This window comes from Alosa sapidissima, chromosome 5 (genome assembly GCF_018492685.1).
Source record: "Alosa sapidissima isolate fAloSap1 chromosome 5, fAloSap1.pri, whole genome shotgun sequence".
Lineage (NCBI taxonomy): Eukaryota > Metazoa > Chordata > Actinopteri > Clupeiformes > Clupeidae > Alosa > Alosa sapidissima.
Genome location: NC_055961.1, coordinates 12504888 through 12645372, shown reverse-complemented (window position 1 = coordinate 12645372; position 140485 = coordinate 12504888). Strand labels below are relative to the sequence as shown.

General features: G+C 42.8%; 11 protein-coding genes across 24 annotated transcripts in view; 9 read left to right on the top strand and 2 right to left on the bottom strand.

The window, feature by feature from the left end:
* The window catches only part of c5h17orf97 (chromosome 5 C17orf97 homolog), a 2701-nt gene extending 1092 nt beyond the window's left edge, over positions 1 to 1609 (top strand). Inside the window, exon 2 of the mRNA XM_042093842.1 lies at positions 1085 to 1609. Coding sequence (XP_041949776.1) covers positions 1085 to 1407 — 323 coding nt within the window. The 3' untranslated portion in view covers positions 1408 to 1609. The remainder of the gene's footprint in view (positions 1 to 1084) is intronic.
* Positions 1610 to 4689: 3080 nt separating this feature from the next.
* Positions 4690 to 14408, bottom strand: LOC121709944 (apoptosis-inducing factor 3). The gene is made up of 19 exons (XM_042093690.1): positions 14195 to 14408; positions 13576 to 13666; positions 13011 to 13120; positions 12318 to 12427; positions 11686 to 11730; positions 11343 to 11424; positions 10418 to 10530; positions 10119 to 10205; positions 9760 to 9851; positions 9531 to 9661; positions 9140 to 9255; positions 8945 to 9016; positions 7160 to 7223; positions 6972 to 7048; positions 6769 to 6886; positions 6150 to 6248; positions 5840 to 5915; positions 5532 to 5636; positions 4690 to 5274 (listed from the first exon to the last, which is right to left on the bottom strand). Exons 1-19 carry the CDS (start codon positions 14211 to 14213, stop codon positions 5226 to 5228), a joined length of 1656 nt encoding a protein of 551 aa, XP_041949624.1. The 5' UTR covers positions 14214 to 14408; the 3' UTR covers positions 4690 to 5225.
* Positions 14409 to 14574: 166 nt separating this feature from the next.
* LOC121709942 (TLC domain-containing protein 2-like) lies at positions 14575 to 20348 on the top strand. Of its 4 annotated transcripts, none has more exons than XM_042093687.1 (6): positions 14575 to 14654; positions 15770 to 15852; positions 16074 to 16156; positions 17508 to 17535; positions 17630 to 17644; positions 19157 to 20348. In XM_042093687.1, the coding sequence occupies exons 3-6, from the start codon at positions 16086 to 16088 to the stop codon at positions 19535 to 19537; spliced, it is 495 nt and encodes a 164-aa protein (XP_041949621.1). In that variant the 5' UTR covers positions 14575 to 14654; positions 15770 to 15852; positions 16074 to 16085; the 3' UTR covers positions 19538 to 20348. The 4 variants fall into 4 exon arrangements, with proteins under 4 accessions (XP_041949621.1, XP_041949623.1, XP_041949622.1 ...); XM_042093689.1 differs by having other exon boundaries at positions 14629 to 14654; positions 15780 to 15852; XM_042093688.1 differs by lacking the exon at positions 14575 to 14654 and adding an exon at positions 14708 to 14786.
* A 204-nt stretch (positions 20349 to 20552) lies between these two features.
* Positions 20553 to 29244, top strand: si:ch211-274p24.4 (coiled-coil domain-containing protein 92). Of its 2 annotated transcripts, none has more exons than XM_042093685.1 (4): positions 20553 to 20951; positions 25326 to 25473; positions 26061 to 26108; positions 27417 to 29244. In XM_042093685.1, the coding sequence occupies exons 2-4, from the start codon at positions 25344 to 25346 to the stop codon at positions 28139 to 28141; spliced, it is 903 nt and encodes a 300-aa protein (XP_041949619.1). In that variant the 5' UTR covers positions 20553 to 20951; positions 25326 to 25343; the 3' UTR covers positions 28142 to 29244. The 2 variants fall into 2 exon arrangements, with proteins under 2 accessions (XP_041949619.1, XP_041949618.1); XM_042093684.1 differs by lacking the exon at positions 20553 to 20951 and adding an exon at positions 20959 to 21169.
* Positions 29245 to 29761: 517 nt separating this feature from the next.
* LOC121708875 (clustered mitochondria protein homolog) lies at positions 29762 to 46160 on the top strand. Of its 4 annotated transcripts, none has more exons than XM_042091804.1 (28): positions 29762 to 29977; positions 30844 to 31998; positions 32337 to 32527; positions 32956 to 33127; positions 33383 to 33526; positions 34192 to 34313; positions 34531 to 34715; positions 35089 to 35214; positions 35533 to 35680; positions 36184 to 36276; positions 36536 to 36930; positions 37151 to 37447; positions 37897 to 38063; positions 38277 to 38375; positions 38683 to 38783; positions 38865 to 39017; positions 39181 to 39243; positions 39405 to 39649; positions 40325 to 40409; positions 40774 to 40927; positions 41426 to 41565; positions 41685 to 41765; positions 41993 to 42118; positions 42741 to 42862; positions 43128 to 43221; positions 43382 to 43516; positions 43688 to 43761; positions 45104 to 46160. In XM_042091804.1, the coding sequence occupies exons 2-28, from the start codon at positions 30867 to 30869 to the stop codon at positions 45168 to 45170; spliced, it is 4911 nt and encodes a 1636-aa protein (XP_041947738.1). In that variant the 5' UTR covers positions 29762 to 29977; positions 30844 to 30866; the 3' UTR covers positions 45171 to 46160. The 4 variants fall into 4 exon arrangements, with proteins under 4 accessions (XP_041947738.1, XP_041947737.1, XP_041947736.1 ...); XM_042091803.1 differs by having other exon boundaries at positions 29762 to 30326; XM_042091802.1 differs by having other exon boundaries at positions 29762 to 31998; positions 34561 to 34715.
* A 1570-nt stretch (positions 46161 to 47730) lies between these two features.
* pafah1b1b (platelet-activating factor acetylhydrolase 1b, regulatory subunit 1b) lies at positions 47731 to 72684 on the top strand. Of its 2 annotated transcripts, none has more exons than XM_042091806.1 (12): positions 47731 to 47832; positions 57608 to 57987; positions 60315 to 60399; positions 60644 to 60718; positions 61303 to 61509; positions 63091 to 63259; positions 65200 to 65302; positions 66765 to 66993; positions 67451 to 67552; positions 69158 to 69314; positions 69666 to 70279; positions 70460 to 72684. In XM_042091806.1, the coding sequence occupies exons 2-11, from the start codon at positions 57956 to 57958 to the stop codon at positions 69737 to 69739; spliced, it is 1233 nt and encodes a 410-aa protein (XP_041947740.1). In that variant the 5' UTR covers positions 47731 to 47832; positions 57608 to 57955; the 3' UTR covers positions 69740 to 70279; positions 70460 to 72684. The 2 variants fall into 2 exon arrangements, with proteins under 2 accessions (XP_041947740.1, XP_041947739.1); XM_042091805.1 differs by lacking the exon at positions 47731 to 47832 and adding an exon at positions 47947 to 48104.
* A 7933-nt stretch (positions 72685 to 80617) lies between these two features.
* Positions 80618 to 98547, top strand: mntb (MAX network transcriptional repressor b). Of its 3 annotated transcripts, none has more exons than XM_042091125.1 (6): positions 80618 to 80902; positions 85039 to 85816; positions 86899 to 86940; positions 87521 to 87632; positions 94106 to 94301; positions 95029 to 98547. In XM_042091125.1, the coding sequence occupies exons 1-6, from the start codon at positions 80830 to 80832 to the stop codon at positions 95859 to 95861; spliced, it is 2034 nt and encodes a 677-aa protein (XP_041947059.1). In that variant the 5' UTR covers positions 80618 to 80829; the 3' UTR covers positions 95862 to 98547. The 3 variants fall into 3 exon arrangements, with proteins under 3 accessions (XP_041947059.1, XP_041947060.1, XP_041947061.1); XM_042091126.1 differs by having other exon boundaries at positions 80620 to 80902; positions 94106 to 94298; XM_042091127.1 differs by lacking the exon at positions 80618 to 80902 and adding an exon at positions 82959 to 83059.
* A 386-nt stretch (positions 98548 to 98933) lies between these two features.
* On the bottom strand, positions 98934 to 108250 carry sept4a (septin 4a). The gene is made up of 13 exons (XM_042091131.1): positions 107962 to 108250; positions 107694 to 107698; positions 106236 to 106541; positions 105368 to 105464; positions 105099 to 105185; positions 104886 to 105009; positions 103822 to 103956; positions 103329 to 103446; positions 103067 to 103168; positions 102304 to 102400; positions 101833 to 101995; positions 101238 to 101337; positions 98934 to 100597 (listed from the first exon to the last, which is right to left on the bottom strand). The coding sequence occupies exons 1-13, from the start codon at positions 108008 to 108010 to the stop codon at positions 100526 to 100528; spliced, it is 1455 nt and encodes a 484-aa protein (XP_041947065.1). The 5' UTR covers positions 108011 to 108250; the 3' UTR covers positions 98934 to 100525.
* Positions 108251 to 108592: 342 nt separating this feature from the next.
* On the top strand, positions 108593 to 109559 carry zgc:110222 (uncharacterized protein LOC550336 homolog). The gene is made up of 2 exons (XM_042091134.1): positions 108593 to 109179; positions 109307 to 109559. Exons 1-2 carry the CDS (start codon positions 108921 to 108923, stop codon positions 109537 to 109539), a joined length of 492 nt encoding a protein of 163 aa, XP_041947068.1. The 5' UTR covers positions 108593 to 108920; the 3' UTR covers positions 109540 to 109559.
* Positions 109560 to 111463: 1904 nt separating this feature from the next.
* mtmr1b (myotubularin related protein 1b) lies at positions 111464 to 124278 on the top strand. Of its 3 annotated transcripts, none has more exons than XM_042091128.1 (15): positions 111471 to 112119; positions 112436 to 112541; positions 115293 to 115368; positions 115878 to 115972; positions 116108 to 116215; positions 116309 to 116410; positions 116872 to 116955; positions 117245 to 117394; positions 117712 to 117900; positions 119311 to 119496; positions 120002 to 120208; positions 120993 to 121085; positions 121488 to 121601; positions 121851 to 122027; positions 123408 to 124278. In XM_042091128.1, exons 1-15 carry the CDS (start codon positions 111983 to 111985, stop codon positions 123558 to 123560), a joined length of 1977 nt encoding a protein of 658 aa, XP_041947062.1. In that variant the 5' UTR covers positions 111471 to 111982; the 3' UTR covers positions 123561 to 124278. The 3 variants fall into 3 exon arrangements, with proteins under 3 accessions (XP_041947064.1, XP_041947062.1, XP_041947063.1); XM_042091129.1 differs by lacking the exon at positions 111471 to 112119 and adding an exon at positions 112132 to 112247; XM_042091130.1 differs by lacking the exons at positions 120002 to 120208; positions 120993 to 121085; positions 121488 to 121601; positions 121851 to 122027; positions 123408 to 124278 and having other exon boundaries at positions 111464 to 112119; positions 117712 to 117930; positions 119311 to 119379.
* Positions 124279 to 126071: 1793 nt separating this feature from the next.
* LOC121708467 (mitochondrial ornithine transporter 1-like) lies at positions 126072 to 130703 on the top strand. 2 transcript variants are annotated; one of them, XR_006031653.1, is made up of 8 exons: positions 126072 to 126635; positions 127014 to 127272; positions 127566 to 127706; positions 128299 to 128471; positions 128683 to 128841; positions 129510 to 129675; positions 130186 to 130274; positions 130441 to 130703. XR_006031653.1 is itself a non-coding variant. In XM_042091132.1 (7 exons), exons 1-6 carry the CDS (start codon positions 126569 to 126571, stop codon positions 129632 to 129634), a joined length of 924 nt encoding a protein of 307 aa, XP_041947066.1. In that variant the 5' UTR covers positions 126072 to 126568; the 3' UTR covers positions 129635 to 129675; positions 130186 to 130275. The 2 variants fall into 2 exon arrangements, 1 of the variants encoding a protein (XP_041947066.1); XM_042091132.1 differs by lacking the exon at positions 130441 to 130703 and having other exon boundaries at positions 130186 to 130275.
* The last annotated feature ends 9782 nt before the right edge of the window (positions 130704 to 140485 follow it).

Sequence of the window (140485 nt, the reverse complement as noted above, 5' to 3'; positions counted from 1 at the left end):
GTTTAATTAGGCTGTATACAGGAGAGAGGCGCTAGCCTGGCTAGAGAGGCGCACCCGTAGCACAGCGTACTCCAGAATATGCGTCTTTGACTTGACACAGAATTATCCAGGGTTTAAGTACCCAACAGTAAAGAATAGATAATCATACAGTGACTGTGGCAAAGCCAGGACACATTCAGTCTACCTTAATCAATGACGAAAATGACTGTTGACGCAGAATAGACAAGTGATATCCACTCTGGCGCCTTACATTATCATGTTTAAAAGAACAGTACAGATATCACACAGAGTCATGATGCAGACGTAGATTCATACTTTTTGTGTCAAAGTGACCCACTAGTGAGAAATGCAGAACATTAAACCACATACTGAATATTGGGCCCAATGCTGCACATTAAACCAACATATTTAAGTATTGGACATAATGTTCAATTCCATTTTCTCTCACGTTATAATTATGTGCTTATTGCGTTAAAAATGTCAGTGTAATGTGAGGTGTAACCTTGCAGATCCAGTAGGTAAGTTATATTCCTATTGTTGATTTACCACACTGCAATATAGAGCAGAGGACAGTAATCTCGCAGGCCTACCAGATATGAAAAAAAAGGATAGGGGGAAGACATCAAAAGATCCAAAATTTGACAGGCAAAATTAATTACTGGGGGATATCAAAAACTGAGCATAGATTAAACAGTAGGCTAGGCCTAAAGGTCAATCTTGCAGAACATCTTCACATGGAATCTGTGTGGATCTATGCTGTACCATTCTCAAGTGTCATAATCAGATGACTAATTACTGTGAAAGGCATACTGTACCATTTACTGTAGATGGAATCTTTTGAATTCTCAGGACAAAGAAGCTGACCCTCCCTACTTGTGGTCAGTGTAGAATGGCCAGTGACGTCACTGTCATTAGTGTCTCCCATCCCTTGTCTAAGGGATTAAGTTGTAATCTAACTACCCCATGTTAGCAAGGGGCTGATTGTGTGTTAAACATGCCATTAATAAAACAGTTTGTATATATTTTTCAAGGCCAGTGAATCATACAGCCTTAAGTCAATCCAAAATGTGTGCATTCTCCTCAGATAAACAGCCACCTGATGCCAAGTCCAGCTCCTCTCTGCCTAAAGGAGGCCAGACCAAAAGCAAGACCAGCAAGAGGAGCAAAAAGCTGAAAAAGTCTGTCTCGAACCAAGAGACAGCCCTTGCCCCTTCCGCTGAGAAGACCAAAGCAGAGGTCAGCACAGAGTCCCTTGAGAGCTTGAGGTGGGAAGGAGTCCTGGATGACCCTCAGGCAGAGGCTGAGAGGCTGGAGGTGTATAAAGCCAACCGTCGCAAGCGCTATTTAGCAGCGCGGAAACTACATCTTGGACAGACAGCTGTCACTCAAACCTCCCAAGTAAGGTGAACTGCAAAGATCAGGGGTCTTGGCTACTTGACGTCTGTGAATTTACCGGCTACCTCTCCCCCATAACACAATCTTAAGAACTGGAAAAAAAACTGCCACACTATGCTTCTAAGAGTTTGTTAATGTATTGTTGGTTGTCTGGACATTATGATAATTAAAGGCATACTCAGGGACTGTGAGTACCAAAATGTTATGAACAAAAGGATATTTCAGTAAACTCATTACCTGACAACCACAATCACGTCAAACGATACAAGACCAAAGTAGAGACAATGTATTTAAAATGAGTACACTTGAAGATGATCGTGTTCCCTAATCTGGAAAATCTAGGTATGTTGTGGTGTTCTGAATATGGGTTTACATTGGACGCCAAGCAATTCTCCAACAGAGGGAGCCAAGTGGCTTTGCATTGAAATTATTTGAATAGCAAAGGCATTGTCATTACCTTACATCATAGCACTAAATTGTCTAAAATGAGGTTCAAATTGTTCAATTGTTCAAACTGATGTCTAAGATTAAAAAACACAACAAATCAAAATTCAGCAATATTTATTTTCTAACCTTCCATTTACATTTTTATCTTTTCAAACTTTGGTTGGAAAAAACAAAACAAATCGCTTCCGTAATTAATTTAATGAAAACCAATTTGCTCAATCTAAGTGTTTTCGCTGAAAGCCATACATATCAACTACAAGAAGTGTAGCCTACAGTAGATGCACTTTATTTGATTACAAAATAAACAAACAGTCATAATAGTGCATATTGACCCTACTGCTTATCACCAGTGTGAGATGATGTATTCTTCACTAGTTATGATTGTGTATATAAATGGAACACTTTTGTGATGTAAAAAACAATGAATAAGATCAGATTACTTTATTGCAGAGGTGGTCTCTGTGTTCTTGGAGATAAAATGTCAATAATTCCAAGTGTAAACATATGATCAAAATACAGTAATAGCATATTATTATCAGATGTTTGTTATGTTTTATAATTAACATATCATTCAGTACAAAACCCATATGAAAAAGGTGGATGATTTGGCTAGCCAACACCCCATTAATTTCACATACATTTCAGTCATGCAATGTATCATAAGCACTAGACAAGGCTGCTGCCAACAAAAGTAGCACATTTTGACCTGTTTTAAAATTGATTTAACTTTTTATTGATGCCAGTAAGGATGGATTAAAGTATTTATTTGTGACATTTTAACCTCGGATGCATGAATAAAAACTGATAGAAATGATACAGAAGTCTGAACAAAACACTGAACAAAATGCTGGATCAGGAGAATAACAAATACTGATATCTACTTAAGTAGGCCACTTACTTTCTGTCTCAGGTCACTTGGACTACTTTGCTACAGAACTGCAAGATGTGTACTAATTACACACAGATGCCAAAACATTAACTCTTTTTTTGGATGTTACCTTTTTGTGATATGCAAACCAACAAATGTTATTTAAATATATATTCTGACCCTCCTCCCCACCTATATCCTCCCATCTTAAAGGTACGATATATATAATAAGACACCCCTACCCCCGGCTAACACCATGGTGCAAAGATTGAGACGCTTATATAGCCTATTGTATATTTAATTTTTTGTATAAAAAATAAATAAATCAGATATCCATCAGTTAAATTGTTTTTACATTTGAGAAACTAACATTTTCAATTTTGTTTAATCGTACTGATCAGTTCAAATGTTTTTTGATCAGAGCCAACAGATCAATCTGACTGGATCAAATATATTTCAGCTAATGTGTGTTGTTTCATTCTTTGGATTGGTGCATTTGATGTTAAGCTGCATGTCCACTGTATTAGTAATTAAGCTAGCTATTCCTTCCTACATACACACTAAACAATAAGCCCTGACCATACGTACATAAACAAGGCCATAAACCCATCATCTAATAGATTAGTTACACGTTACTATGATATAAGAGCACTGCCATACTTACAATGAGTAGTACTTGGTTGTTTAAGTATCTCCTTCCATGTTTCACCCTAAACCCATGCTCCCCTTGGCCACCCTGTCCGCTGCCCTTTAAGATAGCTAAAAAGCTTAAATGCTTGAGATCTTAAATAAAGACCTAGAGGTCTGCTTGCCATGACTAAGTTAATGTAACATATATATTTATATCAATTGATCTTGTTGCAGACACTAATGGAGACCTAGATGTCTTTCAATTATATAAATGTTTCATGTAATCTTAGGCCTCCTCCACCTTGGAGAAACTATTTATTTACTCCTGCAAAGGAAGAGGAGGAAAACATGTGCAAAGGTAGTGATGCACTGCTCTGAGTCTACTTGGGGTAGTGATGCACTGCTCTGAGTCTACTTGGGGTAGTGATGCACTGCTCTGAGTCTACTTGGGGTAGTGATGCACTGCTCTGAGTCTACTTGGGGTAGTGATGCACTGCTCTGAGTCTACTTGGGGTGGGGAGTGTGACATCATTTAGGGCCTAGCTCACTAACAGACAGCTATTGCCTGTACAGTATTGTACTGAGGGGAGGGTATGCACATTATGGCAGAAGTATAGCAGCATGCAGTGCATTTGCTTTGACAAAATACCAACTTCCCATAACTCTAATGAAATTCTGCCCTTTGAATTAGTGGACACACACAAAACAAAATGTCTTCTCGTCACAAATGCTAGTTTTAATGAGCTGTTTTTAAAGGTTAATTAAAATGCGGAGAATCTACAGAACAGAGAGTAATTTCATAGGCTGATTCCCCTGCGCCAATGCAAAAGTAGTGACAATGATGTGGACAGATCCTAGCATCTATCGTCTTTTAAAAACAAAAACAACAAAACAATGGTGGTTTGATTCTGCTGCGTCATGATACTGATACTCACAAGTCATAGAGACTGACACAAGACTGAGGTATGGAGTTGACCCTGAATCAGTCACTGTAAGCAGAGAGAGGACTGACATTTTCCTGTCTGAGACAACATGACACAAACACACCCCACGAATGGCACAGAGTGACACACTCACAGACAAGAGTGCTATAAAAACGAGTGTGCATATGAAGGGTTCAGATGCAAAAGCCTCTAAATGCCACCTATGTCAAAAATGAGATAAAGATGGTGAGGGGATGCTCTCCACACATAGTATACGCTAATCAAATAATTTAACTTCTAAACCCACTAAATACCACTCCTTTCCTGGTCTGAAATATCGATTTATAGGCAAAAACCTATAGGAGACTGAATTTAAATGCTCATTTAAAAGAAAAGTGGTCAGACGGATTTAGAGGGTTTTGCATCTGAACTCTTCATATGTGTGTGTAAGAGGGGACAGAGAAGGAGAGAAAAAGAGAGGCAGCACAGCAATTTTGATGTAAAGGGCCTCACTTGTTTCGTTTTGGCCTTTTGTGCTGTGCTTGTTCAGTCCTATTGTGTGTTGCCCTTTTTGTCATCGCTGCCAAATCCTGCACCCCTTGCTCATTGATGTGACCCGTAGACCACTGTTTTATCTAATCCCCTCTTGTGTTCTGTTTGGGCGTTTTGGTTTACAAGGGCAGCGGTACATGCCGCCAGGGGGGTTTCTACTGTTGTTTTGTCTGCCCTGAAAACAGACTACTACCATGCATATGTGATTCATCCTTATCTATGTGCTATTGGTCAAACAGATAAAAAAGGTTGTGAAATAAGTGTAACACTAAGCTTAATACAATTGCTAGAAAACTCTTAAGAAAGGGACAAGGTGTGTGTGAGGACACAGACTTTGAAATGGAAAGATGAGAGTACAGAGGATCTGGATGAGACTGGGAGGTCAGGAGGAGGAACATTCCAGGCTGGTGTCAAGACAGGTTTAGATCGGGCAGATGCAACCAGGTGAGATCATCAGATCTTTCAAAGACATAAAGTGATTTTAACAGACAATTCATAGATTTTGCAGTTGGAACTGCTGTGCAGAGGTAAAACAAGAGGAAATATTTTTTTTCTTTTTAAAATCAAAAATTCACTTTCTGTTTAAATTAGCTTTCATGCATGATAATGTAATTTACATGAACATGTTGATTATATGAGAAGTAAATGAATGAAACCACAAATAAGAGAAAAAGAAAAAAGTTAAATATGTCAAATAAAGCCAATAGACTACTTACTCGGCTTCTGCTTTTGAAATGACTTTACCAGTGGCTAACCTCTCTGCAACCACGGAAACTGCAGGGTCAAAGTTCAGCCCTGCAGCGGCCACCACTTGGTCCTCCCTTAGGGATTATGGGTAAATGATGGCAGTTAGTTCTGTCTTAAAAGCATACCTGGGCTATAATATCAGCTTTGAGATGAATTACTATACCAGAAGTGTCAGTAGGCACGTAAACTATATGGAAATGCATGAGCTATCTAAACCCAAAGTAATGCAAATACAGGAGGACAGTTACCCAGACCAAGGCAACTCAATACCACTCACTTGATATATAGTGCGAGGAATTTGGAATGCTCAACTTTTCCTTTTAATACTAAATCAGTGTAGCCCTCCCCAAAACCTGAAAGACAGATAAAAACACTGGTTTTACTCAAAGCATATCAAGTTCTATAATGTAATATATAATATGTAATATAATATATACACACACACACACACATATATATATATATATAACCCTAACACACACACAGACACACATACATACATACATTAATCAAACACCTGAGTGACCTTAAACACGAACACAACAGCAGCCAGCACCCAGGGATGCCATGGCCCAGCCCACACCCACCTGTGTAACGGATGGTCATGCCCAGGAGGACGGTCCAGTAGAAAGGCACAGAGTCGAACTCCACCTCTTTATGCAGCATGTTCAGGGCTGCCACCCGTCCTGGTAGGACAATAGTCATGTTAAAAGGCACACATGTAGGCCTACAAGTTTTCTCAAGTTTTTTATTGGTGTAAAAGCATCTTATTTCTTGTTTTCCTTCATGGCTCTGTAAGGTATGATGATGAGTGGTTTGACTTTCCAACTACACTGATAAAGGAAAATGGAATGGGAATCTAGATCTGTGTAGAGGCTAATGGTTGTGTTACGTAAATGCTCCCCTCAGTTTTCCTACCTATGTCCCTACCCTGGCTGACAGATGACTGACAGGCAGTAGGCTATTAGTTGGACATCTCCATGTCTTGATTGGTTTGATGTGAATAAATAATACAAATTATTGTTTCCTAAATTAAAAACACATTGGGTGTCCTCAGAGAAATCATTTTGTTCACCAGAGATTATTTTTTATAGCTACTGGAATGTGCAGAATAATCTCACCCAGATTTAACGCTTTCTTCACAGAAACAAGTTTGTTGTCCATATGATATGTGACAGGTCTGTGGTGCCTGCTAAACATAGTTACCATGTGCCTGTGCTAGCTGCCAGTGGCCTATGTTTACTTTCTGGTCTTTGGCCATTTTCAGAGGGAATGTTGACAGGTCCCCTGCACAGAAGACGTCCTTTATGTTTGTCCTCATATACTGCAGGGAAGAGGAAACTGTCTGAGCCAAATGTCTTGAGTGGAATCCTCCACAATGCTGTCGATAATGAATGGCTCAAGTTTACCTTGTCAACAGGGACGTAGTTCTTTGCATCCATTGTAACGTTACTCCCTTGCAGGCACTCTGAGTTTGGAATGACACCTGCGAAAAAAGTAAGCTTTTGTCAGACTTCATTATTAGTGTAAATAATGTGGCATTTCTGAGAAACTGAAAAGGGGAAAAAAAGCATTGGGCCACACCTCCTATACATACCAATGCCCACTATAAGAATATCAGCAGGGATAACAGTGCCACTTTTCAGGACTATCTCTTTCACCTGGAAGACAGACACCGCAGATATCTCCATGTTACCACGGATGGTCCTCACATCTGACATTTCTTAAATTCAGATACATTTTCAGATTAATCTTTTGGGCTAGGCAAGGCTAATGGAGATAGACCTTGCAAAGTCTATAGCATGTTGTATGCTGAACAACATAAGACACACGTGTTTCCATTTCACACACCTGCAGTCGTGCATGTGTGTCTGCACACATGTACAAAGTAACATATGCATTTTTTCACTGCAACATTTTTTAATGAATGAAATTCAACAGATGGTTGAATCCAAAGATGTCTATTTCAAGTGAGGCTTTTGAGCTTAAAGGAATTTACATTATGTCCCATTTAAGAATAATATCAGTCAGATTCTATTGAGTTTCAATAATATTATTTTTTCAGTATCTCTTATTGATTCAGCTGGAGTTGTGAACCATACCAGCTGTAAGCAGTGTTGCTATTTCTTGTTAACTTCCATAAATCTTGGTCCCTATAGGGGCTCACCCACCACTGTCAATGGGCTGTCCATGTGAGCCGTGGCCTACTGGTTAGCGCTTCAGACTTGTAGCTGGAGGGTTGCCGGTTCGAACCCTGACCAGTAAGCCGTGGCTGAAGTGCCCTTGAGCAAGGCACCTAACCCCTCACTGCTCCCCAAGCGCTGCTGTTGTTGCAGGCAGCTCACTGCGCTGGGATTAGTGTGTGCTTCACCTCACTGTATGTTCACTGTGTGCTGAGTGTGTTTCACTAATTCACGGATTGGGATAAATGCAGAGACCAAATTTCCCTCACAGGATCAAAAGAGTATTGCATATACTTACTTAAAAAGAATCTGCAATTTTTTTTGGACGTTTCACGATTTGTTAAAGGAACCGTATTTAAGAAATGTATTTCAATTAATTATAAAATGGCCCTGATATATCACTAGACATTAAGAAATCATGTTAATTTCAAATAATTATATCACTGACAACAGTAGTCTGGCCAGGATATTGTAATTTAAAAAGTGAAGTTGCAGCCCTCAACTGATGTTGATGTTGTCATGTTGTGTTTTGGCCTGATGCGCCACTCTCCACCTATCAACCAATCACAAAGTCAGTAGAGTTTCGGCATCCGGGTTGCCAGCTCTGCCATTCAGAGTGGAGGGGCAGGGGATACACCGCTCTACAGTAATTTGAAAGTGATTGCAGTACCAGTTTTGGCCACAATCATACATACGGTTCCTTTAATACAGCTGGACCATCTACAGCACTAGATTACAGAGCCAAAAAGAGTCCAATTTAAATCAAAAAGGGAGATCCAAGGTCTAACAGGAGCCAAGGAGCAGGACCGGAGCACTCAATGCTTAATGTGTTTTTATTAGTGCAAACTGACTAACGTTTCGACGCCCATGCGTCTTCTTTAGAGTCGTTTGACTTTGGTTTTGACTCTGAAGATTTTTTGCTCCTTGGCTCCTGTTAGACCTTGGATCTCCCTTTTTGACTTCTGCGTCCTGTTCCATGAGCACCAACCAGGCTGAAGCGCAAGTGACCCCCTTCTACAGTCCAATTTAAATGTACTTTTTCAGAGTTCGCAGTCAAATTGTGTTGTAAGTTTAGATTAAATACTCGATAAACTGTTTATAAGTGTAATGTTGTCTATATGACCTCCATGGTAAATAATAATAAAATGCCATTATCTGCATACATTTACCTTCTATGTTTTATGTTTTGTGTTCTTTACCTTCTTGTCTTCCCCTCTGATTTCTGTCACAATGTCATTCATGTAAAATGTCACACCCTTTTCTTCCAGTATCTGAAAGAACAATAACATGACCACAATTCATAATCTTATTATTACAACCCAATAAGTTACTGCCTTAAAAAAAGTATATCTTTTTTTTCTTGCTTGGCTTAAGACAATCCTGTGTATACTGACCATCATAGTAATCTTCCCAATATCGGGTCCAAAGGTCCTCTGGTAAGGTATTTCGCTGCTACCAATGACGGTGATGCTGAATGCCTTTTCAGTCATGTATGAAGCTATCTCCATGCCTTTACAAACACAAAGACGTCCGTGTGAATGGTGTTCATATATCACATGATGTTCAGCTACAGGTTGTCAAAAGGCATAAATGATGGAACAAGATGGAAATTTCACACCATGGCTCCTGTTGATGTTGCACGTTTAGCAAGTAACACCTTAATTAGCTGAAATGTGCTAACTGTAGGCTGAAAAACGTATAACAATCCTGGATCCCAGTGAAGAGATCAGGTTCAGGTAACTAATAGCTAATAAAACGTAACATCAAAGAGACAGATCAGCGCACCAACAAAGGATGTGCCCACAACAACTATCCTGTTGTTCACGCAGGCATAATGGATTCGTCTGGCATCCTCCGGGGTCTCCAACATCAAGATGTTCTCCAGGTCAGATCCAGGACACTCCAGTCCCTTGGCTCTGAGGAAAAGCATAAACATGAGTTCTGAATCAGCTCAAATCTTATGTCTTTATTGTCTGGATGTTTCACTCTTTTAAACGTTGCTTTTGAAACTTACCTACAGCCAGTTGCAATTAAAAGCTGGTCATAACATTGAGTAATGCCATCGTTGAATGTCACTGTTTTCTTGTCAGTATTTATTGACATAGCCTGGCAAGACAAATATAATAGAAATTGTTACTCCATAGCAGGTAGATGATGTTCCTTTAGCTCACCTGGTGGAGTCAAATGTTACCTACAATAAGGACATGGCTTGCATACCAGAGAGCATGCATGCTGACAAAAATGTATAACTTTACAATACTCATTTTGGATAAAAGCTTCTGGTAAATGACTAATAATATGTATAAATTGTAACTGACTAATTGATCCTCTTGCTTTTAGTAGGACAGTAACTGTCCTTAAAACAGGGCTTACCTCCTTTCTGAGCCACACTTCTATGTCATACTGATGGAAAAACTCCATTCTTCTCAACAGGATACTGTCACTTTCCACATTCATGACCTGAGGAAGATAACTGACACTCAACTATGACAGCAAACTGATTTACTACAGGCAAATGTACATTAAATGTTTCCAATTGCATTTCCAAGTAAGAGAACCCACATAATCTTAACCACTGCAACGTGCAATATTAAACCTTTATGTCACAATCATAGCATCTACCCACCCTTTAGCAAGCCATTCCCAGTCCTTCGACCCGGGCCCCCCCATACCTTGCTGAGTCGGGTTTTGTCATACGGCAACAGGTCATCTCTTGTCACCATGATGATCCGACCGCCATAGTTCTCTTGCCGCAATGTTTCAGCACACACCAAAGAGGCACACCCTACACTTCCACACAAAATGAGTTGAAATGAGATGGAGATATGGCACTAATAACATAGCTACCCCATATGTGTTCTTCTCGGTCTGGCCGTGTCAAAAATCAAGCATGCTTATGAGAAATATAGGAAAAACACACATAACCACAGACTTTTTATGTCTATAGCTAGCCTAGAAATCTAGACGCGCCCCTAGCGGCCGCAAATTACATTTGCTGCCAGGGCTAGTCTAGCAACTCTCCGTTGGCTTGTGAGCTCCAGAAATCGAAACTTAATCAGGCCAATGAAATTGTGTATAGAGTCGTTAGGTGGGCTTAACATAATGATTGATGGCAGAGTTGCAACGGTTTGGCTTGAATTCCCTGCTACTTGAAAACAAATAAGATGGATGTTGCTACTGGCGAACAGTGTGACACGAGTTAAGCTTTTATTAAGTAGGCAAACGTTTGAACTAGCCAACTAGCTCCGCTGGTGGGAAACGCATGGGACTCATAGCGCTGCCGCTGTCCTATTGCGTGCAGAGGGAATTTGAAAGACAACTGATTATCCCGCCCCTCGGACTGAGCACTGCGAACGGTGAGTGTCCAGACCCTACATTTTAATGTGGGTCTGGCTCGTCAGGCTAGTCTATAGCAGTTAAGCCAAACAGAAAAACAATCATCATTCGATTACCATCTGGTATTGTTTAGAATGTCTGATTCATCCTATTAAACAAAAAACTTAATCCATGTGTAGTTCCTGTTTTACAGAAGTAGTTTACACACACACACACACACACACACACAGTAAAGAGCATAAACAATGATTCCATTCTCACCTCCACCTAACAGTATGACGGTGTGGGAGACTTCAGGAACTCTGGTGCCCATCGGCTTTAGCCGTTTGTTCTGTTCCAGAGACTAAAGACAGCAGTTCTTTTACACACAGTATATTACACCCATTATAGAGTTTTAACACTGCACACACAGAGCTAAACTCCAATGCTGTTAGGAATCCAGTGATCTGTCTCAGTCACCCCCACACTCCCTCATAACAACACAAGTATGCTTCAGTATAAAACTGCTTCCATCCTCTAAATGCTTATGCTTCTAACTGAAATTGCTTAAAATACAACTAAAGGATGAATTGGCTTAAAATACAACTAAAGGATGAGGAATTACCTTTTTGTTGATCGATACATATACTTTACTATTCTCGACTTTCACCTGAATGAAAAAAAGGAGAACATTGTCACAACGCCAGGCACTGTATTACTCCATGCATGTTAAAACACTGAAAAACTACTGAAATTTCAAATGTTCATCACGAGATGATCATGTTTCATCTATACACTCTCTGTTAGAAACTAGTCCTGAAATGACATCATGAAATAGTTCTCTGAATGACAGACATCAATACCACCACTATTGGTCAGGTCAGTCATTCAAGAAACATGTTATTCAACCAATATTCTTCAAAACCATATCAATGTCCACAGTCCTCTACTTGATGTGTTACAGGAATACTATCAGTAATGGGTTACCTCCTTACATCTTAACCAATCTGCTTCATCCTTCATTTTTAAATCAATAAAACATATATTGTAGCAGTGCATGACAGGTAGAGATGCAGTTAAAAAAAAGTTACATATACTGACTGAGTGCTTCATATTTCAGAGTTTGTTCTTTTAAGGTTGTATTTTGATGCATGGATCTGTTCTGCAAGTGCCTCATGACTATCACAAACGTTTATCTCTGCATACAATATTCTGTACAAGACAAGTCTTAATAAAAAGAACATTGAGTAACAGTGCCTTGTGAGTAGGCAAGCAGTCCATTGCAGGGAACTCCTCCAGATCACCTGTCTTGAGGTCGAAGCAGGACCCATGCCATGGGCAGCGGACCCTATGGTCACCCAGGTAACCTGTGGAGCAATAGGAAAGGAGGGAGAGAAGATTTCCTAAGTAACTATACTGTAAAACTGGAAAGTAGATTGAGATGTGGTGTTTTGACATTTCCTGTCAACATCAAAACTATATTGCTACTCATAGGTTTCATCAGGGCCCTTTCCACAGGTGTATTATTCAAGCACCATGCAGTCTGCATTCACAATCTAGGTGCTTGATTTTATACACCTGTGGAAAGGGACCTGATGAAACCCATGAATATTTGCAGAGATGGGGAAACCTGGCTTCAGAAAGTAAAAGTCCTACCATGTTTTGGTTCTACCTAAAACCGGTAATTCGCTCAACTACCTGGTTGAAGGGTTAAGCTAATATTAATCAGCTGTTTATTACTGAATGGTTTAAACAAATATGTGGAAGGACTTTTACTTTCTAAAGACGGATTTCCCCCACCTCTGTCATATTGAGGAAGTTAGTTAAAGTCTATATGTGTAGAATATCCTTCTGTCCTGAAACAAATGTGAGGAACAACACTTCAAATCCCATACATTTCATAGCATTCCAACCATAACATACATGTGTTTGCCTGAAGGCTTTATGTACCTCTGCTCAGTGGGGCCCCATAGTGGGTGCATTGGTTGCCAACTGCATAGTAAACCCCCTCACAGCGTGCCAACAGGACATTATGGTGACCAACTTCAACCTCCATCATCCTGCGTGAAAGCAAGAACATGCACTATAACTGGCAATCTCCAAGAGACACCCTCTCCACCCTACTTTTTTACAAGAATGTTTGTAAAAGCATTGAATTATATCAAACTGTTTAGAGTCAGTGCCTGCAATGGCGCCATCAACCTAAAAAGATGTTAAAGTGGGCTGCAATAATATTTAATTTCCCCATACAATCTGAACAGAAGGAAGAGGTACTCAAAAATGTTAATGTTATTTATTTTCACTTGGGACAAATGAATAATTCACCTCCTGGGTCATGTATTTACAACATTTAAACCATAAATGCATTTGTCTCTTTGCCTCAACGTTGGTCAGATAGAAAAACTCTGAAAATCTGCCTGTCTGTGCTGAACATTTTTTTTCTGTCTGTTTTGCAAAGCTGTGAGTTGATCTAAGGTCTGTATGCCTGAAAACCTTCCTTGTCTATGGGCCTTACTGTCCATCTTGGAGCTCTGACTCCAGACACACAGCCTCGGTGACCTCCTCGGGCTCCTCAGGGTCAACGTCTGGCACAGGGTTGGTCTGGCCTATAGGGGCACACATGAGACCAGCACAGCATCTGACATCTGACACTGTTGCATAATGCACACAATAGTGACCATGAGATTAACGGTTCAACATAGAACACTTTAACTAACATACCATGACAAAGAGGGGAAAAAAAACATTAATATGTTGCTTTTTTCATATATGCTATTTATATATTTATTAATACAATAAATATATAAATAGCAGAGAATTTTAGTGCAGATGACACCATGTTGGCTGAATTAGAAAATACATAACATGTGACCATTTATGTGACCAAGAGCCTTTAGATATAATACATTGTTGTATTTCTACATCATATTTCAAAAGGTCCATTTGTGGCCACAGTTGCCAAAGTCTGCCATATTGTAGCCTAGTGGATGCAAATCAGGAAAATACACATTTCTGCATCGAAATGATTGCCTATGGGAACAGGGTATTTAGCATATAGACAAGTTAATACAGTTATGGAAGAGAAGCACTTAAGTGGTTGTCAATTACTTTAAACAAAATACCAGAATACTTACTTGATTGTCTTGCAGACATTTCAGTTTGTAAATAATTTCAGTGTCTTTTTAAAAAATCCTTATCACCAGTCGATTTGATTTCAGTAGAAGGAAATCTCGCATCTAGGCTTTTACGTGGCCGAGGTTTAATCTCTATTAAACGAATGTAACTGGAGGAAATTTAAGTCCATAACCTCGGCATCCACAGTGCTCTGCTACACACCTCATGGCCGGGGTATACACTGGGAATTTGTTTAAACATGAATTTGGCTGGCAAATTTAAGTCCACGTATGATAAGCTCGCGGATGGAGGTGCTTCACTCTTAGAAATCCATTGACCGAGACCCGAAGTCTGTACTCCGTAGAGTGGTAGGCCTACTTTGAATCAGAAAGTGAACATTGCTGAATAGCACGGGGCAATTTCCCAGCAGCACAAAAACAGACTTCAGAATGGCTGACGAGGCAACCAGCTACAACAATGGTGAGCGTTTAGAACAAAGTACGTGACACTGCACATCTTGCGTAAACTACACCGATGTGTTCATTTGCATCTTGCTTCAGTGTGACGTTTGACAGTATGTTGGACTATCAGAGGTTACTTGTAAAGAAACAGGTAAGGTTAAATTCACAAGTGAGTCAAAATACTATAGTGGAGGAGATGATAGCATCACATCACGCTTGGTGCCCAACTAAACCTAAAGTGTCAAATGTGATAACGTAGCCTATAGGCTACATTGCCCAAACTACATCATCTGTAAAACATCCTGTAACTCACAACTGTAAAGCGAGAACCTGAAGAACTCGCACAGCTTTCAGTTAAGATAATGCATGCCCCCTGGTGACGAATGCAGTGATAAGAAAATATCATTAGTCGTGCGAGCCACGAGGATCTTATCAGAGGGGGTGGAGAATAACTCCTCTTTACTTGAAGTTGAGTTTAATGAAGCAACCATTCCAGTGTTGCATGGCTACACGTTGAATGGATATTCGATTTTGGGATAAGCTTCTTTAAAGGCAGTTTTCTTCGTGTCAGTTGTTATTTTTAGAACTGACGGGAGCCCTTTAAGTTAGGCCTACTGCAAAAGAAATGGAGAAAATAGCCCCAATAGTCTTTTGTGATTAGTTAGTCGCACCACGTAGTGTCGCCAAAGTTAATGTAGGTTACAACTAGCGTACAACTTATTACTGCTACTTCTAAAAAGTGGAAGATCACAGAAACGTAAAAAGAAGCGTTCTTCGAGATAATGGATATCGGTATTGTTTTTGGGTCCGCTGGTGCGTTCAAACTTATGAATGCAGCGCTGAATCGTCTGACAGTTCCTGCTGCTGCGCGCAGGAACACGTGGAGATGGAGAAACATATTTACATCATTAATTCATAGCATGTTGACGGGAGTTTGGGCTGTATTTTGGTAGGTATCATTTATTTATACTACAGTACATGTACGTATTGTTTTCTAATAAATCTGTACATGATAACAATATCGTACAACATTGAGAAATAGTTACTTTTCTCTCTCCACACAGTACGTGAATTCAGTTGGAGTGTTTTGCAACCCTCATTGGTACTATAGTTTTTACCTTATATTTTCTACAGTTTCTATCAGCATCCTGAAATGGCAGAAGATCTCATATCAACACACTCTGCCCTCTCTCATACCCTAGTGTCAGTTTCTACAGGTATGTAGAAATTTGTGTAGCTCAGTAATTAAATATTCAATTATATTAGATTACTAGTAGGCAGTGTGTCTTGCTATGCAGGCGGCAACTTGGGCAGAGTGGACCAACAATCTCCACTTCTTAGGTGTTAAGGACAAGGCATTGTTGCTGTGGATAACATGTAGTAGATAAAGCAACAATATGCCTTTTTGTACTTATATAGTTCCATATTTGTTTTCAAGGTTATTTCATCCATGACTTCATGGACAATGTCCTCAACCAGAAGCTCAGTGCAGGCTGGGAAGTCCTATGTCACCATTTCGTGGTAAGATTGCATACTGTGTCTACATTGCATTGTAAACATTTTGTCGACTGCAGCTGATTATAGTAACCTGATTGCTGCAGAAAAAGGAGTTAGATGAAGTACATTGGTTTAAGTATAAGTATATATACTCTTTTGATCCCGTGAGGGAAATTTGGTCTCTGCATTTATCCCAATCCGTGAATTAGTGAAACACACTCAGCATACAGTGAACACAGTGAGGTGAACAAGCACACACTAATCCCGGCGCAGTGAGCTGCCTGCAACAACAGCAGCGCTCGGGGAGCAGTGAGGGGTTAGGTGCCTTGCTCAAGGGCACTTCAGCCGTGCCTACTGGTCGGGGTTCGAACCGGCCACCCTCCGGCTACAAGTCCGAAGCGCTAACCAGTAGGCCACGGCTGCCCTCTTTTAACCTGTGGATGAGTGCAAACGCATTGTGTAGTAGCATACATTTTGGACATGATTGTACATATTAATGTAGTAAAAGGGATGTCTTCTCCCATTCACATTAGTGTGTTCCCCTATGTTTTTTTGGGCCACACTGAAAAACCCTCTGACCACCCAAACGGCTGTTTGTTTTGGTGTTAAATCCTAACCTGCAGAACCAGTATATACCAGCAGTAAATAACCAATATATGTTCTTTTTTTCTCTCTCATTGTAAATGAGTGAAACCCAGCTTGGGCCAAGAGTGTCTTGTGAAAACAAAGGGCTACTTATCTCAATTCACGTGAGAAAGGAAGGACGCAATGGGTGTACATAGAGGCTTGTAATTGACACCTCTGGGATTGCCATCAATTACAAATAGACAAATAAACAACACCACACTCACTCACACTCAGGGGCCGTGCACACGACGCCGGTTTTTGTGAAACCGGTGAGGTTTTGTTAACGGTTACGCCTTGCATGTTCACGACGCCGGCAGTTTAGGAGACTGAAACCGATAGCTTTTGAAACCGGCTTCCGAAGTGGGAACTTTTGAAACCGCCGGCTAACTTTCGCCGTGTAGACGCCTGTAGGTGCGAAGCCGGCAACTTTATGACAACATAGCCCCACCTCTCAACTCAGCCACGGCACTCGACCTGACATGTTGCTTGTCAAAACAAACCAAACCATTTATTTATCATATTAAAATGTTTTTCTTTCCCCTGTCATGATTTATGTGCACAATGTAGCTTATCAGCCACAGTCATACTCTCTCTCTCTCTCTCACTCTCACTCTCACTCTCACTCTCACTCTCACACACACACACACACACACACACACACACACACACACACACACAAACATAGTCATAAATGTTTTATGTTTGTATGATAACCCAGACCCATCCACATGTTATATCACTTTTTCAGGTCAAGGGCTTTGTGCCACAAGTTGCAGGTAGTAAAAATATTAAGCTTTTGAAATCTTAAAGGAATCCATGTGATATACATATCTCTGCTTATACATCCCATGTTTTTCTTTACTTTTAAAGATAACTCACAGAACAGTAAGTGTGCCTGTCCTGAGGTCAACATTTTCAGGATGTGACACGTGTGTCATGTTCATCTCTCTCTCTCTCTCTCTCTCTCTCTCTCTCTCTCTCTCTCTCTCACAGACACACACACACACTAATCAAAAACACAACACTGTGTGCAGTGGAATCTTCCATTATTCCAAGATTGTGTAGCACAACCTCAAAAGGTTAACTTATGTCATGTTTTTCTATATGTCCCCATATACTGAGGTCAGGCACAGATTGTGAAAGTGTATATTTTTACATGTGTTTTGTGCCTCATTGTTTATCAACCAAAACACATCATTAGTTTCACCATCAATTACATATGGTCATTTGAATACATTTTCCAAGCTAAAAGAGTATCCTGGAGGACAGGCCAACCCATTCCCATTTATTTGTAACTTTTTATTTTTCATTTTTCAGAAATTATAGAATAACCACAGGTAGCTACACTCTCCCTCCGTATGGTTCCTGGTTGACTGAAGTACACTGCACAAAAGCTGTCTAAGAATTTCTGTGATTCTGACAAAAGAAGCGGTTTACTGGTTGTTGTGACTCAGAAAAGCACTCGTGTTGACTTCAGGAAGCACAGTCTAAAGTCCTCAGTCACAAGCTGAAAGTATAGAGCAGTGGGACATCAGAACTAGACTGATCCAGTGTTTTTTAGGTTTCCTACGAAAGTAATTTTTGTATGTGCACAGGTTTTACATAACTTGTAATAATCCTAAATCAAAGCCGCATTTAGCCCTCACTGCCTGGTGGTTTGACCCCTCTTGCCTCTGTGGAGGTGCTCAAATTGATGATTAACAAAGTGTGTGTGTGTAGGTGCATGCCTGTTTGTGTGTGTGTGTGCAGACATGTGTTTTCTTTGTGTGAAAGAGTGTGTATGTGTGTGTGTGTGTATGACCAGTGACCTTTCATAAATGAGCTGTTAGAAGGTGAGACTAAGTTGCTTAACAGCATGTGATCTCACGAAAGATTCTTTTACACCAATGGCAACTTCAGCTGACCTTGGACTGACCTTTACACAATTATCAGTGTGCCCTATAAGCACTGCTACACAGCTTCAGGTTAATGTATTGTTCAATACTATTGCTTGGTACCGAGTTGTTTTTGGTTGTATTGAGTTTCTTCTTTGAAATTCTTTCATGTGCTAAAGCCTATTCTTAACAGATTTGTGATGTTTACGCAGCCTTTGTAGATTATTGGTTTATTTAGCGTTTCAGGACTGTATCTGTGACCACTCTTACTGTAGAAGAGTAATTTGATTTAACACATAACATACTGTAATGTACTATTAGTGTGTCATTTTGAAGTTTGAAGAGCCAAGTGTTGTAAGCACATTCTCTCTCTCTCTCTCTCTCTCTCTCTCTCTCTCTGTGTATGTGTGTGTTTAAAATTCTGAAGATGTAAAGGTACCCAGTATAATCTGCTTTTGAACTATGTCCTGTTGATAGGATAACGAGGATCTCTGCACCCCCCCCCCCCCTTTCACACACACAGGTGGTCACATGCTTCAGCATTGCAGTTCTGACCCGTCAGTACGTTGGCTTCGCTGTAGTGGCCCTGCTAGTGGAGATCAACTCGGTGTTCCTGCATGGGCGACAGCTGCTGCGCATGTCCGGCCGGGCTGCCTCTTCGGGGGCGCTGTGCCGCCTCAACAGCGTGCTTAACCTGGGCACCTTCGTGGCCTTCCGCATCAGCACACTGGCCTGGATGACCCGCTGGCTGGCGCTGAATCGGACGCGGGTACTGCTGCCGTTGTACGCGGTCGGGAGTGTAGGCCTGTTGGCCATCATGGTGATGAACGCCGTGCTGTTCTACCGGCTGCTGCGCAGTGACTTCCTCCAGGCTGGCCGAGAAGGAACGAGGAAGGAGAAATGAAGAGACCACTCAGGTGTTTTGATTCCCCTCCAGACAAAGCCTCATCCAAACACATTACAATACACTGCCTACCTTCTAAAATATATTGTATATTGTATGTTTTCATACAGTATAAACCTCAAAAATTAGGCTTAAATATACAGTGCAGTTTATAGATCCATTACTGTACTTTTACTAATGTATATGTTTGTACAGTCTTTAATGGAATTATATTACAGTAAATGTATACTTTATATTCAAAGAACATAAATGCTGTATGTGAGTTCACTTTTGGCATCCATATACTCTAGTATGTAACAGCCACCTCTTCAGAGAAATGTATGTGAAGTCACTGTAATAGGAACACCAGCCCTTAGTAAACACCAAAGAGCTGATGCAGCCTACATTTGAACCACCCATTATTACTTATACTGATATCAGACACTTGCAACCCTGCAACCCATCAAATGGACATGGGTTATTTGAAAAATGCTCAACTTGCAGTAGTTTATATTTAACAAGAGCCTATATCTGGGCTCTGGTGGCATAAGGGATACAGTCATCAAGTTGAAGGTTCACATGCTCACATGGATCTTAGTTAGTTTATTGTAGCTGCTACCCAGAATGCTGTCTCACAGTGTGTCTCACTCAGTGGTGTAGTGGTAAAATAAGAGGTGGGTAAACTAGGAATTCTGTGATCAAAATAAAAAACAAAAAGGCATTCAGAACATGTTTGATAATGAGCCTCCACTACATCCCTGGTCTCACTTTGTGACTTGATTTGACTGTGGACATTTGTTGTGGAAACTTTGTTGAAAACTGTTTTGTCCTACTGACGCTATAGAAGGTGGATTCTGAACAAATACAATTTTTTTTTCTTCATATAAGTGTTCTTCTAACACCCTTATTGAAGGTTTTGCACTTTTGCACCTTTTTAGAATTCCTACTTCCAGTAGCTGAAGCCCTTGAGCCAACAAGCCTTGTGAGTGTGTGAGTGTGTTTACCACTAGGGGTCAGCATAACGCCAGGATAACCTCCATCCTCGTCCAAGGTACTGAAAATCTGTCAAGGAAAGTAACACAAGAACAATGTCTTGGATTACGCTGCAGCAAAGATGACCACATTTTTGAACGTAGCTTTACAGTCTCCTGGTGCCTACCTTTCGTTCAGAAAGTAAATGCTGACAAAGTCTTAGAAGGCTTTTCGTTTTTAAGAGGAAGAAGATCAGCGTCATTACGCGAAATCTGTTCGTCGCTGTGTGATTTCCCCATTTTTTCCTCAGAACAATTCATTGTTACGCTGATTCGTTTAGTTGGGTCTCTGTTTTTTGTCGGACATTGCCCACCTCACCACAAACAAAACGTGTCACTGAGCCATCCGGTCACGATGCACTGATACAGTCGTACCGCTGTCGAATCCTTCGTTAATTTAAAAGGTGAGTTCTGACAACAGAAATTTGACATTGCCTTTAATATGATTTGTCGTATGGAAGAGTGCTGCGCATTATTAAACACGGTTAACCAGTTAATTAACCAGTTAATGTAGTTTAATCCGATATGCAGCCCATATGCCACGTTGAGTGTAAGTGAAAATTGTAGCCTGCTAACAATGGATATTGTGCATAGAGGATGCGATGGCCAATTCTGTCGGAAGGTATGTTTTGACATTTAAATCAGTGGGTCACATGCTTAGTATAAGGACCTCAAGTAAATTATAGTATAAGTTAAAGTTGCATTTATGCGTCTGTTTGATGAAACTACTAAGCGTTGCACTACAGATTTTACGCGAGTTAACACTGTACCATGAAGCCCTACATTGGGTTATCTCCAAGGTGCTCCTTTAACCGACAGCGGTGCTTAATGAAGGAGACGGTGTCAAAGGCTTAGGGGAGGGCCTAACGAAAGTGCTCGTTGGGCTTGGAAAATACTGCGGAATCAGCATCATACCACAACCAAGCATCTAACTGTGATAACAAATACATTTCGTGAGGGACCTGTACTATTGCGCTGCGCGCGAGGAGCTGAAGAGCATGATTTAATTGCTGCGATCATCCAGTGATTCAATCCTTTTTAGGCCATGTTACAATGGACCCTGCAATTGAAATGAAGCCTTGCTGCTTTTGAATCCTACTTATTGACATACCTTTTGGATTCATTTTCGAAAGATTGCAGGATTAGCGTCGCGTTCCATAATTATTTGAGGAATACACATGTAACCCTCTTTTGCCTCAGAGGGGTGTGCTAGTGTAACCTGGGTCCTAGGGTATGGTTCTCACCTTTTAAGCCTGCTGTTTAACCAGAGTAGCTTAAGCACCCCTACGGTATAAAGGTTATACTTGGCTCTATTTAACCAGTGAGTGGAGACGGAGTCAGTATAACAAACAAGAATGTATTATAAAACACAATAAAATCACAATATGACAATGCAAATGAATAAGACTATATGTACAAAAATATCCAACTATGTATGCCCAGCTACTAGGCCAAAGTCAAGTAGACGGGACCACCGGGTCAGTCTCTGCGGAAAAAATTTGAACAGGATATCAAAAGTACCGATTCAAATATAAATATAATTCTCTGTGTGGATATAAGTTTTTAAAACTGTACACCAAAAGTAGCGATTAACACGGTAAGTATAGATTAGTCAATAAAGCCCTGTGTGGAAGTACATGTACTAAAACCATGCACTAAACAGTATAGTCAGGTAGAACCCCAGGATAGGTGTGACATAAGGTACTAATGCAATTTTTTTGCATAAATTAATAGTTTAGGGGGTGTAGACTCAGAATCTGACGGGTGCACCCTTGAGCATTTTTTTTAATGTCATAATTTGTCACGCCCCCTTTTTTTGACCATAAAAAAATAACTAGATGCACATTACTGTATAAACCCATCATGTATGGTATCAAATGAAAGCTCTTCTCAAACAGAAACCAATGATGTCTGTAAAAAACATGCTAAAATGATTTCAAGTCCCTTCAGAGAACATAATAACTGTAAAGCCTTGTAAGGTCACACCGCTGAAATGGTAGGCTGAGCAACAAATTGTATCAACCCTCAACAATTAATCAAATAGACAAAGTTATAAGGAACAAAGTAGAACTTTCTCACAGATACTGAAAGCAACTATATACAGAACATGTTGCCAGGCAGGCCTTGTACACATCGCAAACATCAAATGTCTCCTCCAAAAAACATTCATTCAATCAGACATTTCTCCCTCGCTGTCATCAGTATCCACCACTGAAAGTGTAGCCATCTTTGAATTTTTATTTGCACACTATTCACCACCTTTGCAGTTGCAGTAGGTGGTGCATGGTAGTCCATCTGACTGACAGCTGCAAGATGCCCTGGAGCATGCTGGCACTGCCTTGCATCCACAAGCAACAAGCTGTAGACCTGTTTTGGGTGCCATGTCAGTGTTGCCATGAACAGGCACAGGAATTCCATCCTCTATTTTCCAACCAAACAGGGATACATCATCAGTACACATTGGAGGTGTTTTTTTGTCAGCAGCTCTCCACAGAAGGACTTGCAGCCGTGCACGCTTGATGTGTTCCGCTGCATATTCTCTTGTTGGAGGAAGACTCTTTATTTAAGGAGGGTTTTTTTCTTGGTGAATAGCATGTATCTCAAGTTACTGAGGCTTTCAACAGTCTTTCCATAGTAGAGGCAAGAAAGGAAATCCATTCATGCTCATCAGCTTCTACAGTACATATGTAAAATTCTTCAAATCAAGATTCCTCTTGAGCATCAAACTGATTGCTGAGGTTTTCCCTTTTCCGTATGGATATGACACACTGTCACAACCAAACAATGCATGAACAGCCAACAAATCATAACATTTGTCTCCTAATTTTGCAGCCATAGCATTAATGTCAATTACTTTAGGCATCCATGGCCTACTGGTTAGGGAATCGGACTTGTGACTGAAGGTGGCCAGTTCGATCCCCGACTGGTAGGAAAAATTTAGGTGGGGGGATTGACTTAACAGCGCTCTCCCACATCAATAATCATGGATGAGGTGCCCTTGAGCCCTGCTCCCTGGGCGCCGGATCAAGGGCTGCTCACTGCTGCTGTGGGTGTGTATGTGTACTAGTGTGTAGTACACTTGTACACATACACACCCGCAGCAGTGAGCAGCAGTAGTACCTAGTGTGTTGACTGCTCAAGGGTGTGTGTGTGTTTGAATGTGTGTACACTGTTTGTGTGGGTGTGTTGTACCCCCAAATGGATAAAATGCAGAGCACAAATTCCTTGTATCGGTGAGGTTAGCCCTATGTTCCCACATTTCTAGGGTTAGGCCTGAGGGTTAGGGGACATAGGGCTGTGGGAACATAGGCATGCTCCCGTACTGGTATATGTAAGTATACTTGGGCAGCCATGGCCTACTGGTTAGGGCTTAGGGCTGCTGGTTCGATCCCCAACCAGTAGGAGAAATGTTGGAGGGGGGGAGGGGGGAGTGGTTGAAGAGCACTGCTCTCCCATGCCCACAACCACGGCTGAAGTGCCCTTGAGTAAGGCACCTGACCCCTCACTGCTCCCCAAGCGCTACTGTAGCAAGTCAACTCACTGCTCCGGGTTAGTGTGTGCTTCACCTCATGTGTGTTTCATCTCACTGTGTGTTCACTAATTCACAGATGGGATAAATGCAGAGACCAAATTCCTTGTATATGCAAGTATACTTGGGCTATAAACCTGATTTACATTTGTTACATTTACATTATATTTGTTGTTGTTATTCCAAATGATTCGTGTCATTCCTTGCAATACTGGAAGAAATAATTTTCTTGATTCTGTCCTCTCCTCCTGTAATTAACTTTGCAGTTTTCTCTGTAATTAAGGGGACAAATTCAAGGACTATTATAGTTAATGTGCTGACTAACTGGCAAGTACCTCATAACTCAAACTAGTTTGTATCAATCCTGGACTGTGGTGCCTGTTTTTAAAGCATTACAAAAATGTTAGGATGAAAAATATTGTTTGTAATTCTGTATGACAAATAGCTAGCTAGCAGACTACTGTGCAGGTTAGACAATAATGCCTAGTGTAATGCCACTATACAATGCCTGTTGTGGAAAATCAGTTAGCTATAGCTAGAGGGTTGTGAATTAACCCTGGGCTACACACATGTGATGTGTTATTGTTTTGACTTTGCATGACATTTCCAAAACCATAGTATTTCTGTGACTGCATGCAAAATGTGTGTATTTGTATGTGGGTGTCTGTTATGCTCTGTGTTTGTGTTCATACATGTGTTTGTGTGTGTCTGTATGTGCACCTGCGTGTGTGTGTGTGTTTGTGTGTGTCTGTATGTGTACCTGCGTGTGTATGTGTGTGTTTGTGTGTCTGTATGTGCACCTGCGTGTGTGTGTGTGTGTGTGTGTCTGTATGTGCACCTGTGTGTGTGTGTTGTCTGTAGATGTGTACAGTACATTTCCAATAAAAAAAGAGGAAAAAACATATGTAGAACAGAATCCCAGATATAGGGCAGGTGTCTGTTAGCTTCTTTTTAACAGGCTATGTTGGTTTTACATCTGCATCTATAATAAGATCATTTAGGATTACACCATTTAAAATTCACAGTATGCATATGGTTTATTGGCTTCAAGCAAGATAGGTGGCTTTAGGGAACATTTTATGGCCCAGTGGTCATCTTTGATATTGATGTTAACATTCTGACATTAAAATCAATATGTGCTTTTCAAAGGGGACATAGACATCACATCTCAAACATTTCACCCCATAACAGGTGAACAACCCCTCACTGTCTTCAGCAACACTCACTGACCCGGTGTCCTCCCACACAGGTGAGCCGTGTGGTTTCCATGGAGACGAGTGCCCTGGCCCAGCAGGTGGAGAGCGTGGAGCGCAGCGTGGCGTTCCTGCAGCAGGAACACCTGGTGCTGCTCACCGGGCTTCGGCTGGAGATCCTGCACCTCAGGAAACGATGTACCGGTTGGTCACCTGATGTGATGTCACTTTTTCCCGCAGAGCATGTTTCACTTTCCTCACTCCCAGTGCAGTGACCATAGATATTAATTAGACAATGCGGTATCTAGCTTTCTAATATCTATGGCTGTGACCTTGTTGTGATGCTAAATATCAGAGTAGCGACCCTAAATAAGTAAGATGTGTCTATTGAATGGGTTCTATTAATATTGAGGGCAAGCAAAGTAGCATAAGGTTTGAACGACAAGTTATTGTAAAGATATACACCCTGTATCGCTAAATCACTGTAACCCTCAAACTCCTTATGGCCAGGAGATGAATTGTAAAGAAGTAAGTAGTGGGGGATGGTGTTGGAGTTACACTTATGAAGAGGTGGTTGGGTGAAGTGTGTATAAAGTGAAAAAAAACATGTATTCTTTACTCAGTTAGTGAAAAATCCTTCTTTGTATTGATGTTCACGGCATCAGAAATGTAAACTTTCCCATTGTCTTCTCAACCAGTGTCATATAACAACTCTTTGTGTGTAAATGTTTAAGGTGGAAGAACAGTATTAGCTCTTTTAAAACCTCATTTGTCTAATCCTCTCTCTACAGAGTTGAACTGTGAGCTAAATGACAGGTTACCCAGAAGAACCCAAGCTGGTGAGTACTGCGGTAAAATCCACCAATGAGCTGACCGTAAAACTGAGATTAACCAGTGTGCTGTCGTACAGTTATGAGAGGCAAGCCATGTTTGTTCATATAGCACCATTCACACATACACATTGATAATTCACAGTTCTTTATAGACCCTTTCAAGAGAGTTCCATTATCAGCATCATAGGTGGCCGGCCCCACAAGGCTTCCGTTTTAACATTCCATATGTTATCTTAATGCAGAGGAAGTAGATTTGGAACCAAATAGAAAGTTCAAGCATTGTTTTTGTTTTTATTGTTGAAAGTGCGTTACTGATTCTCTGTTTGCAGTGCATTTGTGATTGCAATCAACACACACAAAAAAAAAACATTTTCATGTATTAGACCTCTAGAGAGCGCTGTTCGCATTCTTATTTAGTATTTCCTGTGTGCTCTCTGCTGCTTAAATTATATACAGTATATCATATAATTATGCGATAAGAAATAGTGTGGTATCTTATCATGCCAACTCAAAGGGGAACTGTGAGAGGTCAGAGATACACTTGAACACGGCACTGGAAGTAATATGAAGTCACTGTCATTGTTTCTATCTGCTAACTGTTTCACTTCACTGCTCAGCCAAGTATGAGCCTCTGTGTCCTCATTTGTCAGTTGAATGCTTCACTGAACAGCTCTTTTATGTCAATGGGAATTTGCACTTTATTCTTTTGAACAAGTTACATTGACTGGACACTGTGTATGTGTTTGTGTTTGTGTGTGTGTTTGTGTGTGTGTTTGTGTGTGTGTGTGAGTGTGTGTGAGTGTGTTGTTCTCGTAATTCTCTGCACTTTCATCTTATTCTCAGTGGCTTCCGTGTAAAGTAGCATTTCTTGGACTGTAATCTATGCCACTCTCTGTCAAATAAATGTACTGTATAAACTGTAAACCAAAGTATTTCTGTAACTGCATGCAAAATGTGTGTATTTGTATATGGGTGTCTGTTATGCTCTGTGTTTGTGTTCATACATGTGTTTGTGTGTGTCTGTATGTGCACCTGCGTGTGTATGTGTGTGTGTTTGTGTGTCTGTATGTGCACCTGTGTGTGTGTGTGTGTGTATGTGTGTGTTTGTGTGTGTGTGTGTGTGTGTGTGTGTGTTTGTGTGTGTGTGTATGTGTGTGTGTTTGTGTGTGTGTGTATGTGTGTGTGTTTGTGTGTCTGTATGTGCACCTGTGTGTGTGTGTGTGTTTGTGTGTGTGTGTGTGTGTTTGTGTGTGTGTGTATGTGTGTGTGTTTGTGTGTCTGTATGTGCACCTGTGTGTGTGTGTGTGTGTGTAGATGTGGATGAGGAGCAGGAGCGGCTGGAGGCTCAGCTGCAGACGGCGGAGCAGAGCCTGGCGGAGCGTGAGTGCGGTCTGGCCGACCTGCGTCTGGAGCTGCGGCGCAAGGGGGCGCTGGCGGGCGCCCTGCAGGCCCGCCTCCGCGACGAGGAGCGCCGCTTCCTGGACGAGCTCAAGCGCCGCAGTCACAAGATCACCGCGCTCGGGCGGCAGCTGCGGCAGCAGACGGACGTGGCGGCGCAGCTCTCCTTCCAGCTGCACTCGGCCCGCTTCAGCCTGTACCACCAGACGGACGGAGGAGGAGGAGGAGGAGGAGAGGAAGAGGAAGAGGAGGAGGGTGGGGAGGAGGAGGACGACGATGAAGAGGAGAGTGAAGAGGGCTCGCCCGAGTCAGACTGGTCACTGTCCGCGCAGGCATCCCCTGAGGTGGTTGAGAGACGGCCGCCAAGGGTCTGCGCAACGTCCCCTAGGTCCCGGCGCTCGGAGAGAGTCCGGGAGTGTGTGCCGCGAGCGAGGGTGCACGGGCCGGAGGAGCCACGAGCCATGCCTGACCCCGCCCTCTTCCTGTACCCGTTTAGGCATAGGCTGCTGCCGCTGCATGCCTCACTGGGGCGGATCTGCAGGGAAGCTGACCATTCAGAGACCTCAGAGGGGAGACGGAGCAGACACAGCAACCAATCACCAGTCAGGGGGAGAATGGAGCCAGACACCACTGAATTATAAGTTTATAGTTAGATACATAGGGGAAGTAGAAATCTCGATAAAGAGTCTGGTTATTTAGCTAGCTAGGCAAATAAATGTATTTAAAGGAACACGCCAACTTTTTGGTAAATTAGCTCATTTGCCGTCGACCCCAGAGTTAGATGAGTGATTACATACCCTTCTCTTCTCTGTGCATGCCATAATCCAGTCTGATACCCTACCTACCACCTAGCTTACACAGCTATTCTAAGCAGATACATACTGGGCACTTTTCTAATGTTGGCAAAGCACCGCTACCTGGGCGCAGTGATGGCAGACAGCAGCACTGTGTGCCAGGTAACACGTCGTGCACAGAGTTTGAGCACTCAGTGAAGGGAGGATGTAGTTCTGAGTATTCCTCTGCTTAGAAAAGACAGGAGTATGTATCCTCTCATCTATCTCTGGGGTAGACGGTAAATAGGCCAATTTCCCAAAATGTTGCCGTTTTCCTTAGGTCTATATTTGAGCCTTACTGATAGCCTACTGAGCTGAAAAAAATGAAAGACTTATATCACTTCAAGCCCTGGAATATGTAATACAGGGGTCTAATATAAAATACATCATTATTATAATCTTCATAGTCATGTTCATCGTTGCTGTTAATTAAACTACACACTGTAATATTGGTACAATCAATGAGTCACTCACTTAAACCTCACTGATTTTAACAATACTGTGCTGAATATGCTGGCCTTAGACTGTTAGAGAAACATATGAGATTGCATAGAAAATGTTACTATTTACTAAGCTTTACTGAGATAAGCAAAGAGGTATGTTTATATTCATAATAATACAGTCATGAAGTATGATTGTGTTATGTTTTGTATCAGGTATATCACAGTATTTGATGGAACCTGAATAGGCGTTATTGTCACTTTAAAATAAAGTATTTCTTTATCATAACAGTGACGAAAAGTGTTTGCAGCTTTCTCAAAAATATTTGAGTTGCTGTTTAGTTATCCACTTGTGCCTGTACAAAACCAGTTTCATAGGAAGCCATATAATGATAAATGATGTCCAACGAATGGAGTAGCAACATGGATGGTGTACATTTATGTCAAATAAAATGTATTTAAAAGTTCAAATATGATATTTGTTGCTTTTTTCCCCTCGATAGTACAGTGTGTTGCGTTATGATGCGTGATCACGTGGTTCGTATTGTATAGCAGGTAGCCGAGGCTATAGGCTACTGGCTGGAGATTGTCCAATATTTTTGGACGTTTTTGCAGTAGCTAGGCTATGATGCCCTGACAAGAAAACAGAAGAACGCATGACAGTCTCTGCTGCAGTTCCATTAGCGCTGTCCATGGTAGCCAGCTTTTGCCGAAGTTCATTAGTGGATGGCGTCACTTCGACAAATTTCTACACTTTTATTATTTATTAATTCAGTCTAGTCTACACACCCATCCTTTTGAATTTCATTTTCATGCCAAAGTCCTGTTCGTGGCTACTGTAAAAAAAAAAAAAAATACACATCACCAATTCAATTCCCTTGATTTACTCGGCTATTTGTTGAGTCGTTGTTCGAGAAACTTCCCAGACCCAGGAATTCACACTCCCCCAACTGCTCCTCTGAATGTTAATAGTAGGCTACTGCAGCACTCTGCCATAGCAACCACTGTGGAGCAGCATTCGAGCCATTGTCCTCGGAGACGCCAGAAACAAGGTGTGTTTGTCATTATTCTTTCCCCTGTCACAGCCATACCGGTGTGCTAGCCGTACCACTTGCCCCGGCTATTTATACACACCGGCTCCGCGTTGACAGCTCCAGAACATGGCTTCACGTGACTGCAGGCTGATCAGATTCAAAGGAATCCTGTGAGTCATAGACATGAGCTCAGCTTAGTAGCCGTGGCGACGTATCGGCAATGGCTTTAATCGTGGGGATGAATTAATGTGTGTTGGGTCGTCCTTCTGAGAACACGAGGCTAGCTGTTATGGAAGGGGGACTGGGGCCTCCCTCTTCCTCCCCTCCCACTGAGCGAGAGACAGAGGGGGAGAACGCGTGAAGGGCGCAGGAGGACAGGACACACATGGGGCTTGTGTAATGTGTCACTGGAGCAGGGGACTCTCTCTGGGCCTCGGACGGACCTCCTCTCATCCTCTCTATTGCATCATTCTACTGGACTGCTTGAGGACCGTCTTCTACAGGCATGCTGGCGCTCAAGTATTTCATATCTTGCATATCATCATGCACTTTTGCTGAATGTTAACGTTTATTGGGCTTTTTCTTTCCTTTGGCTGATTGTCATTCCATTTTTCTACTGCTGTGCCTCTGGTGACTCTTCTCATCACTCTCTGCCTGTGACCTGTCTTCTGTTTCTTCTATGAACTCTTTTCTGTGAAAGATCTGTGAACATTGTGCCGTGTCTGACCATGGACATGCTCTGGAATTTAGCGCGTCATGTTCTGAGACTGACCCTGTTGTTGGAGTGAGCAGCTGATAGCCAAGCCTGTCAGTCAGCTCTCAGCAGCTGCCTCTTAGTGCAAACCTGAAGGGGCAAACCGGCCACGGGTCAGGACAAAGTAGCAGCAGAGCAGGAGTGTTAGCTTAGCTTTGGAGGGGTGGTACCTCTCCTGGACACTACTGCCCCTACACACTTTTTTTTCTTGTGTGGTGTGACTGCTGTGCTGTTTATTTGTCACCATGGGGAACGTACTGAGTTGCTGCCACAATCTCTCAGGCCAACAGCTCCAACCCAAGGAAATGAGGGGTCCTGATCCAGAGTGGTCACCGCTGTTGTCAGAGGAGAACAGTGACGAGGACTGCCCGTCCCCCTCTCAGGCCACAGGGGAGGCCGAGAAGTCCCCAGTCCTGGACCAGGGTCACGCTTTCTTCCCCGACATCGTCCTCAGCAGTAGCCCTGGGGCGGCCCTGGCGATTGCTGGGCACTCCCTACGCCCCGACCAGGGCGTGTGGAATCCCAGCTTTGTCCCGGACAGCAGTGAAAGTGTCCAGGCTGTGATCATGCAGCCGTACAGAGAGGAAGATTCGCTGCAGGTGGACCTGCACACTCTCTATGGGCCTGGAAAACCTGAGCACAACACAGAACTTTTCAAACAGACTGTGGATCCAACAGAAATGGACATTGATCCTAATAAGCACAACCTAGTGCTGATGGGCCATATGGACCAGAGTGTCGACGGGGCAGAATCAGATGTATTACAGGACGAAGCCGCGGATGGTGGATGGACAGAAGGGGGCATATTGCAGCCGGGTCAGCAGGCGGCTGCAAGGACAACACACAGAGCTCAGCATATGGAACACAATGCTAATCAAAAGCAACAAGGTGTGGGGCAGACAAGACAGGGTGTGACGGAACAGATGGAACTGAGAACCGGACAGACAGAATGGCCTCTGGAACATGGAGCGTTTCCAGATACGGTTGATCTGGTTAAAGAGAGAACGCTGCCGTCTGAGCACAAGTCTCAAGCTGAGCAAGGTGTAACGGCAGATCAGAATGTGGCCTTACAAGAGCTGGGCCTGGTGTACAATAAGGACCACAATGGAACTCAAATGCATGGCACAGACAATAATCTAGTCCAGTTGGAACTGAATGGAGTGCAAACTAAAAGGGAATTGAAGATGACTGGGCAGATTGTGAAAGATGCTGCACAGGTCAGACAGAGTGGGGATCAGACAACTCACAGCCTAGTCCACCCCCAAGGAGCAGCTGCACAGTTATTTCAGAATCAGGACCAGGCCCTGCCAACAGATCAAGAGTTAATGCCAGTCTATCTGAATGTGTCAGATGAAGCACTACAGGGGGAGGCGCAGAAAGAGCAGCTGACCCTGTTTATGGTGGACAGACTGTTTCTGGCTACCCCGCCAATCACAGGTATGATGTAAGCATGTTGTGACAGGCTTTTAAATCTTTTTTAAAGGCTTTTAAACCAGTTTCACCTTCAATCTAGAATTGATTCAATCAACAATATGCATCTCAGTGGACATGTGTACACTATTTTTTATAATGAATTACATTAAGGGATATTAATAACATGAATTAGTAGCTTTGAATGTTTCAACATTGTGTACTCTGATTGAACAAAGCATGGCAAAATGCACATACAGTACATACACTCATGCAATTGCAGAGGCATTTGCACCCTCCTTTGCACTATTACAATACACTCCATTATCTTTGTTTCCTTCCACTCCCATGTTCACCCATTCCAGGGCCCTGTGCCAACGCCATGCGAAGCGGCCCCCTGATTCATGACCAGGAAGAGGGGGCCCTGGCCACATGGAAAGGGGACAGTGATGTGGGGCAGGCTGGCGATGCCAACATGGAGGAAGTGAGCCTTAATGAGGACACGTCATTCACAGTTAAAATCCAGGTCCCGGGCATCGAGCCAATTAACTTCCAGGTATTAAATCCTATTACTGTGGCAGTGTGCAGCCTCTAAAAGAGAGTGCCTGAAGAAGAGGCACACTGCTGTTCCGTTATCAGACCCTACCATTTTGGCTATGTGTAAAGTATAAACCTCTGTTATGAAGGGTGCGCCAATATTTAAAGATTTGGCAAGCAATCCAAACAAAAGCAATAGCTATGAACTTTCTACAAGAAATTATTTGTGAGCTGGTTGCAACTACAAGTACTCTAGATCTAATATCACTTTATACTGTGTAACTGTAAGAAATAAAAGCATGCAAAAGCTGGTGTAACAGGATTGCGATCAATTATTGACACAGTGTATAACTGCACTGAAATGAATGAAACTGAAACTGTAATAAAAAAAATTATAGCATTTATAGTTTGCTCATACCTGTCATGCTTCTACTCTGTGTCCTTCAGGTGTCCTCCATGGCGATGGTGCAGGAGCTGAAACAGCTGCTGATGGACTATGAGGAGACGTGCCATCGCACCTGCTTCTCCCTTCAGCTGGACGGAAGCACGCTGGACAACTTCACCCACATGAAGTCCATCAGTGGCCTGCAGGACGGATGTGTGCTCAAGACCATAGATGGTAAGAGTCTATGTAGACCTAGCAGACATGTGTTTGCAAGCCTGTCAGGACTATTGACTGGTGGTGATAGTGCCATACAGTAACAGTGAAATCCCATTACGAAGTGTCAGACTACAATATACAACAAATGGATATATACACAAAACAATATAGGAATACACATAGATGACAGAATAGATGAAAATGTGCACTTATAACTTCCAGACACAGAGGTGAAATCAGGCCAAGATATGTGATGCTGTTGTGTGTCCACAGAACCCTACACCGTCCGTGAGGTGCGCATCCACTTGCGCCACATTCGGAACCTTCTGAGGAGCTTGGACCCCACTGATGCCTACAATGGAGTGGACTGCAGGTCGCTGTCCTTTCTCAGACTCTTCACTGACACAGACATGAGAGGTAGGCTACATGGAGGTAGGCAGCTACCCTTGGGCTCATCTGGTAGAGCACGAGGCTGGAAAGATCACAGAAAGAAAGGTCACATGCAGTCGCATTAAAGCTGCACAGTGATTCTGGAATATGCAATAGGCCAAGTCATAAGGAACATACACAAATCTATTGTAATGGCGTTTACAAACGAAAGTTCGGGAGGAGTCTATCTGCCAAAGTTGCAGCATCCGTGTTACTCCACTCGCAACCCAACACCTCCCCTTACGGCTCCCATCTTCCATAGTTAAAGAATAAAGGAGTGTATGGCGGAATCCTGCCCGACTCCTGCCTGCACAGTCGACTCCGGCACGATTCCGCGAAGCACTTCAGGACCCTGTCTAGAGACTTCGCCACACATGTTCTTCTTTTATGCTTTTATGTCTTTTTATGTCACATTTCAGAATGTGAACTAGTGAACTGCTGCTTGCAACTTGGCTTGTGCCAATGCATAACCAAATTACTTATGGTTTAAAGGAAGTGGGTACAACAATACTTTTGATATCAGTTCACCATGTGCTGCCCTTGATTAATGATGCTTCCTTCTATACTGTAGTGTCTGCTGCTGAGCGGGAACAAAATGACCTTTGTAGATAGTGGGTGTACTCTCTCACAGTTCATGCCACCTCTCCATGCAGACAAGCCCAGGAAGAGAGGTGACGAGCTGAAGCAGGAGAGCTGTGGTCCTCCAGATTACATTCTGCCAGGGAGCAAAGAGTGCCCTCTAAGCCCTCTTCAGCCAGCGGAAGAGGATGCTAAGGTAGGCTGCAGACACAACAGCGGAAAAGGTGAAAATGGACACTGATCCTGTCAACCATTCACCTGGTTTCACAGGGGTGAAATCTGAATCATTAGCAGCAGCTCTGTTTTGCTGCTGCCATGTTTCAGAATGTACTTCCGAAGCATGGCTTACTTTGCTCTTCTGGAAACAAACACTTTGAACTTTGCAGTTGCTTTGCTGTCTCCTGTTTTGATAGACACTAATGACCTTCGTCCACTGGCTTCAGCCTCTGGAATTCCTTAGGGCCCTGACCATGAGTAACTGGAACCCCCCTCCAGGAAATCGGAAAATGCATGGAGACCTCATGTATCTGTATGTTGTGACACTGGAGGAACGACACTTTAGCATCACTGCCTCGGTTCGTGGTTTCTACCTCAACCAGTAAGTTGCTTAAAAGTCTTTCATGGTGCTGTTAAATGCGTATGCTGACTTTTAAATGTGTTGGATGCTTTGTGAATTTGTTGCTTGTGAAATTACTGAATCTTGAAACAGATGTACATGTTAGTGCTGTAGTGCTGTCATTAGTATTAATACATTTTTGCTTAACATAGGCTTACTCATTTTCTTAACAAAAAATGACAATTTTGAACTATTATAATGTTCATAATCTGTAAGTCGCTTTAGACAAAGGCGTCTGCTAATTAACCATAACCTTAATAAACATAGCCATAACCATAACCATAAATAAGCAGAATCTTAAACTTATTTCAAATGGTGCCTCTCATTGTGTGTATATAATGTGGTGCTGTTTAAGGTCAACCAGTTTCAGCTTCAACCCAAAGCCAGCGAACCCCAGTGTCCTTAGCCATGATTTAGTGGATCTTCTGAATCACATCAGTCCCTCGTTTAAGAAGAATTTCAGTGCCTTGTTGAAAAAAAGGTGTGTCCAGTCTTCATTTGGTCAAACATAATCACATTTCAATATCTTTTTTTAACTTAAATGTTCCGTAGCAAAAAATATGGTATGTCTACTACAAGTCTGTGCCCATTACCCTTATCATGTTTTAGAGATTCATTTAACCTCAGAAATTCATTGATTCATTCATTTTCAATAATGCCGAGATTACAGTCACAATGAAAATAGTACACAATACAACAGTACGCGGTACTATTAGTGACATTTACAGATACACCAAAACAAAATAACCAATAGATGCTTTATAATCCTCTTGTTTAATTGTGACTTTGCCCACATTAGGGTCCACAGGCACCCTTTTGAAAGGTTGGAAACCCCTTTCCAGTTGTACAGCTGGACAGCTCCAAAGGTTGACCACTATTTAGACTCTGTGCGAGCCGAGGATGCCCAGACCTCCCGCATGGGCTATGAGGAACACATACCTGGACAGGTAGGGGAGCATCACCTCAGCATTTATACTTGTAGTTTAAATATTTATTTATCCATGCCTGATGGGGTCATCTGTAGTAAAATGCCTAAGATGAGTAGTGAAAGATTCAGAATTGTGGTACTGTACTGTTATCAGGGATGGATTACTGCACGGGCCTACCGGGCCCAGGCCCAGGGGCCCAAGGGGTCAGGGGGCCCTGAAGCCCAAGTCTTTCCATGAAATCATTGCCTCAATATCAACAAATCAGGATGTAGGCTATGAATCTGATTGAATTAAAGTATTGGCCATCCCCAAAATGCACCAGAATACAGGAAATCACATCAAACAAATTAAAAATGTTCTGGGGGAGGACCCCCAAACCCCCCCTCCTACATATGTGACAATTAGTTTGGGGCCCTTAATACATCTGGGCCCAGGGGCCCGAAAGTTCATAATCAGTCCATGACTGTTATTGGTGGGTCACACAGTGTATTTGTGCGTGTGGGGTTTTGGTGTGTCTGTAGACACGGGACTGGAATGAGGAGCTGCAGTCCACCAGGGAACTCCCCCGGAAGAACCTCGCTGAACGTCTGCTGAGGGAAAGGGCTATTTTCAAGGTGAGCACTTCACACTTTGTCTTTATGCACTAGGAATGAATATTCACATGTGCTATATGTTGCTCTCATTTGAATCCACCCTGGTACTATCTTATTGTTTTTAACCCCTTTAGACTTTGAGATGATATTCATTGTTGATTACACTACATACTGTGAATAATAAAAGTGAATTGAATAAAATTTTAAATTGCATATTTCTTTCACAATCTGTCTCCTGTTCTCTCACTGTCTTTATTTCTCAAATATCTCTTGTCCTCAGACAAACTCTGACTTCGTTACTACGGCAACACGTGGTGCCATGGCCGTGATCGATGGCAACGTGATGCCCCTCAACCCTGGCGACGAGCCGCATATGCACATGTTCATCTGGAACAACATCTTCTTCAGCCTGGGCTTCGACGTGAAAGACCACTACTTGGAGCAAGGTGGGGACCCCGCTGCTCATTCTGCACCCACAAATGACCTCAAAGGTGTCCGGGCCTACGCTTCCATAGATGCGGAGGGGCTCCATACCCTGGGCACTGTTGTGGTGGATTACCGAGGCTACCGGGTCACAGCCCAGTCCATTGTTCCGGGCCTGCTAGACAAAGACCAGGAGCAGAGTGTCATCTATGGCTCCATGGACTTTGGCAAGACCATTGTTAGCGATGCCAGGTATTGAAGAACATTAAGAATGACTTTTATATCAGAGCAAAGTGATAAATCAGATACAAATCTATTGATTTGTTAAAAGCATCTGCCATTATAATTAAATACACAGCAGATAGAATGTGAGATTAATTGATCTTGTTAGAGTCTTTGATGTTTTCATTTAGGTTCTGATAAAACAAATAAATTAAACATGTGACCCCCCCCCCCCCTCCCCTTCTTAAAGGTTTGTGGAGCTGCTAGAGAAGACCAGCAGGCACCTTAGGATCCAACGCCACCTCGTTTTAAACAAGAAGGGCGAACGCGTGGAACTGTGCTCCTCTGTGGAATGCAAGGGCATTGTGGGAAATGACAGACGCTTCTACGTCTTGGACCTGATCCGTACTTTTCCGTTAGACCTCAATTTTCTCCCCTCAGTAGAGGAACATCCGCCAGAGAGCCAGAGACCCGGGTTCCCGCGTCAGCACAGGCATCGCTTGGTGTGTCTGAGGCAGGAACTGGTCGAGTTGTTCATTGAGCACAGGTGAGGAGTATTACCTGATCGACTCCTACTGATACACTCACTCAACTCTGTAGCTAAAAAAGTGTAATTTTAGTAAATAAAGCCTTTGGCTTTGCATTATGTTCAGACATCTGAATTAGACAAGTTGCCTTGTTAAGCACTGGAGTGAATGCTGCCAGCCCATTATCAGGGTTGATAGACAAGATAGATTTTTCTGTCTCTGAATGTGCTGAGAAGCGACATAATGATAGACAGAAACCATTTAAATGGTTTCAGCAAACTCATGATGGCTTGCTGGCCCACGAACGCACCTGAAATATATAACATCAGTCAGACAGTGCCAGTTAGAAAGTGTTACAGTACAAAATCAATTCACAAGAATGCCATCACTAAGATGGTGTAAATATGAGGTTGAATTACAAGGACACCTGCAAGTGCACTACTAACTGAACAATCCCATCCTATTCCAGGTATTATCGTTTCTTGGAAATGGTCAACAGACGAGATGGACCATCTACAGCAACAGGCAGTGAAGATACGGATATGCAGCTAATAACTCTAGATGACAGCGCCTCTGTTGCAGCTGAGAAACAGATGTTCCCTCTCTGTGATTCTGACCCAGATTGGTCCATTGCAGGTACTGTAAGAGTCCTGCTTATAAGGTATACTTGAGTATCACATGGGTAATTTGGGGTGGGACCATCTTGCCTGATTAAACCCCCAAATATAGACCAGCAATATCCAAAGCAGGAGAACAGTGTATAGTGCTTTTCACTTTTTCTCCAAGAGACCTGGCCAGAGATTTTAAGGTAGCCAAACTAAATGTTCCTTTGTCCATGTCCCCTTGAAGGTTGTGCTGACAGTGTGCTTGCTGAAGCCTGTAAAATGGTGGGATCCACAAGCACAACATCCTTTGACATCCGTTTCAACCCCAATGCCTTCTGTCCGGGTGGGTATGCTGAATCTACTGTTTGCAAATGACAAACGGGGGAAACTAACAAGGTGTCATCTGTTTTCGAGAAACAGTGTGTGTGTGTGTGTGTGTGTGTGTGTGTGTGTGTGTGTGTGTGTGTGTGTGTGTGTGTGTGTGTGTGTCTGTGCCTGTGCCTGTGCCTGTGCCTGTGTCTGTGTCTGTGTGTGCACGCATCTCTGTGTGTGTGTGCTTGTGTGTTTGCACCCTGGTATGTATTTGTGTTTGTGTGAGTGTCTGTGTATATAATCTGTTATCTTTGTGTATTTGTGTTTGACCTCCATAGTTGTGCGCTTCCCTGAGGAACAGGCTGCGAATCTACAGACACAGAGGCTCTTAATCAAGGACGCCGCTGCCTTCCTCATCAACACACAGATCCCAGCCCTGGTATGTGCAACACCTTCCACACTAACTTGACCTCCCCCATCTGGCTGCCACTTAATCCTCAGAGAGAGTGTTTCTGTGCAGGTCAAGAGCTGCATGGATCACACCACCTTGCCGATGGATGGTGCCACCCTGACTGAGGCTTTGCATCGTCACGGTGTAAATGTTCGCTACCTGGGCACAGTAGTGGAGGCCATAGAAAGCATGCCTGAAAGGGAAAAGCTTGACTATGTCCATGTGAGTTCGCCTTATGCCACAGTCATGAGTAATGTGTACAGTGTATAATGACCATCATACAGTACATACAAGTGAAAAGATCTGTACCTGCCCGTCATATGCCATGTGTACACTAGGACACAAGAGCAGAATAGAAGTTAGCCATGACTTTATTTGTCTGCAGAGGATTTCAGCTGCTGAGCTGATCACAAGATGCACAAAGCATCTATTCCGGACATACTTCCAGGTAAGAGCTTATCTTTCTGTGGTCATGCAAAATTATTGATAGCAGAGTGAGACATTATTCACATTTGTATGTGTGTATGTGTGTGTGTGTGTGTGTGTGTGTGTGTGCGCATGTGTGTGTGTGTGTGTGTGTGTGTGTGTGTTATATATATTCCTCCTCAGGCAGTGGAGCCTTCCTCACTCTCCGCCTCTGTTGCCCATTTCCTCAACTGCTTCTTGAGCTCGTATACGGACACCACTGGACCCCAAACCACTGAGAGGCGCCGGAGCAGACGCAGGAAGAGCCGCGTGTCAGGAGCAGCGTCCGCAGTGGCGACCAGTGGGTCGTGGGTGGGCCTCACCTCCAAGGAGCTGTGGAGGACCATCTCAGCAGAGGCACAGGAGTACTACCACTACGCCCTCCAGTGGTGAGAACCCTGAAATGCATCTGTCAATACAAACAGACTCAGTTCAGCTTCACAGATTGTGGCTAAAAGAATGTACTGACATTGAAAATGTTTGATTTTTTTTTTATTACCAATAACTGACGATAACTGAAAGTTAATTGCATGTATCTGAACAGTGAGTCTCATACACAGCTTGCATACCATTGAATATGACAGTGGGGTTACAGCAACACAAACGTCACATTTAACTACTGAGGTATAAGTGCTAGATGATGCAAGCACCTTAAGAAAATGTTCTGTAAAATCATTTATAAAATCATGCAAATGTCACATGATGGAATCGCATCATGCATTGCCCTCTCAGTGCCCTCTACCAGTGTCCTGACAGTGTGCTGCCACCTACTGGTCATATGTATCAACTAAGTAGAAGAACGTTTAGTCCGCACATCAGAATCTGCTCCTTAGCGTTTTTGTATTTTTATAGGCTATATCACCACATGTGACGTTTCGGGCCCCAGCCCAGCCTACAAATATAAAAAAACGCTAAGGAGCAGATTCTGGTGTGCGGACTAAACGTTCTACTTGCTTGTGCCTTCCTGTCCAGCACCCAGTACTCAACGACTTGGATGTGCGTGCTGCACTCTTGAACTCTCATGCACATATGTATCAACTAACCTCCATTTTTCTGTGACCCAGTGAGAGTGTGGAGCAGGCGGTGGAGAAGTACAGTGTCCAGAGAATCACGCTACTAAGAGAGATCGCCATTAAAACAGGCATCCAGGTGACCCTACCCTCCCATCTCTGCATGACAGAGCATCAGTGGTGCAACCCTATCTCGTCATGAATCAATTCCAGTGTCATGTTAAACAGTGATTGTCTTTTAAAGATGACCTTTTAAACCTAGATAGATAGATAGATATATAGATACTTTATTGATCCCCAGGGGAAATTCAAGAACTATGTATAATCAGATAGGATAAGATTCTCTTATCTTTAACTATGACCATAAGAGCAGAATTTTACATTACTGTTGCATTCTAATTGTGCGCTTAGTCTCTTACATTGAAACGTTGGTTGTGCGCTTACTGTACATTTCATTGGTAGTGCATTGCTGGCCAGTTTCATTTTCCCTGCATATTCTTTAGGTCCTACTGAAGGAATACCACTTTGAAAACAAACGCAGTCCAACATTCACAGAGGAGGACATTCTGAACATATTCCCTGTAGTGAAACACATACGGCCCAATGCTTCTGATGCAATTCTCTTCTTCCAAAGTGGTCAGACAAAAGTACAAGAAGGTACGTAGAATGTAATGTCACTGTTGTGACAAGATGTTCAGTGTGCAACACCACAACATGGTTTCTGTAATGGTGCTGTTCTTTTAGTGTTTAATTCCCTTTAAAGGCACAGCCCACAATTCTTATCATGTACACTCATTGTCACATTTCTCCTCACATTCTTTTAGCTGTATATTATAATTGTGCTGTAAAGAAACATGGTCATATACAATCGTAGCTAATCGACAGAATTGTTTCAGGAACACTGAGGGGAAGGGTGTATCTGATTGGCTGTTGAGTTCAAATATGTACCTGGTGTTGTTATGTTATGATATGTATCTTTCACCATAACTACATAATTGCATAATAGCAGACTGTGCCTTTATTGTGGGATGAGGTGTAGAAACTGTTCTGCTGGTTGGTTCTTTATCCAGCTTTTACAGAACCAAGTTTGTTCTGTAAAAGTATATAATGCTAATGTCATTGTCTGTCTGCATGTGTGTGTGTGTGTGTTTGTAGGACTGTTGAAAGAAGGATCTGAGATGATTGCACAGGCCCTTGGCCTCTTCACTAATGTGTACGGAGTTATGCATGAACAGATCTGTGCCTGTCTACGACTCCTGGGACGAATCCACTACATCCTGGGAGACTATGCTGAGGTGTGGATTCACTGGGCTCTTGAAATTGGGAAATTAAAATGAGTTTTATTTGACTGTTTTATGGATGCAAATTAATAGTGTGTGTGTGTGTGTGTGTGTGTGTGTGTTGACCATCATAGGCTCTAAACCACCAACAGAAAGCTGTCTTGATGAGTGAAAGAGTATTGGGAATTGAAAATCCTCACACAGTTCAAGAATATGTAAGTCTTTTATCATTGATAGTCACATTTTTATGTCTACATACTCTTTCATCTGGTAATGCATTTGTGATACTCTCCATAACAAAGAAACAACAAACATTCTTTCATGTAGTGATATCTGGTCATATTCTTCAGAGAAAAGACTCCAAGTCTCTTCTTCAGAGGGAGAAACAACGACCTAAATCAATAGACGGTTCACAGTTTTGTCCTTTCGTCCCTGTGTTCAGATGCACCTGGGCCTGTACTGTTTTGCTGGAGCGCAGCCTGTGACGTCCCTGCGGTTGCTGTACCGGGCACGCTACCTCATCCTGATGGTGTGTGGGGAGGACCACCCGGAGATGGCCCTGCTGGACGTGAGTGCACGCCACGGGTAGCAGCCCCTCACACATATCCAGCTGAGCTCTTCAAAGCAAACGCAACACAACAATGAAATATGCTGTTTTAAGTTTGTGTCCATTGTATGTTGGTGTTGTTTTGTGAAATCATATTGAGAGCTAAAATAAGAGGGTCTGTCTTTTTGGAATATTCTATGATTTTACACTGACATTGGGATAAATGCAAAGACCAAATTTCCCTCACGGGATCAAAAGAGTATATATACTTATACTTACTTACTTAACTCATTTTTTAAAACAACATTGACATTTAAAAACATCTGATAAATTGATCTGGCAAAACCCTACAAATCTAATGCATTCATATTTCAAAGTAGAATGCACTGAAATTGCAGCATTTAACTTTAATTTTACAATACATGTTAGGGGCAAAGATGCAGATTGACCTTCCTTTGACTTGCGCAATTTAAACAAAACCAGAGCAGTTTTGCTCCTCCTCTAGCTGTTGGAGTAGGTGTAGAGGGTTCACAGTGAACTTCAGTCTGTTTTTAGATCTACGCCATTCATTTTTAACATCGTTGTTGTTTTTGCAACATTTGGCTCAATTGCATTGTTTGCCCCCACTACTGTTTCTGTGCAGAGTAAGATTGGTCTGGTGCTGCATGCATTGACTGAGTATAGTCTCTCCCTGAGGTTTCTGGAGAATGCTCTGTCCATCAACATCAAGTATCATGGACTCTCATCACTGAAAGTGGCACACAGGTAAATAAATCTTTGTAGAGGAATCAGGGATGTGCGGGAGAGTGATAACGATTTGGATTCACTTAACATATTCACTTTCAAAGCATATGCGTATGAATTCAGTAGATTTAATTTCCGATAAAATATTTATTTATTCGGATTTCCTTTTTACCTGTATAGTATTATTTACCTATTTAATTGTGGTCATATTACAACAAACTTTTTGGTCACACACATCCCTCTCCACTACTTTTGTCACCATGCAATTCTCCACTGTTGTCTTTAGCCATTACTTAGTGGCCAAAGCATATGAGAGCAAGGGGGAGTTCCGCTCTGCTCTCCAGCATGAGAAAGAGTGCTATGCAGTTTACAAGAAACAGGTGAGTGATCATTATTACAGAAAAGCCCCTTATATCTACATTTATAAGACCTTTTTTACTGAAATTGTGTCATACTGTAATTACAAAGCCAAATGTTTTATCTATTTACCTGTGGCGGTATTTTCTGTGATAAATAAAGAACTTCATTGGTTTTCTGCAGCTTGGAGAGCATCATGATAAGACGAAGGAGAGCTCAGAGTACCTGAAACACCTGACTCAGCAAGCTGTGACCCTGCAACGCACCATGAACATGATCTACCAAACCAGCCATGATACTAGCATCGCTCCACTACATGTTTGTTGCTCTTTTTAAAAAATTAACTATGACCTTCAAAATGTGTGTGTGTGTGTGTGTGTGTGTGTGTGTGTGTGTGTGTGTGTGTGTGTGTGAGAAGGAGAGAGAGGGAGCACCATAAAGCTACACAAAGTATAATGTCTGTTGTGTTGTCATTCTGTGCATTGGCAGTTGGACCCTCCAAGCAGGATTTGGATCCTAGAACAGCTAAATCTGATCAGCGGAGTTGTTCTCATCCCCCTTAGGTATATAAAAGGATTTCTTATATTGTGTACATGTATGTCCACAACTGGCACACAGAGAACAGTCATTTCAGTTTTGTGTGTGTGTATGTGTGTGTGTGTGTGTGTGTGTTATGGTGGTTCACAAAATTAATTTTCACCAAATTTTGCCAGATCACGTTTTGACTTGTTCCAATTGGCATTGTAAGTATCTGTACCAAAAATGGAGTCAGTTGCTGCACATTTTGGGGTGGCACACTTTTTCACAATATTGACACACACACAATACATGATGTATTGGTATCCGGATAAAACCATTGCATATGCTGCATTGAAGAGCATTGGACAACATTTGTGGTACCCGTCAGAAGAACTTGTCGCCCTGGCATTTTTTGATGCTCAGCTTACTACCATTGGTGGTGGTTAGTGAGGTCCCCCCTTCCCTGTGAAGCGCTTTGAGTGTTGAGAAAAGCGCTAAATAAATGTAACGTGTTGTTGTTGTTGTTGTGTTGATGCTGAAGAAAAAGAGACAATGCTGAGAAATCTTGAAAGACGCCCTGGGAAGATGCTCAAAGACTTGATGCCAAGTCTTTCTTCCACAAGAGCAGTACAGCTACCATCTCTGGCCTCGTCACTCGCTGCTCAATCCACTTCTTTGAGGTTCTTACTGAAGGCCAAATGGATGGCAGAACCCTGATGATGTGAGGTCCATTCTCACAGATGAGAAACTGCGTCAAAAAGTGAATTCCTTGAAGGTCATCAACGACAGCGCAGAGAGAGGCATTGCCCTTATTAAACACTGTCAACAATCTGTGCGAAACGAAGACCAAAAGCAATTTTTGCTCTGTGTTGTGCAAGGACACATAGATAAAGTATCAAAAAGAACAAAGTCATCATACAGGGAATAGTGTTTGAACTGTTCTAATGTTCTTACTCATTTAGTATAAGTACAGGGAGAGATTATTAATGACCATACTTATCTTTTATTTTGTTCAAGTTTCTGGTTCCTGCGAAAGTTATGCATTCTTAGGTTGAGCAATTGTGAAAAAGTGTGCCATCCTTTACTGGCGTCCTATTGGCTCAATTTTTGGGACAGATGTTCAAAATGTCAATAGGAACAAGGCAAAATGTGATCTGGCCAAATTTGGAAAACTTTTACTTATACCATTATATTGTGAACCACCCTAGTGTGTGTGTGTGTGTAAGTGCGTGTGTGTGTGTCCATATCCACGTGTGTGTGTGTGTGTGTGTGTGCTGTTGGGAATATCGGGGAAGTCAGAATGACACTCATCTGAACATTTATTTGTATGTGATTTTTCTGTCATGGCTAACCTGAGTTTTTCTCTCCCTTCATTCATTCACCCAGTAACAAAGATCTGGAGAACCTAAGGGACCAGGCACTGAAAACTCAGTCACTGGCAGCCAGGGCTTGAAATCAGACAGCAAGAACCTCCATAATTACAGTGCCCCCTGCAGCTTGGAAGGGTTTGAGATTCAGTGCACATTTGGGAGAGTGTATTGCTTTTTATTCATTTTTTTTCTTTTTAGGTCTACAAGTTTCAGTTTCTGTCAACTTTATTGAAGGGTTTAGTAAACATTGAGAATGCAGAGCATAAACAAAACATTACATGAGGAGGTGTTATATTATAGATTGGGTGACATTACTGTAAAACATGGCTGAAAAGGTGAAGAAGTTTTCCAAGAATTTGCCATTACTATACTGTTTACTGTACTAGCTGTTTAACTTTTTGATCATCATGGGCTGTTCTTGGGATTGCAGGCTATGATTAAGGGACAATTTCTGCCCAGAAGAACATTGTGGTGATGAGTCGCTCAATTACTGACAGTGCGTTGCTAATAAAGAAAGAGCCCTGAATATTAAAATGGTGAAATGGTGGAAGGCATGTCTTTGAACTTCTTTAAATGTTTATTTTGAATGTATTGTAACGTCTAATTAATTAGTATTGCTACAAATATCATACATGTGAGTCTGTTGTCTGAAAGGATTAATGTTAAAGATACAGTAGTTCATCTAATGAACAGATGTATGCCTGAATACAGACTTAATCTAAAATCTAATGCTGCTGTTGCTTTTTTTATAATTTTGTTCTTGTTTAATTCCTTTGTTGGAGTAAAACCCTTTTCACACCATGTCTGAAATTTCAGACGAAATGTTCGCACAGTATCATGCAAGGAATACATGTGTTGTAGTCTTTACAAACGAAGATGAAATTAGTTTAGTCTCGATTTCAATTTGCGCAGACTAATGATAACAAATGCATTTAATTACCAGTGTGATTTCATGTAAAAATTGTATCCGAAAATTGGGACTTGGTGTGAAAGGGTATTTATTTGTTAACAGGTTGCAATGTAAGAAATTAATTTACTGGCTCCTGGAAGTAAAAAGAAGACCAATTAAATGGTTTATTTGGGATGATACACTGATGTCCTGTGAATGGTTTTGTGTGATAATTTTGTCTGATATTGACCAAGATCTCTTTTTAGATTTCAGCATGGAAGGATGGGATACTGGGATGCTGGGGGAAGGGGGGGGGGGGGGGGTGTACCTATGACTGTTTTCAGTTTTCAAAAACAGGAGTCAAAATAAGGAATACAAGACCTGCAATACCTGAATTAACCACAAGATGGTGCAAAAAGAGGCATGTTTAGGGTGACGTCCTACTGTACAGAAAAACACTGAAACACAATTGATGACCTCCAGACCTCTCCATGTTGTGGTGTTGGTTGCTGGTTGCTGTTGTAGGCCTATGTTGCCAAAGTGTGCATGGGAGTGTCCTGAAGGCTATCAACAATGGCGTCTTTAGAAACAGGAAGCATGGAAGTGTGGAGTAAAGAGCAGAGCAAGTGTAAAGTGTGTGGAGGAGAGGTCAACAGAGATCAGTGCAGTCAACATTGTTCTCGAGTACAAATACATATGCTGCCTGCATGCACGCATATCCTACTTTTATTATGCAGTTTAAAGTAGGCTATGTCATCACACAAAATTGATGGAATTGCAACTTAAAATGTCATGAGCATATAGGGTTTAAAACAGTGTTTTTCAACCTTTTTTGTGCCACGGCACACTTTTGACACTTAAAATGTCCCACGGCACATTAACATCCTGTGTGAAGAAAAAATAAACATACCATAGCCTAAAATTTCAAATAATACACAGATATGGCCTTATTATGGCTTCTATGCAAGACCTGCTCAATAAAACAAGCGCCCTCTTTCATTTGTAGGTGACTATATCTAATTTAATTGTTGTTATGAACTGGATATGTGATGATTCTGCATATCACAAGTGCAATCATACAATCAATGAGAGCATGTGGTTATAAATTCTTTAATGCAACAGTTGCTTTTCTGGACCAGTGAGTGACATTTGGGTAATTTTCTGCGGCACACCTGATGATCTCTTACTGCACACCAGTGTGCCCCGGCACAGTGGTTGAAAAACACTGGTCTAACAAATGTAACGCACGCACACACAAACACACACACACACACGCACAGAGTGTGGCATCCTATGGGCTTGCAGGAGCAAAAGTAGGGTAATTAATCATTTTTAATGCAGCTGCAATTTAGTGCATGGAACTATTGCAAGCCATTATAAAATATATGTTTGCATTTTTTCGAGGAGAGACCAGCTGTTGTTGTCAAAGGCTGAAATCTATATCAAGCAGGCAATCAAAGCAGCAAAGCATTATAATTTTATATTATATTAGGTTACTGTTATGTTACATATTTTAACATATTTTATATGTTATTATATGTTATTATATTAGTACCTAATAACATATTTTATATGTTATTAGGTTACTGTTACTGTTACATATTCTGATGACAACTAGGCTAGGTCTACTGTGTTTCTTATTCATGTTGTTGATTTTTGTGGATTACACATTAGATGTAGCCTACCCTAAGTGAGGACTTGAAGGTCTTATGTCAGGTAGAAACATTCCATTTAGGTCTGAATGGAACATTGATTGTGATCAGGTAGTGACGTTTCGGCATTCGTTTCCGAATGCGACAGATAACAGATGCTGGTAAACTGCGAAGCATTATGTTATCGACTCGTGCAACAGCCTGGTAAGAAATTGTACAGATGCACTGAAATATGCACATCACTTGTTTTGCAACTATTGCACGTAACGTAGGCGCCCCAGTTTTCAATCGACGTCCGTGCGCGTGCCCGGCGTTCGGGTACGATTGCGGTACAGAAACATAGGAGGAGAAACAACATTGACCTCGCCGGGGAGTATTGGTTTGTCGGAAGTGACTCGTCCTGTTAAGAAGCTTTTATATTTTATCGTTCACTTACTGGTGGTCACTAGTATATGACACCTGGGTTTGCAAATAAGGTACGACTGCTTGTTTTCATCTGAATTGTGAAGTGCTTAAAATGCCGATGTGGCTGCAAAATTTGCGCCTCCTGCCTGTCTCAAAATGGCGAATAGGCCGTTAGCTAGCTGGCTAGCCATCGCAAAGGGTGGAATTGTACCAAAAAAGGTATCATGATTCATACTGGTTTTCACCTTTAATTTGTAAATGAGGAGGTCCTTTTGTGGCTTTGGGCGTATGTTAATATATTGTCTATACTGTTATCATTATTGTGTGTAAAACAAAACGGCACTCCTCGCCAATTGAGTCCACTTGACTTTGTTAGCTAAGTTAGCTAGGTAGCCAGAAAGCTAAGGTTAGTATCGAGGTAAGCTAGCTGACAGGCAAATATTTCTAGCCTACGCAACATTAGCTAATGTGAATCAGAGACGTAAACTTCATGGTGACAAACAAGTTAAGTGGTTAAAAAAAAGAATACATTACTAACATGCTTGTTTGTTGTCATCTGTCTGTTTGTGTGGTAAAATATGAAGAGTACCAGTGTGCAGAAAGCAACACATTGATGAAATTGTATGATACCGAACTACGTGCTTATAGCTCATATTCAGTGATGGACGATAGCATCACAGTTAAAATTGGGCGTGTATCAAGGATTCAGTGCCACATCGTAGCCTCAGATGCTAGCTAACGTTACCACAACAGTATTTTGTCCTGTACAACTGATACACTACCATAGCTCACCAGCTGAGCAGAGATAATGTTACTTGGCATACATGATGTTATGGTTAGTCTTGTATAATTACTTTTGGTAGCAAATGTCCCCCAGTAAGCGAGGGGGAGCTGTACCAAATGATTGGTCAGTTAGCAAGAAATTGTAGCCCAGGCCAGCATCGCCCAATCGCCTGTCTTTCAATTGATTTTATTCCCAGAAATGATGCGAGGCGAAATCAAGTAACAATTCCTAGTCCAGTTTGCCTGTCTCGCTTTTTGTGCGCCCATGCTAGCAAATGTTCTAAGAACTAGTAAGACCAACAGTGTGAAATTAATCCTGGTCAAACGTTTCAGGGAGTTTGGCATGATCTGACAAGTAAACGTATGATCTGCCCGAACTGATGTTGCTCGGTGGTCTAGTGCTAGGTTGTCATTGCTGTAATTTCATTAATCTTTGGCTGAAGTCAGAACATGTGCAGTGTGATCTAACGGTTCATTCAGTTAATTACCCCGTGGATGGTCTGAGGCCTACGTGAGGCTTGCAGATATTTTCCAAAATTCATGGCAGAAATAAGCTAGCCTTATACAGTTGGCTAGCATATGCCGCTTTTGTAAACTGGGCTTGTGTTAGACATGACCGCTGGCTAGCGGAGACATTTAGCACACAGATAAATCATTGAGTAGCTTTTGGGTGGAGTTTTCGTCATGTGGCAGATCACACACCAGTCACTGTAGTCCAAATGTGTCTGTCTGCATTGTTATACTTTCATTTGTTAACCAATCATAAATAGCTTTTGATGAGGGAGGATATTTTTTCACCGGGCCACTACCTAGAAAGAATACTGTGGCCTGGCTAGTGTATAGTTCCAGCGTATACTTTTCATCACATCAAACACTTGTGTTGTCACACAATAGTCTATGTAGAATTTAGAGTGTATGCTATTGGAGCAGATTCTGGCAAAATGTGACTGCCACTAAGCCAAATGATAAAACAAACAAGCAAATGTTTACTTGGCCATCATGTTGGTGTTGTCTGGAGCTATGTTGCACATCTTAATTGGTCATCTTTAACAACTTTACTGGTGTAGTTTTTGCTATCCTTGTCTCTGAACTGGTCTCTGATTTGCATGCTTGAATCTCACACTATGACTGAGCTCATGCGTTGACTGACTGTACACAAACTGTTCAGCATCAGAGTCTGAAGAAACGTTAAATTAGGTCAGAAGGCAAAAGCTTTAATAATGGAAAAGAAACTTGACTTTTGACGAACCTGACAGACTCGTAAGGGAGGGGTTCCGTCATTGGCTGTTTGAGATTGAAACAGATTGAAACGCATGTTTCTGTCCTAATGGTCTTTGAGCCTCTCACTTTGCATTCTCCAACAGCTGAATGTCTCAGGCTGTTTCAACCATAGACTAAATATATAAGGGTTTCAACCAAAACACACCACGTTCTAATTGATTCTGTGGGCAACATTGTTTTGGTGTCTCCCAAGCCTGTGTTTACAGTGAGAACATGGTTATCTGTGAGACTGTCTAATGGCCACCTTACACCAAACAACATTAACAAGATTTGGAAAAGATTCTTGAAAGATTGTAGTCTTTTAACTAATGCCCCCATTCAAGCTCTACCCAAAAGACTCCAATCTTTCAAGAATCTTTCCCAAATCTTGTCAAAGTTGTTAGATGTAAGGAGGCCATAAGTTAAAATAAGTTTTATAATTCTTTCCTGTGGTTGGGCTTCTGTGTATGTTTACTGATGGAGGAAAGGTGCTGATGTGGGTTAATCGAATTGAAGCACAATTATTTAAGACTAGGGTAATTGAATTAAGGAACCTCAGGTTCAAAGGATGTTGAATACATTGTCCCATACATTGACTAATTTGTGGTGGCCCACCACAATATCAAAATTGACCACCACACAATGATTTTCCAGCTTGTACTAAATTGTGCTTAAATCTGGTTAGCATCATAACCACGCTGCGCTAATTTGTTAAAAACTGTTGCGTTCAAGTTAATTCTGCAAACCTACCACCACAAATAGAATTCAATTCTGTGGGAAACACTGCATAGACTTAATAACGACTTAATAACACAAGTTATTTGTTCTTTGTTGTTTGTTCTTTATTCAACAGATTTATTCAGAGCAAAATTCTATATGATTGAGAATAAACCACATACCTGAGTGCTTGTGGTCATCTCATAGTTTCACTGTATCACATTTGTGTAAAGCCTTTTGTGAAGAGTGTAGTAGAGTGTAGTATTGAAAGTGGATGTCTTGAAGTTGTTAGTGTCCATATACTTTGTGAATATCCTCAGGATATGACCCTATTATGCTTTGATCAAAGTTGACAAGAAATTCTGTGATGCAAACAAGTGTTTAAAACAGTGTTGTCTTACCATCGTGTTGAATTTAATTCATATAGGTTACTGTCCACAAATGCTCTACTAGCTAGACCACATTCAGAGTCTTCCTGTGCGCATTAGGCTATCTTTGGTGTGAGGAGATATTGTTATTGTACATTTACCAGCTGAAAGTGTAGTCATCATCAGCATCAGATGTCACAACCTTACCTTTCACTCTTCCTAATACCTTGAGCATCACGGCAAGCAGGACTAATTTAGCAGAAGTCATGTTAGCCATTTAGAGGAAATGAGCAGATATCTCGTGAACGATCCTGTCTGTATGCTGACAGGTAATCAATACCTTTATTTAAGGCTCACCCTCGGTTTGGTAGTCTGTTCTATAGCAGCGTATACCTTTATGGGGAAATTACAGCATCCATCAGAAGACTTCCTCTTGCTGAAACATTGCCAATCCACCCCTACACCATACCCCAACCCCCATCTGATACCCCACCATAGCAAATAGTAAAAATTGATTAGGCAGCGAGACTATGATGCGTTAAGTGCTCCTTAGAGTAATGAGCGTTGTAAAATGCACTGGAGAACAAAAGGGATGAAGCCCTTAAGCCTGCTGACTGCATCTCTGTGTTTTCAACCTGGTGTGGATCACATGTGTGGTGTGCATGTGCTGGAGCTTGTTTTCATTTCTCAAGAGTTATGACCATGATGTTTGCATGTTGGACGTTTGGTCTGTGCTTAGAAAACACCCTCACGGAACAAGTCCCCACTGGTTCTCTCGTTTCCCTATTTCTGTTATTTCTACTTATTAAAATCGTGGTAGCAGCTGCAGCATTCAAAGCAATGTGTTACTAGTCCACCTCATATCTGTGCCCTAGCCGTTCATGTGGTTCTTTTGTTGTGATGTGAACAAGTCTGAAGTTTGAGGCCATTCCAATGCTCTGGATAGTAAGTACTGATGGTCTAGGTATGTATAAGTTTATTGAATCCATTTCTGGATTAATCAGCTCTCCATGCATAGTTCCTTGTTTAATCACTTTATGGCATACTAGCAGGCCACATGTCTAGGCCTACATGGGCAATGAATTGTCTCTCACTTCTGTTGCTTCTGATCAAGCACAGTTTACCTTGTTTAGCTGTTTGCATTGATGCCATGAGCACATTTCCACACCGTGTTGAGGTGTTGGGTAGGCGTGCTTGACCTTCTGAGCAGTTTGAGACTCCTGGATTTTATGGAACATGGTACAACATAGTTTGGTCACATAGCCTATGAAAAATCCATTTAGAAATCTCTCTCTCACACACACACAGACCTCCTGAGTATCTTTGTGGGTGGTCGTTATTGTTTGTTTGTTGTGTCCAGGTCCCTGCCATGTGATGGCAGATGGCCGCCCAAATCTGTGTATGCCATGTTTTGCCTGAAAGGAAGCATTTCTTGTGGTTTTATTTGTTTATCACCTGCAGGCCTTTTGTGCATCAGTAAGGGATGGTTTGGTTGCATTGGGTCCCCATGATTTCCATTTCATCTGGAATGAATTTAAATCTGAGTAGTTTTATGATGTACATGATCCCTCTATTGGATTTCCTGAGTCTATTGGAAAAGGCAGTTTAGGAATTGACCCATAGCCTAAGAAGTGAAAGTGATTGATAATGACTGACTGACTTATTGTGTTACATACTCCAAATGTAAAGCACTTTGAGCTGCATTCTGTGTATGAAAGGTGCTATACAAATGAAGCATTATTATTATTATTATTATTATTAAGACCCTAACATGCCTTTTATTTGGTACATTGGCTCCCAGTTGTTTGTTTTCATCATGTTGAGATTCTAGGCCATGTTTTCTGAATCTCTTTTATGACGCACATCACTTCACTGCCTCTGTCCCAAATATGGACCCTTTCAAGAGAGTTCCATTATCAGCATCATAGTTGGCCCCACAAGACTTCCGTTTTAACATTCCATATGTTATCTTAATGCAGAGGAAGTAGATTGGGGCCCAAATAGAACGTTCAAGCATTGTTTTTGTTTACCTAGTTGAAAGGGTCTATATCAGAACCTGAGTGAGCACTAGGTGAAGCAGTCGCCTGCAGCCCGCTTGTGTCCTACAGTGATGCATGGCGGCAGTTTTGAGTGCAGTAGCCTGTAGAGTACAAAGTGATGTCCTTTGAGGTCATGTGGTGGAGATGCAGCCAGCTTGTCTATGTTCCACAGTGGATCCTCTATGTGATTTATAAGTATAGAGAGGTTTGTGTGTGTGTGTGTGTGTGTGTGTGTGTGTGTTATGGGAGGGGGGGGGGGGGGTCATTTGGGTCCGGTCCGAGTGCCCACTGACTGACACTCTGCTGCCTATGCCCCTGACTGCTTCTAGCACAGAAGTGATTCGGCTGATGCAACAGAGATGCAGTGGTGCATTTCTCCCAGACTGCTGTGAAACAGCTGTGCGTGGTTAGGATTCCCTGCATGGTAGGGTTGGGCGATATGGCTGAAAAATTATTTAATTCATCTTATTTATAATTTCTTTAACAACCTGTAAAATGTTTAACTTGACCTATAATCAAAACTGGCAGATGAAAAATTAACAGGCAGGAGGTTTTATCTAATGTAATTTATGTTAGCTAGCAAATGCTTTTCATGGTATTGTACACACCATGAGGCTATATGGATAACATTGATTAGCCTGAAATGGCATGGAATTAATTTTGAACATGTTACCTTATCAATTGCCTCTTTATCCATTCTCATGACCAATGTGGAGGTTAAGCTTCATCCATGCTGTTTCTGTTGTCATGTTGGTGTATCAGGCTATCTGAGTGTCACTCGTTGCACACAATGTTATCAAGGAATGTGGTCATGATGGGCGGTTTATGACGTGCTTGACGTTTATCCATGCGTCCGGAGTTTGCATGTTCGCATATAGCCTAGCTTTACTGCTGGTTTGAATGCCATGCGTTTTAATAAAGCTATTAAACATTTTATTGAACAATTTTCTTATTGGTATTGATAAACTGTCTATCACAATACATATCGTTATCGTTTTATTGCCCAGGTCTTCTGCATGGCCTGCAGTACAGCAGCAGAACCCAACTTGTCTACACACAAGCTGACATGAGCCTAAACATCAAAATGTACATTTTAGAAATTGTCATTACAAGAGTTTTACAAAAGCTTTAATGTCCAGCAAGCAACAGAAGTAGTTTAAATATAAATAAAGTTAATCAAGATTGCAATCCAAGTCCATTTTGAGAAGGAGAAGAGGAGGCTGAGGAGTCCCTTACCTCACAGCTCACCTCCCACCAACCAGGAAGGAGAAGAAAGAAATCCTTTTGCAATCTGAAGGCTGTTTTCCAACCAAGAATGATATGCAAGGAAATGTTAGGCTATAGGCTACCAGTGTGAATCCTTGATTTCTTTGCCATTAGATTTAGATTAGCCCCAACGCCAGTGCACCTGCATTTGTCACCTCATTAAGACATATCAATGATGGCCTACTGTTGGCAAAAATAATAAGTTGATTGAATGTGAACTACAAAACAAAACAAGGTAAAGTTGGAACTCATTCAAATAGCGTGGCTGTCCCTGATTAAAAAGTACTTGCCTTAGATAAATAAGTAACCTATTGGTTGAAAAAGAACAGCGCATTTGGTCGTTGAAATTGGAAAATATGCACTGAACATTGCTCTTCAGCAGTGAGATCGCATTTGAATACTGTGTGTGTTTACAACTGCTTTAACGTATGAAATGGCCTGGAAAATCAGATACTGCCTGTTAGCAAATGTTGCAAAATGACTCAGTGCCATGAGGAGAATTGGTAGTGTGGTGATAAATTTAGCCTGACGTCACCAGGGCTTGTGCTAGGTTCTCTGTATCAGCTCACTAACCAGGCCTAAACTGTAAGGTCTAGGTTGCGGGGTGTGCTGTGTAAAACGGTGTGTTAGCATGATGCATACTTTAGTTTGCAGTCTGTGGTTCAAAACTGTTAATTGAGGTGGTTTTGGTTGGCTGTCTGATCAGATTGCCCTTGTCTGTGGTGTCAGATAGATGGATAGATAGATAGATAGATACTTTATTGATCCCCAGGGGAAATTCAAGGTCTCCGTAGCATACAGACAACACACACACATTCACTAACAGCAAAAAAAGTAATTAAAAGTATATAATATAAAAACACAACTAAGCAATAAGGACAGTAGAAGATACAAAATATACTAAAATACAAATTATACTAACACTTAATCTAAATCAATTCTAAAAACAGTATCCACATAGTGCTGATTAATCAATCAAGAGGTGCTTGCAATGACTGAGGCAGGGACTGAGCCTGTGATTCTCTGTGCATAGTGATAGTGCAAATGAGTAAGTCCAACAGTGCAAGAATAAGTCTACCTGTGAATACTCTTTCATGTATAAGCCATTGCTCTGCAGATTCCATACTGTTAAGGCCAGGTTAGCTCTATAGGAAGTGTGTTGTTTGATTTTACATGTGTTCCTTAGCTTAGACTTTGGGTTGTATAAAGACAAAGGGAAGCATTTAAGGAACACGTGGGACTGGTCGACTTTTAAATTCTGTGTGTAGCCTAAGCCTACACTACAGACTAGTCTTGTCACCAGTCGGCATGGTTTATCTTGGATAAGGATTAACTGAGGCCACAGCTCAAAGTCTTAAGTCCTACCCTTACCTTGAATCAACACCAACTCCTCTGTCTCTAGCCTCAACTTGCTTTCCTAGACAAAGTTTGGCACTTACTGGTGAATGTCTTCGAAAACATATTCGAGAGTCCTCTGTTAGTTAAGAGGTCGACTGTAAGGTACAAAGAACGAAATGGTCCAGAGAGTATGGGCTTGAATAAACATGTAAATCTTTAAATGCCGGTATGTTTGCCAGTCCTTGAGAGGTTTGGTGAAACCAGGGTTGAGGTAGCTTGGGTGAACCCAGACAAACTTGTTGGCAAATTTGAATTTGCTCTGCACGTCAGTCTGGGTAGGATCCCATTGATGTTCGTTTCCGAATCACCAAAAATCCAGGAACGGGTTAGCTTTTTTGAATTGAATAAATAACTGCATTTTAAACTTTCGTTTACAAGAAAGATGTGTTTGCTGCACTTCTGAAACAATTTTGGTGGTTTAATGCACCCATTTAACTTTATTTTCACTAATGCTTACGTCCCCAGAAGTAAAGTGGCATGTTCAGAAATGGGTGTCCTTTCCAGACTGACCCGCAGAGCAGATTCAGATTTGCTATCATGTTCTTCCGGGTTCACACATGCTAGGGTGAGGTGGTTTGTGACAGAATGTTCTCACATGGTTGACACGCTCCCGGCGGCGAGTGAACTGTGCCCTCTCACTGCAGTGTCAGAGCTGGCGTTGCCTTGGCGATTATGTCATAGTCCAACTGAAAATAGACCTCACTTTTGTCTGTTGACAAGAGGCTGCTGCGACCTTGTGCCCTCAGATGTATGTGCTTTGGCCTCTAAGCAGCAAGGGTGGGCGTATTGAAATGTAAATGATGTTGGTTGAACCAGAGAAAAGCTGGCTAAGATGCTTGTGGTTTATTTTATTTAGTTATTTATTTAAAGAGAAGGGATCTCCTGTTTTCTGGGACCATTCACAGTCCTAATAGCAGGTTAAGTAGCACTGACTGCACAATATCTTTCCCTTTTCGTTTCACCTGCATAGTATTGTTTGTGTTGAGAAGATGGAAGGGATTAGAGCATTTAGTACATATATGGGGGGGGGGGGCATTTGGTTCTTCCCTTTGCCATAGGGATTAGTAATCCCTTCACCAGATCGCCCCCCTCCACCCAGCTCGGGGGGGCTAAGAATATTAAGCCTATTGTCGCCCCAGGTATCACCAGTCTGGAGGCTTTGTTGCATGTTGTGGGTGTGCACTGGTGCAAGGAGGGCAAGGCATTGCATACTTACTGATATGTCGGCAATATGGAAGTGTTACTTTTACATTTTTTATTATTAGACGGGACAAAGAGGAAGAAGAAATTAACTAAATGAATAGGCCCACAACAGTTCCTACCCTGTTAACTCATGGGTAGTTATTATTAGTTTGTTATTAGTCTTCAGTTGGCTCTTCTCAATATTTTCAAATACTGATGACCATGTGGAGATAAAACTTTGTAATCTGAGATGCTTTCTCTGTGGGGAATGACTGTTTTGTACTGTAGTGCTGTCACATAGAGATGTGAATGATGGGTGTAAGATAATCATTGTGAACATGTTTCTTTTTTATTTGCTTGTTTGTTTGTTTTGGTCTGTGTGAAGGTATTGAATACACATGTAATACTGTGGTTGAAATATCAGCCTGTCAAACCAGAAAGTCATATCATGTAATCTTTTAGTGTTTGGTGTATTTGGCTCGGTTTTCCCTCTCAGGCATAATCATTAGAAAGTAAAACTAAACTAAACTTCTCTTTCTCTCTCTGCTTTTTTCTCTCCAGATGAAGGGAAGATCTCGCTGTTGAACCTTGGGCCCCCCCCCCCTCCCCCATCACCTGCGAGCATCACCTGGTCTCAACGTTTAGGGACTTTCCAGAAGCCACCTCTCTCCTAGGAGTGTGTTGCTAGTGCCGGCTTCTCTACATCTCGGCCTCTACGCTAGAGAGCGAGCGGGACACTCCCCCACACACACACACACACGTGTGCGCGCGCACACACACACTCTCCGCAGAGGAGCTAAGCAGAGTGCCGTGTAGTGGCAGACACACACGTGCACACACACACAGATACACACACACCCCTGCAACAAACGGCTGCAGCAGAGGCAGCACCCCAACCCTGCAGCCACCATGGTGCTGTCGCAGAGGCAACGTGACGAGCTGTAAGTGTTAAATATTAAAACACGCACACACAGGTACACATTTACAAAGTGGCTTGTTATGTTAAATTAAGCCTGTTGATTTTCTCAGATATTGTGTTGCATATACCTCATTCATCATGATATGATGACTTTAATGGAGATGCATGAAGATAGTGTATTACTGCGTAGCAACCACAGCAAAAAGTAAACTAACTGTTTGAGACCCCAAAACCGCTGTGGCTGTACCATTCAGCTTGAGTGTATTGGACAGGACTGGTTCTCAACCTTTTATTTATTTTGCCATGGAACATTCATCAGGATGACACAGTGCCACAGTTCTCCATTACAAAATGGTGATGTCATCATGGCACTGCTGAAGAGTTTCTCCTGCAAATAAGGTCTCATGGGACTGACACCGAGGTCCTTGGAAGAGAACTTGGGGTTGTCGCCTAGTGTACCAAAATGCTCTCTTTTGGGTGAAATGTGTTTGTTTTAAGTTCTAAAGACAAATCAGTAACAACTCATCCCTGATGTGTCTTCTGGGGTTTGCCTTAGTTGTAAGCTTACTTATCTCTAGTCTGTCCTTGCCAGCATATAGGCTTTTTTTGAAGGCATGTTAATTATTTATCATGTTGTGTCTTTCCTGAAATAAACCCTGGTACGACGTGCTGAATACTAGCACAGGCCAGATGAGGACGTATGGGTTTAGTGCTCTCACAACAGCTTGTGCTAATTTACAGAATCACTAAATCTCTCCGTAATCATAAGTGTAGCTACTCCCCACGGCCACGTTGCGCTTCTGTAAATCAGAGCTGTGGGGTTGGGGAGCGAGAGAGCAGCTCTCTCTGATGGCCAGGGACTAAATTTAGTTCTGCAATGAGCTCATGAAATATTCACCACTCTCGGAGAGGGGACGCAGGCCGTGTTTGCGTAACACTGAATCACTGGACAAGATGAACGGTGTGGGCGTGTTGTGTGTTGTTTTCATCAAGCACTCACAAGTCTCAAGAATGGACAGCTCCACAAGTCTTATGTTTAATCTGCACTTTGTAACAGGAACCATTTAGGTTCCTGTTTTTGTGGCAGAGGAGTATGTTTATGTGATGTTGTCAGTGTTTCCCACAGAATTGAATTCCATTTGTGGTGGTTGGTTTGCAGAATTAACTTGAATACAACAGTTTTTAACAATTAGCGCAGTGTGGTTATGATGCTAACGAGATTTAGTACAACCTGGAAAATCATTGTGTGGTGGTCAATGTTGATATTGTGGTGGGCCGCCACAAATAAGTCAATGTATGGGAAACACTGTGTTGTTAATGTCGCTTCATATAGAGTGCTGGCCTTCCTTGGTGTGCCCCCCCCCCCCCCCCCCCCTTTAGTTAGGCATTTAGTTAAACCTCATCTCTAGACAACACTCTAGAATACATTTTAAATTACGTGTCACTAGTGCTAAGCTGCTACATATATGTAGTCCTTTACAGCCCTGGTTGAGGTTATTTTTGTGTAGAACTCTCTAAAGAAAACGTCAAGCCTTCATGGAAAAACTGAACATACAAACACCATGGCAACAGACTCGATCACCATGTACACTAGTGGTGCTTTCTAAGTCTCCTAGTCTTCCTCACGCTCTCTCAGCTGTACAGCAGTGGCTTAATCCATCTCCGTCTTCATCAGGCCCTGTCCATCAAGGAGGCGCTTGCGGCTCCTTCTGTTCACTCTGCGCTTCGGTTTGATTGGCAGTGATTCAGCATTTAATTTCTCGCTTGGCTGCCCACACTCTCCCCATCGCACCTCCTGATCTCCAGTGTCCGGCCAGCGGGGAGACTCGCATTAGATACATGCCCCTCGGGCTTTCTGTCCAAATCACCGACACCTTTATCGCACACACAGCACCTGCATGTGTCTGTGTCTGCTCGGGACCAGAAAGCTTACACTGTAGCTAGCTTTTGAAATGGGTTGGTCTGCTGTTTTTTTTATTTATTTTTTATATATATTTATTTGGCCTTTTTATGCTTTTAATGATAGTGACAGTGGAGAGTGACAGGAAGCGAATGGGAGAAAGAGCAGGGGTGGGATCCGGAAAGGACCACGGGGCGGGAATCGAACCCGGGTCGCCGGGATACGGTGCAGGTGCCCCAGCCAGTTGCGCCACAGCTGGGGCCTGGTCTGCTGTTTTTAAGGCTGAAAATGATGCTGCTCAATTTTATCGTCCTGTGTTCAGTGACCCTACACTATTAATACCTTCCTGTGTTTTGTGGACACACTGTGAAGGTGAATGCTACTCTGCACCCCTACACCACAGCTGGATATTAGCACTCGCTCACCCTGTTTCCATTTGTGTTTTCCAGAAATCGAGCGATAGCCGATTACCTCCGGTCCAACGGCCATGAAGAGGCATACTCCGTTTTTAAGAAAGAGGCAGAGATGGACATGGTAAGGGCTGATTTCTCGTCTGGTATGAAAGTCAATTAAGTTATTTTAATGATTGATGTTATAGCAGCGGATCTTGTAAGATGTCACAGAAACCCTGTTATTGTCTCTCTTCTCTCAAAATACAGTAAGCAGTATGGTCTCCTGAGCTTTAATGAGCCCTTACCCCCATTTCCATATTGATTCCAATTAAAGCTAGCAATACATGTAGTAATGTTTTTTTTTCTCTCTCTCTCATATCTTCCAGAATGAAGAATTAGATAAGAAATATGCAGGCCTTTTGGAAAAGAAATGGACATCAGTCATCAGATTACAAAAGAAAGTATGTTGTCTTTTGAACTATGTTTGAGTGGGTCAAAGCACCCCACACATTGTGACTCATTGCCATCCTGTACATGCCAATGAAACTATGCATGTCTGATGGGTGATCCTGGTGAAGAAATCAGTACAGCTTTGCTCCATGTCATGATCTCCCTGGGCCTACACTGGGCCTCTGTAAAGAGCCAGACAGCTTAATGTTTTCTTCAAAGCCTGAGAACGGCCTAGAACATGTTGTGCACTGATTATTTCCATTTATATGAAAATACTCTAAGTGTTTAGCTTTTACTGAGTGTGTGTATATGGTATGTTATGTAATCAAGCCTTTTATGTGAACAAAAGTCTCACACGTGTAAGCAGCTACTTTGGGCATCAATGTTGCACGCCATACATGGTGTTTAAACCCATGGTAGAATAGCAACCCATGTCTTTAGGACCTGTTTTTAAATGAATGCCAGAGTAGCAACAATAAATTGGCTCCCTAGTTTTCGATATATTTGGGTACACATGACTGTTCACAGGCCCGTTCACACCATGTTACCATCTCTGTAGATTCTGAGACCTGTGTGGTCTGTGTGCGTGTTTCAGGTCATGGAGCTGGAGTCCAAGCTGAGCGACGCTAAGGAGGAGATCACCCTAGGAGGCCCCATCGGCCAGAAGAGGGACCCCAAAGAGTGGATCCCTCGGCCCCCGGAGAAGTACGCCCTGAGTGGCCACAGGAGCCCCGTCACACGCGTCATATTCCACCCGCTCTTCAGCGTCATGGTGTCCGCCTCCGAAGATGCCACTATTAAGGTGTGTGTGTGTGTGCGCGTGTGTGTGTGTGCGTGTGCGTGTGTGTGTGTGTGCATGAACACCCTCAAACACTGAACATTGAACACCCTCATTCAGAACACCCTCAAAAGTCGGACAGCTGAATGGAATTGTGTGCAGTCAGGATTGAGTCATAACTATGCTATGATGACGTGATTGAGGCGTGTCTCATCAGAGAGAAAGTATTAAGCATGCAGAGGAATTTTTTTTTTTTTTTTTTTTTTTTTTTTTGTTTTTTTTTTTTACCGCCATCATTGGTGAGATTGGCTCTTTGCTCTTGTATTGAGATTATATAGTGTATGTGTTCTACACCGTTCTTGTGTTTCTATTCCTCCTGATGGTCCACTGAATGAGCAGCGGGTGGTGGTACTGCAGGAGGATGAGGAGGAGACATGCGCTGTCCTCTTTTCTGCTGACTCACTCAGTCTCCATGGAGAGCTGGTGATGCAGTGGTCACCAGGGGCAACGCAGGCCAAGCTCCCTGTCTCCTCCTCCTCCTCCTCTTCCTCCCCTCCCCTCCCTCTCCATCCTTCTCCTCCTCCTCCTCCTGTTTGCCTCTCCCTGTCTCCTTGCTTTCTCACATTCATGAGGAAAATGAATTCATAGAGGAAAAAGGTCAATGTTGATCATAGTTTATGGGTTGCCATAGTTTCTGTGTGTTTCATGGCAGCTGGTGGTCTGGGGAAAGGAGCCAATGTTGCTGTGACTGCTCATGTAAAAGCAGTAAAAGGCAATAATCCCGCATACCTGAATGGAGGAACCCAGTGACAATCCGGCCTTTTCTGTGTTGAATAGGAGAAAAAACTGTATTTGAATTTTCAAGCATAGTAAGTTAATTTGTATGTGTAGTATGATGTCCATTGTTACCCAGCCTGTATTATGTTATCTGCTGCCAATGTCAGAAGGGGCGAGGGGGGGGGGGGGGGGGGCTTTTCAGCTCTGGCTCAAAATATGTGTGAACTGGAATGATCTGTGCCAATTCAGGCTTTTCATCTGTTCCCTGCAGCACATGTATTGATCCAGACAAAGCACCCCCACCCGTGTGTGTGTGTGTGTGTGTGTGGCTTTTTACATGCGAGGAGCCACCCTTTCATCACTGGGTCTTTCTGGAAGTGTCTCTGTGAGACTCCATGTGATTGGCCCTCATACAAGTCAGCCGCTGACATTTCCCACTGATCTGAGCAGCAATTCATGAGGGATTCCTCCTGACCTTTAGCAGATCTAACACCCTGTTGATGGCAGGCGGGCGGCTTGTTGACTCTACCCCTAGTCCCCCTCCCATCTACCCTGCAGGCTTGTCATGTCATTCATTTGCCTGTGAATTGTTTGTAAGTCATGACCGATGTCAACGATGTAGGCAGTTTTAATGTGGCCTTGTCTGGGATGGCTCTGTTGGGGCTTTTTTTTTCTGCTATCGTTTAGCTTGATGATGATGGAACTTTAAAAGTGCTTCAGTGATTCACCGTGGTGTTTAGATATCATTATGGCGTATGGAGTGTTTGCTTTTGTCTTTAAACTCTTCATTTACATTCTCCATTTCTTTCTCCCTCTCCCCCTGTGCAGGTGTGGGACTATGAGGCGGGAGACTTTGAGCGCACCCTGAAGGGCCACACAGACTCTGTGCAAGACATCTCCTTTGACCAGTCGGGCAAGCTGCTGGCCTCGTGCTCCGCCGACATGACCATCAAGCTCTGGGACTTCCAGGGCTTCGAGTGCATCAGGACCATGCATGGTAAGACACCGTTCAGAACACACATGGACATACATTAACGTTCAGAAAATACATTAACGTTCAGAACACACATAAACATACATTATAGGTGTAAACATACACCTATTCACATGAATGGGCCTTCCCAACGTTCAGAGGTCTGTTAAATCTATATAATCACTGGCAAGGTATATAATCACCGCTGTCAATGGCAACGGGTTTTGTGCTTCTGATTAACGTCTTTCATATCACTCCGCAAGTCCGTTCGCTTATTGCAATGGAATTTCTTTGAAATTAAAAGTCAGCTTGTAATACGTTGCCACGCAACACCTGAAACTGTCAAGTTCTGTCTGTGTGGCGAACTACTTATTTTGTCAGCGGAAGCCACAAAACGGTAGCACAATCATTTTTAAAGACCCATTGTGTTAAGTTTCTTTTCTTGTTTTGGCCGTATAATAAGCGGGATAATGTATTGTCTGCCGGTAATGATCAGAAAATAAGTCCCGCTGTGCGTCGGGGTTCTGTTCTTTCTGTCGCGACTTATTTTATGATAATTATTGGCGGACAATCAATTATCCCTTACTTAACGTTCAGAAAATACATTAATGTTCAGAACACACATGAACGTACATTAACGTTCAGAAAATACATTAATGTTCAGAACACACATGAACGTACATTAACGTTCAGAAAATACATTAATGTTCAGAACACACATGAACGTACATTAATGTTCAGAAAATACATTAATGTTCAGAACACACATGAATATTTAGGCAGTTTTGGGATTAAGGGCTTTTTTTAAAACCCTCTTGCAGTTTAGTGAATGCCTATTGTAATGGGACACAGAACCTTCCACTTTAACATACTCTATGTTCTTATATGGTTTTCCTCACAACCCTGCACAGTGTAGAACAGGCACGGCAATGCTTCTCCCAGTCTTTAATCTTTGAAGACGACTCTGACGGTGAATTTAAGGAGTTGTTTATGTTTCCGAGTGGCATTGCAAACAGTTGGCTGTGACTCTACTTACTGTCTGAGAGATGGAGCGAGACTGCCCCTGACTGTATTTCCTTTATCTGGACCCTACTGATTGCGCCGATTAACCCAGCTGGGATTAATGTAACAACCCTGTTTGGGTCAGGAGGTAATCTGCCTCAGAGATCCTCATGGTCAGCGCTATCCCATTACACTGGTTGAACCATTTAACCCCATTGCACAAATTTATTTTGGTGCATATTGTGTGCTTGTGTAGTTAGTTATTAAATGTCAGGAAAATCAGGTTTGTGTGTCAGCCGTATTTCGTCGGCCGGACCCTTCTTCTTTTGTTCCATGGCTTCTGTCTGATGCAGTACAGTCCCGACCTCAGGGAACCTTCCCTCCCCTCCCCTCCCCTCCCCTGGCCTGGCCTGGCCTCTCTCCCCTCTGGTGGCCTTGTGTGTCCACACAGTCATCAGACTCCCTCCCCGGGGGGTCGGCTTGTTTGGGTGGATTAGTGCCTCTGACCAGCCGCCCTTAATTATCCCCTCCGATTAGGTGACATTGTTTCCCCCACACACACACACACACACACACACACACACACACACACTCCATCCTCTTCTCTGTTCCAAACTTCCCAACCCGTCGCAGCAAAGCACCGTTTCTGTCACACAGAAACCATCTGTGTTGGCGTTTGGTGAAATCAAATGCTCACTCGACTTATGGAGCATAATGATAATGTGGAGGGTCACCCAAACTGGAGGGATTTGCCACTGTATCCACCTGGGTATACTGATGATTCTCATCATGCTAATTCAGCATTTCTCTGAGGCTGTGCAAACCTCTAACAGCTGTTAACGGTTTTAGATGATAAACAAATTGGATCCACACACACACACACACACACACACACACACACACACACACACACACACACACACACACCCCACTCTGATAATGAGCCACTCTGTCTCTTGCAGGGCATGACCACAACGTGTCGTCAGTTGCTATCATGCCCAACGGTGATCACATTATCTCTGCATCCAGAGACAAGACCATGAAGATGTGGGAGGTAGCCACTGGGTATGTATAAAACAGCTTTACCTGCTCTTACTAATCATCGCTTACTGAAATGAATAACTAAAATATTTACACAAAAAGTAGGTTTGCTTAATGAATCTCTCAGATCTAAGTTAAGATAAGTGTATTCAGCACTATGTAGCAATTCGGTTAGATCTAGCAAGACAGCGGTACATTCCTTTGCACCCTGTGATCTTATGCTTTGAAATGGAATGCCGCGAACCGCAAACACTCTACACATTCATGAGGTTGCCCCCCCCCCTTGGTTCTTCCTCTCCTGCTAAGACAATCGCTCGCTTGCTCGCTGTCGTTGTGACCCCAGCTGAACTAGGGGCATTGTTTTGACCAGAGGGCAGAGCTTGTTTTTGTCTGAAGAGTGCTCAGTCATGAGACCGGTCTCTCCAGGCCCTCACCCTCGCACAGTATACACTCTATTCATCCATCCCAAGATCAGAGGGGGCTGCTCAGGACCTGTGTGAAACGGAGATGTCTGATTAGGGTTTGGCCGTCGGACCAGGAAGAACTCACAGACCCAGTACTGCCAATCCTTATTTTAATTAAGTAGACTTTTTGAAATAAAAAGTCATCCATCATCACTCCCTGACGGATTATGATTCGGCACCTAATGCAGCCAAGACACGAATGCACATATGAATATGATGTGCTCTTTCCTGATGGGGTATAGAATGTCATTGACTAATAATAGCCTTATCCGTCCATATCAACTGTTGCCATGAATAAACAAAACTAGTCAACTAGCATTACACTGCAGACGTTGACTAGCATTTTAAAGGGGAACTTGGCAACTATTTCAACGTAATAAACCCGTTTAGAAATCATTTGGATGGTTAAATGACCTGTTCCGGTGAAAATGGGGACTTTTCCCACGGGCCCTAGCGTCCCCAGGCGGAAAACCAACCTTGCAACATTGAGACTACCGTCCCGGAAAGAGAAGTGAGAAACAAGAAACTCGTTTTAAATCGTGTTTCTTACCTTGTAACATCCACATTTTCTGCCGAACTTATGCTAACCGCTTCGCTAACTTGTAAACAAATCCATGTGCTTTATCGTTACCTTTTTCCACAGTTTGAAATAGCCTAATGCACAATTTCTCCAGCAGAGGGGGAAATATAGCTAATCCTGCCAAGTTTCCCTTTAAACAACTAATTTCTGCTGTTTTTCCGGGACGACTGTTCATATCATTCTCCCGTTTATGCATCTCATTAACTTTTGTTTTTTTGCACACACCCTTGGTTCGGTTCAAAACTGGTTGAAATGCAGGCTGGTTCACTAGATCGCACCAAGGTTCAAAGAATTCTGAACGGAACCGGTTCCAGAACGGGTTCTCTGTTGGTGGAAAAACGCCTTTAGTGCAATAAACAACACTGTTGTATTCATATTCCAAATTGTGTTCTGCCTTTACTGCACTGTGGAGTGACCCAAGCATCGTCTTTTTCCCCTCTAGCTACTGTGTGAAGACGTTCACGGGCCACAGGGAGTGGGTGCGCATGGTGCGGCCCAACCAGGACGGCACGCTGATCGCCAGCTGCTCCAACGACCAGACGGTGCGCGTGTGGGTGGTGGCCACCAAAGAGTGCAAGGCTGAGCTGCGGGAGCACGAGCACGTGGTGGAATGCATCTCCTGGGCGCCTGAGAGCGCTCACCCCACCATCCTGGAGGCCACCGGCTCAGAGGTGTGTGTGTGTGTCTGTTAGAGAGAGAGAGAGAGAGAGAGAGGGTGTGTGTGTCTGCGTCAGAGGGAGAGGGTGTGGGTGTCTGCGTCTGTTAGAGAGAGAGGGTGTGTGTGTCTGCGTCTGTGAGAGAGAGGGTGTGTGTGTCGCACAGAGAGATGGCATAACTGAGAGAGAATGTGAGTTTTACATGTGTGCACATACCCTGGGTGTTGCCGTTTAAATAGGTGTTTGTGTTTTTCATTTACGTGTGAGAATATGGTTACTTACACCTAGTGAACCTAGACCGTACTTAACAGTCATCTTAATTTAGTTCATAACTAGCCGTTGCCAGTCCATGTCGCTTTTTCTAAAAAAAAAAACATCTGCTAAAGACCAGTAAACTTGAACTTTGAACTCCAAAACCCTGTTGCCGATGTGCTGTTCTGCCAAACTAACCGGAGTGTGTGATGTGTTGTAGAACAAGAAGAGCGGCAAGCCTGGTCCGTTCCTGCTCTCTGGCTCCAGAGACAAGACCATCAAGATGTGGGATGTCAGTACGGGCATGTGTCTTATGACCCTGGTGAGTTGGCCACCTCAGCGCTGCTTAAAGGGAGAAGTTCGGTGTGATATTGACCTAAAGTGTGTTGAAACATGATACCGAGTAATAATAATAATAATAAGCTTTATTTGTATAGCACCTTTCATACACAGAATGCAGGTCAAAGTGTTTTATATTTGAAGCATGTAACACAATAATAGTCAGTCAGTCATTATCAATCACTTTTCTTCATTGCTGGGGCCGTTTATGATCCACTCAGCAACATATCAAAAATATAGAAAATAACATGTCATAAGACTGGCAGCCTTAACCCTTTACCCCCCCATAAGCACGCGTGAACGTATGTCTCATAGCTCAACTCGGCTTGTCCCCTGCACTCCGAAATCTGGCGCTAGTTAGCCGATGTTACCAACAGGTTTTCAAAGGGGGTGCCTCGGGCATCGGCCAAGCCATGCAAATATATCACTGTTTTACACCATTTACGAGGCTCAAAGTAGCTCCACACTTCATTGGTAGACTTCCGAGTGCCCTGACATTTAAAATGAGACATTGAGAACTTTGAAAAAGCACTGGTGGTTTATTTACAAGACTATTTATACAGACAGTACCAAAGTCCTTTTAGGCGAGTCCCTCCACTCGGCGGCCATATGACAACGCTTTTTGGGCACTCATCGGGCATCCATCTCGGCAGAAAATGCGTGTGCGCAAGGCTTCACGACACCAATCTACTGCAATCTTGCTCCACAAGATCACAACACATGATTGGCTCAATGTCTTCACAACACACCACATTATTGGCTCAATGTATTCACATGTCAACTTTTTGCCGCGGAAGGGGTGTGATATGCGTAGACAACTGCCATATTGGTGTTACAAACTAAGCCCATGCATTTCTATGGAGGATTTTGAGTGCTGTGTCTCCTCATTAGAAAGTCTCTGACAGTACCTTCAAGAAGTTTACCATTCACCGCCATCTTGAATTTAGTCACGATAAGTCGAGCGACGAGTACGAATGAACAGGTATGATGAGGGATCAGATTCCAAAAATAATTCTGTGAAAAAGCATGGATTCCAGTTGCTTCCAGTAGTAGCAACTGGAATCCATGCATTTTCCACGGAATTATTTTTGGAATCTGATAAGGAGTAGAGCTTAGTGGCTTAAATCTGTAGGACATGACTCTCTAATACTATACACTATTTTGTCAAATTCTCTGAATTTCTCCTCACAGTTCTCCAGTTGTATGTTCAATGTGTGTTCTTAAAAAAAAACCCTCTGATTTGTACTCATGATGTTGTGCAAAAAATTTTTTGGCCTGGATGTGTCATGGGGAAATTAACAAAAAGACTCGAACCGACCAACATACACTTCCATTCAATCAATAATGTTGCTTCAAGAGCACTGAAGGAAGGGTTGTATTTGATTGGCTATTAAATTCAAATGTCAACCAACTCTTTCATTGGGATTGAAGACTGCACCTTTAACCCTTTAAAAAAAAAAAATGCTATATGTCGTTATATTAGCCCTCTACTTATGTTGCTGTACCTCCATGTGTGCTTGCTCCAGTGTCCACATCTCTCGCCCTTATCTCTTAACTCGCCCTCGCTCCCCCCCTTCTCCTTACTCAGGTTGGCCATGATAACTGGGTGCGTGGCATCATGTTCCACCCCGGTGGCAAGTTCATTGTGAGCACCGCCGACGACAAGACCCTGCGCATCTGGGACTACAAGAACAAGCGCTGCACCAAGACCCTGACGGCCCACGAACACTTTGTCACCTCTCTGGGTGAGTAGCCGGCCTGTTGCTTAGAAACAAACTCATCCCCCCCCCCCCTTGTTTCAAGGGTGTGTCTGTCCGCAGCAGCAGCTGCCATGACTCATTTCTCAAGCTTGTAGCTTGGTGGAAAATCAGGCACGTAACTGTGGCAGACATAGCTCAATAGTGCGTAAGGCCATTTATTGAGTGCTGTTTTCAGGACCACTTCTATCTCATGTGCATGTGTTATTGTGGAGGATGGAATGTCCCCTTATTCGTTTATTGGATGTCAAATGCGATTGTTTGTTTGTTGTCTTTACACAACATGGAAAAATAGCCAATAAATGTGTTGTCTTTGTTTTTTTTCTCCCTCCTCTACAGATTTCCATAAGACGTCTCCCTACGTGGTGACTGGAAGCGTAGATCAAACAGTCAAAGTCTGGGAATGCCGCTGATCCCATCGGCTAGGCTCCTCCCCCTTTCCCATCTGCCCGCCCCTTCCAAATCACTCATCCTCCAGGAAGCACTCATCACCGTGGTTACCACCCCCCCCTGCCCCCACCCCCTTTATCCGAGCTGTCGGCATAACTATCGTCCTCCTATGTAAATTATTCTGGGTGTAGAACTGAGCTTATTAAAAACATTATACACATGGCACACACACGAGAAGGAAAAAAAAAAGTATTCTTGCATGGTAAACCCCAAAACTTATACACTGTAAATGTGCATTACCATTGTGTAGAGAGGTATGGTAGAGTTCAACACAGGAACTGATGTTCTGAACCCTGGACAAGGACACACACTTGAGGAGGCGAGTGCAGTCCAGGGAGCTCAAACACAGGGCACTACTAAACCAAACTTTTCTGTCCTTTTTCCTTTTTCCCCCCCCTTGTTCCCCTCTTCTCTCATTTTTCTGCGGTCGTATCTTATCTCTTGCTGCCGCGGTTCGTACACTGTCAGTGCCTAAGGGAGAGAAGCGGAGGAGGAGAGAGAGAGTGGAGGAGGAGAGAGAGAGTGGTGGAGGAGAGAGAGAGTGGTGGAGGAGAGAGAGAGTGGAGGAGGAGAGAGAGAGTGGTGGAGGAGAGAGAGAGTGGAGGAGGAGAGAGAGAGTGGAGGAGGAGAGAGAGAGTGGAGGAGGAGAGAGAGAGTGGAGGAGGAGAGAGAGAGTGGTGGAGGAGAGAGAGAGTGGTGGATTTTAAGACAACATAGTGCATTTCTTCCCCACTAAATGTAACCTACCCTCGTGTTACCATGGCTTTGCACAGAGGATCCTGTTGTTTTAAACCTACATTGAAGTATAATGGACCCCCCCCCCCCCATGTTTGTATTTTAGATCTCAGGACAGCCTGAAGTCCTTAACAAGCAGGTGAATGTGGCTGACATCTGGTGCATACTCCTTTCTCTATGTAAAGGCTATTTTTCCCCCTATCCAGTTAGTCAAGGCGTCATGTCATGTCATGGACCTCCCTGTTAGTCTCGAGCTTGGGGACGACCCTGATCACGAGTTTGGTGGAGATCTCAGACCCACAGGGAAGTATTTCCCACAATTCCTGTCATGGAACAGAAACGGCCCCCAAAATGAGTACATGAGAACCATATGCAGTTAAAGTGGGCAAAAACAGTAAATGTTAAACATTTTCCAAATGTTGATTTTGTTTAGAAAAAACAAAAGAAAAAAAAAAAAATGATGCATTTTTATGTTTTCCCCCTGCCATGACCTCCTCTGTAGACAGCTACACTGACCAGTGCTCAGTCCACTCCCTCCTTGACATGCACTTCCACCTTCCACACACTGTGGAGACACTCATCACAGACTAAAGCTCAGAAGTCCCTTCTAGTGTCTTGTACTAAGGTAGAGGCAGCTCAAGCAACCTCTCCCATTGTTGACATGCAAGATCATCCATAGCATCAACATTGCTGCAGTTGAGGTCTTTAGCAATGATATAAAGAGACCTACTCTGCCTCACTGTCTGAGCCTGAGAAGTTCATCGGTCCGGGCACTAACAAGAATGGGCCGCTCTCCTGACCCCAGACCCCCACCCCTACACACACACACACACACACACACACACACACACACACACACATACATACACATACACAACCAACTGTTTGTTCACTCATTCAAACGCCCACAGGCCTTCTAGACTAGCACAGAAGCTAGTCCACGGGGGGTGGTGGTGGGGGGGTGTTCTCGAATGGTCACTACAGTGACTGCGTGTACAAAGACCACTTTCACAGAACCATTTGCTTGAATGGGGATTTTTGGGGAGGGAGGGTGGGGCTTTGGGGTGCATTCTAGAATATTCTCGCCTGCGAAACCGATCCATTCTGCTGCTTCTCTGCTTTTGTCATCTGCCTGTGTATCTGTACAGTACATGAACCTGTTAGCTGCTGCGCTCGAGTGAGTGTGTGTGTGTGTGTGTGTGTGTGTTTGCGCGTGTGTGTGCGCATCATCCACCTAAAGAAAGCTTTTGACCTGTTCAGTGGTACGGCTCGAGTGTCGTTGCACTGAATGAGCTATCCGGTCAGGCTCTTCTCTCGGATCGGAGTGTGTGTGATGTCCTATAGTTTTGTCTGTCTTTTTTTTTATGGTTCTATGTTTGTTGCTGAGTGTGTGTGTGTGTCTGTGTCTGTGTGTGTGTTTTGTGTATGTTTTGCATTTGTCTAAACTGACAAAATTCTAACGTCTAGAGAGAAAGCCCTCCCAGGTAGATCAATATGTGCAATAAGTAATAGGCTGCTCTGTGCGTCTCAAGAGCTCCGTTTTTGTATGTATGTATGTATGTATGTAAGTATGTTTGTGCAAGCTATATACATGACTATAGGAAAAGCTCTTCCTTTCTTTCAAGGGGATTGTAGGGGATTAAAAATATAAGAAGCTGGAATTGATGGGGAGGAGTATTGTTTAGGAGGTGAATAGAGGAGAGGAAGGGGGCGCAAATCACCTCCCCGACACCTTTTCAGGAGGAAGACGCTATAGAAGCTGAAAGGACGTAACCAATCCCATCGTTCTGTACGTAGATAACTGCGTGGCCTGATCAGCCAAGGCCTTTGAGCCTGTGGAGCTGTCCAGAGACCGGTGCAAAAATGTCCAACTGTCTTTTTCTCTGCCTTGTATACTGAGGGCCGTCTGACTTAACAGGATTTTACTCTGCTTTTGTGATCTCACTGTTCACTCACTCACTCACATTACACTCTCTCACACACACATACACAGACACACCGACTCAAGCACACACATTCCCTCACTCGGACACACACACACACATGCACACAGACCTACACTTACTCAGACACGGGCACACACATGCACACAGTAAAATTGTGTACCGATATATCTGGATGTCATTGTTTGCAACATAATTAAAAATAATAAAGATGTGTAAATACATGAAAACTGTCTATGGCTTCATTTTTCACTAACCATGTATTATCTCCTTTTAAGGTACTAACATGGTTAATTGTACAGTACATCCACCTTTTTCAGCAAAAAGACAATATGTTCTTTTTCAGTGGAACACAACATACATTTATTTTTTAGCATAACGGAGAATGGTGGATTGAAGAATCACAGACCTGATGAAAGAAAATAATACATTTCAAATAGGTCAACTGGCTAATGTAGAACATTCAGCAAGGGCTCCCCAAACCAGCGCTTTTTAAAGGGGAGAACCCCAAAGCTTGGTCGAATGCCACAGTGGACAGGCTGTGCTGTAGTATGAGCAGCGAGACCGTAGTTGGGGCACGGGAGTATGAAATATGCAGAACGTCAGCGGAGCCAGGACGGTGTTATCTCCCTGGGGACTCCAGGAGCCATGCAGAGAGAGAAAGAGGGGGCAAGACTGAGAGTGCAGCCTTATTTCACATGCTGACAGCCTATTGGAGAGGACCTGAACGGCTCACTATCAAATCACACAAATCGTCATGGATGTCGCACAGATTGTGTTTGTGTTTTTTTTATGCACCTGGTGGTCTGATTACTCCGTATTTTTGATTGAGCTATGAACCTTTTTCCTTGACTGTGTCACAGCCACCTTTTTACTGGCCCAAGGGGGAGTCCTGTTCAGCCTCTGCCAGTCTTCTCCCTCACTGGATGCTAAAATTGACAGATGGTACATCCCTCCACCCACCCACCTGCCTGTAACGGAGCTTCTGGTAATAGATGACAGTCAGGCCTCTCAACACCCTCCGGACTGTATCGTAGCGACGGGATGACGGGGGATGGTTCCCATGGAAATGGAGCCCACTGCAGTGATGCTGCAGAAATGCTCAGTTGCTCACACTCTGCTTGGACCAGCCCTGTGGAGGAAGCCATGCACAGTCGAACCGCACTGAAACAAATACAAATCCCATGCCCACAGTCTCAGCCAGTCCTCAGTTTCAGAGGGTTCTCAAGAACATGGATGCTTTAACCACCACCCTCGCCACCCTTCTTTATTAAAAATGAATTGTGAAATGAAAAGGGTGGGTTTTTCCTCAGATGTACACATTATGTATTCGACTGGCAACTTCCAAGCAGTTTCAACTTCATAAATGATTTCCTCTGTTGTTCCCTTAACATCTCGGCTACATTGACCTCAGGCTGACTCTTCTATCACATCTCTGTCAGACACATGCTCGCCTCATTCTGATCCCACCTGCAGAAGGCAGACCTTCTTCAATAATGCATTTCTCCACGCCCAGGAGCACACACACACACACACACCCCCTTAGAGACGCTGCCCCTGTCTCCCACTCCTCCTGTATCCTGGCAACAGTCGCCGGGGTGGTGCAGACATTTGTCGTATGTCTGTAAAGCCACAGTGCTTGACCAAATAGCAGCAAGTGGACAAGACTATTAGATTAGGAGGGAGTCCAGGAACAAAGGATGATGATGATTTCAATTGTAGTGCTGAGGTCAGTTACTGGATACAGTGGTCAGGGATTGGATAAGGGGAGTAGATGGCTGAGATGTCCATATTAGGACCAGCATCGGTCGTCATGGGAAAAGATGGAGATGGAGGAAGTGATGAGGGAGATGTTGGGAAATGGAGTTCACCTGCTCTGCTGAATGATGCTTGTGGTAGCAGTAGTGTATTGCCATGGAAGCAGTGGGGCAGAAGGATTGACCCACTTATATAATTGTGATCTTCCTACACCACACATGAGCACACACACACAAACACACACACGCTCACACACTCACACGCACATGCCTCTAAAGATCAGCATCTTTGCATTCCTACCTTTTTCAACCAGCTTGCATTCCCCCTTGGGTTAACACTTAAGATATTCATGCCTGCAGTGCACTCTGAAATGTGTTGCATTGTTTGCATTCAATTTAAAGACGTCCAGCCAAACTATGGAAGGGAGGCTCTCCTCACGGCGTCTCTTGAAACCTGGATCATGCGCTGCAATGGTCCTGTGCCACTCTTCTGTCCTGGCCTCCAATCTGGCCAATTGTTGCTGGCTGTCAAGTTACATTTGTGTGGGCTGAGATGGTCAGATCCAGCTCTGTGAGATGAAGGGAGGTCTGATCTGTGTTGTTATTGCACTGTACCATTGTGCCGTGTGTGTAAACAGACCAACAGGATCTGGTCTCTATTTTCCATCATGGAGCTGTATTGATTTCCACTTGCTTGCTTTCTCTTGGAGAAGAGAGGCCATTTATCTGGGGACCAGTGTGCACACAGACAGTGAGTGGCCATGCTTGATCTCCATGGCAGAACAGAGCTGGCTTTAAAGCATCACAATGGATGAACTGATGTCTATGCCCCTTGGCATCAATATTCAACGCCATTTAGCACTAAGACCGTACCCACTTAAAAATCATGTAAAGAGATCATGTTTGCCATATCATGCGTTCCGGGTGTGCATTGGCAATGTCAAAGACTTCGTGTTCCATATTACTGTATAAGTCAGTGTAGCATCAGAATGAGATTGAAGCTGTTATTTTAAGATAACCCGCATATTGTGTTGTTGTGTTGCAAACATGTCTACATCTTTGAATGAACCAATTTAAGCTTTCATTAAACAGAATTTGCATCCCAATTTTGCACATTTTGAATAACCAATATGTAAATCATGGTACTGTGGTGTGGTTAATCTTATTTTTAAGAGGTACAGTAGTCTTGATGATGTCAGTGATAGAAAACCAGAGCTGTAGAAATCCAGAGCCGTGTAGAAAACTAGAAGAGACTGCCCTCTACTGGTAGCATGTGGGCACATCATGTCACCAGCTCTCAAATGTAGGCAAAGCTTGAAGAACACATAACCTTAAAACTCTGGATTTCCACTAAAATATATTACATCTGTTAACCCTGACACAACAAATAAACAATCAACCTTGCAGTGCTAGTTTGCTGAATGTGGCACACACGAATATTTCACACAGAATGGCCAAGGCCCCAGATATCTCTTAGGCCCCTGCCTCTTTCTAATCAGCACCCATCAAAAAGCACAGTCATCTGCTTGTCTAGTCATAAGTCATCTAGGCTTGTTACAAAATTATCAAAGGAATTATGTACTCTGCTGTGTCATAGTGTAACTATAAGGAATCCAACAGCAAAGTATAAAGTGGTCCTCCAATTAATTGCAGTGCCAAAGCTAGAGCCAAAGTAAAATCAGAAGACACAGACTGTGCACAAACCAAATGATGTTTGGCTAATTTTATTATTATTATTATCATCATTATTATTATTATTATTATATTATATTATTATTATATTATATTATTGTGTAGTCTTGTTTCATTGTGTGTCATGTGCTCTACAGTCCACTAGCGCATTGTGAATAACATATCATTTTTAATGGGACAAGTCAATGTACATCTTTACTATGGATAACCCACTTTTTTTTCACTAGTGAGCAGTATGTCTAGAAACTTTTTTAGAAAAGAATGGCCTGGGGTTACAGTCGCAATGGAAATTAGCTGATTAGCTGATTTTTTTCTTTCAGTCATTTCTGTCGTCTTTAAGTTTTCAGGAAAAAGTCACCAGTACTCCCAGTCTGAACCACTTCAACTGAGGCAAAATAACATACTAACAAGCTATGAGCTACTGAGCAACTGAACTGGTGGTGAAGATGCAGATGTCAATGTGGAACAGACAGACGGTGGGACCAAAGAGCAGGTTCTACAATGCAACATTCCAAAAGGTGCATGTCTTCCTAATCGCCACAAGGGGGAGTTCAACACCGGATTTTGACTGCTTTGAGGTGAGAACATGAAGTAAGTCTGGCAATGCCTCTGATCTATCTTCCCACACACTGCACTGCCATATATAAGTAAAACGAGCACAGATGAGAGTCAAATTATCTCAATAACAGAATTGTGGTTCTTTAAAAGTGGTTTCTGAGGTTAATTTTGAAGTTTTTATTTTTCGTAATGATATTTCTGATGTTGTAATATGCCGATCATGGGCGGATTATGAATTTTTGGGCCCCTGGGCCCAGATGTAATAAGGGCTCCCCACTAATTGTCGTATATGTGGGAGGGGGGGTTTGGGGGTCCTCCCCCAGAATTTTTTTCATTTGTTTGATGTGATTTCCTGTATTCTGGTGCATTTTGAGGATTGCCAATACTAAATTCAATCAGATTCATAGCCTACATCCTGATTTGTTGATATTGAGGCAATGATTCCATGCAAAGGCTTGGGCTTCAGGGCCCCCTGACCCCTTGGGCCCCTGGGCCTGGGCCCGGTAGGCCCGTGCAGTAATCCATCCCTGATACACACACTGCCATCGAACAGAGAGGACTAGTAACATGAAAAAGATTTTCACCTACCCGTTTTAATGCCTGTACAGGCAGTGCAAGAATTTGCTTGAATGTGGAAGGTATTCACATGAAATGGGAAGATTGAAGATAATTCGAAGTTTGCAGGCCATACTTCACAGATCACAATAGGTTTCATGAACATTTGGAACAAGGGAACCAAATTATCGACACCCCTAGAAAAAGTAGCTGAAGCTTTTTTTTCCATTTAATATTTCCAATCCAATAATCTTTGTTAAACATATTTATTTCTTCATGAGATATTTTTGTTTCTTGGAAATTAGACTCCTCACTGTGAAACTATTGTGAAAATAAATAGCCCATTTTTATACCTCTTTTACTTAACTTTACCAGGGGTGGCAATATATATGAGGTGCTGTACACTTGCGGAGGCCATAGTCAGTTATCGGTTAATTTGCCTGGGGACCATATGATCATGTTTTTTTGTATCCATAGTTTATAGTCACATTAAGAACATGAAGCCAGAGATCACAAGCTAAGCTTGCATTAAACACAGATTAGCTACAATCAGATAAAAAAAAACAGACAGTATATTATTTTTTTAGATACAAGTATGGTTCTCTCAAGCAAAATTAAATCAGCAAAGGCAGACAATAACATCTTCATTACTAATATCTATAATCTATAATATCCATATATCTGTCTCAAGAGGTGATTCATCACTCAATCACATATGGCACCGAATTATGCAGCAAAAAGAGAGCACCTCCACATTGTTACAGTCTGAGTCATGCAACAGCATGTACATCCTTCTGGTTAATGTTGACACTACCAGTTTACATTGCTCTGTGCTCATTACCAGTTTACATTGCTCTGTGTGCATTCAACACAGAATTGTTTAAGGCTGGAGCCATGTCAAAAATCATTGGACTCCAACCACCATCAGTGAATTCCTAATATTAATCTGCCCCTAAATCCTCAAAGGTGTTTGTCTAATTTCTGAATCTAGATCTATCTATCTATCTATCTATCTATCTATCTATCTATTTGAACTGATTCTTTTACCAGTTCATGTTCGGTGGTTCTGTGACCCTTGTTTGCACATGGCTAAGCAGAAAGATAATACATTCAACTGTAACAGAGAATGGTGAGGTCTTTGTGCTCCTTTACAGTGTGTCTATTTTTAAAGTGAAGGTTTTATGGAGGACTGCCTAGAGGAGGGGCTGCTCCAACCTCCATATGCGGTGTGAGATGCCTGCAGAGATGGACTGTCTCCGCTTAATTTAGCCACATTAATCAGCGTCCCTAGTAGTGGGGTCTGTGTGTGTGTTTCAGAGAAAGCATGTTCCCCTACCAGTGTTTGCACAGTGCACATGGGTTGTGCATGCATGCATCAAGGGTCTGCTGTCTATTGCATGAGTATGTTGCATGTATGTGTGTGTGTGTGTGTGTGTGAGTATGAGTAAACGTGCATTGTATGAGTATGTTGCATGTGTACGTGTGTGTGTGTGCATGTGTGTATGCACATGCGCATCCATGCTCATGTGTGTGTCTGTGCAGCGTAGTGAGCTCAAACCTTACGCACTCCTGACTGTGCCGCTGATTGGAGGAGACCCTCTGACTCTGCCATGGCAGATCAGGGTTTTCCCCTATACTGTCCAATCAGAGACATGTTACCATGCAAGTGTTCATTCATACTCATGGACCTGCTCTCTATAGCCCTGATGCCTCCAGTAACACAAACTGCATGTTTGATGCACTGTGAACACAACACACACACACACACACACACATACATACAGCACCACGACTGTGCATGCCCCAGGACATCCGTCTACTGCAGGAGACCTGCTTCAGTCTGCCCCTAATCCACTGACTGTGTGTATACTGTAGCAGCTCAAGCGCGGCACTATCACTCATTCTAAAACAACGTCTGGGAAATCTATTAGGCTTGATGTTCAGCAGGAATGAGAAGCAGTGTATTACACAACTGCACCAGCTGCCCCCTTATGTGGTTTGAGGCCATTCAGTGCAAGTCAGAAATATGAGTGTGTGTGTGTGTGTGAGAGATTGTGGGCGTGGGGATGTGACTTAGTAGTATGCCATATTTCATGAAAATCTAATCCTTTTGTCAAATAATCATATTGTGCTGCTTTGGCCAGAGAGAGAGAGAGAGAGAGAGAGAGAGAGAGAGAGAGAGAGAGAGAGAGAGAGAGAGCATCTGTCGTGCTGCCCCTGACTTGTGAAGACCATGGCATAATGGCAGGGTCAGGCTTCAACACACGCTAGCCTGCATGACATCTGACTTACACAGACTTCTTTAAAGCTTCCTAAAAAATCTGTTCAAGGAATGAAGGACCTCGATGACATTGTAACATAGTTATTGTTTGCTATTATTCTGTAGCCTACACGATGATACATTGGTGTACACTACATCGTAATAATAGTTAGGCCTACATCAGTTCTACGACAGTGTTTGATACGAAAGAGCTGTAGGAAGTTCGCTATTAAAAACAATATTATGAATTAATTTCTAATTTACCAGAATTAGCACTGACCTAATGATTCAATGAAAAGAGGGTTGTTTTTAATCGACGCAAATCAAATGTACGCCAGCACGGAAGTAGACCTGCGGGCGGGCAGGCTGTCTGAACAAGGAACTTACTACTGTAACACGACTCCAACCCTCTGCTCACCGCGCCCTGAGTTGCGCAAGAGTGCAGCTCCTTGACAATTTGGCTTGAAAATCATTACGACATGTAGGCTAGTCTTTGCCATATATTTACTATAACATCATGGACAACCCAGTGCCCTGCCCTGCAGTTTGTATCCGAAATAGCTTTAGCAGTCTTTCCCAAATAGACGAACAATGACAGGCTTCTTATGATATCCTACCGCAATAAATTGGTCAACAATTCCCTTTATGCACAAAATAAGTGCGCTGCCTCGATAGTCTATTTTGTTTTCTGTTCAAAACGTCGTTTGGGCGTGACCAAGAGGACGCCTTTTCATTGTGATTGACGCGTCCCTGGGCAGCGGGCTGTGCCCACCCTCTACACATGCAAATAAGCAGGACTAGCGGGTGCCCATGTGGACAGGCACCATGCCTTGTTGTTCTCCACGCTCATTGGTTCTCTCGCATCGACATATTTTAATCAGATGCAAATATACTGCGGGATAAGAGGGCGATAAAACCCGGAGACTGGATCTTAAGAGATTCAGCTCTCTCGGTCATATCGTGGTTACCACAGCCTCACTAACCTATTTATTTCCCACTGTAAACAAAACCTGGGTTCAACAGTAAGTGATTATTGGCTGAATTATAACTACAGTGTCACCCAGAATGATTGTATTGCCCTTTTATAGGCTACACTACTTTAATTCACCAACAGGCAATATTATATATCAATATTCAGTCAATATAATAAGTAGAAATACTATGTAGTCTGGAGAAAAATACCCTCTGATAGCGCGGTTAAAAATCGGGGTTACCAAAGATAAAGAGTCATGCTACTCCAATCCTTCTCAAACCCCGTGCCGTACTTTGAATGTTTATAGTAGGATAATCCAAAAAGGGTGGGTTAGAAACGTGGAGGGCGGCCCTTCAGTGGTATGCTTTTCGTCGTGTTGTGTTTGCTGTTACTCACATCGCCATCTTGTTGCATGACTATCAATGTGTGTCTAAGGATTTACGAAAGTAATCCGGATATTGCATTTGGGATTTTTCTTCAGATCAATTGCAACGTCGGCAGTGAATAAACAATTAAGCGGTCCTGTACCTACTTACTCGCTCGCATTTTGTAAAAGCGACCGTGAGGTATAGGGCGCGAGATGAGCATCGATACACTGTTGGAAGCCGCCAGGTATTTGGAATGGCAAGCCCAGCAACAACAGATTACACGTGGTAAGGCGGGGGTACCGGGCAGCCGGGCTGTTGGGGTTATATTGTATCATAATGGTAACCACTTATCATTTGGGCTACTTATTTGGTCGATGCTTGTCTCGGAATGATTCAATTCAACAATTTAGTTCAGAGCATGGAAACAGTTGGTGGTTATTTTAGAATTCATTTTGCTGTAGGCTATGTAAAGGATATGCTAGACCCGAGTAGTATGTCTGTGTGGGTCAGATTGTGAGTCTATTTAATATATATTCTTTGCATTATTTAATTTCTGCAGTGTGCGCGTAGTACATTCCGCTAACTCGGTTTCCGGGTTAAATCCATTCTATATTTAGTCGGCTACTATGTGCGCTCCGCTGTGGGTGGTACATTCGTTCCGTGACAGATAGTGGTGTATCGCGCCAGAAGCGCCTATTAAGATTGTAGAACTAATCTGACCGGTCATTGTTTGTGGAACTATCCCGCACCATGCACACATTTAAACTATGTTAAGATTACATAATTTTCTTCGAGTATCTTGATATTTGAATGCAATTAAAGTAGCTACATGCCTAATATAATTTAAAGGTCGAGGCTTATTGTTTCTGGCGAGCAGAACCAAGTATCTAAGACCTTAGGGCGGTGGCAGAGCGCGACAGTCTTTTTTACATAATGACCTGATATTGGCGAGCTGCTATCTTATGACACTCGAGGCCAGCCTACTTCCCGCTTCTACTTGGCAAGAGAAGTCGTAGCCTATTTGGAGCTGTTTTATGTATTTCGGTTTCCCTTTTTGAGGTCGAAAAGACGCTTGTCCCTCAAGGACCTATCTTCTTCGGCCTTTCTGTAGCCAATCGACAAGACGTGATAATCGCTACATTTGGGCAACGGTTTTTTGTTTCAATGCTCTGGTGACGTGTCAGTATAATCCACACCCCCAGCAAATACCGCGTGTATAAAGACCGCCCTTATCGACCACGTGCGCGCCAGACTCCCTCCTCCCCTTTAGAGACGGCCCACCGACTGGCGCAGGTCACAGTGAGGGAAAAAGTAGGGCAGTGGCCCCCCTCCTCCTCCTCCTTCAATGCAGGAGTTATATAATGTACATTTTTGTGCATATTCAGGCTCCAGCATGGAAGAGTGGAGCCAAAGTCTCACTTCCCTTTTCCCTACTACTAAACCCACCCTTAGATCAATGTGGAGGACTCCCAGAATGTTTCTCCTGTTATTTGAGTAAACTTTTATGGGGCTTTGAAGGAGAATAGGGATTAAGAATGTCCTGTTACCTAACACATGAACATGCAAGACATTGTGGTAGCTACAAAGTAAACATTTCATAATATCTAGGGTGTTTTAATGTATCAACTTGCAGTTATGCTATCATGTAATTTGTCGCCTACAATAACTATTTGTTCCTGTCAATTGACCTATCGAGTGCCTTCACTTGTCTACTCGACAACCACAGTGATTACCTCACCAGTACATGTCTGGGTAGATACTTAGAGTGCAGACTCCTGTGAGTTGTACAAGAGGGGTCAAGGTTCTGAAACAATGGTGCCTTTTGCCCGAACTAACTAACATGATTAACTTGTTAAAGCAGGCTTATGAAGAGTATATCTCCCACGCTAGTGTAAGAATGTCTAGTGACCTGTTTACAAATATGACCTGCTGGTTTTATCTGTAAGCAAGTCTAGCAAGTAATAGGCTAATAGGCCCATTCCCCACCTCTCCTCCATATTGTCAGCAGGGCTGGTTAAGTTTTTACCAGGTCTCCCTACGGCATGGACTTTGTCACTTCTTTTGTCCGAAGGTGTGTTTTCTGTTATGGCGTCGAGATCCGAAGAGCCATTGCCATGGCATGACAGATGTCCATGTCCTGTTATGTTTTAGATTACAAACATTTCTCCTAGCAGAACATATTCCCAGTAGGCCATGATGTGTACAAAAGGTCTCTTAAATAGTTCCTTGACAAAGGGTTTGAGACTCAGAATGTGGTTATTTTCTGCATAGTGTTCACGACTGAACATATTTTGTGTGTGTGTGTGTGTGTGTGTGTGTGTGTGTGTGTGTGTGTGTGTGTGTGTCTAGTAAGAGGGTTGTCCTCTGGCCTATTGGCATATTTTCCCGCTCTGCTGCCGTAACTGGCTGTGAAATCACGGTCAAGATAAAACTCTCCCAGTGGTAAGCTTAATGCAATGCAGAACTTTTCCTGTCAGCGCATTTCTCTTTGTTGGTCATATGTCAGGAACACATGGGGCATGTGTGCCCTGTCTGTGGATTGCATGACATCCCCTGCTATCTTTATGGTCTGACGCAAATTCAGCAGTTATAGTCTTTAAAGTTGTACATGCCGACTAGTCTCTGTGTGGAGTTTCATGCTTGAAAAGGGTACTTATTTTTGTATGTGACCCAGGGTTGTGTGTGTGGGTGCAATGCAAGGTTAAGGTTATAGTCGGTTCAGGTTAACTGTTAGAATTTTGTGCTGTGTCATTGTGATTTTAAAAAAGGATTGCAAGTGGTGTTGTATTTTGGTGGTGGTTTTTACATAAAAGTGTAATTCTGGCCTTGTCTTATATCCGGAACTAAGAAATTGCCCAAACAAGGCGTCTCATAAACACCATGTTAGTAGTATATTTTTGTTGTGTTTGAATGCAGCAGGTTGGTTGGTTCATCTGGTTGTTGAAGTTTGTCAGGTTTCTCTTTCCCGAGAAATAGGGAGTCATTGTACTCCATGGTATTGCAGACTAGATCGCATGTGTTCCTTAAATCTCATGACATAAAGTCCATACTAACAGCTGTTTGACAAGTGCTTGGTGCACCCTCTTCCATTATGATAGTGTGTGTGTGTCTGTGTGTGTGTGTGTAGAGGGGTGGCTACACAAATGGGAGTCTCCAGCAACATCAGTTGTCACAATACTGGCCTTAATTTGTCAGGTGATGTTTTCAGAAATTGTATGTGTTTTGTTGCATCTTTGACCAAAGCACACACATCTCTGCAGGTCTCATTTCTGTGAAGTGAACTCCCATCCCATGGTCAGCATTCCACTGCATCTTTCTCTCGAGACTAGTGTCTATTGCCTCTTTGAGTCTCTTGTCCTGAGATCGCCCCAAAACACACCCCTCACCCCCTAACACACAAACACACACACACACACACACACACTGACCGTCTCACAGTGTCAGTGGCCGGCTGGCTCCTGGGTGATGTCATCCCTAAATTGTCTGGGTCTACGCCAGCTGCTTTCCCCGGGCTTCTCTCTTAAAGAGACAGCAGGCGCCAAAGAACGGGAGGGTTGCAGAAACAAAAAACCATCACGATGAGAGAAGTGGTCAAAAAAAAGAACCCTTTAGGTGACTCAGACCCACCCTGCTGCTGCTGCCCTGGCCCAAACAATGATGCATGGTGGCTTTGAATCTCTCTGTGACTAGACTGGTCCGACCTGTTAGTTTAAAGCCAGAAGCACTGCACTGACACATGTCTAGTAGTAGTGTTGCAGTTTTTGTTGCCAAAAAGGAGCTCGGAGCGCTTGCCTCCGCAATATCAGTTCAGTTCCACACCCTGTTCAAGCTACCTTGGCTGAGCTCAGAGCGGTGTCCTGGTTTGGGAGGGAAGCATGATTGTTTCTGACAAACAGTCCGAGGGTGCCGCTAAGTGTGTCGTTGTGGCTTGGTGAACGTGTTCCCCGTGACTGCTCTGCAGAGTGAGAGAGAGAGAGAGAGAGAGAGACACACACACACCGAGTGGGCAAGCCTCTGATCCAGTCTCCCAGAGCTGGGATGAGCAAGTCTCGTCTGCATTGCAGTTTTTTGCATTTTAACCTCTAAAACCAGATATTACTTTGGAGGGGGGGGGGGGGGGGCACACTTTTAAAGGATGGACAAAGTGGTTCTCCTCTGTCCTTGTTACCTTGTTATCAGAGTGCATCTGGTTTTGTCAGGCCTGGCAGTGAACCAAGTCATGCCATCTTTACAAGAGTGTGCTTTATAATAGCTTGTTACATCTAAAACCCATAGGTATACATTTCCTGACATTTTCAGGATGCAGAAACTGATTTTAAAGGACAAAATTCCCAATGAATATTCTTTTCCTTGTATTCTGTGTCAGTGTTGTGTTTGGAGTTGTCACCTTTAATCTCCTGTTGTCTCTCCAAATCCCGCAGAGGAGGAGGAGAAGCGAGAAAATGCCCTCGCCGCCCGGGAGGCTGAGCAGCAGCAGCAGCAACAGCAACAGCAGCAGCTGCGGCGGGCGGCCGAGATGGGTCCGTCGCTGATGCCCGCGCCCATGCAGGTGAACCATGTGAGCTGGGGCGTGGAGACGCAGCGGCTCCACCAGCATCAGCACCAGCATCAGACCCACCTCCCCCCCATGCAGGCCTCCATGCCCATCACGGTCATCCCCATCCCCATGGTGCAGGCCAACGCTGCGCCCCAGACTCACCCCGCTGTCACTGTCACTGCCGCCGGCGCACCCCCACACCTGCACGCGGTGGGCCCTGTGCCGGTGGTGGCCCCTGTTGCCACGGCGCTGTCCCCGCAGCCCGCTCCGCTCCTCAGCAGCCCCTCGTCCACAGCGGCGGCAGTGGCGGTCGGTGCCGCGCCGGGAGGGAAGGATAGTCCGTCGCCGCCACGCCAACGGCATCTGGTGGCCGCCGTGAAGACCGAGGCCAGCATCCTGCCCCAGACAGGAACCAGCCCCAAACAACAGCAGCAGCAACTGCCGCCAAACCCCCAGCCGCCCCCTCCTCCTGCCCCACACGGTCAGCCTGCCCAGCTGCTGCAGCCCTACACCGGCCCCATCATCGCCGCCCCCCAGCACGCCCTACTTCCCCAGCCGACCCTCACACAGCCCCATGCCCAGCCGGGCCAGATGACGGTGCGACCCAACGGCGCCTCGCTGGAGGATGTGAGGGGCCTGGATGGGAAGAGAAGACCTGGCGGGTGAGTGCTGTTATTCTCTCAGGTGCCAGTGGCCTAAAAGAGTGGAAGGAGTATATTTATCTGTGCATATAGTTTAATAGTGCATAATTAGTTTAATACAGTAACTAAAGCGGTCATCTCTTCATGGGTTATTGTTTTGTTAACATATGGGAGAACTTAAACAGAAGTCTGTCACAATATGAGTCACATATGGGTCATTCATCGTCAACTCAGATAAGATTCGATAAGGCCCGTCAAATATTTCTGTTCAAATCTTCGTATTTTTTTTCTACCTTCATATTGTTTAGCCTTTGATATTATTTACAGCCTGAAAAACATTATCTGAGGCTACGTTTATACGGTGACGATGAAAAGAGAAGACGCAGAAGCGGCGTCACGCGCAGACATTCTAATTTGACAGTTTCGCCAGAGAGGTAATCAAGGATCTTTGGTTTAGCCGTCTAGACGGAGACGCAACCCGGGTCATCTTCAAAACTCTACACTCTGGAAGGAGTCTTCAGATTTTTGCGTCTTCAAGCCCCGATGGCGGGGTCGCCGTGTAAACGAAAGGCACTTATGATGAAATATTTTGTCGTCTTCCTTCGCAATCGTTCTCGTATAAACGGCCCCTAAGAAGTGGCGGGAGTGTAACAACTAAAAGAATCAGGGGCGCAGAAATATGAAAACATGGAATTGAACAAAAATAATTTTACAGGTGTGAGTTTTGGGACCTAAACATTATTTAGACAGACTTTTCGCAAAGTCTGAGACGGCATGGCAACCATTTCCCTGGATTCAGTCTGATTTGACACGGAGTGACCCATAGCACATTGACTAGCCCCATGCAAGCTTTGTATACAAGCCGTAGTGTAAAGAGAAGGATGGTTTTTTTCCTACTGAGAAAGTAGTATTGGTGATGAATGGTATGTTTTCATAGACTCAGTTGTCTGTGGCTGACTTGTTAGATAAAGTACAACCCAATAGTTTCACAATGCCTGTGAAATGAGCTACATGGTTCAGTCTTTATTGTCACAAGAGCCACTGTATGAAAATGACATGTTTAAATATGAATCTAATGTTTCTTTCTTCTTTAATGTTTGCAGAGCGGGGACTAGGGAGGTGCACAATAAGTTGGAAAAGAACAGGTAGGTGAAAAATGCTCCGTATAGTTATCTGCTTCCCATCTCCTTATGTAGAAATGGTATTTTTGAGTATGTTACACTCGCTGAGGATGTTACAGCAGCAGGAAGGAGTATTGGTTGAAAACTAGCAGTCTAACTACTGAAAAGGCATAAAAAAATCCCTACAAACACCAACATCATCACAGTTGACACTGTTGCTAGCATTCTAACTTATCTCTCGGCAATATAGTTGGCAATGTCTGTTGTTGGCTGTGAAAGCATTTTTATATTTCTGAGTGATGGTCCTGGACAACCTGACCAACAGAACTGCATAGTGCATAGCCTACAGTAGGTGCCTAGTTGGAATAATCGGTGTGTCTATCTTTCACTTTCACATGACCATAATACCACGATTATTAATTATTTTGAAGTTGATGACAGTAGTTGTTGCTTGTAAAATCATGCTTCAAAAAGTGGCAAATTGATGCATACAGACAGTCTCTTTAAATGAAGTTTTTTTTAGAGATCTGTTGATGCTGGAAATCGAGAATTTGGAGGCGTCCAGTTACTCATCCTTCTTTGTCACGCTGTCTTTACACACTAGACGAGCACATCTCAAAGAGTGCTTTGAGACCTTGAAACGGAACGTTCCAAACGTGGACGAAAAGAAGACCTCCAACCTCAGTGTGCTGCGGAGCGCCTTGCGTTACATTCAGGTAAGCCAGTGCAGTTCAGCGCAGCAGCCATCTTGGTTCAGTCTGGCTCGGCAGACCACGAAACGGAGGCCTTTGTGTTGAACACTGCGTTGATGTTTATTACTGCTACTGCAACTGCAAAAGGAACCAAAGAGTTAGCAGAGTGGAAGTACTGAAACGTTGATCCTCTGTGAACGATGTCGTAGTCCTTTTTTCCTTTTTTTTTTGTGTCTGGCCGTGTGGAATTGTTTTGTCTACATCTATCGATGTTTGTGGTCATTGTGTGGAGTGTAGCGTTGTGAGTTTTCTTCGAAGGCTGACTGCTTGGAGAATATGATCAGACTCTGTAGCCATGGAGTGAACTTGAACTCGAAGTGTTTTCTTCATGTGTGCTTCAGACTAAATAGACGATGAAATAGTTGAAAACCATGACATGAGAATGACACCCTTAAGCCAGTGTGTGTGTATATAATAGTTAGCAAGCCAAGCCTGCAAGATCCAGCCAGTCAGGTGTGTGACTCTTCTTCTTGTCCTGGTTCTCTTAACTTTTTGCCTAGTTTTTGTTCTCGCACACCTGCACATGCAGAGCTAGAAGCCTGGTGTGTGTCTCTGCGACCTGGGCGATCTGCAATAAAAACCCTCTCTGAAGAGGTTACACTCTATTTGTATTTTAAGTCAGCATTTGTCATCACATGTTCTCCTGTACAGTACAGTCATGTCCTGTCATTTTGTCCCATATTAGATATAGTTAATGCTCACCATAACCAAGCCATAATCATACTTGTAATTGGAAAAACTCCTTTTTTTATACAGTATATTTTTCAAAAAGAAAAATTGGTTGGTGTGGTCAAAATGCAGACTTAAATCAGAAGATCAGAAGCAGATCTCACTAGTCACTGATGACTGGCCCTCATATGAGGCATGAGATCGTGTGGTTTGAGAATGAGTACAACCCTGTGGAATTTGTCTGACACTCACTTCTCTGCTAACTGCAGCCCTTGTGTAGCTGCTCCCCTCTGCTGCTGAGATTTCTCTCCCTCCTCTTCCTCCTCCTCCTCCTCCTCCTCCCTCTGCTCCCGCCCGCCGCCGCTTTTCACTCTTTGCTCTCCGTCTTCCTCCCTCGTGCGCTCGTCGTCTCTTTCTTTCTTTCTCTCCCCCTCCCCCTCCTCTGCCTCCGCTCCCTCGCTCCCTCCGCTCGCTCTCCGTCTCTGTGCGGTGCTTAGTCCACGTGAGCTGGGAGCACATGGCGAGCGCGAGCACAGTGACGTCACCCCTCCCCCCCCTCCTTCCTTCCTTCCACACTCTAGGTCCCGCCTCCACTCTGCTCTGCTTTCCGCTCCCTCCCTCCCTCCCTCCCTCTCTCCCTCTCTCCCTCCCTCCCTCACCCTGTCTCACTGCGTGCATACCAGACAGAGCACACCCCTACTCCGAGCATGCCCAGTGACGCGGCCGCTGGAAACTAAGAAAAGGGAGGGAGGGAGAAAGGGAGTTGGACGAAGGAACGAGGGAAGAGAAGAGACATAGAAGGAGAAAGATACATGCGTATGGAGGGAAAAAAGTTTCACTAAATAAAAAGAGTGCGTGGTAGTTGGGGGGGGGGTAATGGAAATCTGAGGGAAGTTCCTCCTTGTTGGTGCCCCCCACCCAATCCCAATCCTCCCCCACCTTTTTTATGCAGCCCTTGCCACTTAATCTACTAAACCCCTCTTCTACTGCACTTTTTACCCCCCCCCCCCCCATTAATGCACAAATAGGCTGACACCAGACATAATTTCACTGCATTTCTTAATTCCAGTAACTATATGCATGTGACAATAAACTTCCTTGTATCCTTGTTTTCCATTTTATCGTGTTGAAAATAGCAGCCAGTTGTACGGTTGCTCCAGTTTGAGATTATAACTGGCTGATGAAGAAAGTGAGAGGGAGTTGGGCTAGAAATCCTGCCTGGGGTTTGCATGCATCTTATACACCCTCCCCCTCTTTTCACATTAACCTGTCCTTTCAGTTTTCTGTAACCATGGAGACTGTTTGGGGATGCTGGTGGATAGCGTGCCTACAGGAAGTCCATCCCCCCCTCCCCCCTCTCATTCGAATGCGTGACCCCACCGACTGGGTTCAGCCTGTGGTCGACTTGCTCGTTTCAACCCTCCTTACTCAGTTTCATGATTAAATCACTTACCTTTCTCAAAAAGGGAGTCTGCTTTTGATGGAGAGAAATGAAACAGTGGTTGATGTTAGAATCATGAGGCATGAAGGGTGTCTGTCTGCAGAGGGGTGCCTTATGAGACTCTGATTTCCAGGTAATACAAGTGTAGCCCAATCAGGCTTTCAAGCACACTTGCCATTTAACTCGCATTCACTACGTGAAATGAGAGCCGTGTTGAGATTGGACACATTGTTATTGACTGTTGAGAGCCATTAATGCCACTGTAATGCATCCAAATTAGGGCACAAAGAGGGTAGTCTGCTAGTCAGGTCAGGAGACAAATCTCTTCGATTGATGGAATAGCCTGACAACATCGTAATAGCCTGACATAACATCATCCATTGTAATGTACAGCATGCACAGAGAGCCGTGTAGCAGCATTTATAGAAGATCGGGGAAATATGAAGTAGTGTTTGACCGCTGACCGCTCTGTGTGTGTGTGTGTCTTTTCATGATGTGACTTGAAATACCGAATAAGTTTTGCGCTATAAACCCTTAACCAGTTCTATCTCTCCTAAAGTCTAGTTTGTGTTATCAGCACTACGAGGAAATAAGAATCCGTTTAATAATCCAAGAAATAAAATCCGTAGCTGGACAGCTGTGATATAAGAGCGTTTATTCACGGTTGCAATGTGAAATTAGAATGGACAAGCTCCTAAAGCATAAGATGCCTTTCTTTAGGTTCTAGAGTATGTTTACCTCTGTCCTGAGAGTCTTGGTATCTTGGCCGTGTGTGTGTGTGTGCGTGTGTGTGTGTGCGTGTGTGTGCGTGTGTGTGTGTGTGTGTGTGTGTGAGGCCAAGGGGGAGGGGAGGAGAAAGCAGTGAGCACTAGACTGGAAAACACTGGAGGTCTGTGTGTAATCCAATCAGACCAACCCATTAGATTCTATTACACCTTCTCACACCGGCGCATGCTTCCTTCCTTGTGCAGTTGCTAGGGTAACTGTGGTGGGTTCCAGCTGTTGCCGTGGTGACACCCTGAGGGATTCTGCAGTGTAGTTTCATGTTCCTCAAACAAAAGGGCTGAACAGTCCAGGACTGTCCTTTCCACTTGCCATCCTATTATTTTCCAGCTTGTGTATCAGGCCAAAAAGGAAGTTGTGTACTTGTAGGCCTTGTAGGTTGTTTGTTTATGGTGTTGCCATCATGTCTCATCACAGAAGCATCTCCTGTCTTCCTCACTGCATATTTGTCTTTATGAGTTTTTCTACGTGTTGAGGTCAACAACATTCTTTTGTCAAGAGCTGACATTTCCAACGCTGCAGATTAGATGTAAAAATGTTGTTTATCATAGAGGTAACAAGAAGTTACAAAAAAAGGATGTGCTTTTCATAACACAGTTCAGTTGAACTGTATCTTCCATCTTCACACCTGGAGGTAATAACCATGCCACTATTTTGCACTTCCCAAAACCAGACACACTTTCTTTTATCAGACACCTCCAAATATAGAAATATGGACATGTACACAGAATAAATGTAACATTGCATTGCTGTTGAGCTGCACATTTTCACACTGGACGTGTAGAACAGAGAACAGAAGACGCACCAGGCCTTCAGTGGTTACGTCAGCTGGTGGTGGAGCGAAGCAGGCCACGGGGCATGTAGCTGGCTCGGGGGGGGGGGGGGGGGGGGGGGGGGTTCAGGGGCAGGGAGGGCCAGGAGTGGTACGCCTTATTCTGCCCATGCATGGCTGCCCTGCCTGCCGTCGGAGGGGCTCTTGGGTAGGATCGTCTGGCCAGACAGAAGCAGCGCCGGCCGCGGTCTCATTCTCTAATCCTGGATCAAGACTCCAAGGGCCACATGCCAGTACTGCCCTCGATCCACTCTTGTTATCGAGCTATATTTATATTCATATATATGTGTTATATAATATCTCTCTCTGTCTCTTTCTCTCAGTCTCCACACAAACACACACACACACACACACACACACAACCACACACAACCACACACATAAACACGCACACAGTCCATAACACAAACACACACACACACATGCATGCTGAAATGTCACACATCCAGACTGTGCCAGTCCCCCTCCCTGCCTCCCCCTGTTCTAAATCTCCTCCCTCCTCTCCTCTCTTACTTACACACACACACACGCACAGAGTCCATAACACACACACACATGCGCGCGCAAATGTCACACATCCAGACTGTACCACATGCAGTGGCGGGCCCCCCCCCCCTCCCTGCTTCTCCCTGTCTCTCCCTCCTCTCGCTCTGTCTCTCTCTGTCCCAACTCTCCCCCCTCCTCTCGCTCTGTCTCTCTCTGTCCCAACTCTCCTCCCTCCTCTCGCTCTGTCTCTCTCTGTGTGGCCGCTGCAGCAGCACGCTGTCGGAGCTCCTCCCCGCCTGCCCGAGTTTAGCCCCGATGGCTCCCCGTCGCTCACTGGCTGAGGCAGAGTTGCGCAGGGGAGGGTGGAGGAGGGGCTGGGGAGGAAACTGGGAACCGCCGTGTCGGCGTGTGTGGACACTATCACATGCTCTGTGCTCTGACAGATGGGGGTGTAAACAGCTTTGCTCTCTGGACGCGTCTTTTCCTGAAACCACGTGGCCCAGAGGCTTTAATGCTCCAAACTCCCCCCTCCCTCCCTCTCTCTATCCTTCCTCCTCTCTCCCTCTCTCTTGCTCCATCTCATGCATTCTCTCTCTCTCTCTCTCTCTCTCTCTCTCTCTCTCTCTCTCTCTTGCTTGCTTAACTCCTTCTCTTTCTCCTTGAAGGTTTTGAATTTGGTTTTGATTCATTCCAACATGTCTGTCTTTCTGTTGGACCAGATACTTAGATCATTTTTCTCTCTGTCACTCTTTCTCTCTGTTCAGCTTGTTGTTTCTAGTTGGAAACCCCCCTCCTCTGTTATTTGTCATATACACTCCTTTCCCGTCTGCACACACACACTCTCATGCTTTTCAAGAGCTGTGTAATCCCTCTGTTCCCAAACCATTAAAAGTCTTGGCCTGGTTGCCTGTTTTGGTGATCCTTTGTCAGCTGACTGAGACAAAAAAGTGGGTCAGCAAACCATTTGCCTGCGTGACTACTCGGGCCTTTGCTCTTTCCCTCCCACCCTCCTCCCTCTCTCTCTCTCTCTCTCTCTCTCTCTCTCTCTCTCTCTCTCTCTCTCTCTCTTGTTTTCCCACGTACTTCCTACTGTTGCTCACCGTTTCTCAGATCCCCTTTACATTTTCTCCTCCTCAGTCATGTCAAACTTTCCTAGTATTCCATGTATGGATATTGACACAAGACATTTGACTTTTATCACATTCTTCTTGTTGTTCTTCCTCCTGTCACTATTTATCTCTCTCTCTCTCACTCACTCACTCACTCACTCACTCACTCACTCACTCACTCACTCACTCACTCACACACACACACACAAACACACAAACACACTCTCTGTCTCACTCACTTGTTTTTCTGTTCAGTGTGCCCTTTTGTGAGGGCTCTTCACTATCTCATCCTGACTTCACAGGTTCCTACAAACCAGGCTGTGACAAAAATGAGGAAGTCATGCTAGTGTTCTTGTTTTCACTCTGTTGTGTATGTGTGTGCATGCAAACACACACACACACACACACGGTGATTTCCTACTTACACACCCGCACGAACCGGTCGGGTTTTTACAGGAATGTTGTCCATGTCAGCTGATGAGGGCAGTCCAGCAGGGATTTTGAGGGCAGCGATTGGCTTATAGCGGGAAACCGCTGTGCGTTCAGTCCTGCTAGGAGCCGCCCACCTCTGTTGCAAAAGCTCCGAGTTCCAAGAAATCAGAAGGGCTACAACTGGAGTCAATGATGAACCAGGGCAGTGGAATGAACAGACTGAAAGAACTGGCAGAGAGTTTTAGAGGAGAGGAGAGGAAAGGCTATGAGGTTATGTGCTGTTGTGACCAGGAAAACACAAACACACACACATACGCGATAATATACATTTTTGATAGATGGTAACCACATATATCAACATGGTGTATTATATCTTATTCACACATTAATTCTTAACACTTAACATTAACATTTATTCTTAACACACTGTACACTTTGGAATAATACCTCCGATGTATTGCAGATGTGCATACCACAGAGGCAAGACTGGAAAGCTGATAAAATATGACTGTTTTTATTAATTAATACAGATTATGCTGTTAAATCTCTAGATACTCAAAGGTCTTAACATGCATCACAAGGATACCTGGTCACCATGTAGTTGAGGTTTTGTGAGTGTGTGTGTTGAGACGAGGCGGATGATGAATGTGCTGGGCGGCACCTGTGCCTCTTGTGTCCACCGCAGACGCTGAAGCGCAAGGAGAAGGAGTACGAGCACGAGATGGAGAGGCTGGCCCGGGAGAAGATCGCCACGCAGCAGAGGCTAGCCGAGCTCAAGAACGAGCTGGGCCAGAGCATGGACATGCTGGAGATCGACCGCCTACTCCGCCAGACCGTGCAGCCTGAGGATGACCAGGCGTCCACCTCTACTGCCTCAGGTAGCAGGACACGTGGACAAGCTCACACACAAGCACAGTGGTGCAGACACACACACACACACACACACACACACACACACACACACACACACATATGACAATACAGACAACACACATACACACACAAACACATACATACACACGTCAATACAAATTACACACACACACACACACACACTCAAATTACATTCTCACAAGCACAACTTATGCGATCCTTACACCAAACAACTTTGACAAGATTTGGGAAAGATTCTTGAAAGATTGGAGTCTTTTAACTAATGCCCCCCCCCCCCCCCCATTCATGCTATACTCAAAAGACTCCAATCTTTCAAGAATCTTTCCCAAATCTTGTCAAAGTTGTTTGGTGTAAGGCCATTAGCTGAACTCTGGAGTTGTGTATGACTTGGTCCTGTTCGTACAGCTAGGACTAGATGTCCAGTTTAGTTTAAGTGCTCACTTTGGACAGCTGGAGGACAGGGAGAAGCAATTTGCTGAATTTGACAGAAAGTGTATTGGATTAGAATTGAGGTCTGCAACTTAAACTGTCACTCTACTGGCCGCTGAGCACATATAAAATAAACTGTGGCAAACTATATACCTATACCTCAAACAATGCATTACTACTCTACTCACACACACACACACACTTGATCATATAGATACGTGATCATACGTGATTGATGTCTTCTTGTCACTAGTCTGTCACTCATACTCCGGTCTCATTTTACAGAAGGAGAGGACAACTTCGACCAAGATGTGGACAGCGACATGCCATTGGCCCCCTCCACTGCCCTCCCCAAACTCCCGCACGCGCCCCTCTCCTCTGACCCGCGGCCAGCCATGGCACCGGCCTCGCTCCTCCCAGCACAGCTGCAGCTGCCCCCGCAGCATCTCACCATTCACCCGCACAAGCTGGCCGCGGCTGCCGTGACGGTCTCGACCCTGCCCAGCGCCGTCACGGTCTCCGTCTCGTCCTCGTCCTCGCAGCCCCAGGCGCTGGTGACGCCCCAGGCCATCGCGCCGGCGCCCCTGCCCTCTGTGCCCGTCTCCACCACCACCACCCACCTGGTGGTGCCCCAGCAGCACCCGCAGCAGACCACCGTCATCGCCCACGCCTCCATGTCCCACGCCTCGGTCATCCAGGCGGTCAACCACGTCCTCCCGGCTGGCTCCAAGCACCTCGCCCACATAGCCCCCTCCGGAGGCGCCCCCGGCCAGGCCGGACCCACCGTGGGTCAGCCTATCGGACACATCACCGTGCACCCCGTGGCGCACCTGAGCCAGCACCTGCCCGCACTCTACCCGCAGTCGGTGGCCGTGTCGCAGCCGGCCGTGGTGGGCCACATCGCCCACGCGCTTACCGCCGCCCACCACCCGAGCCACGCGCCCATCGTCAACGGGGCAGTGCCGGTGACCGGGCCGCAGGCGGCCGCGACGGTAGTGGGCAAGCCCACAGCAGTGGTGGCCCACCACCACCCGCAGCTGGTGGGACAGACTGTCCTCAACCCAGTGACTATGGTGACCGTGCCTCAGTTTCCCGTCAGTACGCTCAAGCTGGCCTGAAAACAAACTAACAAACAAACAAAAAAAACGAGCAAGTGAATGAGTGTTGTTTGACTGAGACAGCGATTGGGTGATGAATGGGTGTGGTGTGCAGTGGTGGCCGTGGTGGCACTGACAGACCTCAGAGTCAAACCCGGAAACATAACCTGATCTGGGCCGGATCAGAGCAGGACCCAACCCACTCTCTAGGATGCTTCCTCATAGCTCACGTCCTCCAGTTTTGAATGAAACCATGCATCTCCAGACTTCCATGTTCACCTGATGTTACTGTCCGAGTGAGTGCACGCTGTGGGTCCTAGCTTGTTTAAAATCTAGACCTTCAATGATCTCAGTCATATGCACTTAGTCATGGACTTGTAGAGTGGAAAATGTGTCCCTTTTGGCTTTGTCATGTTTGTGTTTGTTTTACATGTTGATTTTTTTGTTGTTATGTCCTCTCTGTGTGTGTGTGTGTGTGTGTGTGTGTGTGTTATTTTTTTAACTGTACTTACAAAGATGCCCACAATTCACGTCTCCAAGGCATAATCCCCTTCCTCAAACACACACACTCTCAGACACACACACACACACACCCACAAGCACACACGCGCACACACACACACACACACACACACTCTCAGACACACACACCCACAAGCACACACGCGCGCGCACACACACACACACACACACACACTCTCAGACACACACACCCACAAGCACACACGCACGCACACACACACACTGACAAACCCTCTCTCTGTGAGAGCCCGGTGGTGGCTCCTTGGCATGACTGGAATGCCAGGCTTTAATGTCAAGGCAGCATCACCGTCGTCATGGCAGAGCTGGGGAGCTGGAAGTCTTTCTGAAGCTCAATAAACACTGAACTGCTTTTACCCACAAGTGTCCTCAGCAAAATTACATTGTTGATCTGTCCTGCCCTAGACAGTAGTTTTGGTTTTGGCTTACTGGCCGTGGTCCTTATGAAATGTTTGTCCCAGTGAAAAAGAAGATACACTGCGATCAATTAAGGAATTAATTCCTGATGTAGACGGGAGCTGAGTCCACGATGGATCAGGGCCAGATCAAGGCCAGAGCTGGACTCTTGTCTCTGGGATGCTGATATTCAGAGTGCAACCTCATCTTGGCTGTGTGTAACAAGACATACACGCAAACCTGGACACTAAGATCCTTGAAGTGCCTCAGATAGGGAGGAGTATAGCCCAAGTCTGCCCTCTGGTGTCCACAAAGAGAAACTGAATGTCCGGGAAACACTACACATGTGCCACCACGGTTTTAGCAGTTAGTAGTCACCAAGCTTGATGGTGACAGATTGGTCACCATGTCAATTAAATCACATGCTTCACTTGGAATTCATAGGAGAGACCACAACTTAGCAACTTCAAATTAGAACCCAGAGTATGTTGAACATGCCCACATTAGTGCTGTTCATCTTAGTCATGTTGGCACAAAACCCAGAATGGTCCTAAGCAGTTGATTTGGTTGCCATTGACTACAACATATGTGTGAGTTAATAAGTTGAGTTAACATGTCTCTTATATTTCTCAGTGACTGATCCTGGTGTAGTTTTTATTGTGCGTATGTATGTCTTTTCTTTCTGTTGACGTCTGGTTTGGGTCGTGTGCATTTGGATGAAGAAGTGAGTTCGAACTGGACGATGAAATGCCGTCAAATAGTGGACTGTGTATATGTGCTCATAATGTTTAACCTATTCATTCTGACTGTGACTGTTGAGTTTACTTTACCAGGGTTGTGTTCCCCGTCTGCATCCTAGAGACGTAGAGCTTGTTATGGGTACTTCAGCAACACCGATCTTACCATCTAGACCGCTAGCCCTGACATTAGTCAGTAGCTTGTGATCACACATATAGGTGCTGGTTTCTGGTACTTAGTGTGTTCTTTTTTTTGTTCTTCTAATCCTTTGTTCTCCGGAGAGGGTGATTTGGGAGTGCTCATGCCGGCTGAGGAGTGCGCCCTCTTTCGTTGCAGTGGGTGCAGCGACGCTGATGTAGCATGCGCGCGGCGCGCGGCGGTGTGGCGTCGTATCAGGCTCTGGGTTGAACCTTAACACTGTGACACCCCACTTAAGGCCACCCCACACTACCCCACCTCCATTACTGCAAGGATTGTGTGTTAGTGTGTGTGTGTGTGTATGTATGTGTGTGTATGTGTGAGTGTATAGAAAGACCATGTTTTCCATACTCTGTAAAAGAAAGAAAATGTAATGTCTGTGAAATTTATTTGTGAGGGTTTTTTCTTTTTTTTAAATATGTGTATGTATGTATACATGTGGGTATATGCACGCATTCACATATGTGTATGTATAATTAAGATTATACTGTTGCCTGTTTTTTACTGTTGCATGTAGATTGCAATTCTTTCCATTCAGATATTGATTTGTGATTTGTATTAATTTCCTTATTATTTTTTCTGGGACCATGTACTATGGTATGATATGTGGGGACCTCTAGACCTCATCCTACATTGATATTATATATAAAAACTGTGCGTTTTTCCCTATGGAGAAAGTTTAAGTTATATATTGCCTGTACATTTTGGGCTGCATTTAGATCTAATTGTCCACTATGTTTAAAAAGAATAACAATCATGAAAGTAACAACAAGAAAACATATACTACATTAATAAAAAGCAATGAAGATTCATAATAAATCTTATGACATTTACAGCCCTGTCTGATCTGTGCCCTTATTTCTCTAGCTATTGTGATATATCTGTAGAACTACTGCACACAACAACACATATTGCATTTATATAGAGATTTTCAAGGCACCAAAGGCGCTTTACAGTGAAGGGGGAACCTCACTAACAGTCACCAATGTGTAGCACCTACCTGGGTGATGCACGGCAGCCATTATGCGCCAGAACACTCACCACACACCAGCTTGAGTTAGAAAGTGAGGGACACGCATTGTATTTTCCCACTGACTTATTCAACAGAACCTGACTAACTAGATTTACTGAGGCTTATTTTCAGTGGTTTTGTGCTAGTACATGCTGAAATATATGTTTTAAATCAAAGTAAATCTAAGAAAATTACAAAATAAAAGTAGCTACGGTAGATTCCATTTGTCTAACCATAACAAATAGGATATTTATTTGATAATGAAAGTGTTAACATTGAATTAGCATTTGTGGAAATCAACTGAAACTGAAATCATCCTCATACAAAATCTCAAACATTTGATCTCCTCTAAAGCAATCTTGTAGGCTTAAACTGTAAGGACACTGACAGTGGAGAGAGATCTAAAAATACTACCAATAACTTTATATAAAAATGTTCAAAGACAAAAAAAAGATAAACACGACCATTCTTATCCTATGTGTGCTCTGATAAAAATGGAGATGGACAAAACTCTCTACTACCATATTAGTGTGTTCTTGACTGCCAAAACAGCAACTGACAAATATAAAACATGGCTGAGTCCCACACAGGTGAGATATTTCAGGAAGCCAACTCAACAATTTCACAGCCTGGCACTGGTTCACAAGCTCATTCCTATTCCTTTTGATGGACAGGTGCATAGAGAACCTGTGTTGGCATGAAGCAATCACTATGAATGTCCTTAGAAGACTTCATCATTTATACACTCACCAAACCCTTTGTATAAACCCTGTGACTGGCTTTAAGTGGTCCAGGATTAGCCATAATATTCTGAATCTCTAGAGTGATAAATGGCTTCTTAAGCAAACTAGGGCTGCAACTAACAATTATTTTCATAATTGATTAATCTGCAGAGTATTTCTTGATTAATCGATTAGTAGTTTGGTTGATAAGACTAGCTCAAACAATAATTGTTCTGGGGATGTTTCATTTACTTCCAATTTCCAAGGGGTGTACCCAGCAGTTAAATTAAACTTAAACTGGTGTATTATACTTCTAAACTCAAACTGGGGCAGCAAAAGCATCTTTCTTGTAAACGAAGGTTTTAAATGCTGTTGCTTACTCAATTCCAAAGAAGATGATACAAGGCATTTAATACTGATGGCATCAGCGCAGCCACTGGTTGTGTTCAACAGCACTCCTAACCATGCTGATCTGTCTGTCACTGTATAAAGCCCCCCCCATGCCAGATAAGTGGTTGTGATTGGTTTTCAGTGACTTGCCAGGTGGATTTGCAATGCGCTTGCAGATTCGTTTGGATTTACCCAGGCTACTAAGGCCAAAGAACTCAAGCTAAAGCCAGAGGGAGAGTGTCTTCAGTGTCTTGCCTTGTTTTTGTCCACATGCCATTAAAATTTAGTTTACCGTCCCAGAGCAGTGAGTAAACCAGAAAATATTCAGGATTTAGAAGCTGGAATCTGAGAATTTGTACGTATTTTTATAAATTTGCTCATCCCCCAATTAGGCGATTACCTGAATAGTTGGTGAGTAATTCAATAGTTGACAACTAATTGACAATAAGTTGTTTGACTGGCGATTAACTGTTGCAGCCCTAGTTGTAACTGCCATTTATTTCACATGGTGCATGGATTCTCACAGCTAGTGTTTAAGTAGGAATGAGAGTAGTTTGGGTCTCCTAATTTTTATTTCTGTCACAAAAAAGTGTTTCCTTCTATGCCAAAACAGTTGTCTCTTTAGCCCTACCATATGTCTGTGTTAGTGAGCTGACACTTGGTGATGGGTTAAATGTAAGGAGGAGTGTCTAGAACCCGTCTTTGTGTGCGAGCTGCATCTGTTCCTGGATCCTCTGAAGAACCTCCTGCATCCGCCGCAGCTGCAGAAAGGAAGAGAGGGGGCTGATTAGGGTAGTAGATAACACACACACACACAAACACACACACACACACACACACACATACATACATACATATTCACACACACACACACACACACACACACACACATACATATTCACACACACACACACACACACACACACACACACACACACACACACACACACACACACACACACACATACACACACACACACACACACACACAAATACACAGGATATACAAACAAGTGACATACCGTACAAACACACATACATACTCACATACCCTGTAGGATGTTCAAAAAGCATTCTAAGCCTCCCAGCCACATTTTAATGGAGACCCCCTGCACTGTACCAAATCTCTTGCCAGAGGCTGTTCGCCATAATGAAGGCCCTTGGCAATGCAGAACACACTCTCACAAAGCAGGTGTCTGCAACAACACACCTCGGGTTTTGTTCCTACAGAGTTCAGTCTTCTTTGAACTGCACGGTGACAACTCTTGCCACCTAAAATTTAAAGGTGACTCCTCCAAGGCCTTTATCATTGGCTATGCATTTTGATTCTCCTGCGAAATGGAGCAACTCCATTCACTATCTGTTTGATCAGGGGAACACGGGACAAGCAGCAGCACACACCTCTTCGTCCTTTTCCCATATCAGCCGCTCCGTCCCACTGTCCACTGGCACCAGTGGGATTGGCAGGTCAGAGACACTCTCCCTCATTCTGCTGCACAGGCTAGAGGACACACACACACACACACACACACACACACACACACACACACACACACACACACACACACACACACACACACACACACAGACAGGGCCAAGACTTCTTATTTCTTCGTAGTGCTAATAAACACAAACTAGACTTTAGGAGAGATAGAACTGGTTAAGGGTTTATAGCGCAAAACTTATTGGGTATTTCAAGTCACATCATGAAAAGATGACCCTTTCACATTAAAAATCTGTATTTCTAATATACTATTATTCATATACATTTTAGGAAGGACCAGCCCAGTCGAGAATTATGTAAAATACAGGTATATGTGGTCATTCTGATATCTGAAATCTTTGAAAATGTTCCAACTCTAGCCTCAGTTGGGAAGCAGCCCGTGATTTGGCCACTGAAGTGCAGCATGTGATTGACAGCAGTGACTGAGGGTGTTAGGAGGTGCGGTATGCCTGTGTGGACACCTGACTGGACTCGCCCTAGCCTTCCCCTGACCTGCGCTTCCGCTCCATCACCACCATGCGGGTCATGCTCTGGATGCACTGGGCCCGGTAGTTCTCGTAGTGGGTCTCCCGGGTCACATCCTTCAGGTCCTGCATGTGAGTGCGCACCAGCATGTTCCGGAGCTTCAGGAAATCCGAGTGAGCAGGATTCTCCACTGTGTCAGACAGCAGACAAGAGTTTTGAAAGCAGATGCCACACAGAAGGTTTACTGGTAAACATATTAGTTATAATGTGTGTTACTTATGAACGGCCTGAGAAAAAGCACTACTGTGTTTCAGGAGACAGTTGGTAGGCTTTGCATTCTTATGAGTACATTGTACATTTTATTCTGCCTGTGTGTGTGCATAAGTCATTTTGCTTTGCATATCAAAAGTCTTTACATATGTTCTTTTCATTTGCATATTTTGCTTTAAATATGTCGGCTATCTGTGTTTAATATGTAGGCATACCCAACTTACATACCTTCCACGACACCCCATGGATACATGCGGCCTCTGAACCTTCGGCCTTTGCTCTCAAAGAGCATGTTGCTGCCTATCACTGCAAATGGTAAGCTTTCCTATGGGTAAGAGGCATAATGAATCATTAATATCACTAGTATTAGGGAAATATCACTGGTGTAAGACTGTACCCTCCAGAATTATTGCCACCTTTGGTAAAGTTGGTTAAAAACAGTTGTATATATATATATATATATATATATAGTGAGGGCTCTGTCGGGGATCAGTGCCCCACATGGCTACAGACAGGCCAGCAAAGGCAGATGAGAGGCATAGTATTGGATGGGCGGTACTACCTAAGAGCAGAAGTAACCTGTTTGCCCATTGTGGAACGTTGTGTTGTGATTTTGTTGAAGTGGAACGTGGCTGAAGCGATTGTGCTACTGGAAGATACGACGGCTGGAACAGGAAAGAGGGCCTGAAGAACCGTGAACAACCCACCAAGACAACCAATAGGGCTGGGTGACCAGGTCAGTGTCAGGGACTGACCTCCCCACTAACGTTGTCCTGTGTCTCTCTCTCTCTCTCTCTCTCTCTCTCTCTCTCTCTCTCTCTCTCGCTCGCGCGGGAGGGAGGGGGAGGAAGTAGCGAGCTAGCTCTCTGTTTTGTTTGAAAGTCAGCAGAAGTGACGTTACCCAGCATCGCTTAGAGCACTTTTAAATATAATCTGTAATTAAAAATATAATATTAATGGCTACCCGACTTCCTCTGTAAGAGATAGGCACCTTAAGTTCTCGATCCTGCTGCTTGAAGTCCTCATCCTCATCTGAGTCACAGTCAGGGAACTGGTAGATACGGATTCCAAGCTGCTCGATCTCTTCTCGGATCTGCAGCGGCCAGAGTGACAGACCAGTTACACACACATACACAGATACATGCATACAAACACACACACACACACACACACACACACACACACACACACACACACACACACACACACACACACACACACACACACACACACACACACACACGCACACACACCTTCATCTTTTTCCTCCTGATTTCAGCTGGAGTGAGACTGTCTGCCTTGGCTAGGACAGGTACGATGTTGACTTTGCCATGGAGGGCCCTCATGAACTCAATGTCCAGTGGCCTCAAACTAAGACATGGTGAGAGGCAAAGGTCAGTTACGCATGTACTAATGTACAAAAAAATCCTTTGGTCTCTTAGCTCGGTAGTCTATGCTCAGAACAATTCTATAATGATCAATGTAATGCCAATAATTCTGAATAAAGACACTGATATCTGACCCTGGAAAGCATCACAAAAATGTCACTGTCAAAGATTTTCTTTACATTGAAAAAAAAAAATCAGTGATTACAAATGCTTGTAAATACTTGAAAATGTGAAGCACCTAATCAATCAATGATTGAATTTCTACATTTCAGTGAAAACTAGTTTATCAGATATTTGATTATTTAAACAGAGGTTTCTTAGTTGTTGGTGTGTTTTCAGTGCTGACTGGAGATTGTACCCATGGCCGTAGGGGGAGACGAAGTAAAGGCAACAGTGCACACGGTTGTCCTGAATGTTCTTCCTGTTCAGTCCACTCTCGTCCCTGAAGTACTGCTCAAACTGCTGGTCAATGTAGTCCTCCACTGCCTTCCAGCTATGTATGAATGCACAAAAATAAATAACTGACAAAAACTACAACTATGGCTCACATACTCAAGTACCACATCACATTTGCTAAAACATGAAACAATAGTTCAATGTTCAAAGTTCAATGTGAGTGAATGCTTATCTACTTGCAGGATGCTGAATGAGTGCCAGAGAGAGTGACGTAGAGGAAGAAGGTTAAGTGTCCTGGAAGAGCAGGAAGCATGGCGGCTTACTATGAAAATACCTTTCTCAGACATTCCTTGGGAAAGTCATGTGTTGTTTCAACTCTACTTACGTACACTCAGTATCACTTTAATACAGCCTACATAACAATTGTAAATTACAAATGAAGACAAATATGTAATATTCAATTTGTGAATGCAGCCTCACACTTGCACTACCCTTAGAGTACATAAAATAGAATAATTAAAACACAGGGCCCTTATTTAAATGCTGGGCAAAGTGGCAAGTCTGAAATCTGAAGTCTTGCTTAATAACTGTGTAAAATCTATTTGCAAATTTAGTACAATGACAAAGATCCTATGCAAAAACAGCGGTGGGTCAGCTAAAGTCATGCCCTTAGTTCAAGCAGGAGAACTTTGCTCGTAGACTGACTGCACCTTGCCCTGCATTTAAATTAGGTCCCACAGAGTGCTTCTGTTTAACAGGAAGTGCATTTTGATCAGTTAGCACAAAAGCATCTGACTGGTTACAGTTGGAGCATTTTTGATGAAGAATATAATGATTTCCCTCTCAGAATAAATTTGTTTCCCTTCACAGTAGAACTTTTCATCATTTTCATTGTGAAACAAAGATAAAAAGCCAAAAGATGAATTTGTACACCTCTTTTTTTTAACTAATCTTTTCCATAGGTGCCAATACATGTGAACATTGCCACGAGTGGTTTAAAAGGAAATCTGAGAAAAAAATGCATACCACTCTGTATTGTTGACAGCATCTCCAAAGCCAGGTGTGTCTACGATGGTTAGCCTCAGCTTGACCCCCTTCTCCTCAATGCTGACCGTGTGCTTGGTGATCTGCACTGTCTGCATGATCCTCTCTGTCAACAGACATAAGATGTGAAAATGTGGCTGACAACTTCCGCCATGGTCTTGTGCATGCTTAACAATGGTCTCTCATCTGCCTTACCTTCAGAATTCAGCAGCTTTCTGTCTCTGTAAAGGTCTGTGAGGAAGAGGCTGTTCACAAGAGTTGATTTCCCTAGTCCTGACTCTCCTAAAATAGACATACACACTGTTAATACAGCTACTAGAAAAGGCATACTGATAACATTTCTCTAAGACATCTCCAAAAACATCAATAAGATCTATAATTATAATAGCATAATGACTGTAAAGATTTTATTTTTGTATATTTGTATATAATGGCCTCTAGGTCCAGTTAAACAATCACATTACCTGCCACCATCAGCGTGAAAGCAAAGCCTTTTTTCACAGACTTCCTATGCACTTGATTTGGCAGTGTAGCGAAACCTACATATTCCTTATCTTGGTCCTAAAACAACAAACATTAAGAACAACTCTCAGTCCACAGATTTCAGATAAATTTCAGGCGTGATCAAGAAAAAGTTTACCAACCACTCCAGATCAACGACTCTCAGGTGGAAAGGGTAGAGAGTTTTAAATATCTTGGTGTTCATATTTCTGAAGATCTGACTTGGACCAAACATGTTGATTCACAGCGTGGTATGGAAACAGCACTAAGCAGAACCGTAAAGCCCTAAAGGGAGTAGTGAGATCAGCTGAGATCAACGTACCACCAGGAGTGCACTACCCAACCTAGAGGAAATATGCATCAGGATATTAAAGTCCAGCGTAAAGAAAATCACCAGAGATCCCAGTCACCCCAACAACTGCCTATTCTCTGCCCTACGCTATCGCTGCCTGAGGGCCAACACAGAGAGAATGCGTAGAATGCGGAAAGGTTGTTATCCCCAAGCTATCCGGATACTGAATGAGGACTGTAGCAGGAGCACACGCATGTTAAACACTTCATGCCCTTTAGACATTTCTTCTTCTTCTCTTCTTTTTCTATTTATTTCCTTATTTATTTACACATTGCACAGCCATGGAGATAGTGGACAAAGCATTTCACTACATATACTAATTGTATGTGATTAATACATTGAATTGAATTGAATTGAATTGATTTGTTTGTAGGAGGTTGTACACTTTCATGCAACTCATTCAAAAGCACTGTTATTGGGGCTCCACAGTAACCCTCAATAATCAATCCGTTTCCTCTGGTTGCTTAGTCACAGGGTACCTCTGCGGAGTCGTAGGGGTCATATCTCCCCCAGGGGCTTTTGGAGCGCGAGGGGCTCATGGTTGAGTCCAGGGAGCTCATGGAGCTCAGCTGGGACCTCCGCAGGCCCTCCATCTCTGTCTCCAGGTAGTTCCGGCCTATGGAGCCGCTGGCACGAGTCGGGGTCCCGGGCGTGTGTGGGCGACTGCTGCCTTCCTTGATGGGGACGTCGCGGGGGAACGTGTGCCCCCCTGCCCGTGGGGGCAGGTCCCGCATGGTATAGGCCAGCTCGGCGTCCTCGGAATCATCGATGGATAAGTTTGACAGCTGGTGACCAGGAGATTTAGAGTCAATTCAGATACTGGGCCTTAATTTATTGCTGGGCAAATGCAAAATCAGTCTCTGAGTAAAGCTCTCATGCATGAACAGCATCATGTGATGTGAGACAGCTTATAGCTGACCCAACGCCGTTAGTGCTTTGGCTTTTTCTTATGGTATTAAATTTGCAAATAGATTTTGCGTAGTTGTTAAGCAAGCTTTAGTTAGACTTTAGAGTTTGCTCTTTACCCAGCTTTTAAATTAGGGCCCAATTTATCAGTAGTAGTTTTAGACACAAGTGTTTTCTAGGCGACTACATCTAACAGACAACATTGACATTTTCTGATTGAGATATATGCAAAAAGGTAGGTGCGGGATTACAAGAAACACACACTTGTACACACACACTATAGCCTACAGCAGACCAAACACATAGCTGAAAAAAGTAAACACTTCTAAGGGCTGTTGACTCGGCCCGGCCTTGTGCGCCTCCAAAACTAAGATCCCATTAAGTCATTACATGTGAAGTCATGGGCATGGGCATCAACCAGAGAGAGAGAGAGAGAGAGAGAGAGAGAGAGAGAGACAGAGACACAGAGAGACAGAGACACAGATACAGACAAGAGCAGCAGAAAATACCACTCCATTGTCCAAGTGTCACTGTCTAAATGTGTTTACCTATGAAAAAGCCCATTTAGTTAGCTTAAGCTATTGTGCTACTCAGTGAGAGAATTACTCTATTGTTCAAGATATATGGTAATGTATGCTGTAGTCTACTGCTTGCTAGATTATGCATATCTTAACCTTGGGCAATAAAAAAGACTTGAGGGAAATGCAGGACATCCAAATCTGAATTTCACAAAAACTGTGCACACACCTGGTGAGTAGGCCTACTGTTTCCTCTGTTAGCACAACGTGAGTCTGTGTCTTACATGTCACTTCCAATTACCCACAACCCCATTCCAGCCTAGTTAATTCTCTAGCACTAAGCTCTGATCTCATCCTGCATCCATGCTGGTGAAGGTAGGGAGGATGGGGGTTGAGGAATGACTTTTATGCATTCTGTAGGCTACATGTCTACTATGGCTATCTAGAGAGGAAAGCATTGGTACAGTTAAGCATCAATTTGCACGATCTAAACTACTTTTGCAAGTGTCATACCTCAGCTTGACCCAGAAGACAGTAAAGAAGGCAAATAAAGTAGGAAAGACAAGTCACACGCAATTAGTCTGAATGCGTGTGTTACAATGCACAAAACTAAAGGTGAATTGTAGTCTGTGACATAGCCTGGATTACTAGATATTGATTGACCATCAATCATTATTTGATTATATTATTATTATTATTTGATCATAATATTAATTAACTAATTATATGCGCTTCGATTAATCGATATTTGTATCTCACATTTATTATTTACGTTACTCACCTCGTTTGTAGGAGTTCCTAAACCGATGGGCTGATGAAGAACGTTCCATTCTTAGGCTGCACAGTGAAGTTTATAAAGTCATAGAACGACGCTGTTAACCTTGCAGACAGACAAGGTCCACTTCAGAAACTCGACGTTCAAAACTACTACTGTTACGGACAGCAACCTAAAATAATTATACTCTTCCATGTAAATACAACTCTAAAATGAATCGGCGCAACTTCATTCCGTACAGTTGCCCCGCTGACCGGCGGCAGCGCTTGGGGCAGGTGGACTGAAATGGATTGACCTACCGTTCGAGACGCATGTATGACGTAGGCAACTACTAGTCTTTTTCCACATTTACATGATAGGCCTACTATAGTTGTCAGACATGCATACTGTAACAACACACTTTAAATTGCGCATTTAAAATCGTATCCTATGTGCTTAGAAGTATATGTGTGGTGTTTGATTAAAATATATAATTGAGTTTTTCTTGTATGGAAAATGTACGTCAAATATACATTTTTATAGCGGCCTGCTTTGTGAATATGACACTCAATACAGTGAATACAATAAAGTGACCTGCTTTGTGATAAGGCTATACAAATTACCGTAGCTGGAGACTTTTATTATGATAAACTCGGAAGTTAGAGTCCTATTTCCTCGTCAACAGTGTTGCTTGGAAGAACTACGGCTGGCTAGTTGCTTATCTTGTTTGCTGTCCTGTGTATGTGACCTTAATTGTCTCGATAATGTACATTAATTGATTTTTATTTATCAATCTTCTTTCGGTTCTAACTGGGTTGTCTGATTACATCAGAACAGTTTTGTCTGCGCTCATACGCCAAGCTCCTCACAAGCACCAGGTCCATCACCTAGACAGAATTTTTATGTGCATTCAATGTTTTAAACAGCCGATGGAATTCGTTACATGTTTCAACAGTTAATGCAGATTGTAACCACAGATTTGTAACATGACTTTACAAGTAGGTTGCCTATCCTTTAGACAGCCCTACGCAGGCTTTGTACTGGATGGAGTGAAAACTATTGAGACGCGTTGGCGACCTCTTTTGGCTGAGATGAGGAACTGTACTCTGGCCATTCACATCGCGCAGAAAGACTGGGAATGCGATGAGTGGAGAAATGTGCTTGCAGGGCCTTTGGGAATGGACGGCAGACAGATACAAGAACTTCTGGATTCTGGAGAAAGATTTGGCAGAGGAGTTGTTGCAGGTTCTTATTTTCATTTGATCAATTGCATGGACGTTATTCAGTGCAACCAGTCATAGGAATGAGACAGGCTATTTCATATAAATCAAAATCTCCCCAAAATGGTTTCTGTTGTTCTTTGACTCAACAGGTTTGGTGGAGGTTGGGTACACCTGGTGTTGTCCTGAAGATCAAACAGAGGTTGAGCTGAAGGAACTTGAGAGGGCAGCACTTCTGACAGGACTGTCCCAGAAATACCTCACACGTCTGTCCAATCCCCGCTGGCTTCAGCAGCCACTCTATGCTCGAGGACATAAAGATGTATGGACTGTGGACATCCCAGTGCAGTTACTCCCCTCCTCTTCTCTGCCAACAGCCCATTAAATGCATTACAGTTAAACCATTTTATCTGTCTCTATAATACATTTGTTTCATATGTATTTTTAAGAATATTTTTATATTCATATTTCACTTGATCTTATTGACAAAGAAATAAGCAAGCCAGAAATTATAGAATGGCTTTATTATTATTATTATTATTATTATTATTATTATTATTATTATTTCCAAATGTATAAATGTAAAAGCACCAGAAGAATTGTGAAAATATCTTGCATCTGTACTAGAGTAAACCAGAATCTCAACTGAATTTGCTGGATAGTCATTACTGCGGTTGAGTGTTTAGTGTTGCAGCTGCTGAGTGAAGAGTGGTCATAGCCATCACCTATAGGGACAGGCAGACTGCCATCTGCCTCTGGTGGTCGTCTACACCCTGACCCAGGAAGTAAAGGGGCTCCACCATGGTCGTGGCCTCAGGGGTCGATTTGATCATAGACTGGGGGCTAGAAGTGGATGGTGCCATGATGGAATCTGCTGCCAGGGTTACTGGCTTGTTGCTCCTTTTTGCCCTGTATGCCATGTCAACGTCTGTCATTTCACTCAGGTGTTCAGAGCTCGGACCAGGGGCTGAGATGCATGTTTGGAAAGGAGGCGTCCCTGTGGCTGGAATGATCTGCCCGGAGCCTGATGGGGTTTCCTTTGGGACACTTGCACCTAACTCCTCCCCGAAGTTGGGTTTTCTCTTCAGGCGTCTCATCAACTTACATAGCAGGTCTGGGTGCTCACGGCAAAGGCTGCAGTGTTGATAGCAGTACAAGAGGGGGAAGCGAGGTTTTAGAATATCGTTACATCTATGTAATAATTTCAAGACAAATTGGAGAGTCCAATCGGTTTCTTACCTTGGTGACGCATTTCTGCTTTGACGATGAAGCAGCTCAGTGAAGCAGTACCGTCCCAGGCTTTTCTGAACCCATACACGTTGAGCTGACGGATGAAACTGTTCATGTTTTTGCTATGAAAGATCTTTGAGAGTTGATTTCTTTCAAGTATCTCTTTTTGGAAAAGTTCCTCATCAATGATGATGTATGTTCCAGTTTTATAGGCTACAACTGACTTGAAATGTGGGGCAGCCGTGGCCTACTGGTTAGCACTTCGGACCTGTAACCGGAGTGTTGCTGGTTCGAACCCCGACCAGTAGGCACGGCTGAAGTGCCCTTGAGCAAGGCACCTAACCCCTTACTGCTCCCCGAGCGCCGCTGTTGATGCAGGCAGCTCACTGCGCCGGGATTAGTGTGTGCTTCACCTCACTGTGTGTACACTGTGTGCTGTATGTGTTTCACTAATTCACGGATTGGGATAAATGCAGAGACCAAATTTCCCTCACGGGATCAAAAGAGTATATATACTTATACTTAAATTTGGATTCTCAACAAGATGCAACAATTTCTTTGGAAATGGTAGGGTGAAAAAATTCATTTCAGAGGTCTTGTGATTTTTGCTCCTTGGGATGAAGCTTCTTGACAATCGACTCTTCTGACATCACTCGAGTGCCGTTTCCTCCAGTGCAGTTCTCAGTTCCTGGTCCTCATCTGCTAAGGGATCAGGGGTGACACTTGTGGAGTCCACCTTTTAACATTCTCCTGGGTAGGTATTTCCTCATCAACAGCTTCTGCTGCCATATCCTGATTAATTTCAGACATGGAATAACAAGCCTTTAAAAAGGCTTCTGACTTGCAGGTATTTTTGCATAAACCACACTTTTAGGTTCTAGTGACACTATGTTCAACATCATAATTATTTCTCTGAATATTTATTCATTTCTTTGAAGTTTGACTAACGACCTAACTACATGACAGTTAAGTAGTTGACAATGACATAAGATCAAAACCGTATCTTTTTAAATAAATATAATATGTATGTAGGGCCTGAAAAGTGTTTCCATAACTGCCACATCTATCCACTAAGCAGGCAATGTTGTTCAGCTATCAAGCCTATGTGGTGGTTCTTAAAATAGACTGCGTAAGCTAGGCTACTTAAAAACATTGCGTCAGTAGGCTACTATAAAAATGTGATTAATGTTCGAGCTTGAAGTGTCAGGGTTAAAGGACTCGTTTGAAGGATTTTATTTGTAAGTTTTAATTAACTCGATTTAAGCCCAGAACAGACCAAACTATTCTGTAACTTGGCTATGTGACAAGAAATACATTAGCCTACGAATTAATACATTCTTAGCAGTTTCTCGAATTTTAGATTTTGCACTCTTGAGCAAAATAGGTCCGAATTGTTTTTGTCCAGTGCATTTTGGGTAATGGAAACGATGTATCAGTCACGATGACGTGGGCAAGTCTCAAAAGTCTGGAGGTTGGATGAAGAAGAAAATCACAGCCCTGCACTACTGTTTCACATGAGACAGAATAAGCAGAACGCACAGATGACTAGATAAGGTCCATTATAATTAATTAACTTGGTAACAACCTACTGCACTGACATGGATAAACACCTCAGTACTGGATGTCACGGAACCGACTACAACGCTTCGCAGACGAGTTCAGGTCGAAAACCTCCTAGGACTTTAACGTTAGGGGGGACTACTTCCAGACAACCCAGTATCGAGGCACTTGACAGGCGAGTCGATTTCCGAAGTTATAGCCTGTGTGACGGCAATATGTCAGGCTATAGTTTTATGATAGCCAACTTAAACCTGTAGATTTGGTATTTGAACTATAGGTCGTGTGTTTTGCAAACCTGTTCAGGTGCGTCATTTTACAGAAATATCATAGCAGAAGTGGCCTATGATATTTGGCCTATTTCCTGGTGATTTTGATAATTGTGGCAGCACTTTTGTGACTTTTACATTGGTTTGGCATATTTTTTGGTGTCATTTTTTTGGCCAAAAGAAAAATACAGAACACAAGTAACCGGTTGACCTTTCCTGCATCAGTCCTACAGGATCACACGTTGAATGGTGCAAACAGTTAATAGCAGCAACCATGTCAAGCCAAATATCTGGACCTGTTGCACCTGAGCCAATGGCTCGTGATTACAAGGTAGGAACTCCACTTACACTTCTCATGAAAACCATTCAGAGCAAGTATGCTCAAATGTTTATCCATCCCAGAGCTGAGTCTGAACCTTGCCCTGATGGGCCACTATTCTGCTCCAAAACAGAGGGAAGAAACAGGACCCCGTCCATCTCAGAGTGAGCTTTTGCTCTTCTGAACACTCCAAATGTATTGCTTAGAGATGGGTGATTTAACATTTGATCATAGGTGTCCTGTTAATACAGAAATATCAGGGTGCCTACCAGCCAACCAGGAAAGAAGATATTTCAACACGGGTATAAAATATTGTGTGAAACAACTTGGGCTATAATTATGGTTGGCTCATCTGCGTTTTTGTTGTCCTATACGTATTGAATAACTTTGTTTGATACAAGTGAAGTTGCAAAGATGTTTTTACTGGGCTCTGAAGATTGAATACATTCTCAGTATTCATTTATCATGATTCCTTATATTGGTTTACAGTTCAGGTTTTTAATTAAAGTAATATTTCAATTAAACAATCTGAAATGAATAGTCATCATATCCCTGAAACCCACTCACTTAAGACCTCCACTGTAATCTCATCTGCAGGCACCATCTGCTTTAGCCTACAGTACTTTATACATGTCACAATGGCAGTAAATGAGCTTAAAGAATGGATACAGTGTTTGTTCAAGGTTTTTTTTCCTTGAACGAGGCTTTTTTTCAGATAATCTATCAAGATAACATCGGTAAAAGTAATCCTTTAAGATAAACCAGTGTTTATTTTACCAGACCAAATGTTTACAGTTCTGTCTGATGAGAACACACCCCAAAGTTTCACTGGTGTAAAGCCATCAGCAACTATTGCTGACTGTAAATGTTGCAAGTGAAACACTTGGACATTTGTGAAAAGCTTACAAACCATGCCAGCTTTTCTCATTATTGCTCTCCCTCTCGCGAGTATTAGTATTAGTAGCCATGGTGAACAGGAACCAGATCCATGGGCCTTTTGTGTGCTCTTGGTCCGCTGGCTGTGTGTATGTGTGTGTGTGTGTGTGTGTTTGTGTGTGTTTGCTGGGCTTTCTGGCGTGGTGTCCCGCTCACAGCTGGGTCCCGGGGAGAATTCTCCACCGCGCTGGCCTGGACGGCTGCCAATGGCCCGTGACGCTGCGCCTAGGCTGGGTGGAGCAGACCCATGGAACAGTGGCCCCTCCAGGGCTGTGCTAGCTGCTCTATACAGTCTGTTCCCATGTGGAAGGGCTGGGAAAGGGGTGGTGGCTTTGGCTTTACTGCAGAGTACATAGTTCTTGTGTGACAGATGTGTGCGTGGGCCTCAGGTCATTGTCGAATACTCAGTTCTCAGGCGATAGGGTTTGAATGCTTGCTTGTTTGTTGTTTTCTTTATTCTTATCTGTGTATACCCAGGCAGGCTTAAGTGTTGGTTTTAAAATTACTAATCTTCTTAATTCTTAACTGTTGGTTGAGATGCATTGAGATGCAGCATTTTAGGTTACACATTCCATGTATACATTCAGAAACCTATGATTGTTGTTCTCCTACAGTATAGTAGAGTGTCTAGGACAAGAGTGTCTAGGCCTACAGTAGATAATCTTGGACTGTGTCAGCAACAAAACCAGTTTTTCCAAGTTAATTTTTTTTAAGGATTGCTGGTCAGATCCTGTGAAATACAAGACTGCCATACAGTCATTCCTTCACTCTTTTTTTGGGCAGGAGAATTAGCTTTTAATTTTAGGGTCAGTTTGAAAATAGCCTATGAATCTGTTTTGATTGCATGGTGGGTCTCAACCAGCATTCCAGAGTCTTTCTTAGAGCAGCACTCTCACTGTTTGTTTTATGTGGTGGTGGTGGTCAAACTATATAGTTGCTCTGGAATAGGAGGGAGTTTGGCTGATTCAGGGAGAATGGAACTTGTGCAAAACTCAGCTCAGTTCTTTTAGGCATTTCTTTTGGAATATTTTAAAATATACCTCTCTCATATCATGTTGGGTTTATCTTTCTGATATGTGCAATTTAACCAGCCTAGTTTGTTTTCATATTTTGTTATCAACATTTATTGGATGTCACCTGGATGCATAGTCATTTGTAGAACATTGTAGTAATGTTCCACGTAATAGTCACACTTAACTAACTACATTGTGCTTGTATCTGTAAATGATGTTTTTCAGAGTGTCTCTGTGTGTAGTTTCTTGTATGTTAATGGTGTTGTGGTTTGTGGTTGTCAGAGCATGTTCTGTTTCATTTTTGTCATGTGATGTATATGAATCCCAAAACTCTTTTTTGACTCAAGTCTCACTCAGCCCTGTGTTTTGCATCGTATCTGATTGTAGTGTGCTGTGTTCTATGGCCATATTGTATTATACAACAGGTAGGAATGGTTTAACTATTTATTAATTTCTGATTGGATGAGAGGCATTCCATTCCATGATTACCTGCAGCACTCAGGCACTCTCACTCATGCCATGACATGTTTATGTGCTGCAAGATGGCTAGCTTACACTACAAAAAAGATGACTGAATGCAGTTCAAACTGTACTGCAAACTGTACTGCAAACAAAAGAGTTCAATACTGATGACAGCCAGGATCAAGTTTTACTTTTGTGTTTGCACAGCTCTCAAGGCTGAAAACTGTGGTGAATAGTACTATTTTTATCGTCATCGTCATTTATATCGTTATCCCTAAAAATATCATGTGGTGATATAGGTCATAGGTCTACAGTATATCGCCCATTCCTACTGTGTTGGTCTGTCCGGCAGGCACTGAGAGATGCCAATAAACAGGCCCAGCTGGAGGAGGCTGCCCGCATGCCAGGGGAGGCCATCAAAGCCATAGGTGAGGAAGCTTCGCACACACGCACAAACACACACACGCACACACACAAGCACACATGCACACACACACACACTCACACACGCACACATACTCATACATGCACACATGCACACATACACACACAAGCACAAGCACACATGCACACATGCACACACACACACAAGCACACACAAGCACACACACACACACACACACACACACACACACACACACACACACACACACACACAAGCAAACATGCACACACACACAGACACACACGCACACATACTCATATGTGCACACACACACACACACACACACACACATACACACGCGCATCCATTGCTGGATTTCTGCTTTAGTAGGGTGATTCAAAAGTAAAACTAACTTCTATTCCTAAATACCATAGAACTGTATTCGAAAGCAAAGAAACTACATATAGCATATGTTGCTTGATTTTTACCAGGCTCTCTTTGGTTTATTTAGAAAAGGCATACAGAAAAAAACTTCTTTCTGTCTCCTTCCAGCCAAAGATGTCATGTACATTTGCCCATTCTCTGGGGCTGTTAGTGGCACTCTGACCATCACCGACTACAAGCTCTACTTTAAAAGCCTGGCTCGGGTAAACCTTCATTTTCACTTCCCCCTGTATTTGGTGGTAGTTTTCCCTTCACATGTGAAATTGTTAGTATAAGTACTGTATGAGTGCTCTGATTTGTGTGTATCTTGAGTAAAAACTGTTTCATGTTGGGGCTAGGATCCTCCATTCGTCCTGGATGTGAATCTGGGTGCTATCAGTCGTTTGGAGACTATCGGGGTGCAGAACCACGGCGAGAACACACGAGGCCTCGAGATCGTGTGCAAAGTCAGTGAGAAACAAAAGAACATGAAACATATAGTTAAAGGTATAACCAGGGATTAATAACTCCCGTGACCCCCCCTGTGCCCTTCTTGACAGGACTTAAGAAACCCCCGGTTTGCGTACAAGAAGGAGGAACAGAGTAAGCTGCAGATTTTGGAGATGTTGACCAGATATGCCTTTCCTCTGTCCCATGATCTGGTACATAGACATACTAATCTAAATTTAGTCTCATCTCTCTTCCTCTACTGCCAGAATAAGAGGCAGAATGCATTAAAGGCCCAAGTTAAATAGCCTACCATATATGGCATATTTCTAGACAGGCTTACTTCATCTGACAGCACATGGAGCAGCTTATGGTGTGCTTTCTCAGTTGTGATATGTTAATACATGTAATTTGGTGGGTGAAGTGCAACGTGCAAGTCTTAACATGAGGTCAAATGTATTTGCTTATGTAATACCATGAGCATAATCTTAAACTGAAACCTCGATGGATCAGCTCGGTGCTCCCTCATGCCACATGATAGCTTTAACTCATGCGGGAGGCACTTGGCTTATTGAGTGACTTTGCTCTTTAGACATCATATAAATTAGGACCCTTAGTGTCTCATCTCAGCTCAGCTCATCCACTCATACTGTAGATTTGGTCTCTCCATTTCCAGCCTCTGTTTGCATTTTCGTACCAAGAGAAGTTTCCGGAAGATGGCTGGAAGGTTTATGACCCTACAGCAGAGTACAAAAGACAGGTACTACTGCAGACATTTTGTGAAACTGTAGATCTGATTGGTGTGAGTTATTCAGTTGTTTACTGTGCATTATTTGTAACACACTTTAATATGGCAGAGTCCATGTAGTGTTTTAGCAGGATTTACACAACTTTTTTTTTTCTTTCAAACTAAATGGATTGTGATTTAAAGGGCTATTTAATTTGACAACATTGGAGAAATTATTATTATTATTATTATTATTATTATTATTATTATTTTATCATTTGTATCACATGCAAAGTCAGTGTTGTCTGTGTTTGTTGGGCAGGGCTTGCCCAATGAGAGCTGGATCATCAGTAAGATCAACAGCAGCTATGAGGTGTGTGACACCTACCCTGCTCTGCTGGTCGTGCCCTCCAACATCAGTGATGACGAGCTGAAGAGAGTGGCCACCTTCAGAGCCAAGCATCGTATTCCAGTAAGCTCATAGTGTGTACAGGCTGTTGGCACACACACACACACACGCGCGCGCACACACACACACACACACACACACACACACACACACACACACACACACACACACACACACACACACACACACACAGACAAATCAGCAAGAATTGATGAGGTGCTATACTTGACTCTGACACAGGAGCAAACTTTGAATTATCAAGTGATGCCAAGTGATGTGAATTATCATTATATATTATCATGTAATTGCTAGTAAACAGTGCTAGTAAAAAAAAAAAGTGAAAAATTGCTCGCAGTGACATTGGCCTCTCTCATCCTCAGGTTCTGTCATGGATCCACCCAGAGAGCCAGGCTGCCATTGTTCGCTGTGGGCAGCCTCAGGTGGGCCCGTCGGACCGCCGGTGCAAGGAGGACGAGCGCTACCTGCAGACCATCCTAGATGCCAACGCCCAGTCACACAAGCTCACCATCTTTGATGCACGGCAGAGCAGTGTGGCCGACACCAACAAGGTGCAAAGGACATTGAGACTATAGAGGACAGTGAGTGCTCTGCTTCAGACACTGACCTCCTCTTGCCTCAGTGACTTTTATCACAAGACACTCAAGATAAGAAAATTAACTTTAAATGAATTAGATTAAGCAGCATATTGTAGTCATTTTGTTGTGAAACAAATATTGATTGCATTTGTAACTGAGTAATTTCATGGTAAGAGGCAGGGCCGGATCTCCCTATGGACCCTTTCAAGAGAGTTCCATTATCAGCATCATAGTTGGCCCCACAAGGCTTCCATTTTAACATTCCATATGTTATCTTAATGCAGAGGAAGTAGATTGGGGCCCAAATAGAACGTTCAAGCATTGTTTTTGTTTTTATTGTTGAAAGGGTCTATACGCACACTACGCAAGTTGCACAGGCCCCCTCCCCTGTCTCCCCATGTTGCTGACCTAGCCTACCAAGCAGGGAAGTGAATCCTCTGATCTGTCTGCGGCTTGTTTGCCAGCCTTTCCCAGGCAGAGTACTTTTTTTTTAATGCCGGCGAATGGTTACAGTTTAAAAAAAAAAAAAAAAAAAAAAAAAACGCATCTTTAAATGCGTTCATAATACGTTCGAGATGAAACCCGTCTAAATTAATCGATGACCCATACATTTCTAAAACAGGTAAATGGTTTTACAATAGCCTATTTCAGTCAAGCTTTATTGGTTTAGATACAACTATGCTAAATGGAGCCTAATGGATTAACTTTGATTTGCTGTGCTGCATACTGGACTATAGATGCACATAGTAGGCTAAATTAGGCCTATATTATTAAAAGTATTAATAGAATTAATTAAAATTATAGTTTAAATAGTCAACGTTTGAAAAAAATATTGAAGGGAATCGGCGAGCCAGTCCAGTAGCTTTGGCAAGTAGCCTACTACAGACACAGGGGAAGAACAGTCAGCCTCAGCTAGTAGGCTGCTAGCACACCCAGATATGTAGACTACAGCAAGCATCAAACACAAGCAGTCCAGACCCTAAAACTGGGCATTTATAGCTGTGAAGGTGATTCACTCACAATTATTTTTCTTTTCCCCTAACCCTTTTTGGGACAAAAAAACTACATAACTTCCATAGTCATCCAAAATGGGGTGGGATGATTGGGAGCACTGGGTACTTTTGCCCATTACATTTGGGCCCTCAGAGTTCAGGTAGGAGGGCCCCTTAGCAGGATTTTGCCTAGGGCCCCATGGAGGTCTGAACCGGCACTGGTAAGAGGTAAAATCAATCATTTACTGGTGATGTCATGGATTTTATATATGTTTTTCTTGTGGCTCATGCTGGTATATATTTGTCATGTTCTGTTTTTCCTGTTATTCTGTTCTGCTATTTTGTCACATCATATAACAACTTTTTGTGATATCTACTCATCTACTTGTAGGCCAAGGATGGAGGCTATGAGAGTGAGAGTTTCTACCCCAATGTGGAGCTGAACTTCCTGGAGATCCCCAATATCCACGTGATGCGTGAATCCCTGAGGAAGCTGAAGGAAGTGGTGTACCCAGCCATCGATGAGGCCCACTGGCTCTCCGCCGTGGACGCTACCCACTGGCTGGAGTACATTCGGGTGAGGTTTACCGGACATGGATTAAACCTAGTCCTATACTTAAAGATCTTTTTCAATGGAGATCATCTGTTTCTGTTTTAGTATTAAACTAATCTTAATGCATGAAGGATATTGGCCCAAAAGTGTGTTTACTGGGTCTTAACTGGGTTTGTTTTACTGGTTGATCACAATGTTAATGTAAAGTTAATGTTCCCTTGTTACAGTGTTTGTGAACGCATCATTGTCCACTCCCTCTAATTATTAAGGTAGATTGTGTTGATGATGTTTCAGAGGATGATAATTGCTGATTGTAGTGACAGTTGGTTTGCATTGGGAGTGCCATTGATGTGGCCATCCTCGGACCTCACATCCTTGAAGTAACATTATTTATGTTCATCATTAGCTCCACTGTCTGCAATTTCAGAAAGTTTTGCACAACTATATGTAATCCCAACAAACCCTTTATACTGTAATCCCAACACTGAACACTTTTAGTGTTTTACCAGCCATGTGTTGTCTGTGGCAGTTGCTGCTGGCCGGGTCGGTGCGCATAGCGGACAGGCTGGAGTCGGGGAAGACGTCGGTGGTAGTCCACTGCAGCGACGGCTGGGACCGCACGGCCCAACTCACCTCTCTGGCCATGCTGATGCTGGACAGCCACTACCGCACCCTCCGTGGCTTTCAGGTCCTCATAGAGAAAGAGTGGCTCAGTTTCGGGTACCGCTTCGCCTCAGTAAGTACAGAAAGCTGCAGGGGACATTTTTTCAAAGGGGATTTTTTTTTCTTTGTTTGATTTTCATTTAAACGTTGACCAGCTGAAATGGAGAAAGTCATGTAAGACCTTTTGGGACTGATTGAATGTCAAATGAGGACAGTGACGTTTCTTTAAGTTCATCAGGTTGTTTCTGCTCTAGTGTGTTGTGTGGGTAGTGTATGTTCAGTGTAAGTGCATGCTTTAAAATGATGGCCTTGGACACCATTTATCATCTGTGTGGAGGAAGGGACTTTATTATGTCTAGTTTTGAGGTAGTATATTTTGTCAAATGTAATAATCATTCTCCACCCCCAACTATCGGGAAAACCCATGGGCATGCAGTAATGCAACGCAAGCGTGTGAGAGTAGGGTCAGGGAACAATGTATTTAACTTTGTTTCATAAATGTACACTTGACTTCCTACTGCAATTTTTATGTCTGCAGGCATTGCTTCTACCATTTACCACAGCCACTTTCGATTGCAAATCGTCATCCCCTCTTGTCACTGATTGGCCCACCATACTGGTGGCTGAGTGAAACCTAAATGCATTGAGAGAAGCCAAATTATCTGCCAGATGAAAATAATTCTAGGCAGGCGGGGCCAGGCTAATAATCATTGGCCACCATAAAAAATGCAATATGCAGATTCAAAATGAATAAGCTCCCTCTTTCCCTATCCACAGCAGTTACAGGTCGCAGTATCAAAGTCACTAGGTTTGTTTAGATTGTTTGGTATAACTAGTCTCTTTTGTGTTGTTTTCAGCGTGTGGGCCATGGAGATCAGAACCACGCCAACTCAGAGCGCTCTCCACTGTTTGTACAGTTCATAGACTGTGTATGGCAGATGACTAGACAGGTGGGTAGACTTAGGTGCCCCCTAGTGGTCATGTACTGGCATGTTTTTGGTTGAAATAAATTCAGATTGTGTTATTTGGTATGGTACTCATTGCATATCAGTGAGAGTTAAAACTAAATATACTCTTATAAATCTTGCCTTTAAACAACAAGAAGATTGGTTCTGATTAAAGGCTAGACATCTCAACATGAGGTGCTGAATAATTTTATAGAAATAAAAAAATGCACACCAAAGTGGAAGTGCTGGTTAGGATAAAATCATAAATGGTGCAAAGAGTAGCAGCACAGTCCTTTCTTTTTAAACTATTAATTTTATGTTATTTCTTTGTGGCTGCATCCTTCTGGACTTTGCATTCAGTGTAGAAACCTTTTAAGTATAACCTCACGTTTTCCCTTCATACAGTTTCCCTCAGCTTTCGAGTTCAACGAGGTGTTTCTCATCACTGTGTTAGACCATCTCTACAGCTGTCTTTTTGGGACCTTCCTCTATAACAGCGAGCAGGAGCGGATACTCAATGTAAAGGCCTTTGCCATTTTACAAAATGTCTAAATACTGTATAATTTATGTATTAATTAAATTAATGCATTCAAAATATATAGATATGATTCATTATTTTTGGAAGGAATTTCACTTATCTGAAACATCTAAGGTCAAAAAAGCTCAAAGAAACGCTTTCCATAAAATTAAGAGTAACGCTGTTTGTAAATATTGTTTCTAACTCTATAGTAAATGCCGCTTGTATCTGGCAATTGTGTTTCACCTCAGGAGGTGCCAGCCAAGACCGTCTCCCTGTGGTCATACATCAACAGCCAGGTGGAGGACTTCACAAACCCATTCTACGTGTCCTACGAGCACCACGTCCTGTACCCCCTGGCTAGCACCAGGCACCTGGAGCTGTGGGTGAACTACTATGTGCGCTGGAACCCTCGCATGAGACCACAGGTGAATGGTGTATGGGCGTGCAGTGCCATGCAGATGTGTGTTACGCTGAGCGAGCGTCATTATTAGGGCATCTTGGCTTTCGTGTGGTCATCATGGTAACGTTTCTGGGCAGGCTGAATGAATGGAGAAAGAGTTGCAACTCTGCATAGGGTGGACATACAGTAGACATGGTCAAACTAGCTTTAAACAGGCACAGGACACAACGGGATTTACATGACATCAGTGGTATAAACAATTGTTTAACTGTTCATCAAATGAAGCTTACAAAACAGGAGTTTTGCTGTTTACTGTTCTTTTCAAATGTGTGGTTAATTTCACCACCTTTAATGTTAGAGGCTCCTCAGTTGATTATTTCCTCAGTGGCTTGTGTCCTGAGTGATGGATCCTGATTAGGTTGTGGTAATCTCAAAAGGACAAACATTCAGCACTCATTAATGAGACAACACCGTCAGATGACAACATCAGACACTGTCCAGGTGACCACTTGCATAACCTACTCACAGCTCTACAAAAACACTTTCTCTACCGCTACTTTGAACTGCGACCTCACCTCAGTCACAAAGGGAAACAATTGATTACTTGGACGGGGTTAGAGGGTTTCAAATGCAGTGGACAGGGTTAGAGGGTTTCGAATTCAGTCTTTATGCTATTTGTTATATCACATTTCTACATAGTTTTCTCTAAATGTAAATGTATACTGTTATTCCCTGATGTTGCAGGGTTGTTATGGTCTATAGGCCTCTTTGAAAGGCGACCCTAACTGAAACACTCTTGTTGTTTCACTTGTTGTGTTTCTGCCCCCCCCCAATACACACACACACTTTAGCTTTATTCCTCTATATACATGTAGCATGTTGTATTGTAGGCTATGTTTGCTATGTAAATAAAATGACTTGACCTTTCTCTCTAATTCGGTTGTTAAGTCCGACGTCAAAAAACGTTTACTAGCGCAGCCAGCCGGTTTTCACAACTTGTAAACCTTGTCACCATCACCTCCGTTTTGGTGAGGGTGAAACAAAATCGCTTAACTTTAACAGAGTAATTACTGTAGCTGTGCAGCCAGATGAAATAATCAAGGGTAAAGTCCAGACTTCCGTGAAAAATAGGATTTTATTAGGTTGAGGCAACAAGTGAGTAGTAAGATGACAATTTTCTTAAAGGCTACTGTGAATAGTGGAAAAAAGTGAATTATTTTACTGTCTATGGAGGAAATGAGCGGATCTGAAAGAGAATCCGCCTATTATTGCATCATAACTTAATAACCGAATACTCTCTCTCTCTCTCTCTCTCTCCCTCTCTCTCTCTCCCTCTATCTCTCTCTCTCACGCTCCCTCTCTCTCTCCCCCCCTCTCTCCCTCTCTCTTTCTTTCTCTCTCATAGGTGCCAGTGCATCAGAGTCTGAAGGAGCTGCTAGTGCTGCGTGCGGAGCTGCAGCGGAGGGTGGACGAGCTGCGGAAGGACGTCTCATCCACGTCAACACAGCCCGCCTCAGCCACACATGCACCAGGCGCAGCCATGCACACCACAGTCTAGACTATCACACACACACACACACACACACACAACCTGCTGTCTCTCTCTCTCTCTCTCTCTCTCTCTCTCACACACACACACACACACACACACACTTATCAGTAATATTGAAATCAGAAAGATGAACCTTGGGATCCTTGAATCCAGATACATATTCACATACACTTACCAAAATGCTCAGTGTGGTGCTTTTACAGTGGACAGTGGTCTGAGATTTGTAAACATCTCATAGTCTGTCTATTTATTTAGCGCAGTCTGGTCTATTTTACACACTTACAATTCAAACTCTTGTTTGTCAACTGACAAACAAGAGTTTGAATTGTAGTCTTATTGGCTGTGAATAAGATACTGTAATCCTATACTACATATCTATTGGCTATTGGCCATCGCTATTGGCTTTAGCGTTGCTGAATGAATGAAGTGGCCTTAGCATTGCTGAATGAATGCTGAAGGAACTGTATCTTATGTTTGTCTTAGTGGTATTCATTTCAATATCTTTCTCATACTGAAGTTCATGCCTTGCAGTAACCAAAGCACAGATATTTTGACCTGTTGGAGCTGTTACTACATGACTTATTACTAGTATTTGCAGTAATACTACTTCTGTCATTGTCACTTGTAAATATATTTTCAAAATGTACATCAAATTATTTGCTATTTTAATAAGCAATATTTCCATGGTTCTCAAACAATAGCAAAAGTGCTTATTCTTATTAAAAAGAAAGGTTAATTAAAAAGATCTGTATTGTTTTTCTGTGGTATGTGTACCATGTGATAGGCGTTTTACAAATATTTTAACGCAAATATTTTACAAATATTTTAACGCATGAACTTTCACCTTCATCTTTACTATTAGACACACGTTAGCGATGATTAGCTGGGACCAGGCCGGGATCCCTCAGTTTATGTTGCTGTCTGGTATGACGTGTGAAAACCCACTAGCATGCACCGATTTTTTTATTTTAAGTATTTTTATTATTATTATTTAATACATTGAATCATGAACTACAATACAAAAATCAGTGCAATTTAGTATAAATCATCAGATGAAAGAGGAGACACAGGGCTATCCATTGGTACCAAGTATGTCGATTCCTCTGGCTTATTAAAACAGACGAAGTGACTGCAAAATAATGTCATGTACAAAAACCAACTGCACACCCATTACTCTCGTTTGAATTACTCGCGGACCTGTGATCGGATAGATATGCCACGTATGTCAGATGAGAGAGGAGACACAGAACTATCATTTGATACTAAGTACAAATACCAAGTACTTACCTCACGTTTTTGTCTGTTTTTGTGGCAAAGCATGTTTATAATCCAACGCTGTGTTTCTCTATGGCAATGAATGTTCATAATCTGGTTTTAAGATCCTAGCAAATTCCTGCATGGCATCGAATTCAAGGCTCACATTGCATCCCAATTTGTTCGACAAAGAAACACCTTTTTTTGCCTTTACTTTATTAAGGCAACGCAGTAAAAAGTTGTAGAGAATCATGAGTGCAGACAGGCACACACACGTAAACTCGGGTCAAGTCAGGTCAGATCAGTTCGTGTTCCAGATATGGAGCGCAGAAATGTCATTTTTAATCACTAAATAAAAGAGCTATGAGCTTGCTGTGGTGAGATACATGTCAAAATATATTTTTATAATACGCTTTTTATATTTTAATTCTTTAAAAATCAAAATAAAATCAATGCTAGTACTAATACATGAAATGATGGCAGATCTGGATAGCCTAGACTGCTGGAAAAAAACAATATATAATATGTGTGTGTGGCACTAACAATGACCAGAATAAATTCTTATTATAAATAAAGGTAGTGAAAATGCCCTAAAAAAACTAAGGGTTAAAATAGACATATATTTAAAAAGTAGAATCCATGCAAAAATACTTAAAAAACAATTATTTAATAAATATTTCAGGAAAATATAAGTTGTCTGTGTATGTGTATGTGTATGTGTATGTGTTTATTAGTTCCAAAGTTTAATAAATTAGACACTGATGGCACAGTGCTCTGTTTTAAGTCTTTTTTTTCTCAACTAAAAATGCTTTGCGCTGGTTAGGGGGTATCTGGCTGAAAAAATATTTTACAGGGGGTACATTACTGAAAAAAGGTTGAGAACCACTGGACTAGGTAATACACTTGATTCAATAAGGCTGGCATCCCAGTGCAAATAATTCTCCCAAGGAAGTAATTTACTATGACTTAGATAGATAGATAGATAGATAGATAGATAGATCAAGAACTTCAGAGCAAATAAAAAATGCATTATTATGCTTATGAACAGAAAAAAAAACTTCAGTTCACCTGTTGTTTGAGGCCCATAAGACCATAAATAGGAAAAAGAGCAAGAAAATTTGGTTAATATTGTACCAAATTGTACCAGCACGGTGGCCTTGAACAACCGGGCTATGGGTTGAAATAGTTTTCCTTTATCAGTAGCAAAATAGTGACAACCCAAAGTATGTGCATTTCATTTCAGCATAAGTCTGGCCACCACATTATTGACAAAATACACATTATACAACACATCACTAGAGACATACTTTGTACTTTGAATACTTAAGTATTTTTAACAAGAACTTGCATACTTTCACTTATGTACAAATTTGACTTGCCAACTTTCACTTGCAGTGGAGTAATTTTTGACTGGGAGAATCTATACTTTGACTTACTGTAAGTAAAGAAATTGAGTACTTCGTCCACCTCTGCTCATAACTGATAATCATGGCCGGCTAATTATTGAACAATAATCTATTGGGATTGCGAATGTTATGGAAGGAGATAACCCTCTTTGTCTGTTCTCATGGAACCAGTCATGAGTTGGCGCAAACCGGATGAACTGATATTTACTGGGGACTTCAATTAGCGACAAGTAGCCGTTTGTTTTTAAAAGTTAATGAAAAGCGTTTACAATTCTGCAACTTTCAAATTGGTTGGTGTACTTGGAGTCCAAATCTTGACCGGTGTCCATCGTTTGCTGAAACGTTGCTGGCAGTATGGTGAACAAATGCGCAACTCATCCAGTCATTGACGCATTCATAAATATGACCGCGGGAGCTGCAGGTTTGTTAACATTACCTTTATGTGTCTACACAGAAATTCATAATAGTTTGATTTTGTCGAAATTGTTCATTGACAGGTAGAGACAGGCTCGGATACTGTGATGTGCAATATATAATTGCAGTGTTGACATGTATTCACTCTGTAGAATAACAATTCACCCAGGAATTCTGTTCATATCTCTAGTCTAGGCTATTTTCTCTGCAAACGAATATGTATTGTATATAATGTATACAATTACTTAACAAGGACAAAACTAGGCTTTTGCAAAAGCAGGAGACCGTTTTGCTATAGAAGTAGTCTGGAATTGAAGCATTAAAAAATAAATAAATAAAAATAAAAATGTGTTCTTCTCAGAAAGTTTATCTGACTTCTACATAGGTGGTGTTGCCTGTGTCTTGAGTGGACAGCCCTTTGACACAGTCAAAGTCAAAATGCAAACCTTTCCCCACCTGTACCGAGGGTTCCTGGACTGTAGTCTGAGGACTTATCGACAAGAGGGGCTCCTGGGTCTTTTTCAGGGGACTGGGCCAGCTCTGCTGGCCAACGTGGCTGAGAATGCCGTGCTTTTCGCCTGCTACGGCACATGCCAACATATCACCAGCGGACTATTAGGACTAGACAAGGTCACTGAACTGAGGTTTGTGTCCTAATTTTTTTTAAAAATGACTTCTGGAGATAATTCACATGGAAAACAGTGAAATTGAGTCTTTGTTAATGAAACACACACAAAAAATATTTTTCAGGAATATTGTTTGCATGACATCAGTCTCTGCAAGGTGTCGGTCAGCCCCCACATGCACACAATCCCTAATGTTCTGAAGTCAGTATTGCAGTTTGATAGAAATGTTTCCTCTCTTAGAACTGTTTGTATCAGTCTGCCAGTATCTCGTCCACGGTCACTCATCAAAAACCTCTTCCGTCTTGTCCCAGTGACCTGCAGAATGCTGTGGCCGGCTCAATGGCATCTGTGTTTTCCTCCTTGGTGCTCTGTCCCACAGAGCTGGTGAAGTGTCGTATGCAAGCCCTCCATGAGATGAGGAAGGAGGGGAGGACCTCGCTGGCTTCGCGCGTGTGAGTGTTGAAATATCCCATGGCATTATTTTATTTTCAGTCTCACCTCTGTTGATAGTGAGGTTGTACTAATGTGATAATTTCTAGAAGGATCATTACATAACTATTGGCTATTTACTTCCAACACATTAGTCCTACACATACATGTATGTAAAAATTAATGAGCAAGAAATGGTTCTCCCTTGGGATAAACAGCCACTTCTTGGCTGCTTCCCAGAGAACAATGCTTCATTGTCCACTAGTCACAATTTCTAGCAATTTGCCAAAAATACCACCTCAGTTATGAAAGTGCCTCTTCCCTGCAGTTGGACATGATGCTGTAGACTAAATATTCAAGAAGCACTCATGTCTCAAAGCCTTTTTGGTTCACAATGTTACAGGGGTGAGAAATCAGAAATGGAAAATCCTCCCATGGATTTTCCCCTATCTAAAGTAGTTTAAAGTATCTAAAGTAGTTGAGCATCTGCATTCTAACATCTGCTTTGGACTTTCACATTTTGATCCTGAATGTTCAAATCTCCACTTATTTAAAGAGCCGGTCACAATCACAAACAATAGTTAGCTCAAATGATAATGAGGGAGTATTCTTCAGGTCTGCCTATGCTGTGATGAAGAGTATCCTTAAACAGGAAGGTCCTATGGGCCTATTTGAAGGGATGACTAGCACCTGGCTAAGGGAAGTGCCTGGCTACTTCTTCTTCTTTGGTGGCTATGAGATCTGCAGGAGTTTTCTCACCAGGCCTGGACACTCAAAGGATGAGATGGGTGAGTGTGAAATCACAAAAGAAACAAATGGCAAATTAATTGATAAAAAAATTGACTCAGACACTCGCTGTTGCCTAATAGATATACAGACATATACGATACATATATGATTGCCCACACACACACACACACACACACACACACACACACACACACACACACACACACAGTGTTCTGTCAATCTGACACGAGACCTTCTTTTGATGTTCAGATGCCACTCGACTTGTGATAAGCGGGGGTGTTGGTGGTGCTTTGTTTTGGCTGGCTGTGTACCCCATCGACTCTGTCAAATCCCGTATCCAGGTGCTGTCAATGTCAGGCAAGCAGGCGGGGTTCCTCGTGACACTGGCCAAGATCATACGCACTGAGGGTATGGGTAAAACCTTCATTATCTTATTTAATGGACTCACCAGTATGCCATAGCATAATACTCATCTCAATCTCTGTATCAAAAAGTGTCCTTTAAAAAAAGGAGGCCATTAGCAACCACTAAGCCTATTTGCCATTATTCTCTTAAAGGTGCACTATGCAGGTTTAGGCATTTTTGGAGACTGTAGAGCTCCCTCTAGAGTCGCGATATATTTATATTTTACTCTGCTGTTGTAAATAGCAAACTTCTCGTGACTTATCCTCCCTGTACACAATGAAAATGCTTTTGTTTGGTGAAGGATTTACAACAGGCAAAAATCTCCAAAGAGCTATATCTACTGACAAGGTAATATTTCACGATTCTCGCGAGATTTGTCGGGCGCCGTTCTTGAAGTTGCATGGTTTTCTCTTTAGCGACTTACTATGTCTATGCTGTATAGCTATGCTAAGTGAACGACTTGCCTATTATAAAGTTTGTTTACCATCAAATTGGCTTCGTAAAGGTGAAAATCTTGCATAGTGTATAGTGTACCTTTAAAACAATCTGCCATCCCATTTATTTAACCTACACCTCCTTTTCTGTGCTGAAGCATTCATCCTCATGTGATGTTCTCAAATTACATCCATTCTGTTGAAGACCAAAGCAAATAGCCTTCTTATCTCCTGCAGGTTTCGTGGCCCTGTACTCTGGTCTTACCCCCACCGTCTTACGAGCCTTCCCCTCAAATGGAGCTCTTTTCCTGGCCTATGAGCTGACCAAGCAGGCCCTGTCCAGGCAAATCTCCAACACTTGAGGAGGCATGGATGGGGGCAAAGTCTGCATTGAGACACACAGGTCAATAGGACTGGTCAGCTGAATACAGGAAATACTCATGGAAAGTTAACTGCTTGCCTAATTGCTCTTGCATGAAAGTTCTAACAGAGACGGTTGATAAAGCGGTGTTCTCAGCGGTGTTTGCACTCAGACAGGTGCAAATGCCTGAGTCCCCTAATTAAAGCAGCCGTAAAGAGTTTTGTTTTAAAATAAAATAACATAACATTTGGCAAATAATGTAATAATAATAATTATATATATATATATATATATATATATATATATATATATATATATATATATATATATATATATATATACATACATGTTCATAATACATGGTATTACATGTTCATAATACCAAGTTTTTGAGTGGTTTAGCTGTGGTCTGAGTCAAGTGCTTGCAAACGATGACTGCCAAACCACCCAGTTCCCTAATGCCCCCCCCCCCACCCAGTTCCCTAATGTTCTTATTATAAGTCAGTATTGCAGTTTGATAGAACTGTTTTCTGTCCTTTATGCCACTCTCAGACACTTTTTACCTGTCCTCGGTCACTCTTTCCTAAAATCTCCCCTCCTGTGCCAATGAGAAAGGATAGGAGGACCTCGGCCTACCGTATGTGAGTGTTGAAATATCCCATAATATTATTCTATTTTCAATCTCACCTCTGTTGAACCAGGTGGTACCAATGTGACAATTTCAACAAAGGTCATTACATAATTATTGGCTACTTACTTTCAAAGAATTCTGTTAAAATTCATCAGCTAGACATTTTTCTCCTTTAGGAAAAACAGCCACTCGCTCTTGGCAACATCCCAAGAGAACACTACTTCATTGTCCTCCAGTAGGACTTATAGTTCTCCAATCTCATCCATCCATCCATTCTCTCTGTGTGTTTATAGTGTGGCATATTGGCAAACTAAGAAGTTAAGTACACTGCTCAAAAAAATTAAGGGAACACTTACAGTTTTCCACAATTGTTAAAGCACATTTTTTGAAACCTTCCACCCTTTTCTCAATTCTCAAACTACATTCACAGAATGTCGGACAGTTCTTGCAAAATAAAACACTCGCCTCAAAAGTTTTATTTGTGCTCAGAACCAAACAGTGTCAGAGTAGGCCTACCGATCCAGTGTATGATTGAAGTGTTCCCTTAATGTTTTTGAGCAGTATATTTTTGTGTACAGAACTAACTTTGTGGAGCCCTTCGGGAAACCTTCTGCTTGTTTCCTGAAAGTCTTTTCAGGTGGATTATATATATGTATATATTTTTGCATTGGACTGTTACCTGTGTAAGCCTCGTTCCGAAATAAAACTTCTGTTTAGTGGAACCATATTTTGGCCTTTGTTCTGTTACGGTGCTGTCCTACACCCCACCTGCTTGGAAAAACTCATGATGTCACACTCGATAGGAAACCATTATCTCATTTTGGGGGAAAAGTAGTTGACTTGCACATACTCATACTCACTTTATTGTGTATAGCACTGATGAGGACAAAGAGACAACACCTTAAGATATATCAATAAACAATTGTTTTGAGTTTTATTCAGTCTACAAATCATCACATATTGTTTTTAATTAAAGCAAGATGTTATACCTTTGCACCATCCATAGACAGAAGATAAGAGGACATTCTGGTATTTTTCCAAATATGCTAAGAGGCAAACTGATTCTGAATACTGCAAGATACAAGTTTAATATTTTCCTCACATAGTAGGGTTACCGAAAACATGATAGTAGTTCAATACATGAATTAAGAAGAAGGTAGAGATGATTCAGTTACAAGTGAGATATTTGAGACAACAATTCTTAAATCGCCACACTATGTTTTACGCTTAATTAAACAAAAATATCTAGTTAATTGAAGATGTTTTGAACCCATACTTGAAGGTATGGTAGTTTGATTTTTCTTTTCCAATGACTCAATCATTCCTTTCAGCCGTCCACATTCTTGTGCTTGACAAAGTCTAAAAAAAAAAAGTTTGGCCACAAAATTCTGACAGCAGATTTTCAGGGATAGAGGTACTGCTGCAGCTCTCTGGGGTAGCATGTTTTCCCAAAGGGGTAATCAAACCATTTACCCACATGGTGCCAGGCACTGGCATACCAATGCATGCCCTCCTCCTCTGCCTGGTGTTGTAGAGGGAACAGCTTTGAAAAGAAAGGGACATAAGAGCGCAGTGTGTGGAGGAACCTGTAGGGGGCGAAGGGGAGGTGGGCAAGGTACTGACGACATTGCAGGGCATAGCAGGACACCAGGTGCCCATCTACAATCAGATTCCCCTCCACGGTCATGGGGGCATAGGCACCCAAGTCCTTTGAGTCCTGGACATTAGTCACACGGCGGGCCACCAGTGAACCAGTTCCTGGGTCATGTCGGAAGAGCAGGTGACCCCTCTGCAGGTCTTTGGCAAACACCGGGATCATGTCAGTGGCTGAGCTCACTGTTCCATTAGACGTGGCGATGAAAGTGACTCTTCTGGTCCTCTGACAGGGCGAGCAGCTCTGGGGATTCCTCTGTGGTCAGGAGGACGTAGTGCTCCACTGCAGAATGACGGCGGTCCAGCCACAGGATGACCTCGCTGAAGACCAGCTGTCCGTCAGCCTTCATGGCAAGGACCCTGTCCCCCAGTTTCAGCTCAGCCATAGTCTTACCCTTTCCCTCACTGGTAAGCACAGTGGCATGACCAGGGAAACATTTTCTCACCTCGCAAGGAGGACTATAATACAAGCTAGTACCTCTAGGAATCTTCCATTTCCTCACCCCAGCAACTGTAAACTGATTAAGAAGAGACCAAATTTTTTTGGATTCAGGATTAATAACATTGGTTGGAGACCATTCAGCTTTCAAAACACAGCCGGCCTCAGTCCATAGCTTGGTCAAGCAGCCCACTGAATGAGGTCCTATTTCATCGTCCCTGCCACACTCTCCACTCTCTATGAAAAAGTACAGATGGAACAATAAAACAGAGAAAAAAATAAACATCCATGCAATCCATATGAAACATATGAAAATGAATAATGGTTATATAATATAGCATATAGCTAAATTCATATGCATATAGCCAAATAAATCTACATTACCTTTAAGACTTCAAATCCCACTTGTCGCTATCAGTCATGAACTTGATAACAAGCAGTGCTACTATAATACCATAATAATGGGTGGTTGTGATCTAGTGGTTAGGGATCATCAGAGTTACCAAACAGAGCAACAGAACAGAGTTGTGAGTTCAATCTCAGGGACTACCACCATGTGCCACTGAGCTGCTACAGCTTTTGAATCAGCTTTTCATAATTACCCTTGGCGCAGCTTCAATAGTTATGCCAGTGGAGATCCCTAAAAAAGATTCAGGGCTTTGGATATAACATTTTGGGATTGAGCCCCTGAAGGCACACCCTACCTCCTACCATGTTAGGGACATTATAAAAATCTGGGTTTGGAAGGTTAAGGTAGCAAGAATGATGAATGGATGGAAGTGTTTTCGTGCATGGCACATACAGTACTCTATTGGAACAAATTTATTTTGCTAGCTGAAAATTACTTATTGAGTCACTATGTTTAGACTGGTTGGAAACTGTGATTACAAATATTAAAAAGGCACTGGTATTTAATCTTTCCTTTTCCCCTTTTCCATATCTTTTATTCACCATTTGGGCTGTAGGCTATTTTCAGTGTAATTTCACTACCTTTACTTTTAAAGGAACCGTATGTAAGATTGTGGCCAAAACTGGTACTGCAATCACTTTCAAATTACTGTAGAGCGGTGTATCCCCTGCCCCTCCCCCCTGACTGGCAGAGCTGGCAACCCGGATGCCGAAACACTACTGACTTTGTGATTGGTTGATAGGTGGAGAGTGGCGCATCAGGCCAAAACACAACATGACAACATCAACATCAGTTGAGGGCTGGAACTTCACTTTTTAAATGACAATATCCTGGCCGGACTACTGTTGTCAGTGATATAAGTATTTGAAATTAACATGATTTCTTAATGTCTAGTGACATATCAGGGTAATTTTATGATATTGGTAATTGAAATACATTTTTTACATACGGTTCTTTTAAGCTTTTATTAGGGCCATCTATACATGCATACATCTATATATTTTTTCTAGGCTACGCATATCTGTGAAAGTGTGATGTGATAATACTTGCATATTTTTTATATCAGCCTTTATTTCAAGGAAAAACGTTTATTCTTATCTTGCACGTCTCTTTTTTGAGCATTATGCCAAGGGGTGTGGCAATTAATGACCTAAGGAGGGGTCTGGGTTGTCTAAAAATCGCTATCGTACACTACCTAAAACACATTACGCCACTGACCAAAAGAAACCTGATCAGAAGTCCATGGCGAGTTGTTTATATGTTATTTTAAGAGCGCATTATCAACAGTGATATGGGCGGGTGCACAACACATCATGCTTCTCTTATCCACGAACACGCACCAGCGCACATCCATGCAAAATATTACAAATTACACGATTACAATGGGCAACATAATTAGAATAAAGATATTACGAAATACATCTCACAATGATTAGTTATTTACCATCATTTGGTATTGGGGCGGTGGTAGTGTAGTGGTTACGGAGCTGGGCTAGCGTGCAGTAGCCTGAAAGTTGTCGGTTCAATTCCCGGCTTCCACCACTGTGCCCTTGAGCAAGGCACTTAACCCCAAGTTGCTCCGGGGACAATGTGATCCCTTGTAATATAGCTGACATATGTAAGTCACTTTGGTCAAGAACTGTCTGACTTACATGCTAAATGTAATGTAATAATCATTTGATGACGGAGAGGCAAATATGAAGCACAGTCACAAGATGTAAGCAACTCCTCTGAAGGATAAACGTTTTTTATTCAGTCATTCGAACATTATTGGGGTAAGTGTTGCTTTTTCCAGGCTATGTTTTCGATGGTAACCCATTATCAGTCAGTAGTGTTCAAATAATAAACGTGATAGAGTTCAAATAATAAACGAGTGCAAATGCATGTAAGCTATACTCTACTAGGTTTTAGTAAAGCATGGTTTAGTGGAATAACTGTTCCACCTTGCGTGCAAGCAGATTCCTTCAAATGCATGTGTTGTTTAAAGTTGCGCTGCTTGCTGTTAAAGGGAATGACAGATGTCATTCTCATTGGTTTTAAGGATGGATGAGTCAAAGCATTTGTTTGTATGTGTCCAGCCATGTCTGATGACCATTCCCTCATTGGTACATGTCTTACGGATACATGGATGGTGGTTACTCTGATCTGAACAGAGGATCTCGGGGTTGGAGACAAGCTCAAAACCCTTTGTACACTCAACCACCACTGCTGGACCATGATCTGTCATCTTTTCGTCAATAACTTTTGTACTTTCAGGCACAGTAAAATCAGGGCATAGGTTATACGAGTCTTTATAGTATACTCTGCAGTGCGCAGACTTTTCACTCCTTTCATAACTGAAAAAAGAGATAGTCTGTACTCTTCCTCAGGTTTCAAATGTTCAATCTTTGCATTGGTTGAAGAAGTTTTTATAGTTATTTTTGAACCATCCACAGGAGCTTCCACATCTATCACATAAGTGTAAATGCTGCTGTTTGGATCAGATTCAGGAGGTGGGGCAGTCCATGCGATCTCTGCATAGCTACGCGAAATGTGGACCACAGTTACTGACGTAGGAGGGTTTGGTGGTGTTCTTTGCATCGCTTCAGCCAGCACAAGCACAGGAAACTTACACAGGGAAGCATATAACTTGAAAGTGTAAGTAACACCTGAGAGAAGCCCAGAGTGTATGACGAAATCCTGGTTATCCAAACTGGTCAGACACTTCCAGATAATACTTCAGTCTGTATTCCCTCTTCTGGTCTGTTAAGAAGTTAGTTTCTTTCTTCCGGATTAAAAAAAAAAAAAAATTCTTCTGTAATTTTATGTCAACGATTCCCGACACACTGAAAGACCGGGCTAAACTACATCAATCGGCCTGAAGATGGCCGGACACAGTTTTCTGTGAATATCTCAAGAACCGTAGGGCCTAGGATGACCAAATTATTTTTGTATGTTGGTCTTCAGGGGCCATGTCAACACATCCCATATTCACTCATTTGAAGTGTAACACCACCTGGTAAAATGAAAAGGCAAAAATGAAAGGCTATTTCATACCTATACCTATATACCTGCTCATGTAGGTCTTCAAAGCCTCCCAGAACATAGGCTAGAACACGTAGGCCTACTCATAGGCTAAGTGTCAGGATGCAGCAATACCATACAATGTCTCCCTCTGCATCTAAAGTTCTGATCTCGAGCTGACATTATCAATCGCTTGGCACCTTGATGCAAGCTGAACTGTGTTTGGTAGATATCTCTACATCCGCTGATAAAATGTGATCCCCCCCCCTCCCCTACGCGTGGTTCAGCCCAACAAAAACAGTTTGGATCAGATGGATGGAGCAAATAGAACAAAGCACTGCAAAGCGTTACACGGACCCATCATCAACCAAAAATCTTTTCTTAGGCTTTTCAGTTACAATTCTCTTAAGTTCAAAGAACAAACAGCATATTTTTAGAGCTGACATCAAAGAAAAAAACAGAAACAGAAATTAAATTTTTGTATGAACTTCAGGTAAAAATTAAAAATAAATAACTTATTTCTTTATTTCTTTAAAAAGAAAAAATGACCTGCTGGTATGGAGAACATTTTGGTCATGTGGTATGAGCATTTCTAGGACTTACTCCCCAGGTCACCATCTCACACACAGTTTAGTTGAAAGTGAAAAGGTGTCTGTTCATCTTCAAAAGAAGCTGGTTTTCAAAGTTGCCAGAATTAAGGCTTCCTCTTCTTGGACTGAAGACAAGTCCTGCGATACTAAATAGCCTTTCACAGGCCTCTGAGGCAGGTAGCGGAGTGTTCAGCTTCACAGAAAGCTGCCAATGTACAGAAACATTTCTTGCAAATACGGCCATACGGATGTATGACGTTATCTTCACCACTACCCTGTTTACCGAGTTCACCACTATCGTCGGGATGGTCGTCTACGATAACAGGTATCCAGTAGGTGCTCGTGCACATATAATAAAGGCTAGATGTCTCGTCCGCGCTGCAGGCCAATGGAGGTCGACATCCGTGTAACAGAGGTCATAATTCGTCCACCGCTCACGGCCCTCAAACCCGCCACCTCGACACACACCGGCATGGGAGTCGAACGCTCTAACCACTGAGCTAAAAGCCCAGGCTTCCAACTCAGAGGTTAGAAGCGTTCTTAAGGTTAGGGCTGTGAGGATTTACACGGGCAACTACGCAACTAGCACGCTAGCTCAGTTTGCCTCCGTTACACTCACCTCCCTAAATCCTCACTCCCATGATCCGGGTCACGGCACCACTGTAACAGAGGTCGTAATTCGTCCGCCGCTCACGGCCCTCGAACCCGCCACCTCGACACACACCGGCATGGGAGTCGAACGCTCTAACCACTGAGCTAAAAGCCCAGGCTTCCAACTCAGCGGTTAGAAGCGTTCTTAAAGGAACCATATGTAAGAAATGTATTTCAATTAATCATAAAATGGCCCTGATATGTCACTAGACATTAAGAAATCATGGTCATTTCAACTTATCAGTCCATTACTTATATCACTGACAACAGTAGTCCGGCCAGGATATTGTCATTTAAAAAGTGAAGTTGCAGCCCTCAACTGATGTTGATGTTGTGTTTTGTCATGTTGTGTTTTGGCCTGATGCGCGACCCTCCACCTATCTACTAATCACGAAGTCAGTAGTGTTTCGGCATCCGGGTTGGCAACCTCGAGTCAGGGGGGAGGGGGAGGGGATACTCCGCTCTACAGTAATTTGAAAGTGATTGCAGTACCAGTTTTGGCCACAATCTTACATATGGTTCCTTTAAGGTTAGGGCTGTGAGGATTTACAGGGGAAACTAGCACGCTAGCTCAGTTCGCCTCCGTTACATCTGCACCTGGCGGCCATCTAGCCACAGTCAGCTCGCTCACTCATAACATTGTGTTTCAATGGTGCATACTTTTTAAATAACCATAACTTGCTAAATGTTTGTTATAAACGTCAGAGATGTAGTTATGACACTGGATGCTTATGAATAATTATAAGTTCAACATATTCAAGCATCCAGATTATAGTCAGGTTAATAACGTTTGTAAGAAACTAAACCGTTTGTAAATCCTTCAGCAAGATAAGAGTATTTGTGTTTGTGCAGACCACTCACCTTGCATCAGGTACCACAGAGCCCACCATATACAGTAACAGTATTTAGCAACAAACAAGCGCTGAAATAGAGTGCGCAGCGTGCGGAGCGTGCGTAATGCAATCTAGGAGCAGTGATTCGCCAAACCCCTTATTGCAGTCGCACACATTCCTTAAATTAATTTTTTTAGTAACAAGTAACGAAGATGCTTAGTGGAAATATAACAGAGTAAAAGTATACATTTTATCTAGGAAATGTAGTGGAGTAAAAGTGAAAGTTGACATACATTTAAATAGCGAAGTAAAGAACAAATATGTGAAATTTCTACTTAAGTACAACCCCAAAACAGAAAAAGTTGGGACATTGTGTAAAATGCAAATAAAAACAGAATGTGATAATATACAAGTCTCGTAAACCAATATTTATCAGCAAAAAGGATATAGACAATATATCAAATGTTGAAAATGAAAATTTGGACTATTTCATGGAAAATATATGTTAATTTTGAATTTGATGCCAGCAACATGTTTCAAAAAAAGTTGGGACAAGAGCATGTTTACCACTGTGCTGCTTCAACTCTTCAATTAACAAAATATTGTAAATGTTTAGGAACTGAGGAGACCATACTAGAGTTTTGAGAGTGAAATGTTGTCCCATTACTCCCCGTCGTCCCGATATAGGATTTCAGTTGCTCAACAGCATGGGGTATTCTTAGTCTTTCCATTAGGCACCTAATTAGACAAATCTGGACTGCAGACGGGCCATTTTAGCCCCTGGACTCTTCCTCTGTGGAGAAATACTATTTAAATGTGCAGAATTAATTTTGGCATTGTTTTCCTGAAATATTCAAGGTCTTCCCTGGAAAATACATTGCCTGGATGGGAGTATATGTTGCTCAAAACCTGTATACATCATTCAGAATTGATTGTGCTTTGCCAAATGTGCAAGATGACCATGCTGTAGGCACTAATGCTCCTCCACACCATCATAGATGTTGGGTTTTGAAATGAACACTAAAACAAGTTGGATAGGTTGGATACTTGAATAGGCCCTCTCCTCTTTAGCCCAGATGAGTCCATGATTTTCAAAAAAATGGCAAATTTTGATTAGTATAAACACAGGGCCTTTTTCCATGTTACCTCAGTCCATTTTAGGCCCAGATAAGATGGTGGTATTTTCTGTATCATGTCTCAATACAATGTTGGCTGTTTTGACTGTTACAATCTTGGCTGCAGTTTTTGAATTGAGTATCAAATTGTGCACAATAGTTATCAGAGGTTTTCCTGAGCCCCAACAATGACAGGTCTGAAAAAAGGTCTGGTGTTGATGCAGTGCCATCTGAGGTCCAAAAGACCATGGCCATCCATTGTTTTTCAGCTCTTTCCCTTGTTTGCTAAGATTTCTCTGGATTCTCTGAATGTTTTAATAATATTATGTCCTGTAGATAATGAACTCCCCAAATACTTCACAATTGCATCTTAAGAAACATTAAAAATACATTGTTTCATCATTTGTGCACACAGGTTTACACAGAGTGATGAATACCCCTACATCTTTACTTCTAAGGGACCCTGCCTCTCTGGGATGCTCTTTTTCATATCCAATCGTGTTGCCAGTTACCTTAATTAGTTATGAAATATTCCTCCTTTTGTTTTCTTTATCATTACACAACTTTTCTAGCATTTTGTTAGCCCCGTCCCAACTTTTTTTGAAACATGTTGCTGGTATCAAATTCGAAATTAACATACATTTTCCATGAAATGGTCAAATTTGTCATTTTCAACATTTGATATGTTGTCTGTGTCCTTTTTGCAACGAAATATGAGTTTAAGAAAGTTGCAGATTATTACATTCTGTTTTTATTCACATTTTACACAACGTCCCAACTTTTTCTGTTTTGGGGTTGTACAGTAACGAAGTATTTGTACTCCGTTACATTACAACACTGCCCAAGACCCAAGTTGCCCAAGACACGGCCATCCCCCTAGTAGAGTGTATGGGGCGCCAAATGTAACATGCCTTATTTCGTGGACAGAATGACTTTCGTGTGACGAAATACATATATTCATTACGAAACCATAATTCTGTCTACGTAAATACGGAATCCACCTACACGCATCATTCCGTGCATCCTATTTCAATTTCGTCCACATAAGTATTGTGTTGTGTTACAGAGGGCATTCCGTCCACGCAATAGTAACTTAACAACTTACGAAATGCATTCAGTGACATATGCTTTCATTCTGTGGACGAAATGCATAATAGAATCACGTACAATACATTTCGTGGATCAGCAGTTTACAAAATGAATTATGTGTCACGATAATTTCATTACGTGGACGAAATGCATAACAGAATCACAAAATCAGTTTTGTGACCTGATGCCAAAGCCTACATTTCGTGAGTCAGCAGTTTACGGAGGCCTAAAGTCTTGGTCAGACCAAGAGGGAGACGACGAAGAAATGAAGGCCCCGACCGAAAGAGTATATACATTCCATATCAGAACCCCTGAAGTACAATCCAAATGCATGCATGAAACTTCAGTGTTACCTTTCATTTGAGGCCAAGATTACGCTTTTAAGGGGTTCATATGCAGTAAGCATTTGATTGTCAGTATGCATTTTGGATAACCAAAA

What these genes read in the sequence shown, in the direction of transcription:
- mtmr1b (XM_042091128.1), top strand. Translation starts at nt 111,983, where the DNA reads ATGGATAAACACCTCAGTACTGGATGTCACGGAACCGACTACAACGCT. An exon ending in AGTATCGAGGCACTTGACAG is followed by an intron (nt 112,120 to 112,435) that starts GCGAGTCGATTT and finishes TTCCTGCATCAG; the next exon opens with TCCTACAGGATCACACGTTG. An exon ending in ACTGGCTGGAGTACATTCGG is followed by an intron (nt 119,497 to 120,001) that starts GTGAGGTTTACC and finishes TGTCTGTGGCAG; the next exon opens with TTGCTGCTGGCCGGGTCGGT.
- zgc:110222 (XM_042091134.1), top strand. Translation starts at nt 108,921, where the DNA reads ATGACTTTACAAGTAGGTTGCCTATCCTTTAGACAGCCCTACGCAGGC. An exon ending in TGGCAGAGGAGTTGTTGCAG is followed by an intron (nt 109,180 to 109,306) that starts GTTCTTATTTTC and finishes TTGACTCAACAG; the next exon opens with GTTTGGTGGAGGTTGGGTAC.
- si:ch211-274p24.4 (XM_042093684.1), top strand. Translation starts at nt 21,125, where the DNA reads ATGGATATTGTGCATAGAGGATGCGATGGCCAATTCTGTCGGAAG. An exon ending in ATGGCCAATTCTGTCGGAAG is followed by an intron (nt 21,170 to 25,325) that starts GTATGTTTTGAC and finishes CCTCCCACACAG; the next exon opens with GTGAGCCGTGTGGTTTCCAT. An exon ending in CCTCAGGAAACGATGTACCG is followed by an intron (nt 25,474 to 26,060) that starts GTTGGTCACCTG and finishes CTCTCTCTACAG; the next exon opens with AGTTGAACTGTGAGCTAAAT.
- pafah1b1b (XM_042091806.1), top strand. Translation starts at nt 57,956, where the DNA reads ATGGTGCTGTCGCAGAGGCAACGTGACGAGCT. An exon ending in AAGAGGCAGAGATGGACATG is followed by an intron (nt 60,400 to 60,643) that starts GTAAGGGCTGAT and finishes CATATCTTCCAG; the next exon opens with AATGAAGAATTAGATAAGAA. An exon ending in ATGTGGGAGGTAGCCACTGG is followed by an intron (nt 65,303 to 66,764) that starts GTATGTATAAAA and finishes TTTCCCCTCTAG; the next exon opens with CTACTGTGTGAAGACGTTCA.
- LOC121708467 (XM_042091132.1), top strand. Translation starts at nt 126,569, where the DNA reads ATGGTGAACAAATGCGCAACTCATCCAGTCATTGACGCATTCATAAAT. An exon ending in TATGACCGCGGGAGCTGCAG is followed by an intron (nt 126,636 to 127,013) that starts GTTTGTTAACAT and finishes ACTTCTACATAG; the next exon opens with GTGGTGTTGCCTGTGTCTTG. An exon ending in ACCTCGCTGGCTTCGCGCGT is followed by an intron (nt 127,707 to 128,298) that starts GTGAGTGTTGAA and finishes AGTATTCTTCAG; the next exon opens with GTCTGCCTATGCTGTGATGA.
- sept4a (XM_042091131.1), bottom strand. Translation starts at nt 108,010, where the DNA reads ATGGAACGTTCTTCATCAGCCCATCGGTTTAGGAACTCCTACAAACGA. An exon ending in AAAGCTGCTGAATTCTGAAG is followed by an intron (nt 105,010 to 105,098) that starts GTAAGGCAGATG and finishes GTCTGTTGACAG; the next exon opens with AGAGGATCATGCAGACAGTG. An exon ending in TATGGGAAAAGGACGAAGAG is followed by an intron (nt 100,598 to 101,237) that starts GTGTGTGCTGCT and finishes TCCTTTCTGCAG; the next exon opens with CTGCGGCGGATGCAGGAGGT.
- LOC121709942 (XM_042093686.1), top strand. Translation starts at nt 15,418, where the DNA reads ATGGATATCGGTATTGTTTTTGGGTCCGCTGGTGCGTTCAAACTTATG. An exon ending in GGAGTTTGGGCTGTATTTTG is followed by an intron (nt 15,585 to 15,769) that starts GTAGGTATCATT and finishes TATTTTCTACAG; the next exon opens with TTTCTATCAGCATCCTGAAA. An exon ending in TCCTATGTCACCATTTCGTG is followed by an intron (nt 16,157 to 19,156) that starts GTAAGATTGCAT and finishes TCACACACACAG; the next exon opens with GTGGTCACATGCTTCAGCAT.
- LOC121708875 (XM_042091801.1), top strand. Translation starts at nt 30,807, where the DNA reads ATGGGGAACGTACTGAGTTGCTGCCACAATCTCTCAGGCCAACAGCTC. An exon ending in GGGAAAGGGCTATTTTCAAG is followed by an intron (nt 36,277 to 36,535) that starts GTGAGCACTTCA and finishes TCTTGTCCTCAG; the next exon opens with ACAAACTCTGACTTCGTTAC. An exon ending in ATGCAGTTTACAAGAAACAG is followed by an intron (nt 43,222 to 43,381) that starts GTGAGTGATCAT and finishes GGTTTTCTGCAG; the next exon opens with CTTGGAGAGCATCATGATAA.
- mntb (XM_042091125.1), top strand. Translation starts at nt 80,830, where the DNA reads ATGAGCATCGATACACTGTTGGAAGCCGCCAGGTATTTGGAATGGCAA. An exon ending in GGGAAGAGAAGACCTGGCGG is followed by an intron (nt 85,817 to 86,898) that starts GTGAGTGCTGTT and finishes TAATGTTTGCAG; the next exon opens with AGCGGGGACTAGGGAGGTGC. An exon ending in AATAAGTTGGAAAAGAACAG is followed by an intron (nt 86,941 to 87,520) that starts GTAGGTGAAAAA and finishes TTTACACACTAG; the next exon opens with ACGAGCACATCTCAAAGAGT.
- LOC121709944 (XM_042093690.1), bottom strand. An exon ending in TGTGGGCACATCCTTTGTTG is followed by an intron (nt 9,256 to 9,530) that starts GTGCGCTGATCT and finishes GTGTTTGTAAAG; the next exon opens with GCATGGAGATAGCTTCATAC. An exon ending in CATGACCATCCGTTACACAG is followed by an intron (nt 5,916 to 6,149) that starts GTGGGTGTGGGC and finishes TCTGTCTTTCAG; the next exon opens with GTTTTGGGGAGGGCTACACT.